Below are 120750 nucleotides of genomic sequence, written 5' to 3'. Positions count from 1 at the left end.
AAGTGCAGCACTGTGAGTACTTTGAGGATGCACTGCCTTGCTCAAGGACAGTTGGAAACAATGCAAAAATAGTTCAACTAACCAGTGAGGCTTTAGTCAGCAGACAACATTATATACCAAATTAACTATTGTTGTGCCACTTAAAAAGCAAAATTCAACAATTATAAAACAAAACAAAAAAAAAAGCTTCAAAGTTTTGAAATGATCGAAACACTATGACGTTGACGCCTGCTGTTTGTGGCTCCGCCTCTGACACAGCACCACGATGTACGAAGAGCGAGCGAAACATCTGTCGGTCAGTGTGCTGATTAACGAACCCTTTTATTTTGCTTTCATGTTGGCTTTCATTTTTTTCCCCCTCATTATAACAGTAATGTATCAACAATATTTACTTGATATCTGAAGATCAATATGTTACTTTTTAAAATAACTTCATACCAAAGGCAGGTTTCTTCATATGCATTTTTTTTTCTGGATTTCAAGTAACTCATGAAAATTTATTATTTGCTTTCGAGCTATCATTCGTATTGCCCGATCAAAATGTGTGTTCGAGAAACTGATTTTTTTTTGTGTGTGTATATAATGAAACTAATGATACTTGTTGAAATTTTGAAAAGCCTTTTTTTCTACTTTTACTACTTCTGAATGATGACATAAGACATTACTCAGTTGACTAGAAGAGTTTTTTTTTTGTGTGAAAGTGGTGAATCATATCATAAAAGTGATGCCTTTGTTGTTCTTTTTGTGGAATAAAAATAAAGACACATATGGTTTAATACTTTCATCATGACTCATCTTCAACCATTTTTCCGGGTTTGGGTCACAGGGGCAACAGCTCCAGCAGGGGACCCCAGACTTCCCTTTCCCGTGCCACACTGACCACCTCTGACTGGGGGATCCCGAAGTGTTCCCAGACCAGTGTGGAGATACTATAATCCCTCCACCTAGTCCTGGGTCTTCCCCGGGGCCTCCTCCCAGATGGACGTGCCTGGAACACCTCCCTTGGGAGGCGCCCAGGAGGCATCCTTACCAGATGCCTGAACCACCTCAGCTGGCTCCTTTCAACACGAAGGAGCAGCAGCTTACTCCAAGCTCCCCACGGAAGACCGAACTTCTCACCTTATCTCTAAGGGAGACACCAGCCACCCATTTCGGCTGCTTGCACCCATGATCTAGTTCTTTCGGTCATGACCCAACACTCATGACCAAAGGTGAGAGTAGGAACTAAGTTTGACCAGTAGATTGAGAGCTTCGCCTTTTGGATCAGTTCCCTTTTCCTCACAACAGTACGGTAGAGCAAATGCAATACCGCCCCTGCTGTGGCGATTCTCCGGCCAACCTCATGCTCCATCGTCCCCTCACTCATGAACAAGACCCCGAGGTACTTGAACTCCTTCACTTGGGGCAAGGCCGTATTCCCTACCCAGAGTAGGCAAGCCATCGGTTTCCTGCTGAGAACCATGGCCTCAGATTTAGAGGTGCTGATCCTCATCCCAGGAGCTTCACACTCAGCTGCAAACCGATCCAGTGAGTGTTGGAGGTCACCGGCTGATGAAGCCAACAGGACTACATCATCTGCAAAAAGCAGTGATGAGACCCTGAGCCCACCAAACCAAAAACCCTCCTCCCCCCGACTACGCCTCGATATCCTGTCCATGAATATCGCAAACAGGATTGGTGACAAGGTGTGGCCCTGGCAGAGGTCATCCTCCAACGGAAAAGAGTCCGACTTACTCCCGAGCACCCGAACACAGCTCTCGCTTTGCGAGTACAGAGATTGGATGGTCCTTAGAAGGGATCCCCTCACTCCAAACTCCTGCAGCACCTCCCACAGTATCTCCCAGGGTACCCAATCATAAGCCTTCTCCAAGTCCGCAAAACATGTAGGTTGGGTGGGCATACTCCCAGGCACCCTCCAGGATCTTTGTAAGAGTAAAGAGCTGGTCGGTTGTTCCACGACCAGGACAGAACCCGCATTGTTCCTCTTAAAACAGAGGTTCGACTATTGGGTGAACCCGCCTTTCCAGCACCCATATGGTATTTTCTTTTTAAACAGAATTATGGTCCCTAAAATGTAAGTAGAAGTTTGCTGAGGAAACATTAGGCAACTCTTATTAACTGCGCCCACCAGCACAGGGGGCGTTTTAAAGTTGAGTTGTATGTCCAGATTTTTATGACATCACAAAGGTTGTCAGATGTCAAAGTCTACTGCACAAATGCAATGAAAAAAATGCAATGTCAAAATCTTAATGGGTAATTTTACAGTAACTGAATTACAATCACAGTAGTAAGCTAAATAGTGTTTATTTATTTATTTATTTAACCAGGTTAGTCCCACTGAGAGCGAGATTTGCAAGAGAGACCTGAATAATCATAGTTTCCAATCCACTTAACTTGCATGTCTTTAAATCAATCAATTTTATTTATATAGCGCCAAATCACAACAAACAGTTGCCCCAAGGCGCTTTATATTGTAAGGCAAGGCCATACAATAATTACGTAAAAACCCCAACGGTCAAAACGACCCTCTGTGAGCAAGCACTTGGCGACAGTGGGAAGGAAAAACTCCCTTTTAACAGGAAGAAACCTCCAGCAGAACCAGGCTCAGGGAGGGGCAGTCTTCTGCTGGGACTGGTTGGGGCTGAGGGAGAGAACCAGTAAAAAGACATGCTGTGTAGGGGAGCAGAGATCAATCACTAATGATTAAATGCAGAGTGGTGCATACAGAGCAAAAAGAGAAAGAAACACTCAGTGCATCATGGGAACCCCCTAGCAGTCTAAGTCTAGCAGCATAACTAAAGGATGGTTCAGGGTCACCTGATCCAACCCTAACTATAAGCTTTAGCAAAAAGGAAAGTTTTAAGCCTAATCTTAAAAGTAAAGAGGGTGTCTGTCTCCCTGATCTGAATTGGGAGCTGGTTCCACAGGAGAGGAGCCTGAAACCTGAAGGCTCTGCCTCCCATTCTACTCTTACAAACCCTAGGAACTACAAGTAAGCTTGCAGTCTGAGAGCGAAGCGCTCTATTGGGGTGACATGGTACTATGAGGTCCCTAAGATAAGATGGGACCTGATTATTCAAAACCTTATAAGTAAGAAGAAGAATTTTAAATTATATTCTAGAATTAACAGGAAGCCAATGAAGAGAGGCCAATATGGGTGAGATATGCTCTCTCCTTCTAGTCCCTGTTAGTACTCTAGCTGCAGCATTTTGAATTAACTGAAGGCTTTTCAGGGAACTTTTAGGACAACCTGATAATAATGAATTACAATAGTCCAGCCTAGAGGAAATAAATGCATGAATTAGTTTTTCAGCATCACTCTGAGACAAGACCTTTCTAATTTTAGAGATATTGCGTAAATGCAAAAAAGCAGTCCTACATAATTGTTTAATATGCGCTTTGAATGACATATCCTGATCAAAAATGACTCCAAGATTTCTCACAGTATTACTAGAGGTCAGGGTAATGCCATCCAGAGTAAGGATCTGGTTAGACACCATGTTTCTAAGATTTGTGGGGCCAAGTACAATAACTTCAGTTTTATCTGAGTTTAAAAGCAGGAAATTAGAGGTCATCCATGTCTTTATGTCTGTAAGACAATCCTGCAGTTTAGCTAATTGGTGTGTGTCCTCTGGCTTCATGGACAGATAAAGCTGGGTATCATCTGCGTAACAATGAAAATTTAAGCAATGCCGTCTAATAATACTGCCTAAGGGAAGCATGTATAAAGTGAATAAAATTGGTCCTAGCACAGAACCTTGTGGAACTCCATAATTAATCTTAGTCTGTGAAGAAGATTCCCCATTTACATGAACAAATTGTAATCTATTAGATAAATATGATTCAAACCACCGCAGCACAGTGCCTTTAATACCTATGGCATGCTCTAATCTCTAATAAAATGTTATGGTCAACAGTATCAAAAGCAGCACTGAGGTCTAACAGAACAAGCACAGAGATGAGTCCACTGTCTGAGGCCATAAGAAGATCATTTGTAACCTTCACTAATGCTGTTTCTGTACTATGATGAATTCTAAAACCTGACTGAAACTCTTCAAATAGACCATTCCTCTGCAGATGATCAGTTAGCTGTTTTACAACTACCCTTTCAAGAATTTGTGAGAGAAAAGGAAGGTTGGAGATTGGCCTATAATTAGCTAAGATAGCTGGGTCAAGTGATGGCTTTTTAAGTAATGGTTTAATTACTGCCACCTTAAAAGCCTGTGGTACATAGCCAACTAATAAAGATAGATTGATCATATTTAAGATCGAAGCATTAAATAATGGTAGGGCTTCCTTGAGCAGCCTGGTAGGAATGGGGTCTAATAGACATGTTGATGGTTTGGATGAAGTAACTAATGACAATAACTCAGACAGAACAATCTGAGAGAAAGAGTCTAACCAAATACCGGCATCACTGAAAGCAGCCAAAGATAACGATAAGTCTTTGGGATGGTTATGAGTAATTTTTTCTCTAATAGTTAAAATTGTATTAGCAAAGAAAGTCATGAAGTCATTACTAGTTAAAGCTAAAGGAATACTCGGCTCAATAAAGCTCTGACTCTTTGTCAGCCTGGCTACAGTGCTGAAAAGAAACCTGGGGTTGTTCTTATTTTCTTCAATTGGTGATGAGTAGTAAGATGTCCTAGCTTTAAATGTGGGAGCAAACCAGAGCACACCCATTCAAACATGGGGAGAACATGTAAATTCCACACAGAAAGGCTACAGGTGGGAATTGAACCCATGACCTTGCTGTGGGGCACCACTGCCAACCACTATAAGCCACTTGTAGTCAAGTCCACCTTCGCGGAGTCCGAGTGCTGGGTCTCGAGACCAAGGCCAAGACACAATCACAACAACCCAAGGTCAACACGAAAGCCAAGTATTATAGTACAAAGTCTATCGTAGTTTCCACAGTCTGTTCCTACAGATTCATGCGTAATTTCTAGCCACTTTCAATCAAATGAGGCAGATGCAGCCTTATATAATCTTTAGTGTAATGTGTTGGGATCACAGACATTAATACCATCCCCAAGCGAAGGAATATAATCATGCTTGGGTAGTGACCAGGCTGTTTTGGCAGATTTTTGCACATTAGCACTTGTCGCGTAGTGTACCATGAGTCTGTGTGATGGGCACTTTTTTGGTTTGGTGGGAATTAAACTATAAAACAGCTAAAAATTAGTGATCTCAGGCCGGACGATACCAAGGCCAAAGCCAAGACTGAGTCATTACATAGTGGTGCTGAGACCAAGGCATCGAAAAATCTGCCTCGAGACCTTGGCCAGATTTTCTGTTGCTGTAATTGCCCTACCGTAGTATTGCCCTTCTGTGGCTGCACGAGAAGGAGGTTATAAGAACACCTGCCCTCCTGGGCTTCTGCTGCAATCACTAAGCAGATTAAAATGACTCGTTGATGTGTTTGGTGACGTTGCTGTGATGAAAGCAGAGCTGCATGATAACGCTACATATGTGAGTGAATATAGTCCTTCAAAAATACCTTTATACAATCTTTTCTCTCACCACACTCAGACAATTTGTGTTATTTGAATACTTTTGTGCAAAGTCTGTTCATTTTGAGCATTTGCACATTTACACATTCCCCATCCATTTCCATAAAGATACAAAGGACCTCTCACACACAGAGAGCCGGACACCTGAGCCTTTACCCTGAAACCCGGCACCCCAGACTGACTGAAATAACAGGTGCCACAAAGTTACGGTGCCAGAAATCCTACTCCGGCGCTGATATAAATATAAATATTGTCATCCTTTCCTGATCGCCAGCTCACATTGGCTGTTTCGGCTTGTTTCCTGTGTGGAAGTTTAGCTGGAGTCTAGGTTCCCCCGTCCTGGATTGTGTTCAAGTCTGGAAACATCCAGATGCTGAAACTGTTATATAAGCAGTGCTAAATGTTTGGATTTCACTGCAGCTTAAAGCATAGTTACAGCGGAATTACTGTAGTTTATAGAGGAATCTGTATCATATCACGACTGAAATGGCAAATATTTTGATGCTGCAGATTTTCTAAATATAACTTTTAACAGCTGCTACAGATTTTCTTTCATTGTGTCAGCTGGAAATCCAAGACGTGTGTTTGTTTGATTGTAAGAAATCGTAATCATACGCTGATATGGTTCAGACATTTCCCCAGTTTTAGGCCAATAAAAAACAGGTGGTTTGCATCATCTTTACCCACAGTGTTGTGACTGTATGTCTACATTCACATGAAAGAGAAAGACAATTTTTCATGTTCGTTGTTGCTATGACACAGTGGCAGGTTGTATGAGTATTCTGTGTAAAAGCATCCACTAAGTGGAGGCAACACAAATGACCAACCACTTTGGTCTTTGAGGCTGATTTCTTTGATCCTCTCCTTCTTCTGGATATTTAGTCCTGTAACCAGGACGAGATATAAAAACAGTGAGCAGTCATAATCTAAGTTCACCAATCAGGATCAAAGGTAAAGCTATTACCCTTGATATTAAGCAGCCAGCAATCAGTATCAGTGATCAGGATCAAAGTTTAGAAATCAGGACCAAAGTTCAGGGATCATGGTGAAAGTGGAGGGATTATCGGGTTTCAGGCAGGAATGGAAACCAGGCACAGGACCTGTCAGGCATTTGCAGATGAATTCTTTTATGTGCAAGATCAATATCAGGGACAACTTGACAAGCTGATGAGATATGAACATGATGATGAAAGTGGATGGACAGGAAAGGCAGAACCTACACAGAACTCAGGAGGCCAAACTCCAACATGGAAACAAGATGCGGATCAGCAATAATGACACAACAAAGACTGAGAAAGAAAGTGACATAATGGAGATATACTGTGGCTAAAGACATAAAACACTAGACAGGTGTGTGATTGCAAACAGACTCAGGTGTGTGAAAAAGAAAGAAACACAACAACGTGCCCACCCACAAACACACAAGGACAAAGTAAATGGAGGGAAAAACCAGATGGATGCAACACAGAGAGAGGAACCTGAGAGGAAATCAGATGAACTAAAGCAGCACTCACATGAGTATTGGCAGGAAAAACAAAGACCAGGACCAGCAGAAACTCATCAAACACAGATGGAGTCTGACGCATGAGGATAAAAGATTATGATCAAAGGTCAAGATGAAAGGTCAGAGGCTAGGATTACACATAATTATCCATCCATCGGTTTGATTTGAACCACATACAGATAATGATGTGGATCTAAAGTATTTTCAGACGGGTGGTTCACTAGAGGGGACTCGGGATCGGAATCTGGTTTGGGGCTTAAATTAAAGGGAACTGTGGGGTCTTGGCACAGGCATGTACTCTCTGATTGCCCTTCTTGGTTTCACAAGACTTTATTTTGCAATAAAGTGTATAAAATCGTACTAAATAAACATATCATACCATAGAGATCAGAGTTGAAGGTTCTGAGCTGTTTTGTCCTTTTGGCTGTTGATGAATATTTATTCTGGGCAATGCTTTTCTCCATAAACTTTTCATGCCCGTCAGACCGTGGTTCCCCTGCCTGGCTCTTTGCTCTCCAGTCACTCTGACCTCCTTACACTCCTCACAGGAAACCTCAAGGCCCCTGAGAGCCTCTGGTACCTGCCAACCTGCCATTCCTCCTGACCTGAAACACTGTAGCCTCGTCCGTTTTCATAGCTCGGTGAGTTGGCAGAGTGCAATGCTGACTCTGGTGAATTCCCTGACTTCCTGTGGAGCCTGACAACTGCACATCGATCTGCACAATGATGCATCACATCACACAGACACAAACAGGTACACGCTATGTGTGTGTGTGTGTGTGTGTGTGTGCATTTCCTCTCTTCCATTAGGCTGTAATTTCAGCTTCCATTATCAGCTGCTGTCTGCGGATGCGTTGAGAACATAAAAGGTGGACATCGACCAAACTGAAGGAAAAAAATATGGATGGAATAAATGATCAGGAGGTCAGTGTAAAGGCTACCCATCCACCATGGGACTACAATGGAAAATCTTGTGTACAGTGGGGTAGAGATGTGATATATATATATATATATATATATATATATATTTCCTTGCATGCTGAAGCCATAAAAACCATACTGCAGAAAAATAACATAAAAAACATAGAAAATAACAAATTCTCAAATTCTCTATTTTCTTACAGACAAAATTTACTCCATACACAATGCATTGATTTAAAAAGGGGGGAAAATGAGCATGATTTTTTTGTTATTGTTATATTGTATATCAAACAATGTATGTGCAAAATTTGCTGTCTACCATGAAACACAGAATTACTGAGATATTTTGCCACACTAGTTAGAATCCGTGATGTGTCAGGAAAGACATTACTAAGCACCAAGAAAGAAGCAGGTCAAGTATGAATATAAACATGAGCGTTATCTTGGGTCATGTGGACCCAATATCAACTCAGCCTTCAATATGAGTTATAAATTGAGTTGTCAGCAAATGTAACAGTAAATTAGGAATGATCAGATGTACTATTGGCTATATGGTGCCCCATCAATGGCAACTCAAACCTTGTACTTAGTTCTGATCAGGAGGAATCAAGAATAGAGTTGGACTGTCTGGAGAGATGCCACCAAATTCAATGTACAAACTGTAGAAAGATTCCAGAGAAGAGCTAAGAAATATATTCTAGATTAGAGCTACCAGAGCTGAACCATGCCATGGCCCAAAAATAAAAACTGGCTTCAATTATGATGATGATGATGATTATTAAGGAGGTATAGTTGTTTTTTTGCAATGAGCCACCTGGTGCTGCGGTTCAGTGCCATCCATCCGTCTGCAGGCTTGCTGGCCGAGGTGAATGACCCGCACAGAGAGAGTCAGTGTGTCTGGAATGTCGGCCTGGGAAGAGACTCACCAACCTTTTGCAATTCCTTCCCCACTTTTAAATAGCTTGCAGAGGTGTGGACGTTAAAAGAGAGCTGACCCTCGATCATCGTGCAGACACAGCATGTTGTCTCCGCGGCAACACGTCACGGATTCTGCAAAAACAGATCAAAACACATCTAATGGGAAAGTGACAGCAAGCAGAAATCATTGATCATGTTAAGTGGGAACAAATTTGAAGTGCAGGTTTAAAATGTTTGAAAAAGCAAAATGACTGAAAATGACTGAATGTCATTTTGGATGACTTTGGAATGTGTCTCTGTTACAGATTTAATGGTGACATCTGACACCAGAATGGACAATGACAGACTGATGAATACCCAGCATGCTCTACACACTGAGATATGTTTATATTATTAATATTTATTGTCAGCAGTACATGCACTGAGCTTTGAGGAACCTCACATATTCAAGCAAAAAGCCTATTTATATTAAAATGTCTTCAATGGTGTGTGAGCAACTTAAAGACAGAGGATGAGCACATGTTTGGGACCATCACTAACCTTTGACCTGATGACCTGCGGGCCCGGGAAGAAAAATAAGGTTTCAGCAGGGTGACATTGTGGGGAGCTTGTCCATGGTGAACCCTCAAAGTAAAAACTAAAATTTTCAAATAAATTCTCAAATTTCCTGGCAGTTAATGAAGAGAGGCCACAACTGGAGTGAGGTGAGCTCTTCTCTTTGTGCCAGTTAAGAGCCATGCAATAGTATTCTGCCATCTGAAGCCATTCCAAAGATGATTTGTTGTAAGACAAGTAAAAAGACCATAACAATAATCCAAACAAGAAGAGACAGAAGCATAAATAATCATCTCCAGTAAAAAAAAAAAAAAAAAAAAAAAAAAAAAAGTTATAATAATCTAAAAGGGAAGAAACAAAAGCATGAATAATCATCTCCAGTAAAAAGACTTTTACAATAATCCATATGAAAAGAAACAAAAGCATAAATAATCATCTCCAGTAAAAAGACTTTTACAATAATCCATATGAAAAGAAACAAAGCATAAATAATCATCTCCAGTAAAAAAAAAAAAAGTTATTATAATCTAAAAGGGAAGAAACAAAAGCATGAATAATCATCTCCAGTAAAAAGACTTTTACAATAATCCATATGAGAAGAAACAAAGCATAAATAATCATCTCCAGTAAAAAGACTTTTACAATAATCCATATGAGAAGAAACAAAGCATAAATAATCATCTCCAGTAAAAAGACTTTTACAATAATCCATATGAAAAGAAACAAAAGCATAAATAATCATCTCCAGTAAAAAGACTTTTACAATAATCCATATGAAAAGAAACAAAGCATAAATAATCATCTCCAGTAAAAAAAAAAAAGTTATTATAATCTAAAAGGGAAGAAACAAAAGCATGAATAATCATCTCCAGTAAAAAGACTTTTACAATAATCCATATGAGAAGAAACAAAGCATAAATAATCATCTCCAGTAAAAAAAAAAAAAGTTATTATAATCTAAAAGGGAAGAAACAAAAGCATAAATAATCATCTCCAGTAAAAAGCCTTTTACAATAATCCATATGAGAAGAAACAAAGCATAAATAATCATCTCCAGTAAAAAGACTTTTACAATAATCCATATGAGAAGAAACAAAGCATAAATAATCATCTCCAGTAAAAAGACTTTTACAATAATCCATATGAAAAGAAACAAAGCATAAATAATCATCTCCAGTAAAAAAAAAAAAAAAGTTATTATAATCTAAAAGGGAAGAAACAAAAGCATAAATAATCATCTCCAGTAAAAAGACTTTTACAATAATCCATATGAGAAGAAACAAAGCATAAATAATCATCTCCAGTAAAAAGACTTTTACAATAATCCATATGAGAAGAAACAAAGCATAAATAATTATCTCCAGTAAAAAAAGTTATTATAATCTAAAAGGGAAGAAACAAAAGCATGAATAATCATCTCCAGTAAAAAAGTAATCTAAATGGGAAGAAAGAAAACCATGAATAATCATCTCCAGTTCAGCTTTTAACACCAGTAGTTTGAGTTTTTACATATTCTTTAAAAGATAAAAAACAAAACAAAAACAACAACAAAAAAAACTTATTCTGCTCAAGGGACACTGAACTGTCAAAGACAACACCTGGATTTCTAAGACTCGAATGAACAGAGGAGCCGAAGAAGTTAATATGTCACTTAATTTCAGGAATCTTGTTGCCAGGAACAATGTTTAAAGTTTCAGTTTTGTCCGCATTTTGCTGGAGAAAATCATCATTTATCCATTGTTTGATTTCAGTCAGACAGTCAGTTAAACTCGACAGTTCATGAAGCCTTAAAAGAACAATACAGCTGGATGTCATCAGTGTAGAGATATGAAATATCATTGTAACATCTAAGAATCTGTCAAAGTGGGAGAATATACAGACAAAAGAGAACAGGACCCAAAACAGAACCCTGAGGTACCCCACAGGACAGAACTGTTTTTCAGACATGACCTGATTCACACAAACACTAAAAGATTGCTCAGAAAGGTGCGACATGAACCATTTTAAAACCCATCTAATAATCCCAAATGAATCCTTTCTCGTGTTCATCATGATACTGTGTTACGTGCTTTTGGAACTATATTTTTCTTGACTTTAACCTTTGACTGACCTGATCCGAAAATTAATTATCTGGAGATACAAACCGAAGAAATATTCCCACTAAAGTTGGGGAAGAGTTAGGGTTAGTGTTAGGGTTAGGTATTTTGTTTACACGCAGCCTTATGACAGACTGGCATCCTGTCCAGGGTGTAACCCACCTCACGCCCTATGACTGCTGGGATAGGCTCCAGCCCCCCGTGACTTTTAATTGGAGTAAGCAGGTATAGAAGATGGATGGATGGATATTCATGCGCATGCACACACACACACACACACACACACACTCATGAAGCATTTCTAAGCGTCCCGGCCGTTATTTTTCTCAAGCTGAGGGTTCTGATGGCCCTCAGAGAACTCGGCCAACATCCACCAGGTAATTTGAGTTTGGGATTCATGTTCTACACCTGCAGTTCAGCGTGACACTGGAGTTCTCCGCATCTGAATTGAAACTGTATTTTCACTGACTCGTCCACACATGTGACGGATTAAAGGTCCCAGCCGTCGTAGATCAGAGCAGAGGACAGGAAGCAGCTCAACCTGCTTCTGGCTCCTTTTCCCTGCAAAACTTCATGCTCTTTACATCATTTTGTCATTCTCAAACCCTCTTTTGTTGATGCCCATTTGTCTCACTGTCTCAGTGCTACTTTCCATGTGAAATGAAACATTACAAAACAGGACTTTTTTTTTGTTTTGTTTTTTCTTTCATATTAGATGGTTTCACTTTATTCAATTTACACATGGCTGAATTAACTTACTTTGGATAATGTGCCAACATCTGCCATAGCTTCCATCCATCATCCATCCATTTTCTATACCCACTCACTCCATTTAAGGGTCCTGGGGGTGTTTGGGGGGGCTGGAGCCTAGGGCATGAGGTGGGGTCACAGCTAGTATGTGTATTGATTCTTTTAAAAACAATTTCATAAAGTGGATTGATGAAACTTCAGGGATGGATCAAGGGTTGGCTGGTGGGGGGTGGGATGCATCCCCTCACCCCACCAGCCAACTACCCAAAAAAGACAGAAAGAAAGAAAAGATGCAAATACATAAAATACATGAAGAAAAAAGAAAGTAAAAGAGTAAAACAACTAGAAAAGAAAGAATATTAAACAAGAGAATGTTTCTAAGTTTGATAACCTAATGTTTGCCACAACTTCTTTGATCATTATCTTCCACTGAAAAAAAAAAAAAAAAAGTATATATATATATATATATATATATATATATATATATATATATATATATATATATATATATATATATATAAAGTTGACCATATTTCACTGTGTTCAACATTATGAAATACTTTTCCATCATCTGTCCTTTGAAGTAGGATAGACTTCTATGATCTGCAGGATATCATTATAAATTAAAGTATTTTTTAAGTATTTTTTTGTTGGAGATTCCTGGCTATGAAAGGCTATGAAACTGGGCTATTAGTAAAAATAATAATAGCAATAACAATAACAAACTCAAAACTATTATGTTCAAACTGCTTTTTTTTAGCAATCCTGTGAATCACTAAACTAGTATTTAGTTGTATAACCACAGTTTTTCATGATTTATTCACATCTGTGAGGCATTAATTTTGTTGGTTTGGAACCAAGATTTTGCTGGTTTACTAGTGTGCTTGGGGTCATTGTCTTGTTGAAACACCCATTTCAAGGGCATGTCCTCTTCAGCATAAGGGAACATGACCTCTTCAAGTATTTTGACATATCCAAACTGATCCATGATACCTGGTATGTGATATATAGGCCCAAACACCATAGTAGGAGAAACATGCCCATATCATGATGCTTGCACCACCATGATTCACTGTCTTCACTGTGAACTGTGGCTTGAATTCAGAGTTTGGGGGTCGTCTCACAAACTGTCTGCAGACCTTGGACCCAAAAAGAACAATTTTACTCTCATCAGTCCACAAAATATTCCTCCATTTCTCTTTAGGCCAGTTGATGTGTTCTTTGGCAAATTGTAACCTCTTCTGCACATGTCTTTTATTTAACAGAGGGACTTTGCGGGGGATTCTTGCAAACAAATTAGCTTCACACAGGCGTCTTCTAACTGTCACAGCACTTACAGGTAACTCCAGACTGTCTTTGATCATCCTGGAGCTGATCAATGGGTGAGCCTTTGCCATTCTGGTTATTCTTCTATCCATTTTGATGGTTGTTTTCCATTTTCTTCCACGCACCTCTGTTTTTGTTTTTTAACAGCCTATAATTTTTTGCACCTGTGTATAAGTTTCCCCCTCTTCAATCAATTTTTTAATGAAACTATGCTGTTCTTCGGAACAATGCCTTGAACGTCCCATTTTCCTCAGGCTTTTAAAGAGAAAAGCATGAGAAAAACACCTGTTTGTTCCACAAAATTGACAAACTCACTGACTGAATGCCACACTACTATTATTGTGAACACCCCCTTTTCTACTTTTTTTACTAACAGCCCAATTTCATAACCTTAAGAGTGTCCATATCATAAATGCTTGATCTTGTTGGATTTGTGAGAATCTACTGAATCTACTGGTACCTTGTTCCCCATGTAACAATAAGAAATATACTCAAAACCTGGATTAATCTTTTTAGTCACATAGCACTACCATTATTCTGAACACTACTGTATATATATATATATATATATATATATATATATATATATATATATCATGAAACTGATATATTTAAGTGACAATTTAATTTATTTTCAGTTTATGTGGGCTTTTGATCATGAATAAAAGATTCAATAGATGTTGCAGAAAAGTAGAACAATGTGTTTTTCTCTTGCAAAGTTGCCTTTATGTATATACAATTTGAGTAGAATCATTTTCTTGATAATTACTGTCATAGGTAAATAATGCAAATGTACTATGTTCCTAAAATAATGACAAGAGTAAGAAAAACATACAATTACATTTTTGTGTTTAAATGTTTTTGGAAATGCTTTGCAGGGTAAAATTTGTGCCTTATTTTAAAATGAACCACTCAAATCTGATTAGTAATATGATGTTTTGTATGCAGCATATGTATAAGTGGTGTTGCGCCCCCTTGTGGTCACGTCCTGTTTCCGGTGAGTTCTGGTTTCCAGTGGGAAGGATTTCAGTGTTACACCGGACGGTAAGACGAGGTTAGATTTTTATTAACATTTTTGAATGTTTTATTTTATTTACACGTTAAAATGTATTTTTTTCTTCGTCATGTAAATGTTTAAACTTCATGTTAAACGGACATTTAAACCTTAAATGGCATTCACGTTCAAATAGTGGGGGGGAAAAAAACAAAAACAGTTTTAAACATACAAAGATGTTTATATGTTTAATTTTATTAATTGGACATAAAAGTCATTAATATGAAAGCGTGCCTTAATTTATATGTTCGATTAAAAAGAGGTATATGTAAATGTCATATTTAGTTCAGATTATGCATAATTTTGTTTTTTTTTTTTAAATATCTGCTTTTTCCTTTATTTATTTATGAAAGGTCACATGAATTATTTTGATTACGATCAGTTTATTGATTTAATGTGGAACTTTCAGGAGCAATTGCTTTTTTATTTTACTGTCAGTTATTTGTTTAATTATTCTCATTATGAAATGTTTAAAAAGTGTGTATTATCTCAAACTAACTGTAAGAAATCTTACATATACTTTACAACAGAGGAGGACAACAAGGGTGAAGATGGTGCAGGTTTTTTTTCCAGCAGATACAAAGCTGGTAGTTTTACTGATAATTTTCTCTTGTCAGATTTAAAGTCCTGATCACCTGTGAAATTACCTGCTGAGGTCATTGGTACCAAAGGAAAACCTGCACCTTCTTGGCCCGTTATGGGTCCTCCGTGGCCTTCTTCTTAGGTCCTCCGTGGCCTTCTTTGTGGGCCCTTCGTGGCCTTCTTCTTGGCCCTTTCTGCTAGGACTCACTCGTGGTTTTCTGGTCTGTGCTTACAGCAGGATGGTTCTTGGTGCAGTCAGGTGGTGTCTGCTGAAGAGCTGCAGCAGCTGTGGACCTTCTCTCAGGTACAGAACAGCAGTTATCTGTCACCCTGCTAGTCTTTAAATGATTTAAGCTACAAGCAGCACTAACAAATAGAATGCATCCTCTGAGGTGCATGTAAAATAGTTATGTGTATGTTTTCCAAATTTTGAAAATACATCCTTTGTGTAGAATTGTACTTTTTTTTTTTTTTTAGGCTGATGCAGAGACAAAGCTGCTCCTGCATTTACTCCTACAGTGACGGCTTCAACCAGCAGGAGATTAGAGATAAGCTTCAGGCATTTCCCGGAGGCTCTGTTGATCTTCTTAAACAGGACTCTGGCATTGCTGTGCTGACCATCAACAACCCATCCCGCATGAACGCCTTTTCCGGTAAGAAAACTAATCGATGGAGTCATCAAAGTGGTAGACATGGAACAGGGGGCCAGTTCAGACCAAACACTCTGTAGACCAGCAGAAAAACTGTCATATACTGAAGTTGCTTGAAAGTTTTCATTTTCCGACGGCCCACGTACAAGGTCAAATATTTTCTTCTGTTATGGTTGTACACTTTGTTTCCAGGCTAATGTAATCGAAGAAAATATCTGTTTGTTGTGGAATTGTGAGTTTTAATATGTAACCAGTAACCCTGTAGTGACAGAAGCAAAGGAACCAACCATCTCCAGTCTTCATAGGACTGTAATTTTTCTACTTTACATTTCCAGCAACTGACAGACACGTTGGCAGTACATTACCAAATCCCAAACTCCGGTCATTCAAAATGAGGTCCACCTGGAAGATGAAACAGTTACACTTCTTGGATGTCCACTTGACGCTAAGTCCACAAGCGAGCACATTAACATAGACCCCAATGTTAAAAAGTCCAACTTTAGAGCAAAAATAATGTTTACAGCCTGGTACAAAAGGGGTTTTGGTTTTACTGTGTGGTTAATTGTCCTTCTGGATTATCTAAGAGGTCTGTCCTCCAGTATTTCTGTTAAGTGAAATTTTTGTGTTTTTAAATTTTGTAACAACAGTCGTTTGCGCTTTTATTAAATATTGGTATCTTGATGACTTTAGGTCCAGTTAATCCACGATTACTGAGCAAATAATTTTTAACACAAGGGGTGGTGGCCAAACGGTTAAGTACGCTTGTTTCCAGAGCAGTAGGTTTGTGGTTCAAGGCCACCCCTGTCCATTCTCTGTGTTATGTGGAGTTGTTTCTGGAAGGGCATCTGGCATAAACTTGTTCCAAATCATCATGCAGATCCACATCTGATATGACTCTGAGTGAAACAAGGCAAAACCTTGATAGGACATAACCATAATTTTTTATGCCCACACCCAAATCACCAGTCATGAAAATCATTGTCCAGTTCCCAAAAAATGCTTTAACAAAATACCGGAACAAAGGTTAGCCTGTTAGCTTTAGCTTGTTCAGTAACTCTGAGATGTGGATGTGTTCAGGTTTCATTCGTCCTGCCCAGTTCATGCAGGGCCTCACCAACGCTAAGGGTGGCGTCATGGAGAGTTTGTCCACTGTACTCTATATATAGTCTATAGCTCTGACACAAAGTAGCTTTTTCAGCTGATCCGTTACATCGACGTTAACCACCATCTTAATGCTTAATTGTCATTTTGTGCCATTTTAATTTGATGAGTTACAAGATGATTGCATTTATTGTTTTTGAGTTATTGCTGACACAAAGCTGACTGGGAAGGACTAAACCACTCAATCACTCATCTACATTTTTCTGTTATAAATTCTAACCTGGTACCACTGCAGGAAAAACCATCAGTGCCACCACATGCCTTGATATACCTTGATTTTGGCTAAGTTTGAAATACCTGCAGGCAGCATGATGGTGGATCTGGAAGAGAAAGTGAGCCAACTAGAGAAGTGGACAGATGGCAAAGGTCTCATTGTACAGGGGGCCGCTGGAACCTTCTGCTCTGGATCAGATCTTAATGCTGTCAGAGCGATTTCTAACCCACAGGTAAGAAAAGAACAGAAATGGTCTTCTGAAGTCACTCAGCTTGTTTTTTTTTGGTCTCTTGCAGCTTCTTAAATGATTCTTATGTCGTCTTCAGGATGGGATGAATATGTGCATGTTCATGCAGACAGCTCTCACCAAACTTCAGAGGTGAGAACTGAGAAAAAAAACTCTGCTCCTCCACATAATGTGCTGAGATCAGATGGTGGTTTCGTGATAGATCTCTTGTCCCCATGCAGGCTCCCTCTGGTCTCTGTGGCTCTGGTGGAGGGGAAAGCTTTGGGTGGAGGTGCAGAACTTGCCACTGCCTGCGATTTTAGGTGACACATTGAAACAAGGAAACACTTGGCCTGAAACGTCACATCCAAAACACCTCAAATTCTGGGTTTTTAAATTCTTTTGCAGGTTGATGGCTTCAGGCAGCGTGATCCAGTTTGTCCACAAACGCATGGGGCTAGTCCCCGGCTGGGGCGGTGCTGCCCGACTTGTCCGCATAGTCGGAAGCCAGAATTCGCTTAAGCTCCTTGGTGGTGCTCTAAAAGTAGACCATGAACTTGGTGTGCAGATCGGACTGGCAGATGGAGCACTGGATGCTTCGGATCCTGAGGGTGGGGCAGGAAGCCTATTGCAGCAGACAGAAAACTGGCTCAGTCGCTACACCGGCGGCCCTGCACTGGTGGTCCAGGCTGTGAAGGGGGTTGTGTTGTCAGGGAGAGAGCTCCCTCTGTCAGAGGCTCTAAGGACAGAGAAGGACCTATTTGGGACAGTTTGGGGAGGTCCAGCTAACCTGCGGGCCCTGGACAGCAAGTCCAAACACAAGTAATTTCCAGTAAGTGTTTAAGTACAACCACAATTCCAATGAAGTTTGGATGTTGTGTAAGATGTAAATAAAAACAGAATACAAAGATTTGCAAATCCTCTTCAACATATATTCAATTGAATACACCACAAAGACAAGATATTTAATGTTCAAACTGATAAACTTTATTGTTTTTGTGCAAGTATTTGCTCATTTTGAAATGGATGTCTGCAACATGTTTCAAAAAAGCTGGGACAGTGGTATGTTTACCACTGTGTTACGTCACCTTTCCTTCTAACAACACTCAATAAGCGTTTGGGAACTGAGGACACTAATTGTTGAAGCTTTGTAGGTGGAATTCTTTCCCATTCTTGCTTGATGTACGACTTCAGTTGTTCAACAGTCCAGGGTCTCCGTTGTCGTATTTTCATAATGCGCCACATATTTTCAATGGGCGACAGGTCTGGACTGCAGGCAGGCCAGTCTAGTACCCGCACTCTTTTATTATGAAGCCACGCTGTTGTAACACGTGCAGAATGTGGCTTGGCATTGTCTTGCTGAAATAAGCAGGGACGTCCCTGAAAAAGACGTTGCTTGGATGGCAGCATGTGTTGCTCCAAAACCTGGATGTACCTTTCAGCATTGATGGTGCCATCACAGATGTGTAAGTTGCCCATGCCATGGGTACTAACACACCCCCATACCATCACAGATGCTGGCTTTTGACCTTTGCGCTGGTAACAATCTGGATGGTCTTTTTCCTCTTTTGTCCAGAGGACACGACGTCCATGATTTCTAAAAACAATTTAAAATGTGGACTCATCAGACCACAGCACACTTTTCCACTTTGCGTCTGTCCATTTCAAATGAGCTCGGGCCCAGAGAAGGCGACAGCGTTTCTGGATGTTGTTGATGTATGGCTTTGACTTTGCATGGTAGAGTTTTAACTTGCACTTGTAGACATAGCGACAAACTGTGTTAACTGACAATGGTTTTCTGAAGTGTTCCTGAGCCCACACAGTAAGATCCTTTACACAATGATGTCGGTTTTTAATGTAGTGCCACCTGAGGGATCGAAGGTCACGGGCATTCAATGTTGGTTTTTGGTCTTGCCGACCCACATTGCAAAAATAATAGTAACGCACAGTGACTTGGAGAAGTAACTTTAATCTGATTACTGATTTGGAAAGATTAACACGTTAGATTACTCATTACTAAAAAAAAGTGGTCAGATTAGAGTAACGCATTACTAAGTAACCATTACTGGCATCACTGGTAAACGTACCACTGTTCCAGCTTTTTTGAAATGTGTTGCAGGCATCCATTTCAAAATGAGCATATATTTGCACAAAACAAAGTTTATCAGTTTGAACATTAAATATTTTGTCTTTGTTGTGTATTCAATTGAATATAGGTTGAAGAGGATTTGCAAATCATTGTTTTCTGTTTTTATTTACATTTTACACAATGCCCCAACTTCACTGGAATTGGGGTTGTACTAGCTACTAATACCTGCGGACATTAAGACAGTAAACTCCAGCAATCTGACATTTGACCTCAGTCATCTTGACCTTCATCCAGATGACTCTTTACAAGTGACGTTGTTTCTGCGTCACTGGAAAACATCTTAACCCTTTATCGGGTTAATTCATCCTTTCCCTTGATAGTAATAAAAGCACTGTGTGATTCTGCTGCTGTGGATTTATGGGATATCAGCACCTCTTTGTCTCCATCAGACAAATATGTCCTGGCTTGTCTCCAGGTTGTCTGAAAATGTGATTATGATGATGCTGCACGTGTTCTGTATCGATTGTCCTGTTGCAGATCAGTCTGTCACAGTGGCCTTCATGTTTCTCTGTAGTGCAGAATCTGTCTGTACTATGCAGGTTTTAATGCAGATTTATCAAACGGTTTGTATTTAATGATAAAGACCAAAACATTCAGTGACTTGGAAATATTCATGTATCCATTTGCTGTCTGGTCTAAAGAAACCTGGCTGTAAAAGTGATGATTTGTATGAACAATAATCCTGTTATCTAGTTTGTTGAATTACTGATGAGCCCTGAAAATAGACTTTTTATGCAATATTTTTGTTGAACCCCTTGAATTAAAGCTGAAAGTCAACATTAACAGCACATCTGGATTGTTTCAGTTCACCTCTGCTGTGTAGAGATAAAATTACATAGAAAAAAAAGTCAGTGTCCAAATACTTACAAGTCCATCTGTATTGTAGCAGATTTTTCCAGTGTTTTTTTTCTTTTTCTTTTTATCCACAAGACTCCATGAAAACTGTTGAAGCACTGGGACAGATGTAACCTTTCGAAAACAGAGTATTTTATAATGTGTGAATTTGTGGGCTTTTGGCTAATTACAGGTATATATGATATTTTCCAGAGTATACAGTGAGGCAAATAAGTTTTTGATCCACTATTGATTTGGCAGGTTTTCCCACCTACAAATAATGTAGAGGTCTGTAATTTTTATTGTAGGTACACTTCAACTGTGAGAGACAGAATCTAAAAATAAAATTCAGAAAATCACATTGTATGATTTTTAAATAATTTATTTGTATTTTATTGAATGAATTAAGTATTTGATCATCTACCAACCAGCAAGAATTCTGTCTCTCACAGACCTGTTAGTTCTTCTTTAAGAAGCCCTGTTATTCTGCACTCTTTGAACTTGTTACCTGTATAAAAGACACCTGTTCACACACTCAATCAATCACACTCCAACCTGTCCACCATAGCCAAGACCAAAGAGCTGTCTAAGGACACCAGGGACAAAACTGTAGACCTGCACAAGGCTGGGATGGACTACAGGACAACAGGCAAGCAGCTTGGTGAGAAGACAAAAACTGATACAGTAGTGTTCAGAATAATACAGTAGTAGTGCTATGTGACTAAAAAGATTAATCCAGGTTTTGAGTATATTTCTTATTACATGGGAAACAAGGTACCAGTAGATTCAGTAGATTCTCACAAATCTGTTGACGCTACAAACTCAAAACTATTATGTTCAAACTGCTTTTTTAGTAATCCTGTGAATCACTAAACTAGTATTTAGTTGTATAACCACAGTTATTCAAGATTTCTTCACATCTGCGAGGCATGGAGTCAACCAACTTGTGGCACTTTTCAGCTGTTATTCCACTGTTATTCCAAGATTCTTTAACAACATTCCACAATTCATTCACATGTCTTGGTTTTGCTTCAGAAACAACTTTTTTGATGTCACCCCACAAGTTCTCAATTGGATTTAGGTCCAGGGATTGGGCAGGCCACTCCAAAACATTAATTTTGTTGGTTTGGAACCACGATTTTGCTCGTTTACTAGTGTGCTTGGGGTCAATGTCTTGTTGAAACACCCATTTCAAGGGCATGTCCTCTTCAGCATAAGGCAACATGACCTCTTCAAGTATTTTGACATATCCAAACTGATCCATGATACCTGGTATGTGATATATAGACCCAACACCATAGTAGGAGAAACATGCCCATATCATGATGCTTGCACCACCATGCCTCACTGTCTTCACTGTGAACTGTGGCTTGAATTCAGAGTTTGGGGGTCGTCTCACAAACTGTCTGCAGCCCTTGGACCCAGAAAGAACAATTTTACTCTCATCAGTCCACAAAATATTCCTCCATTTCTCTTTAGGCCAGTTGATGTGTTCTTTGGCAAATTATAACCTCTTCTGCACGTCTTTTATTTAACAGAGGGACTTTGCGGGGGATTCTTGCAAATAAATTAGCTTCACACAATACAAATCTGTATGGAGGAGTGGACCAAAATCCCTGTTGCAGTGTGTGAAAACTTGGTCAAGAACTACAGGAAATGTGACCTCTGGAACTGCAAACAAAGGTTTCTGTACCAAATATTAAGATCTGTTTTTCGATTATATCAAATACTTATTTCATGCAATCAGTGTGATTTTCTAATTTTTTTTTTTAAAGATTCTGTCTCTCACAGTTGAAGTGTGCCTATGATAAAAATTACAGACCTCTGCATTCTTTGTAGGTGGGAAAACTTGCAAAATTGACAGTGGATGAAATACTTGTTTGCCTCACTGTAAATCACAGCTGTTAAAAAAGGCCTGTTGAAGAGGAACAACCCACATATACACCATATTTTCTGAGTACAAATCGTGTTTTTTTTTTGTTTTTTTTTTTTATTATTATTACTTTGGGAGGTCCCATGACTCGTATACAGAAAAAAGAAAAGAAAAAAAAAATCACGCAAATGTTATTATACTAACTCTATATTGGATTTTCACAGCAATCAAAACACTAAACAAAATAAACTCCAATAATAAGTGTAAATATTAGAATATACTACAACAATGCAGAAAAATCCCTATAAGCTGATAATACAAAAAAAAAGGTGAAACTCCAGAAAATATGGTGTTTCACAGCTTTTTTTCCTGTATTTTCTGCTAATTTTGGATTTTTTGCATTACTGAAGTGTATTAATTTTTCTTTAGTGCACTGATTCCTGTGAAAGTCCTCCAAAAACAATTACTACAATTATTACTATGAATAACACATGATTTATTTATTTTTTTGGTATACAAGTTGCACCCGAGTATAAGTCAGAGCCCCCCAAACTATAAAAAAAAAACCCTGAGACTTGTACTCTAGAAAATACAGTACCTAGAAGAAACATTAAATTTAGTTGAGAACTGATTATTCTTCTTGCAAAATGGCTAGACGTTTTGAAATTGACCCTGAAGAGACAACAGAACAAAGTTACTGTTTTAAGATGATGAAATGTTACAATTTATTCTTAAATTACAAACCATTTAACGAAAACAAAACAAGTGTCACCAAGCAAAAATGTAGTCTAAAACTGAGCTGATGTTAACATGTTGGAAATGGAAACTTGAGTATTTTTGTGTTCTGTTACTCAGACATGATACAGAAAAGGATTTACAACTTCAAGAATCACAAACAAGTTAAAAAGTTAAAAAAAAAAAATAATAATAATAACATCCTCCAGCTCAGTATTCTTTAAGCTATCTTCACTCACACACGACTCAGAAATTTTTGACCACGCTAATTAAGAACACGGTTAGGGCAAACAAGAACACCTCAGCTGACAAACACACCAATCTGTTCAGGGGCGGGGCATCTAACTTTTGGTGCATCAATCTATTTACACCTGCTAAAAACTGGATTCATCACTTCAGATATTAGATGCTGAAAAAGTTGCAGGTTAATTGGAATTGGTTCTCTGGAGTTAACCATCGTGTTATAAAACAAAAGTCTGTCCTCGGCACCTCATCAAAAACCACACCCACAACCTCATCAACTCTCCAAATGAACCAGGATTTGAAATGACAACCGTTCCGATCTTCCGGGTTTTGAAATGAGGAGAATATTTCGTCAGGGTGGAGGTAGGCAGCACGGTAAGTTATGTATTCTGTGTCAGCTAGGAGCTAAAAGTGAGGCGATATCGGCTGAGTTCCACTCACGCCGTGTGTCCCAGAAGCTCACAGACATCACGCAGGGCTGCTGATTGTTAAGCTTGAAAACAGAAAATAGTGCAAAAAAAGTAAGTTTCCTACACCTCAAGGCCATATCTTGACTAACTTTTTTTTGTTAGTCTGACAGCTCAAAACCTAAAGATATGCAATTTAAAATTAAACAAAACAGCAGGAAAAAAAAAAAGTCATCACATTTAAAAAGATACAACCAATGATCAGTATTTTCTTGTTCGATGATTTCTTCTTGATTTTTTCTTTCAGTTAGCCAATCATGATTCGATGGTTGAATTGTCTGGTCCATAAGTATTTGGACAGCAACAATTTGTTGTTTTTTTGGCTCCGTGTACCAGAATGAAGTTTAAATGAAACTTATTTTCAAGCCACTGAATATTTATTGGACTTCATTTCTGTCAATCATTAAGAAACATAAACAGTATGGTACTGTATGGTAATACTGCTTCATGGTGGAGTGAAAACTGAATTTTCTATTAAAAAAAAAACCTGCAATAATTTGCCAGAAGCCACAATGGAGACTGAAGCCTAGATTTAAGTCACTTTCTTGTATTAAAAAAACCCTCCTCTGCTCTACTTCAACATGAAGCTGTAACTGGTAATGAATCAAAAATGTTGCACTCTCCCCAGTTTCTCCAATCACAGCCACAGAAGCCTGCGTCTCCTTGAGAGCTGTCATGGGTGTCTTGGTGGCTTCCCTCACCATCTCCTTCTTGCACTGTTACTCAGGTTTTTGAGAACTGCCTACTCCAGACAGATTCACCATACAATGCCATAATGTTTAGAGTTCTTAATCATTTATGGAAATTCAGGAACTTGGAAATGTTCATCTGTCCATCCTCTGGTTTGTCTAAAGAAAAGTGACTGAATTTAGCCGCCCATGTCTGATCTGCGGCAGCAAGTGAAGGCAGGAACAAATAAAATCATGGAACACAGCCGCTGTGTACGGACAGTGTTAACGCCCGCTCTCACACACCAGTCGTTGTACACTGGCCATCAGGCATTCTGGACCTTCCACTGCTACTGGATGAAGAAGGTGGAGAAGTGGACTCGGCTCCAGGAGGAACTCTGTCCTCAGGGTTCAGTCTTTGCCTCTGCGGCCTCTCATCCCAGGGCTCCACATGCTCTCCATCGCCCCCGTCCTCTTCGTCGTCTTCCTCATTGTCGCTCCACTCTCCAGAGCCGGACTCATCCACAGAGGTGTGAGGGTCTGAGGACCTAGAAGGTGAAGCCACCTCCTCATCCTCTTCCTCTTCTTCGTCCTCCTCCCCTTCCCCAGTCTCAGAGCGCTCAGGGGGAGGTGTGGGCCGGGGGCTGATTTGCAGCTGAGACATAGCATCCTCCAGGGTGGTGGGGCCGCCGCCGCCGCCAAGCTGACCACCAAGAGATATGGGAGGCCTGGCTACGGCTGCGGCAGCTGGCAATGTGGACAGGACACCGAGTACCGGAAGCTGTCCACCTGCCACTGCGGTATCTGCGCCGTCAGCAGAGTTTTCTCTACCCGCCACTCCAGAAACACTCTCAGCGTCCAAACGCAGTCCTGCCACTCCCTTCTTGGGGATATCCAAAACGTCTCTCTTCATCTTGCGTCTCCGACCGTGCTCATTGCGCCTGTACTGCACCATGTTCTCCAAGTCAGCTACATACAAAAAACCAGCGATCAGCATCTCGGCCGTCTTCTTGCCTTTGGAGAAAGCGTCCTCCAGCTCGCGGCTGGTCCGCTCATCGTACTGCCACCAACCGTTGCGGCCCTCGTAGTACCAGGCGTGATCGTTTCCTGCTCCACCCCGACCCCCTGCTGACGCTTTCAGCTCCTCGGGAGAGAGGAGCGTAGGCCGCTCCAGGAAGTCATCGGGTACTTCTTGCCTGCAGAGGGCGCAGCGCTTGCTCTGCCAGGACGCTCCCTTCACACACAGAAAGCAGAAGACGTGATGGCACGGCAGCTGCACCGGGTGGACACAGCTCTGCAGACAGATGGCGCACTCTGGGACAGACAGGGCCGGGGAGGAGGTACTCGAGCTGGAGCACGATGACTCCGCACTGCTCCCACTTCCACCGCCGCTGCCTTTCTTACCCGATGGAAGCGAGCCCACGGAGTGGTTGACCTCACCACAACTAGCCATCCTGAACAAGTACTGATGAAAGAACACAAAACAGTTACGAATAACTGAAGGACTTTACCTTTGAGCAATGGCAAAATTTAACATGGAACATCTACAAGTGTATTCATGTTTGTTATTCACAGATGCATCATATATCAAATAAGTAATCAGGGAATAAATGCCAATTTCACCTTCATCAAGGACATTATTGTCTGAAAGTTATGAATAAGGTAATATTGTATTATTAGTAACAGGTTTTTTGTTTGCCTAAAACCTTCCACTCATTTAACTCCAAATACAACACTAACAATTTCTTATCAGTGTCAATCTGAGCTGATGTTATCTGTTGAAATTCTCAGCTGAGAAACATACTATTATTGCCCAAAGCAAAAGAAACCGCATCAACACAATTTCTCAACAAAATCGCTATTTTTCTGCAGAACAAAATGAGAATGTTTGACATGTTATGACCATGAGATATTTCCTGTGAAAGGAAACAACAGCTGCAAGTGACATGATAATGGATGGTCTGAAACCACTGGAGAGCTTTTTGCTGTCGGTGAACTAGTAAGCACTAAACAGTCAGAGCTATCAACACCGTCAACGCATCGTTTATAAAATGGACCTCGCATGGATCAGGGAGAGACTTGTGTGTAATAAAGCCGATATTGATCAGTCAAAATATGCCTTGATCAGACCCAATACAGATCTTTGAAATCACATCTGGACATCCTTACTCATAAACATTTTACTTTTGGGTAGGGTGTGGGGAAAAAATTGACACTCACAATACTGCATTATTATTAACTGTAAGAGAAACGATATTAAGGGCAAAACTGATGTAAGGCTCCATTAAAAAGAAAAGAAAAAAAAAACAGTTCATCCTTGACATCAGAAAAAAGTGGTGACAGTGGACAGATTTATTTATTTACTAGCAGAGTACCCGTCCTTCAGACGGTGAAGAAAGAGTGTACTAATTGTGAGTCACTGACCCGGGAAATTAAACAAACTAAAATAGAGAATTTTGTAAAGTCCCAATAATTATGAAATAACTGACTCTGTAATGTAATGAAAATAGATGTGACTTTTCATTTTTTTCTGATTATGTTATGCCTCACTTTGTATCACTAGTTTTTAGACTGTAGAATGATGTAGTTGTACATATGATTTAAAGTATAATTAAGATTTTTTTTAAATTCTAATAATTATGAAATGACTGACTCTGTAATGTAATGAAAATGGATGTGACTTTTCATTTTTTCTGATTATGTTATGAAATTGTCAATAAAATGTATCTATCACAACACCAGGTGGCAGTAAAAGACATTTGCAGCAGTAACAGTGACACCTAGTGTATACTGAAGTATGATGGGAATGACAAATTATGAGAATGTACGAAATTCAAGGCAAGACTAGAAATAAAGTGTAATAAAAACTTGCTGACATTTGTTTTCAATAATTAAGAAGTAATGCTTTCACAAAACTATACTGTTTTTATGCAATTTTGGGGGGGGGGGCTTGCCTGAATGCTATTTTCAGTGTCAAAACAGGCATACTGTGTGTGAGTGAGATGGCGCAAATGACTGCGTGGTTATCAATGACAACAAACAGCATTTTCCGGGCCCAGCTCGGTAAACTTCGGCCAAAACATACTCGCCATCCATCAGATATGTTGGTTCTTGCATCAGCTGTACTGCCGTCAATGAAATTTGCCAAAAATAAAATTTTTGGCATGCAGGCGGGGATGATACACTAATGTTTTCCTTTCATTTATTTTTAAATTTTTTTTTTTTTTTAATAAATGGGACCTAATTTAAATTCATTTGCTTATAGATTAAGTACAAAGAATGTAGTACTGCTTTCACTCAGCAGAGGGCAAAGTGCATTTGTTGTAGAACTGCATACTATGTGAAATCACCAACGTTTCAAGGAGACGTGAGAAAAAAAAAATATTGTAGATCGTGTGTGATTTCCGCAAAGATCACAGCAAATATGAGAAATGTGTACCTTCAGTAGTAGCTGCCAGAGGGTGCAAATTTAACGATGAGGGTGAGTCTGTATTTGTATGTGAAACAGCTGAGATGTGACAATTCTTAAGCCAAATGTGGGTTGGACCAAGTTGGAGAGTCCAGACTAGTTAAAACAGTGTCCCAGGTGGATAGTAGCACTCAAATCTGCATCAGATTTTTATACAGAGCACTTTTTTTCATCCAGTGTAGCAATACAGGGTTCACATGGTTTCTGCACTAACAGACTGAATAAGATGACATTGGCAAACCCAAAAGTGTCTGTCAAACTATGATAAATTGAGGAAGCGTACAAGTACATGTCTATTTTTGTTCTGTGCAACTCCTTTTCTCATTCATTAAATGCATTCAGTGTCAGCTGATGTCTGGCAAATCTGTCTGAAAGTTTCGTGCATGCTCAAAACCTTGTGCAGCTATCAGGCACAGAGCTTTCACAGTGGTTGTGCGTTTGTTTACAGTTGTGTCAGGCACTTATTCATTACTTCTACAATACTCATGCATTTATATCCTGTGGCTGTCTGATGCTTCAGACTGGATTTCTGAATGGCCAAAGCTTCAGCACAGGGTGTGAATTCAGCACCAGGAGAGAGAGGACAGTTCCCGGTGCAGCTGTTCATTTAGCCATGACTGAAGAAAATCATAGCATGGCTGTGTGTGTTTTTATCTGGGTCTCAGATAGCTAGCACTCAGTGGATTTTCTTGGCGAGAAGGTGCCACAGAGAAAGAAGGTTGTTTGCTGTCTTTGTCATTGCAGCTGCACAAAAAATCCGGCACAGTGCATAAGACACTCTCAACGCACAAACATCGTGGTGGTCAAGTGGTTAGGGCGCTTGGTTTCAGTGTGAAAGGTTCCTGGTTGAAACCCCACCCTGCCGGTTTCTCCATGTGATGTGGAGTTGTGTCAGGAAGGCAATCCAGTGTAAAATGTGCCATTTCAACATGCAAATGCACATCAGATTTGCTATAGCGACCCCGAGTGCAAAACAAGGGCGAAGCTGAAGGGACTTACTAGCGAGGAAATATGATGTCATGATCCCCAAGCTAGCCAGATTCTAGCCTAATTTGAGATTAGACCTCTACAAATTCCGCTCAAATCTGGCTGCCGAATTGCAGCTCTTTGCTGTGTGAGTGGAAATCTGACATCATCCATCCATCAGCACCATAAGTCCAGAAACTGACAGGTAAAACAATATTTGCCAAAGAACAATTTATTTCAATTTGTTACTAATCAAATCACTCAATCAGTCATAGTGTGACACCACCATAATGCAAATGCTTTGACCATTGTTTTATGCAGCCAAATCAGGAATTCTGAAAAATACATAGGAAGGCAGCATATGCTACATGAGTTATGAAATACATTCCCTGGAAGTGAATTATTTAACTTTTCCCTGATGGTCAAGTGTTACAAATGTCAAAAAAAAAGCACAATACAGGTAAACTTCATTAATTTGTGTAGGTTAAGTTTTGGCTTTAATCGCGGTCGATTTGTGGACCCCGAAAATTTAGACTACTGTATAAAAGTTCTGATTTGAACATTTTTGGGAGGGATCGTCAGTGCAGACCATTCTGGATGATTATATCTTCACCTGGAGTGGGTTTGGAATCATCTTCTTCCTCCTTCGGCTGCTGCATGTCAGTGATGAGGCTGGACAATTCTGAGATTTTGGCTGTGACTCTTTAGATCCTTACTGTCAATTTAGATAGGGCCGAAGTCCACACTGACAAATCCCTCATCGCTGACGTGCAACAGCCGAAGGAGAGAAAAATAAGATCCCAAACCCATTCCAGATGAAGAAATCATCACCATCATCACTGTCTTAACTATTGCAATATGGCATGGTAAGCTGATTTAAATTTTTTTTTTTTTTTTTTTTTGGGTCAACCTCATTAACTCGCGGCTTCAGGTAACTCATGGTCCGATTCTGTGGACCCCAACTCGCATGAAATAATGAGGTTTACCTGTATATGATAATATCATGATAAACATCGCATCAGGAGGCTGATGGGTGTATCGTCCCAGCCCTACTTTTAGTTATGTCATGGAGACTGAAACTGCTCCAAAATACTCACGGGTCATGGCTAAATTTCAATTTTTTTATTTTCATTTATACAGTGCCAAATCACAACAGAGTTGCCTCAAGGTGCTTCACACAAGTAAGGTCCTAACCTTACTAACCCCCAGAGCAGCAGTGCAATTCTGGTTCCATTTCTGCTTGGAACTGGATCATAAACTATGTGATCTGTCAGGAGTAGAGGTGTTTGGATGTACATGTAACCCCCAACAATTGCGGTTATTGAATCCTGACAGTAACATCAACAGCACCTATAGCCAAACATAAAACAGGCAGATTTGACACTTACTGGAAGAATCTTAATGCTGGCGGATCATGAGGAGTGCTGTGGACCTTCAGACCCTCCACTGCCAAAAAGAAAGAACAGATGAAGACTGCTTTGTTTCTCAGAAAGAAGTTTCAAACAGTAAAACTTTCAAGAATTGACGAAACAAAATGTTCACCACAATGAGCATTATACTTGAACCGCGGCCTGACAGCGTTAATTCACTTATCAAAGCCTGTAACTGTGCTGAAAGTGAACAAAGAGCTGCTTTGTCAACAGTGAGCGTCGGCTAGTAAAGAGCTAAGCTAGCTAGCCTTTAGCAGGGACGCGGCTAACGGTACCAAAGTAAAACCTTCAACCAAAAAGCTTCGTTTCTTCTATCAGCTGGAGACGGTTAACAAAAAAAGTATTTTGTAATATTAGACCTATAACGACTACATCGCCAGCGCGGTGTTTACTCAGACAAACGTGCGATGCAGATGTTTGTTTTTTCATTTCGCTTTTACAGCACGACCTGTTGTAGCCAACACCAGCTAAATGCTGGCATTACTTTAACTCCAGCAAATAGACGGTGACCATGTGACGGTGCTAGCGTCTTTCAGTCAGGCGACACAAACAACACATAGAACTCTTTATGCACGATGGTAGAAAATGCCGCAGCAGAACACGTACCGTACAACCTGTAAGTTTCTGTATAAGCCCAGCGCACAATAAGGACACTAATTTCGAATGAAATTTTTTTTTTCGTGTTGCAATTTAAGGCTTTGTTTTCCTCCGGAAAAAAAGAAGCTGGGATAAAGTCCACGTTGCCAGATTTTGTCGAGAGAAATACGCAATCATGTCTGTCAAACCAAAAATAATCACTGGGTTACTTGTGCGATGTAAATTTTTCAGCACCCGACAGTTTTTCCTGCACATTTTAATTTCTTTCTTTTTTTAAATTTATTTTTGTTAAAAAAAAAGAAGAAATAAATAAATGGACTGCATTTATTTTATAGCGCTTTTCTATCTGCATCAGACCACTAGACCACTAGGCACGTTAAGAAAATCAGCAAAGGTAAATAAGTTATTGCTAACACATCAGTTTTCTTGTGAAGTTCAAGCTGTGTGAGAATTTATTTCCCTCTATTTTGCCTGCAGACGTTTTTGAATCACACACATCTTTAGTGATAATGTGAAACTAAGTGCACATTAATCTTTGTGGTTCGTTGTAATCTTCTTGTTAATACACAAATAATGAATGTTTATGAGTTCAATGGTACGAATATTTCACGAGGTGAAAGCTGGAACATTCATATGGTCCAGCTTTTACCGAATTAAATATTCTTTCCTTTGACAGAATGTAAAAACATTCATTATTTGTTTTATATAATGGCTAAAATAGATCCTTGTCATTTGATATTTTATTAATTTATAAACAACAGAAAAGGGACTTATATTTTGGTGTTTCACTGTAACAGTCCAGTAATGCTGTGCACTGACTTCGGACTTCCATAAAAAAAGACTGTGTAGTTCCTCAGTCCAGCTAAAAATCACATCAGCGTTTCATGTGAACATTTCTTGGCTTCCAGTGGAGTGGATTTTGTGTGTATGTGGGTATGTTACAAGCAGCGTCAGATCAATCAAATCATCGTGTTGTTGTCCCCCCCGCCGGCCATGCGCACACACACACACACACACACACACACACACACACACACACACACACACACACACACACGCAACCGGGTAGGTCAACTGTGTATGTCCTCAGTGCAGCCAAAAAATAAATTACGTCAGAAATGACTCCAGCTTTTCTTTTCTCTTCCTACTAACAGCCTCCAGACAGCACAGTGGATTTGGTGTGTGTGTGTGTGTGTGTGTGTGTGTGTGTGTGTGTGTGTGTGTGTGTGTGTGTGTGTGTGTGTGTGTGTGTGTGTGTGAATTAGCAGCATCAGTTAGCTCAATCAAATTATGTCTCGGGAGAGTCATGTCCTCCTGCGTGCGCGCACACATGGAACCTGGTCTGTTGGTACTGCTTGTGCATGTACTACCAAAAAAGACTGTGTACGTCCTCAGTGCAGCGAAAAAAAAATTATGTCAGTCAGAAATGAGTCCAACTTTTCTTTCTCACTGCTAACAGCCTCCAGACACCATAGTGGATTTGTTTGGTGTGTGCACGCATGCGCACGCACGTGTGGACGTGCAGATGTGCGGACGTGCAGATGCGCGTGCGCAATCGTGGATGTGTATGCGCGATCACGTGTGCGTGCGTGCATGAGGATGTGCACGCATGTGTGTGTGTGTACCTATGCATGTGTGTGCAGAGTGCAATGGTACCAAACGTATGGAACCAAATTTGCACTCTAAATGGAACCAAGCTGCACTCTAAATGCAATGCAACACAAATGGGATGAATTAATCCATGTCATGTGACACACAAAGCACCAATCAAATGACAAGGATCCACTCAGCCATTATATAATAACAGATATTACATATATTAGAATAAGTAAGGATTAAACAACAAGAAGCTGTGCATTATACGGTTTGAATGCATGACACGGAGTCTAAAACACCACAATGCGAATTGGAGTGGTGTTACTCAGTGAAGTGCATTCAAACCGTATAATGCACGGCTTCGAGTTGTTTAATCCGCTTATACCATGGTCCCACACAGTGAACTGACACACAAATATTTATTTAAGTTAACTTTTTTCATGTTCTCTTCTTCTTTCCCGTCTTCAGTCTTGTCCAGTTCGTCCGATATTAAATCTTTATGCCATTGATTTTGCTGTTCTTTTTGTTTGCTCTCCTCCTCATCCCATTCCTCAAACGTTTTATTTTGGCCAAAAATATTAAAATTCACTTGGAAATCCATGTTTTATCACATTTCTGTCATTCACCTGTCAAAACACAGCTGATCTGCTATGGTGACGACCAGAGCGGAGTGATATTAAAGTGACTTAACTCGCCGAACTACGTGTGCATATACACGAAAATAATACACGCCAGTTAGACATGGAATTCTCACTGACCATGGTATAATGTAAAATAAAGAATTGTTATAATGTGCATGTTTTCATGCTTTGAATTTGAACAAAAAGGAATTTGGAATTTATTAAAATAAATCTGAATTGAAATTGCCATACATACATTGTAAAAAAGTCTGAAACAGTGAAGTCCTGTGAAATCATGATATAAAAAACTGTGAAAAGAAAAACAATGGTGTAATGTTTAATTTACAGCAAGAATGTGTAAAATGTGGAATGAAACTGAACTGTGAATTTTAACAGTACAAATAGGTTAAATAATCATATAACATTGTAGAATTTACAAATGACTGTAAACAGAAAAAACGTAATGCACTGTACAATACAGTTAGATTTTACAGATGAGAATTTTCACAAATACAGTAAAAGACTAATAATTAAGGGTTTGAAAAAAGAGGTGATGTGTCTGTTTATACTACAGTTTGAAGATAATTAAACATAAGGTCATCATTTTGCAGAGAGTTTATCTTCTAAATAGACAATAAAATTACAACAGGTTTACACTGCAAAATTTATATATTTTATGTAAAACAATTTGCATATTCACCATATTTTTTACGTAATTCTCCTGGTAACCACAGCTGCCAGAATTTTTCTGTAAAAACAAGGAAAAAAATTTTACAGTGTAGAATTGGCATCAAGCTTTAGAAATTGAGATGTAATTGCAACTGGAATAGACAAAACAGAACTGAACCCAACTATGATCTCAAGTCATTAAAACAAACAAACAAGAAGGAATGGAAAGAGATCTGCACTGTATATCTTCATTAAAGACTAAAGGCCAGCGATATGGATTTTTTTTTTTTTGGTGGTGGGGGGTTAAGAAAGATATGAGGGAGTAATAAAATTGCAATACAGATTTACTTGCTGATGTCTGCATAAAAATTGGCAGTGACTCCTAAAATGTCATTGTCAGAAATGTAATTGAGGATTGATATTTTACAGTTTAAACATGAGTTTTAATATAAATAACTATAAATATAACTGACAACGAACCAGCATTCGTCGCTCTGCCTTCCCTTAGACTGACAGTTGCCGTGTCATACTGCTCAGCATTTAGACATAATAGACTTCTTGTCTATTTCAGCCCACCAAGCTGGCAATAAATGTCTGGTGTGGTTGCCTCTATCTCTTGTAGCTAATGTGACCAAGGGGTAATGGGGGTCCCAGCCATGTTTGACAGCATTATAAAGAATTCAGGTGACTCACCTTTTGCCAGATAAACTATATGATGACACCGTGTCCATCAGCCAAAGTGTTTTTCTGTGTTGTTTATTGGGTAAAATGAAAGTTTTCATATCAGAAATGTAATGTCAATTCAGACATATTTGTAAAAGGGTCATATCGGCTGATATTATAGCTCAACCTATATATCAGCCTAGGTCTGTTAAAGACTATGAATTAAGGGGAAGGATTTAATCAAATAATTAATTATTTTCTATTACAAATATAGTCTGCTGTCTCCTGGCATACAGTAGGTGGTGATATGCACTTAATGTCTTTCTGGTAATCTTCACCATGGAGGCAATGTTTTCACTGGTGTTTGTCTGATAATGTGTCTGTTTGATTGATTGTGAGCTGGATAACTCAAAAATACTCAACTAATTGAAATGAAATTGGGTCAGCTCATAGACAGTTGTCTTTGAAATAAGTGATTCAGTTTTGGAAGTGTTCTGGAATATATTCTGGAATTGACATCCAAAGGAACGTTTGTCACATTACAGCGTTTAACTCAAAAAGTTGTAATGACAAAAAAGTGACAAAGTTTTTTTATTCGGCACACAAAATATTCAAATAGAAAAAAATGAACAATTCCACAAACAAACACAGACAAAACTAGTGAGTCCGAATGGGTGTGGGCTGAAGCAAAGTTTATTAGCGCCCACCCCTGCTAGTACAAGTCCAACAATTCTAATCAGTCATATTTACATAAATACAAATTCACTACTACATGTCGACACACAGACATACACATCAATATACTATTCACTTATAATTATATTTATATAGTACCAGATCACAAGAAAGTCGAATCAAGGCACTTACGCCAGTAAGGACTAACCTTACCAACCCCCAGAGCAAGCACTAGGCAACTGTGGTGAGGAAAAACTCCCTATAAGGAAGAAACCTCAAGCAGACTAGGCTCTTGGGGGTGACCCTCTGCTTGGGCTGTGCCATATATACCTATATACATACGTATATACTTTACAAACATAAATATATACATACATATACACAGTCACTTATATACATATACACCTACCCATATCTATATATCTACATACGCATATACATACCCACACATTCAAATATACAATAAGTCCCACTTATAAATTGAGCATTCCATATAAATCAAATTATATTTGCTTCTTTATGATACTTAGACATGATGTTCTTTTTGAGTAGTTATAGTAGTAATAGGATGTTGATGAAATTGGGTGAGCAAAAGGATAATCTCCTAGAAAATGAGAGGTTTGATTTTGAATTTCATCCAAGAGATATTTTGGATCCAGGATACAGAAGAACTTTGGAACCAGGATACAGAAGAACAGGATCCAGAATACAGACTTTATAGAGGTATAAGCTCATTGAGGGCTTTCTAATTTGATTTATTTTGGAAGTGCAAACACCAACAGAATGTACCATGCACAAAAATTGGCACTCATACATTAAATGTAACATTCCGGGATAATACAAAAAGTAGAGGTGGGCGGATCAATGCTAATATCGATACCAACGCTGGTACTGCTATTGAACGATCCTCATGTAAAAAGATCGATACTCAAGCTTTTTTCTCTCCCGCACGCACTGACTGCTGTGCACGCAGATTCCTCAAAGTCTACTCTCTGTCTGTAAGAGCAGCGCTGCGCTGTGTCACACAACACGGAGCAGGTCATCCTTGTATTGTGGTTTGTCAGCCCTCTACCTCAGGAGATTTTGTTTTAAGTTGTGTTGAGTGATATTTTTTCAAACAAAAATGTTGATTGTGATAATAAAGTATTTTGTTCTCATGTACAATATTTGGCGAAATTCTATCCTAGGTCTTTTGGATCCTTTGGATCTATGAAGCTTAAATATGAAAAAGTATCGGTATTGATATCGGCGATACTGGGCCTATATTTACTTGGTATCAAATCAATACCAAAATTCCCGGTATCGCCCACCTCTAACAAAAAGTACTGTTTCAGTTGTGGTGCTCAAGTCACCTGCAAGCTGCCAGTTAACTAAAAAAAAAAAAAAAAAAAAAAAAAAAGAAAGGAATTAGACGAAGAACTAAATAATAGGTCAGCATTGTGTCGATCTTATGCTTCTCAAAATCCGGTGAGTTCTTCCTCGTGAAGGAATTATCACATTTCTGGAGCTCGAATAATATTTGAGAGAATATTTTGGCGCAATCCTGCTAACACATGATGATGATCACATAATTTGGCAGATATGCATCACAGAAACTCAACTTTTGAAGTTGTTTCGCAAATTACAAGTGTTGCGTGCGCTTATAACATCCATATATGGCAACCCTGGCGGCGTACCACGACGACCTGACGTCGGCGTGACGTCACTCCGCACGGCGCTTGTTTTCCGGCGCGTGCCCGCTCACGGTGGCCTTCCTGGTGTCGGAGCTAGAGGACGTTGGTGTCACAGAGTAGCGGGGGCTGTTCGGCCGCTTATCTATTCGCCAAATTAAAGAAACAAACACCGTAAAGTTGAAGAGAATGCTTTCCCGGACGGTGAAACCGGCGCTGAGCCTCGCGCGGAGTTTGTCCACGTCGTCGCGGAGCCGCGCTAAGGTGGCGGTGCTCGGCGCGTCGGGCGGCATAGGCCAGCCGCTCTCCCTGCTGCTGAAGAACAGCCCCCTGGTGAGTCAGCTCTCCCTCTATGATATCGCTCACACCCCCGGGGTGGCCGCGGACCTCAGCCATATCGAGACCAAGGCCCGCGTCAGCGGCCACCTGGGTCCGGATCAGCTGCAGGCGGCGTTGCAGGGCTGTGAGGTGGTGGTGATCCCGGCAGGTGTGCCCAGGAAACCCGGCATGACCCGCGACGACCTCTTCAATACCAACGCCACTATCGTGGCCACCTTAGCCGACGCCTGCGCCCTCCACTGCCCCGAGGCCATGATCTGCATCATCGCCAACCCGGTCAACTCCACCATCCCCATCACGGCAGAGGTCCTGAAGAAACGTGGCGTCTACAACCCTAACAGGGTGTTCGGGGTCACCACCTTGGACATAGTCAGAGCCAACACGTTCGTGGCGGAGCTCAAAGGCCTGGACCCGGCTCGGGTCAACGTGCCGGTCATCGGCGGCCACGCGGGGAAGACCATCATCCCGCTGATTTCTCAGTGCACTCCCAAAGTCGAGTTCCCCGAAGACCAGCTGATGACGCTGATCGGCAGGATCCAAGAGGCCGGCACAGAGGTGGTCAAGGCCAAGGCTGGTGCCGGATCTGCTACCCTCTCTATGGCCTACGCCGGCGCCCGCTTCACCTTCTCACTGTTGGACGCCATGAACGGGAAGGAAGGCGTGGTGGAGTGCGCCTTTGTCCGGTCAGAGGAGACGGAATGCAAGTACTTCTCCACGCCGCTGCTCCTGGGCAAGAACGGCATCGAGAAGAACCTCGGCCTCGGCAACCTGTCTGCCCTGGAGCAGAAGCTGGTGGCCGAGAGCGTGGGCGAGCTGAAGGCCTCCATTGCCAAGGGGGAGGAGTTTGTAGCCAAAATGAAGTGAAGACGTGACATTTAGCTGTAAACAGATCTGTGAATGAGAATTTGTTCAAAACGTAACGGCGTCCTTCAGTGTTTCCTCGTTGCTTTGTTCTGGCCGCGTGATGATTTGAAAAATTTTGGTTGTCTTTTTTTTTTGTTTAAGTTGCTGTGTTTTGTTTTTGTTTTTTTTTTTTCAGCACAGCTGTAATTGTGCACACGTACTGTATGTACCACGACTCTATATTTTGCAAACTTATATAAAACATCTTTTTTTTTTCTTTCTGCGGACAGTACTGATTCCAAAGGATTTCTCTGCTGATTGTGAGGAAATGCTGTTGTCATGCCTGTTGATGCAGATTCATGTTACTGATGAGCAAAATACTCTCTCATATAATAAAAGACTTTAGTTTGGAAAAAAAAAAAGATTGATTCCTTTGAAGTACAAAGTTGCCTTCAGTTTGAAGAAGGGGGGAAAAGACAAATTATATTAATATTTAACCCTTTTCTGCATGGGTGGAACATACCATTTTTACATCAAATGCACTTTTTTGATGTTTGTATAAATGTAATAACTTTAGGTTTTACATCATGTGTTGTGGTAAAAAAAACAACTGGATGATGTCACTGGTTTCAGAAAGTAACTCAGTTGGGTTAAAAATAATCAATAGGTAATTCTTCAGTAAAAGAATTACAGTGACGACAGAATCTGGCCATACTTTGTTTGCAGTTTTTCAGAGATGTAGCAAGCCAGATATCACTATGAGTGCACATTGACGGTAAAACCACCAAATTTTGCACAGACATTTTTGGTATTTTTTATTATTAATTTATTGTTGTTCTTAAGCTATGCCAAAGCATTTTTTTTTCTTCAGTCGACACAATTGTGGTGGAATGCATTCAGCATCAAAGAAAACAGTTCATCTGTATCACACATGAAGCTTCAATACAGCTGCAAAAAACATTTTCACAAGTAATTAATTTTAGTCTATAAAATGTTGATAAAACTGTAGCAGGACAGATATTTGCAAAAGCTCATTGTGATTGTGTGTTTTATGATTAAAACACATTTTGCACAGATGTTTGACTTTAAGCTGTCCCAAGTGCTGTTTTTCTTTTTTCAATGTAATTGAAGAAAATGTTGAAAATGAAAATTAAATTTATGTCTGCATGACGTGTTACTTTCTATGTTGCATGCTGAATCCATTTTAACCACAATTACACATTGAGCTTGGTATATACATTTTTTAAAATTATATCTCAAACAACATTAATGCTTTTACCATAAAACACACAATCATGTCACATATCTGCCCTGCTAATGAAGCCTTTAAATGTCCAGAAATGCTCATTTTACTGCCAGAAAGCAGAAAATAAACCAGCAACAAAACCGGTAAACCTGAAACTATGCAAATTTACGAAGTTTAAATCAGAGAATTTTTATTTTTTTGTCAGAAAAATGATTAAACAATTATCAAATAACTGTCTGTTAATAGTTAAAGCTTGAGTGTTCAATCCCCCATTAAAAAAAATAAATATCGATTAAAGGCTTATATTAAAGTTAAGTAATTTAACGGCTGTTGTGCTGTAACTGTACACTCCCCCTATGATTCAGTAAGAGTCACAGTTTGAAGGTCGCGGTATGTTGCTGTCAGGTTTCCTGATACAGGTAAAGTACAAAGTGCACACAGTTAAGTAATTTAATAATAACTGGCCTGAGGATCCACAGTGCGGGTCACCAATTCTGCAGGTCACCTGCACTGTGTTTTTCCACGGCTGATTCGTCTCAGCTGGCGTTTCCTTGCTCTTGATTGGCTGAGCAAACCTGACGTCGTTACTTTGTGGGTGGAGCAGGACGAGGTGGAAAGTGTGGAGGGCAGGTGACCTCCAGGAAGAAGGCTGGTGACCCCCAAGTCTATAGTTTCCACATTCTGCCTGAAGTTATTACGTTTTGTAATAACATTAAAAAATAAACCTTTGAACACGATAAAAAAGCTTGGTCAGTGTTGCAGACTTCACTTTTTTTATTGTACACCGTCAGTGGTTTGGTGCATGAAAAATCTTTTATTTTCAGTGTTCTTTGTTCCAGCCTGACATTTTAGTGATGTCATTCAGTCACGCCAAAGCTCATCAACACAAACTCTAGGTCACGTCTCGAGCCCTGCTGGCTTTGGAGATCTCCTGTTAAAGGTGTTAAAATGACGTTAATTCAGGGACATCAACATAATGGTAAATGGACTGCATTTATATAGCGCTTTTCCATCTGCATCAGATGCTCAAAGCACTTTACAATTATGCCTCACATTCACCCCGATGTCAGGGTGCTGCCATACAAGGCGCTCACTACACACCGAGTACACAAGATAATACTGGGTACTACACACAAGATAATATTCACTACATTGTCTTCCTAGCCACATTGGTTTTTAGAGATTTCTTGAAAAATGTTTTTCAGACAATGTTTGATTTAAAATGGATTAAAGTTAATGGAAAATGTGCTTTAAGACTATTTTTTTTTGCAACCTTGACCTTTGACCCATGTCAATCTGCTTTGAGTTTCTGAGTTATGCAGACAAGTTATTACGATACTTTGCAGTGTTGCTGGCGTGCACTATAATAAGTAGAACTTGACTCATATTTTTAGCTGTTAGAGCTAAAACAGTTAATTGATCACAAAAAATTCCAATAAGAAAATATGCACTTAAAGGAGTTATCAAGCAAAGATGTCAAACTGTCATATGATTTGTCCAACTGCTATTATTCATACTACTACTACTACTAATACTACTACTAATAATTATTATAATTATTGATTATTCATATTTTTCATAATATCGACAGTTTGAAAACTAATAATTATTTGCGAATTATTAATATTAATTATTCATATTTTTCATAATAATAATAATAATTATTATTATTATTATTAGGCAGGGATGATGGCCAAGTGGTTAGTGCACTTGGTTTCAGAGTGAAAGGTTCCGAGAAGGGCGCTCAGGGGGAATTCCTTCAATGCTGCTGTTGGCTGTGTGTGACTTTGTAAGGGAGAAGCTTCAATAGTCTCAGATGAAACCCATTAGGAAGAAGAAAATATTGCAGTTTCTTGATTGCCCACTTGAGACTGGCTCCAAAAGTGAGCAGGTTCTCATCCAAGTCCATGTTAAAATGTCCAATTTTACAGCAGAAAGAAACATGTTTATAGCCTAATTAAAAAAAAAAAATCTCTTTAGATGGTTTCCTGTTCCCTAACACCTGTACAGGATGTGATTTCCCCCCCCAATGTCTCTGTTTAACATGTTTTAAGCCATAGAGTTATACATAAGGGGTGTGGTCACTTTGAGTGACAGCTGCTGACTCTCACCTTATGGTCAGATTAACTACAAATGAAAGCATCAAGCGGTTGACGTTTTTTTGTTTGATGGTTGTTCCCAGGGTGTTGCTAGCTCCTGGCTACTTGGCGTTACTGCTCACAGTGTTTAATAATAGATGATAAAGGGTTGGGGAAACAGACACGGTTCCCACGAATGTTTACTCCATGATTGGCTCAATGGAACCAAAATTAGCTTGATTTGTTTCAGTCTAATGTTTGTCACAGTTACATTCCTGATTGGCCAGTTAGCATGCTAACATCTCCATAAGATGCTTGTAATTCACTTCAGAGGTGTTATCTGGTTACAAAAACAGCGATTTTAGATTTAGAGGTGTTTCTTAGCTCAGAGGTCATTTGATGCGGCTGTTAGCTCTTCTGGAAGGCTGTCTGTCCTTTTGAGAGTTTTATTACAAACACCTGGAATAATATGGCTTGTTGTGTGGCGGAATGTCTTAACGGATCACCTGAGATGTCCCTGCTGTAATACTCAAGCTCAGTGAAATTCACAACTTATTTTAAGTTGTATGCTAACAGCGTTAGCTGTTTTAGCACCTATCGGTAGCCTGATCTGTTAGGCTCCTTTAATGCACAAGTACTGAGAACATAAGAAGTGGCTTATAACCTTTATAATACTTGGGCCAAGCAGGCGTTTGATACCACTTAAGTGGAACAAACACTTCAAATTCAGTGTGAGTGTAGCATGACCTACACAAAAATGTATGATGGCCATTTCAGGATGGTAGCTGTCGCCAGGTAGGGGTTAAAGAAGAATTACACAGGTGTCAAAATTTGAAAACACTCCAGTCATATTGATAAGTACACCATATTATTTGTCGGATCATAAAAACTCCAAAAAGGTATAGTTCAGACGATCTATGACTGCATGTTATGGGGTAAAAACAGGAAAAATGGCGACAAAAGTGCTCCAGTTTTGGTAAAAAGTGATGCAAATTAGCGAACAAGCTATGTGCCTGCACTGAAGTTCCTTTGAATATGAAATTCACGTTATTATGAATGCACATGCTAGAACTGTCCAGTAGGTGCCAGTATACCTGTTATGGAGACTACTGCACAAGCTAAACAAAGGTGTTTTTTTGAATTGATCTGGTATGCACCAGATCAATTGAAAGTTATCACCTTGTCCTTATTAATGTATGCCCTTTTAAGCTGGAGGTGCAAAAGACAGTTGCGATTATTATTTTTGAGTTATTGCTTGCACAAGCTAGCAGTAAAACTAAGGTGCTACCAGCACAGAGAAAGTTGAAAAATTGTTTGTTTTGTGACATTTGCAAAATAGAATGTGTCTTTGTTCCTAATCACGTATTCTTGTTGACCGTTCTGTGATCGTAACCTTTCATCTGGTTTTGATCCTGATTTGATCCACTTGCTTGCTCTCACCTTCAAACTTGTTCAATGAACTTTGATGTTGTTTGGTGACCTTTCATTCTGATTACTCATTTTTGCTCTAGATGACTGAAATTTTAGCCTTATCGCCTATCTTTAATTATGACCATAAATCTGGATTGCTACACTCTGAACCTGATCTTTGTCCCTTATGATTTGATTGACTTTGCTTGCTCACCTTTGATCCTGTTCAGGGAACTTTGATCTGGGTTGGTGACACTTACTCATCTTTGATTCTGACCCTAAATCCAGATTTCTCAACTCTGAATGTAATCTTTGATCCTGGTCACTGACCTTTGATTCTGACCGTCATGCTTTGATTATGTTTGCTGATCTGTGATCTTCATTTTGAGTAATCTGTTGACAGACAAATGAGTGAAGACATAATTAAAAACAGGACTTACTTACAAACCCATTATAGTTTTATTTGACATACAGGTGCGTTTGGTTCCTAGTCGGTGAGAACAAAATCCATTTACACAACAAGACACAATTTCATCAGTTAATCTGGTAAAACACGACCCCCCCCCCCCACACACACACACACACACACGCACACACATACACTCATGGAGCTCGCGGTTTTTGGGTTTTGTGCCTCCAGTCTGTCTGTATTCACAGCACTCATCACACCCACGTCCATCATTTATCAAGACTCAAAAAGACGCCCGAAGATGGCGAGCACAAGTTCACTTTTTAAATTTTGTCTTTACAAACTCTGCACCAAAATAAAATAGAGATCTAAAGTACAGGAACAACAATAATAAACAAACGATTCTACAGAATAATGTTGGGGGGGGGAATAAAAAATCTACATTCAGAAAAACCAGGATGCGCATTGTTGTAGCAGGTCGCCCCTTAAATAACATGACATCTTTGTCTTTGTGTCCTCTGCAATCACATATTTCACTTTTTTGGTTCCGTCCTAACAGCAGTCTCAGCAGCGCCTTGTGCATTAAAAAATAAAAACCCAAAAGAGACACTCGGTGGCGGGTGTGAATACGGGGAAGAAAAAATCCAAACCTTGTGGCTGAATATGCCAAACGTGCAGAAACAGTATTTTCAAACCGTACAGGTAGCAGCAGCACCACTGGGGGCAAACAGTGGGCAGGAGTGAGGAGGACGAGGAGCCGAAATGTGAAGGCGCGCCCGCAGGCGTTCCCTCCTTACTGCGCCGAGTCATCCTCAGGCGGGACCGGATGGAGCTCTTGGTCTCTGCGACGTCTGTGCTCGGTTTTGTTCCTGCTGTCAGAGTCTTCACGCTCGTCCAGGTCTCTCTCCCTCTCTCGGTCCCGTTCTCTCTTCTCTCCCGCCGGCCGGTCTTGGTTCTCCTTGTCTTTGCGGTTGCGGTTCCTCCGCTCCCGTCGGTCACTTCTTCCGCAGTCCTCCTGGAAGTTAAGAAAATAATTGTTGTGAAACCTATCCAGGTCCAGACAGCCTCTGTTTATGTCTCCTATCTACACTTCTTTTTTATTGCTTGTTTTGCATTGTGAGAATGTTATTTCTTTGATCTGGAGCATTCACAGATCTGGGTGCTGGCCCCTTAAGCCTGATCGGTTACTTTTGTTTCTCGCTGTGACCACTCCAGTTTTGCTCCTGATCACTTCGTCTTGTTGACTGCATCTGTGATCGTAACCTTTCATTTCATAGTTTTGATCTGGATTTGATTCCACTTTGCTGCTCACCTTAAGCCTGTCAGTGAACTTTGATCTTATTTGGTGACCTTTAATTCTGATTTCTCATTTTTGATCTAGATGACTGATCCTTATCACTCATCTTTAATTCTCACCATAAATCTGGACTGCTAAACCCTGAACCTGATCTTTGACCCTTATGATTTGTTCGACTTTGCTTGCTCACCTTTGATCCTGTTCAGGGAACTTTAATCTGGGTTGGTGACACTTGATAGTTATCACTCATCTTTGATTCTGACCATAAATCCAGATTGCTCAACTCTGAACGTGATCGTTGATCCAAATCCTTGCTGACCTGTGATTCTGATCACTTAGCTTTGATCTATGATTGCGAACACTTATGTCTGATTTCTCATCTTTGATTCTGACCACAGGTCTGTATCACTGAATCCTGAACATGATCTTCTATCCTGATCATTCATCTCTTATCCTCCTCATTGATCTTTGCACCTTGTCAAAAAAAAGTTTTGTTGCAGTTTGTTTGTCTATCTTGAAAGACAAGTCCAGGCCCGACCCTCATGACATCTACCAAGGTGCCCTTGAACAAACTACTCTTAGCCACTGACTAGGTTTTATTTCCTTCCGGTTTGTTTACTGTAAATCATTGTACACCGAAGTAAGCCATGAAGTTAACACTTCATGTTCAAACTGTGGCTACATTTGTGTCTTATTGTGCTCCCTTGGCTTTTAAACCTGACTGAGCTGAGACTTGGCGGAGGTTATGTTTTATGTTTGTCTGTTTTTGAACAGCCTGGAACCTACACTTTTTCATATATCTTTATGGAATTTTTACAGAAGATTCATATCTTGGTAGACAAGAACTGATTCAATTTTCAAGGTCCAAAGGACAAAGTCAGGAAAAATATTGGAAAAATCCCTATCCTTTAACATGAAATGAATATTCAAAAATTCAGAACTGTCCAAAAAGTTGGAAATTCTTTCACATTTGAGAGCCTTATGTAGGATGGAGTAGTTTATGGGCTGACAATGTTTGATCCAGATCTGATCCAGATTACAGGTTTTGTGGCCATTTAAAATTAACATTGAAAACCCCATGTAATGTATATTTTTCATTATATCTTAATCAAACTTGCCCCAGTCACTCTCATATTTGAACGTGAGGTGCAGACTGGCACTCACTATCACCTGACAAAGTTTGATCCGAATCTCATCCGGATTGTGGATTTTGTGGACATTTGATTTTAATATTGAAAAGCCCATTTGGTGTACATTTTGCACAATATCTCAATCAAATGTGCCTCAGTCACTCTCATTTTTCTGTTATGGATTTACCTACACCACCAAAATTGGATTGAGGTTCCAATTTTATGCCTGTTTGTCTTCCAGATTTCAGTCAGAAACCAAGTGCTAAAAAGCAATGAGAAATTGTGCGTAACAGAGATAAATGATGTTTTGTGAAAATGATCTGAAAAAGAAATCAAAAACTGAAAAAGTTGAAAAAAAAGTCTGACAACACCACAAAAAAAAAAAAAAAAAAAAAAAAAGCATTTGATCATATCTAATTTAGCTTATGAAAAGTCACTTCGAACAGGAAAAATTTTTTCCAAGGTAAAATTTTGTGGAATTGGAAACTCATGTTGGCGGAGGTTTGTGCTCTATGAGTGCGACACTCTAGTTAATTTTTTGATCATGTGTTTTATTTTTGTGTGTTATCCTTTCACTGTTGTCTTATGTTTTCAGTCTTTATTTTGGAACTGGAAGAGCACTCAGACAGCACAAAAGTCTGCCAAGTTCAACAGTCCCATGTTTACATGGTCTCATTTTCCTTTTATCTGTTTTTCATTGTGACAAGGTTATTCATTTGATCTCTTCTTTGATTCTATAAAGATATCTTTGATCATGTTCATGACCTTAGATCTCAATGGATGAATTTGATCCTGATTGCTCATCTTTGATCCTTAAATTTTATCCTGATCATTGACTTTGGATCTTGATCACTCATCTTTGATTATGTTCCTGTCATTTGATCTGATTGTTGAACACTGATCCTGATCACTCATCTTTGATCCTGAAATTGTATCCTGATCATTGAATTTTGATCCAAATCACTTATCTTTGACCTGATGTCTGAACATTAATCCTGATCATTGATCCTGAAATTTAATTTTGATCACTGACATTTGATCATGTTTTAGATGTGATTGCTGAACTTTGTTGTAATCCTAATCACTCATCTTTGATCCTGAAACTTTATCCTGATCATTGACCTTTGATCCAGATCATTCGTCTTTGACTATGTGCTCTGTGCTTGTTCTGTTAGACCTCAGTGCTGCTTTTAATACTGTTGACCATAAAATTTTATTACAGAGATTAGAGCATGCCATAGGTATTAAAGGCACTGCGCTGAGGTGGTTTGATCATATTTATCTAATAGATTACAATTGTTCATGTAAATGGGGAATCTTCTTCAAGACTAAGGTTAATTATGGAGTTTCCACAAGGTTCTGTGCTAGGACCAATTTTATTCACTTTATACATGTTTCCCTTAGGCAGTATTATTAGATGGCATTGCTTAAATTTTCATTGTTACGCAGATGATACACAGCTTTATCTATCCATGAAGCCAGAGGACACACACCAATTAGCTAAACTGCAGGATTGTCTTACAGACATAAAGACATGGATGACCTCTAATTTCCTGCTTTTAAACTCAGATAAAACTGAAGTTATTGTACTTGGCCCCACAAATCTTAGAAACATGGTGTCTAACCAGATCCTTACTCTGGATGGCATTACCCTGACCTCTAGTAATACTGTGAGAACTCTTGGAGTCATTTTTGATCAGGATATGTCATTCAATGCGCATATTAAACAAATATGTAGGACTGCTTTTTTGCATTTACGCAATATCTCTAAAATTAGAAAGGTCTTGTCTCAGAGTGATGCTGAAAAACTAATTCATGCATTTATTTCCTCTAGGCTGGACTACTGTAATTCATTATTATCAGGTTGTCCTAAAAGTTCCCTGAAAAGCCTTCAGTTAATTCAAAATGCTGCAGCTAGAGTGCTAACAGGGACTAGAAGGAGAGAGCATATCTCACCCCTATTGGCCTCTCTTCATTGGCTTCCTGTAATTCTAGAATAGAATTTAAAATTCTTCTTCTTACTTATAGGTTTTTGAATAATCAGGTCCAATCTACTTGAATTGCTGGCTGTCTGAGTGGTGTCCAAAAATGAGGTGGGCTTCATAGATAATTGGCAAAGCTTCTGGGAAAACCTGGTCTTGTTAGGAGAGACGGCATCCATCCCACTTTGGATGGAGCAGCTTCATGTCTAGAAATCTGTCCAGTTTTCTTAAATCCTCCAAACCGTGACAGCCGGGTTGGGACAGAAGCAGAGTTGTTAGTCTTACACCCCTCTCTGCAGCGTCTCTCCCCCTGCCATCCCTCATTACCCCATCCCCGTAGAGACGGTGCCTGCTCCCAGACCACCAATAACCAGTAAAAATCTATTTAAGCATAAAAATTCAAACAGAAAAAATAATATAGCACCTTCAAGTGCATCACAGACTAAAACAGTTAAATGTGGTCTATTAAACATTAGGTCTCTCTCTTCTAAGTCCCTGTTAGTAAATGATATAATAATTGATCAACATATTGATTTATTCTGCCTTACAGAAACTGGTTACAGCAGGATGAATATGTTAGTTTAAATGAGTCAACACCCCCGAGTCACACTAACTGCCAGAATGCTCGTAGCACGGGCCGGGGCGGAGGATTAGCAGCAATCTTCCATTCCAGCTTATTAATTAATCAAAAACCCAGACAGAGCTTTAATTCATTGAAAGCTTGACTCTTAGTCTTGTCCATCCAAATTGGAAGTCCCAAAAACCAGTTTTATTTGTTATTATCTATTGTCCACCTGGTCGTTACTGTGAGTTTCTCTGTGAATTTTCAGACCTTTTGTCTGACTTAGTGCTTAGCTCAGATAAGATAATTATAGTGGGCGATTTTAACATCCACACAGATGCTGAGAATGACAGCCTCAACACTGCATTTAATCTATTATTAGACTCAATTGGCTTTGCTCAAAATGTAAATGAGTCCACCCACCACTTTAATCATATCTTAGATCTTGTTCTGACTTATGGTATGGAAATTGAAGACTTAACAGTATTCCCTGAAAACTCCCTTCTGTCTGATCATTTCTTAATAACATTTACATTTACTCTGATGGACTACCCAGCAGTGGGGAATAAGTTTCATTACAGTAGAAGTCTTTTAGAAAGCGCTGTAACTAGGTTTAAGGATATGATTCCTTCTTTATGTTCTCTAATGCCATATACCAACACAGTGCAGAGTAGCTACCTAAACTCTGTAAGTGAGATAGAGTATCTCGTCAATAGTTTTACATCCTCATTGAAGACAACTTTGGATGCTGTAGCTCCTCTGAAAAAGAGAGCTTTAAATCAGAAGTGCCTGACTCCGTGGTATAACTCACAAACTCGCAGCTTAAAGCAGATAACCCGTAGGTTGGAGAGGGAAATGGCGTCTCACTAATTTAGAAGATCTTTACTTAGCCTGGAAAAAGAGTCTGTTGCTCTATAAAAAAAGCCCTCGTAAAGCTAGGGACATCTTACTACTCATCACTAATTGAAGAAAATAAGAACAAACCCCAGGTTTCTTTCAGCACTGTAGCCAGGGCTGACAAAGAGTCAGAGTTCTATTGAGCCGAGTATTCCTTTAACTTTAACTAGTAATGACTTCATGACTTTCTTTGCTATAAAATTTTAACTATTAGAGAAAAAATATTACTCCATAACCATCCCAAAGACGTATCGTTATCTTTGGCTGCTTCAGTGATGCCAGTATTTGGTTAGACTCTTTCTCTCTGATTGTTTCTGTCTGAGTTATTTTCAGTAGTTACTCATCCAAAACCATCAACATGTCTATTAGACCCCATTCCTACCAGGCTACTCAAGGAAGCCCTACCATTAATTAATGCTTCGATCTTAAATATGATCAATCTATCTTTATTAGTTGGCTATGTACCACAGGCTTTTAAGGTGGCAGTAATTAAACCATTACTTAAAAAGCCATCACTTGACCCAGCTATCTTAGCTAATTATAGGCCAATCTCCAACCTTCCTTTTCTCTCAAAAATTCTTGAAGGGTAGTGTTAAAACAGCTAACTGATCATCTGCAGAGGAATGGTCCTATTGAAGAGTTTCAGTCAGGTTATAGAATTCATCATAGTACAGAAACAGCATTAGTGAAGGTTACAAATGATCTTCTTATGGCCTCAGACAGTGGACTCATCTCTGTGCTTGTTCTGTTAGACCTCAGAAGTGCTGCTTTTGATACTGTTGACCATAAAATTTTATTACAGAGATTAGAGCATGCCATAGGTATTAAAGGCACTGTGCTGTGGTGGTTTGAATCATATTTATCTAATAGATTACAATTTGTTCATGTAAATGGGAAATCTTCTTCACAGACTAAAGTTAATTATGGAGTTCCACAAGGTTCTGTGCTAGGACCAATTTTGTTCACTTTATACATGCTTCCCTTAGGTAGTATTATTAGACAGCATTGCTTAAATTTTCATTGTTACGCAGATGATACCCAGCTTTATCTATCCATGAAGCCAGAGGACACACACCAATTAGCTAAACTGCAGGATTGTCTTACAGACATAAGACATGGATGACCTCTAATTTCCTGCTTTTAAATTCAGATAAAACTGAAGGTATTGTACTTGGCCCCACAAATCTTAGAAACATGGTGTCTAACCAGATCCTTACTCTGGATGGCATTACCCTGACCTCTAGTAATACTGTGAGAAATCTTGGAGTCATTTTTGATCAGGATATGTCATTCATGCGCATATTAAACAAATATGTAGGACTGCTTTTTTTGCATTTGCGCATATCTCTAAAATCAGAAAGGTCTTGTCCTCAGAGTGATGCTGAAAAACTAATTCATGCATTTATTTCCTCTAGGCTGGACTATTGTAAATTCATTATATCAGGTTGTCCTAAAAGTTCCCTGAAAAGTGTTATGTGTCCGACGCAGCCCGGAGAACCGACCAGCGTTTGAAGGACCCAGTATAAAATAAGCAGAGCACGGTACAAAGGATAACAGAGTTTAATGAACATAACAGTGCTATGAAAAATATAAAAGTGCGCGGTCTGGCGTGGTGGATTACGGTGCGCTCCCAGTAGCGCTAACGGTCCGGAGCCAGAACTGGTTCGGACCCAAGGACCCCGCCGACACCCCCCAGGTGGCCGCGACAAACCGAGTCTGTGAAAGAAGGAATCATTATGTGAGTCCACACTCAACACACAGAGAGAACGCTCAAAGGTGTACAAACAGCAAACACTTCCTGGCTTAATTACTAATCAGCTTCCCACCCTGCAGGCATGGAACATCCAGTTCACAAAACTCCACAGCAGTGGAAGCTGATTAAACGACTACATACAGCTCAGTATAATAAAGGTGTGAGGGACACCATATTTACTGACTGTATAAATGTTAGTCACAAAATCTAACGTACCTCAGGAAGTGTGCTGACGAGCGTGAGACCTCACCCCCCTCCTCTTTCACAGACCATGCATCAAACCTGGACATTCTCTGCATCCACTGATGATGAGATGGCTCTCGAGACGACGATCTCACCCGTCTGGTCACAAGGTCGAGTCTCTGGCAAATACACACTGTGTACTCCAGTCTTAAATGCCACCATGTTCCAATCCATGTAGATGCACCACAGCTGTGAGTCCTGACGAGCCGCAGGTGATCAGCCTCAGGTGATCAGGGTGAGGTCCTGATAAACTCAGCTACACAGCCACTCAGTCCCAAATGCAAGCCACCTGGAAGGAAAAAAACAAAAGACAGAAACAAAAAGGCAGCCAGGCCCCCCAGCCATACAACAGTACCCCCACCCTCACGGGAAGCCTCCCGGCGACCACACAAACCTGGCCCAGGAGAAACGCCCCCCTCCAGGGACCATGGCTGGAAACCGTATCCGCATTCATCTTCCAACAGAATCTTCATCTAACAGAACGGTAGATGTCTTCTCCTCTGGCTGCATCTTTGCCCTTGTTTCTATCAGTCAGTTAGCACAGGTGTGGCCAGGAGTTCTTGAACCTGTGCGGTCAGCCTTTGTCCAACCATGTTCACAGTCTGATTAGTCATAAAACAAAAAAAGACAACACAAACACCAAAACACCCCCACCTCCCCAGGGCCCGTTCCATCAAACCCCGGAAGGGGAGAAAAGAAAAACAACCCAACTTAAGCTACAAATAAAAACACTAACACCCCCCCCCCCCCCCCCCCAGAGGACCGTTCCATCAAACCCCGGGAAGGGGAGAAAAGAAAAACCCAAACTTAAGCTTGCAAATAAAACTGCTACACCCCCCCCCCCCAACGACATGTAGGGACCAACACCCCCCAGAGGACATCCCGCCAGCTCCAGGAGTAATAACCACAGCCGAGGTCCCTCTGGGATCCAACGTCACCCACGGGGACACCCAGCGCCTTCCAGAGGACCATTCCATCAACCCCAGGAGACGCCTCCCCTCATGACCAATGGACCCAGCCGTTGAATAATCAACTGATTGAATAATCAGGTCCCATCTTATCTTAGGGACCTCATAGTACCATATCACCCCAATAGAGCGCTTCGCTCTCAGACTGCAGGCTTACTTGTAGTTCCTAGGGTTTGTAAGAGTAGAATGGGAGGCAGAGCCTTCAGCTTTCAGGCTCCTCTCCTGTGGAACCAGCTCCCAATTCAGATCAGGGAGGCAGACACCCTCTCTACTTTTAAGATTAGGCTTAAAACTTTCCTTTTTGCTAAAGCTTATAGTTAGGGCTGGATCAGGTGACCCTGAACCATCCCTTAGTTATGCTGCTATAGACTTAGACTGCTGGGGGGTTCCCATGATGCACTGAGTGTTTCTTTCTCTTTTTGCTCTGTATGCACCATTCTGCATTTAATCATTAGTGATTGATCTCTGCTCCCCTCCACAGCATGTCTTTTTCCTGGTTCTCTCCCTCAGCCCCAACCAGTCCCAGCAGAAGACTGCCCCTCCCTGAGCCTGGTTCTGCTGGAGGTTTCTTCCTGTTAAAAGGGAGTTTTTCCTTCCCACTGTCGCCAAGTGCTTGCTCACAGGGGGTCGTTTTGACCGTTGGGGTTTTTCCGTAATTACTGTATGGCCTTGCCTTACAATATAAAGCGCCTTGGGGCAACTGTTTGTTGTGATTTGGCGCTATATAAATAAAATTGATTTGATTTGATTTGACTATGTTTTTGACGTTAGATTTGATTGCTGACTTTTGATCCTGATCACTCATTGTTGATCATGTTCCTGAACCTAGATGTAATTGCTGAACTTTGATCCAGATATGTCATCAGGACCAAAGATGAGTGATCATGAAGGTTTATCCTGATCACTCAACTTTGATCCTGGTCATATTTGGTCATCTAAATACCGAACTTTAATGCTGACCCATGATCCTGATATGTTGTTGTGATTGCTGACCTTTGTTCTTGTAATCAGGATTAAAAATCAAATCCAGGATCTGCACCAAAATTTAATATTTTTTTCCCCGTTGACCCAAGAACTACTTCTACATGATATTTCACAAAAATCCCAGTTGACATACAAACAACCTCAGCTGAGGTTAAGCTAAGTGTTCTCAAGATGTCCTTATGGAACACGTTTGAGACTCGTCAGAGTACTTCGCAAAGTGGCCAAGATCAAATCCAAACCAGAATGATCTGAAGTCTGGATGCTATTTGTGGCCACACACCAGACTGTGACTCTTCTGGGAAACCTCCTCTCGTGTGAGGGACATTTGTGGATCAGGCAAAGCTGCAGGTCATCCAGTACCTGAAATTAATCCATGTCAAGTCAGCAATGTGCACAGAAGCTCCTGGAATCAGTGGAATTTGGATTTACAAATCTAAAGATTAAAGCTTTTCTTTATTGTGCGACAGTTCAGTACTACAGTTTCACCTCTAGATGTCAGTGTTCCATCACCATGCAGCCACATTTTCAGCTGTTGCAAACTCCTCCACCCTGAGCTGGCTTTTTCCAAAATAGAAAGCCTTTAAATAACTCCCCAATTTATCTGTTGTTGCAACACCATCTCATAAACAACACCAGGAGTTTTGGAATGCTGGAGATTTATTGCCCCTCAAGCTCAAGTTATATTAATGATAATAACAAGATCCATGCCCAGGAAGATTGGAGACAGGACCTGCAAGTGAGAGCAGAGGCCCCGCTCATGTGTGAGTGGAACGGGGCAGCACGGCCCGCTGGGATGGTTAACCGGCTGGGCTGGTTGGCCGGCTGGTCGGGGATTGTGAAACTGCTGAAGTAGGCAGGAGGCACAGATGCAGGGAGGGAAAGAGATCTCACCCCTGTGTCCGCGCTGCGTTCACCCCCTTACCCCCCTCTGATCCCGCTCTGTCTGTCCATTAATCAAACTCACAGCAGGGAGAAAGAAGGCTTCTGCAAGACTCACACGCCAGCCTGCCTTTGTGCAAAGATCTCAAAGACCAAATAGTACAGCAGATAACTGAAACAATCATGCAAATAGTGATAAAAGCATCAAATTTAGCACAAATACTCCTTAGACATTCCTCTTTTCCACTTGAATTTTCAATCAGCAGTCAGGTAGGGGTCAATTGAAGAATTACACAGGGATCAAAATGAAAAGATGCTCCAATCAAATTGAAAACTATACCACATTATTTGCCTGATCATAAACATTCCAAAAAGGTATAGTTTGGACTGTCTGTGACTGAATGTTCTGGAGTTATGGGATAAAAACAGCACGAATGGTGACAAAGGTCAGTTTCAGTTTGTACAGGGGTCAAAAGTTAAAGTTGCTCCAATTTTGGTAAAAAGTGATGCAAATTATTGGTTGAGTTAATATGATTAATAAATGGAATGGTTCTGACAGTGTTGAATGGTTGGTCTTGAAAAGTCAAACAAGGTCAATGTCCATTGGATTCTATGACATGTGACATATGCTAACCCGTAACATGATAACTAAGCATGATACATGCTTTTTAAAACCCCATTAAGTCAACTAATAATTTGCATCACTTGTTACCAAATTGGAGCAATTTTAACTTTTGACCCCTGTACAAACACACTGACCTTTGTCACCATTCTTACTGTTTTATCCCATAACTCCAGAGAATTCAGTCACAGATAGTCCAAACTATACTTTTTTGGAATCTTTATGATCAGGCAAATAATGTAGTATGATTGGAGCATCTTTTAATTTTGACACCTGTGTAATTCTTCAATCGACCTCTACCTGACCGCCGACTGAAAAGTCAAGCGGCCAATCATTTTTTTTTCAAAAGTGGAATGTCTAAGGAGTATTTTTGCCAAATCTGATGCTTTTATCACCATTTGCATGATTCTGCTCTAAATATTCTCTTACCTGCTGCACTAAAAAGCGCAGCAAAGGAATCATGGAAGATCAGCCCCTTTCTGCACATGCACGCTCACGCCGTCAGTGCAGAGCGAGAATCAATAAACGAGTCAGAGTCAGACGGTGATAGCGGGGATGAAGGGTGCATGGATGGTGTAATCTGGTGCAGTGACTCACACGGGGTCTGCCCTGCGTGCTCTATAAACACAGGAAGTCCCCTTCACTCCCATTGTTTTCTCTATCCTGACACCATAACTATTTACAAGTTCAGTGGATTAGTCATACTGTAGCCCCTGCGCTTGTGCCGCACCGGAGGAGAAACCTGATCCACGCCGGCGCTGTAATGGTTAGGAGACTGTTTATCAGACCAACCTGCATGTGCTCGACTGGAACCGTTTCTGAGAGCTTTTGTAAACTGTGCTGACGGGCGGGTAATGGAGCCCAAATGTGACACCTTTGGAGGCTTTGGAAGCTGTTCAAAAGACATTTAGGCTGCTCCAAAAGGCCAGGTTTTAATGAATAATGAGACTCGGAATGAGTGAGGGAGTGACTCTGAGGACAACTCAGTCGAAATGTAAAAAAAAAAAAAAAAAAAAATCAATCACAAAAAATAAGCTGCAGACAAAAGCTCCTATATATACGTTCATGTCCATAAGTATTTGCACAGTGACATAATATGTCTAATTTTGCTTCTATATCTTTAATTTAATGGGTTTAATAAAAATATTGATTTTACCATTAAGGAAGTACCGCGCTCTCATAGAGCGCAACCCTCTGCCAACGCAAGTTTCCAATTCCACAAATTTTTACCTTGGAAGAATTTTCAAGGTCAAAGTCCTGTTAGAAGTGACTTTTCATAAGCTAAAATTGAATACAAAATAGAAATCAAATCAAATCAAATATCCGCTAAAACTGCAATATGGATCAGACGCGAATCAAACAGTCTATTCATTGAGTGTATCAGTTTGCACCTCATTGTCACAAATGAGAGTGATTGAGGCACTTTTGATCGAGATATAATGCAAAATGTGCACCAAATGGGCTTTTCAATATTAAATTCAAATGTCCACAAAATTCACAATCCGGATCAGATCCAGATCAGATTTTGTCAGGCGATAGTGAGTGTCAGTCTGCACCTCACTTTCAAATATCAAATCAAATCAAATCAATTTTATTTATATAGCACCAAATCACAACAAACAGTTGCCCCAAGGCGCTTCATATTGCAAGGCAAAACCATACAATAATTACAGAAAAACCCCAACTGTCAAAACGACCCCCTGTGAGCAAGCACTTGGCGACAGTGGGAAGGAAAAACTCCCTTTTAACAGGAAGAAACCTCCAGCAGAACCAGGCTCAGGGAGGGGCAGTCTTCTGCTGGGACTGGTTGGGGCTGAGGGAGAGAACCAGGAAAAAGACATGCTGTGGAGGGGAGCAGAGATCAATCACTAATGATTAAATGCAGAGTGGTGCATACAGAGCAAAAAGAGAAAGAAACAGTGCATCATGGGAACCCCCCAGCAGTCTAAGTCTATAGCAGCATAACTAAGGGATGGTTCAGGGTCACCTGATCCAGCCCTAACTATAAGCTTTAGCAAAAAGGAAAGTTTTAAGCCTAATCTTAAAAGTAGAGAGGGTGTCTGTCTCCCTGGTCCGAATTGGGAGCTGGTTCCACAGGAGAGGAGCCTGAAAGCTGAAGGCTCTGCCTCCCATTCTACTCTTACAAACCCTAGGAACTACAAGTAAGCCTGCAGTCTGAGAGCGAAGCGCTCTATTGGGGTGATATGGTACTATGAGGTCCCTAAGATAAGATGGGACCTGATTATTCAAAACCTTATAAGTAAGAAGAAGAATTTTAAATTCTATTCTAGAATTAACAGGAAGCCAATGAAGAGAGGCCAATATGGGTGAGATATGCTCTCTCCTTCCAGTCCCTGTCAGTACTCTAGCTGCAGCATTTTGAATTAACTGAGGGCTTTTCAGGGAACGTTTAGGACAACCTGATAATAATGAATTACAATAGTCCAGCCTAGAGGAAATAAATTCATGAATTAGTTTTTCAGCATCACTCTGAGACAAGACCTTTCTAATTTTAGAGATATTGCGCAAATGCAAAAAAGCAGTCCTACATATTTGTTTAATATGCGCATTGAATCACATATCCTGATCAAAAATGACTCCAAGATTTCTCACAGTATTACTAGAGGTCAGGGTAATGCCATCCAGAGTAAGGATCTGGTTAGACACCATGTTTCTAAGATTTGTGGGGCCAAGTACAATAACTTCAGTTTTATCTGAGTTTAAAAGCAGGAAATTAGAGGTCATCCATGTCTTTATGTCTGTAAGACAATCCTGCAGTTTAGCTAATTGGTGTGTGTCCTCTGGCTTCATGGATAGATAAAGCTAAGTATCATCTGCATAACAATGAAAATTTAAGCAATGCTGTCGAATAATACTGCCTAAGGGAAGCATGTATAAAGTGAATAAAATTGGTCCTAGCACAGAACCTTGTGGAACTCCATAATTAACCTTAGTCTGTGAAGAAGATTCCCCATTTACATGAACAAATTGTAATCTATTAGATAAATATGATTCAAACCACCGCAGCGCAGTGCCTTTAATACCTATGGCATGCTCTAATCTCTGTAATAAAATATATGTATATTTGTGTATCATATCACAAATCTATGCATCACATATATGTATATATGTATCATATGTAAATATGAGAGAGACTGGGGCACATTTGCTTAAGATATAATGCAAAATAAAATTTAAATGGGGTTTTCAATGTTAAACTTAAATGGCCACAAAATGTGAAATCTGGATCCAATCCAGATCAAACGTCGTCAGCGGATAAAGGATACAATCCTACATAATTCTCTTGAATATGAAAGAAATTCAATATTTTGTGGCAGAGTTATGAATTTTTGAAAACTCATTCAATGGTAAAGGATAGGCAATTCTCCAGTTTTCCAAGATTTTTCCTGACTTTGACCTTTGATCTATGACCTTGAAAATGGAATCAGTTCATGCCTATCAGGATATGAATCTTCTGTAAGGGCCCCTTTACACATAGTGCAAAAATTGGTTGAATTGCGCATTAAGTGCGCATGAAGCAGGACTCGTGTGCAATATGTGTAAATTCGTAGCTACCTTCAGCGCCTTGTACACCTGTTGCAACAACTATTTGAACACACCAGCCGCTGAAAGACAGAGCGTGCGCTGTGAGAGCTCATTGAACCCTCTCGCGGCAGGTGTCGGCCAAATTCCAGCTGACATGCACAAATATCTAACACCACCCGCTATGTGTGGCCATTCACACTATTAACATGACAACAAACAGCAGACGATCACTGTTAAGCTGGATGTGAAATTTGTCTAAGTGCCCCATGAGTGTGACTTTGCAAACAGACAGTAACACGTTGGTGTGTGAGTTGAGCTGACAGGGAGCGTGGCCGCCCGCAGAGGTGGCTGTGGAGATCTGTGGTTCTGGACGTCACGGCTGGGGAACATGTACCATGTTTGGATGGACATGAACTAACAACTACCCACTGTGACGCGTGTGTGTCTGCTTGCTGTCATCACATGGACATACATAAAAACATATATTGCTGTTGCAATGGGCTGCAGTGAATGCGCACAGCACGCACATTGACAGGCTGCCCCAGGTGATCCGGACCGTCAGATCATAACACGCAGCGGGTGATCTGAATGTCACACCACCCACGTGAGCTCTGTTCCACATGATGCGGTGTCTGTTCTGCAGCATGCCGTCCACAAGACACGTGTGTCTGGCAGGACACGCACGCGGGGCTGGCTGGACATGCCGCCAGCAGATGTGAACATGATAAGAACGCCCTGCTTCTCAATCATGTCATTTCATTTCATCTGTGACCATGGGTCATCTACAGAGGAACAGACAGATCATACTTGTATTGTTCGCTTGATAAGAGGGATTCAATAAAATGTGGAGTTTTTATATGGTGTGTGTGTGTGTGTGTGTGTGTGTGTGTGTGTGTGTGTGTGCGTGTTTTTTTTAAATACGTCCATGTCATTCTTGATATCAGGTATTTTCCCTCACCTTTTACAGGACAGTGATGGTAGCTCAGTAGTAAAGTTCTGGCTGGCAATCAGCTGTTGGAAAATGCAGGTTCAAATCCCATGGGTGGCATGTATTTTTTTTATTTATTTTTACAGCAGCTGCGTGATGTGGTTACACATTGATCAGATGCTCACACTGTGTTCCCACGTGTGTGAAATGTCGCAGCAGCATCGTGCATGCCTGCCTGTTGGCTTGATGTTTTTGTGGTTCGCTTATACGAGCTTTTCCACTGTGAGTCGCCCTGAGTTGTATTTATTTGTACTATGTGTGAAGGGGCCCTAAAAATTTCACAATGATAAATTAAAAATTGTGGGTTCCAGGCTGTTCACAAAAAACAAACAGGTGAAAGCATAACCTCTGCGCAACTTTGTTGGCGGAGGTAATTATATCCATTTTTATAATTAGCACCTTCACTTTCCCAATTCATAAGTAATTGGTCAAACTAAACACTATCATTATTGTTAATATAAATCATCACTTTTACAGTCAGTTTTTTTAATTTTTTTTTATTTATTCAAGAAAAGTCAGGGGATGGATACATGAACATTTTCAAGTCACAAAATACTTGGATTTGCCTTGGACAAGTTAAATATGTCATCAATCATTAAGAAATACAAACTGTGGTAAATCTGTCTGGAGTAGGCAGTTGTCAAAACCTGAACGTACAGCGAGGCGACAAGTGAGGGAAGCCACCAAGACATCCATGACAACTCTGAAGATGTCTAGGCTGATTCGAGAAACTGTCTACAGTGCAATGTTTGTCTATTGCATCAGCTGCGACACAGCTTCATGGTGGAGTGGCACAGAGATGTATATTCTTCAAAAGATGTGAAACCTCAGCTACAGTTTGCTATAAGTCATATGGTAGATTCAGGCCTAGATTTTATCTGGTTTTCTTGCATGACAATCCTTCTCTGTGCCTCTCCACCATGAAACTGTGTCACCGGCTAAAGTTGTTCTATGTGCAGTTTATTCAGTCACATTCACCCAACCCCAAAATGTCTTGAAGGCTTCCCTCACTAGTGCCCTTCTTCCATGGTCACTTAACACAGACTTTACCATACAGTGCCATCCATCCCCTGGCTTACCTAAAGAAACGTGGCTGCAAAAGTGATGGCTTGTATTAAAAATAATCTTTATAGTTAGTTTGTCTAATTACTTATCAGCTGTGAAAATGAAGGTTTTGCAGTAGCAGTGATAGACAAAGACAGAATGAAAAGAAACGGTCAGTGTCCAAATACTTATGGACTGGGCTGCAACAAGTTCTGTACATTGTTGCACAATCAACACGTCACCAAGCAGTCATACAAATGTCCACAATATCGTGAAAAATGTTACTTGTTGAGAATTCACGTCTTCAAGTAAAAATGTATCGAAAGGCGAATTGCTTAAGACGTGTCATAGTTGGTGGGGCTTCTGTTGTGGTTCAAAGTGTTTTGACACATTACAGTTCAGTCTGTGCTGAACATCAAGTGTGGAATGTTGGACCCCAAAGAAAATAAACATTTCTTATTAAAATTGTTGTGAAAAATACACATTTATTCATTTATTTATTTATTGCAAAGTGTCTTGATGAATTATAAATTATTTGATTTACAATGGAAAATCATCTGGAACTCGTATCAACATTGTGAAGTGGAAGAAGCTTTAAATATGTGACAACATCACATGTTAAACTGCATATTTGCATGAAGTTGTATGTGTATGATTACAGTATTCAGCCCCTTGGTATTTCACACATTTTATTTTGTTTATGGCGTTTCAAATACATAAAGTAAATCAGGCTGCTCAATCTAAACATTTCTAAAATTATCTTCCTTAGACTCAAACTGAAAACAAATCTCTACAACTTGATATAAATTAATTAAAAATATAAAAGCCAAGATGATGGGTCGCATAAGTAATCAGCCCCTTTGGTATAATACCTATAAATAATCAGTTTTTTTGCCAGTCTTCTTCAGACAAGTCAGGGGATGGATACATGAACATTTCCAAGTCACCGAATACTTCTTGAAGTTTATTTACATCAGTTATGAAGAAATGCAAACAATATGGCACTCTATGGTAAATCTGTGTGGAGTAGACAGTTTTCAAAAACTGAGTGACTGTGCAAGAAGGAGAAGAGTGAGGAAAGCCACCAAGGCACCCAGAAGAAGTTACGGGCTTCTGTGGCTGTGATTGAAGAAATTGTGCATTGTGCATGTTTTGCATTTTCTATCTCCAGTTATACAGCTTCATGATGAAGTGGTATAGACAACGGTCTTCTTTCACTAAAACTTTAAACCTAGGCTTGCATCTCAGACGTACCTTCTGGCAAATTGTAGCTGAACTTTCAGGTCTTCTTTTTAAGAAAATCCTCCTCTGTTCCACTTCATCATGAAGCTGTATAACTGGGGATATACAATCCAAAACTTCCACTGTGCACAATTTCTCCAATCACAGCCACAGAAGCCTATAACGTCTTCTTGGTTGTTTAGGTGTCTTGGTGGCTTTCCACACTCTTCTCCTTCTTGCACTCAGTTTTTGAGAACTGTCTACTCCACACAGATTTACCATAGAGTGTCATACTGTTTGTATTTCTTCATAACTAATGTAAGTCCAAGACATATTCAGTGACTTTGGAAATGTTCAAGTATCCATCCCCTGACTTGTCTGAAGAAAACTGGCAATAAAACTGATTATTATTTTACAGGTATTATACCAAAGGGGCTGATTACTTATGCAATCCATCATCTTGGCTTTTATATTTTTAATTAATTTATATCAGGTTGTAGAGATTTACTTTCAGTTTGATTTTAAGAAACATAATTTTAGAAATTTTTATATTGAGAAGCCTGGTTTACTTTTTGTATTTGAAATGCCATAAACAAATTAAAATGTGTGAAATACCAAGGGGCTAAATACTTTTGCAGGCCACTGTAAATGCTACAGTACATCAGGGATGTCAAACTGGCAGCCCGGTGGCCGGGTAAAGCCCAGGTTACACATAGACAGTTTTGTCGGCGGGTAGTACGTAGACCGAAGTTTGCGGTAGTTCCGGCTGTTTTCGCGGTGGAAAGGGGCGGAGCATTTTGCCGGCGTTTTGAGCGCCATACTAGCCGCAAATACACGGATAAAACGCCGCTAAATCCACCGAATAAAGCGGAGTTTTGACGCCGTAGCGTCCGGCACACGTCAGGCAACGGGGGTTAATACCCAGTTCTGTCCTTTATAATCGCAGGTTAAGATGCGTGTGAGAACGGTGGTGTTCTGCTGCCGCAGATAATGCCCTGTGTACCGCTGGATTTATCCAGGCAAATCCTGCGTTACTCCAGGAACTTTTGCTTATAGGCACCGCCCCCAGAGTATAATAGGCTGAAGCAGCTGTCAGTGCAGGGGGAGGGAGCTCATCTCTCAGCCTTTTCTTTTCTCTCCTTTTGCCCTCCTCAACGTGTTGCTCCGTCTCCACCACAGGGCTACCCTCTGCTTCTGAAACAGACCTCTTGGTAAGTCCTTGCCGCTGCCAATTTTATTTTAGGAGGCATACTGGAGCTTCTCTGCAAAAATATCTGGAGCTGGCCACGAGTGAGAGACCTGCATGCAGCGCGCTAGCGTTTTTATACTGACCGCCGCCTATCGGCCGTTTGGAACACCGTTAACCGGGAGGTGGCATTTAGAACAACGTACTGTCCGCTAGCGCCGCCGTTTTGTCTGCCTCTGCTGCCGGTTAAAACGCCTTTGAGGATGCTGATGTGGGCTCTATCGCCGTTTTACACACCATTGGTTAGGGATACAACGCCGGTAACGTGTAAACTGTGGCACTACAGGAAGGGGTGGGATGACACGGCGATTAAAAAGTATCAAATGCCGTAACTAGGTTTAAGGATATGTTTCCTTCTTTATGTTCCCTAATGCCATATACCAACACAGTGCAGAGTAGCTACCTAAACTCTGTAAGTGAGATAGAGTATCTTGTCAATAGTTTTACATCCTCATTGAAGACAACTTTGGATGCTGTAGCTCCTCTGAAAAAGAGAGCTTTAAATCAGAAGTGCCTGACTCCGTGGTATAACTCACAAACTCGCAGCTTAAAGCAGATAACCTGTAAGTTGGAGAGGAAATGGCGTCTCACTAATTTAGAAGATCTTCACTTAGCCTGGAAAAAGAGTCTGTTGCTCTATAAAAAAGCCCTCCGTAAAGCTAGGACATCTTACTACTCATCACTAATTGAAGAAAATAAGAACAACCCCAGGTTTCTTTTCAGCACTGTAGCCAGGCTGACAAAGAGTCAGAGCTGTATTGAGCCGAGTATTCCTTTAACTTTAACTAGTAATGACTTCATGACTTTCTTTGCTAATAAAATTTTAACTATTAGAGAAAAAATTACTCATAACCATCCCAAAGACGTATCGTTATCTTTGTCTGCTTTCAGTGATGCCGGTATTTGGTTAGACTCTTTCTCTCAGATTGTTCTGTCTGAGTTATTTTCATTAGTTACTTCATCCAAACCATCAACATGTCTATTGGCCCCCATTCCTACCAGGCTGCTCAAGGAAGCCCTACCATTATTTAATGCTTCGATCTTAAATATGATCAATCTATCTTTATTAGTTGGCTATGTACCACAGGCTTTTAAGGTGGCAGTAATTAAACCATTACTTAAAAAGCCATCACTTGACCCAGCTATCTTAGCTAATTATAGGCCAATCTCCAACCTTCCTTTTCTCTCAGAAATTCTTGAAAGGGTAGTTGTAAAACAGCTAACTGATCATCTGCAGAGGAATGGTCTATTTGAAGAGTTTCAGTCAGGTTTTAGAATTCATCATAGTACAGAAACAGCATTAGTGAAGGTTACAAATGATCTTCTTATGGCCTCAGACAGTGGACTCATCTCTGTGCTTGTTCTGTTAGACCTCAGTGCTGCTTTTGATACTGTTGACCATAAAATTTTATTACAGAGATTAGAGCATGCCATAGGTATTAACGGCACTGCGCTGCGGTGGTTTGAATCATATTTATCTAATAGATTACAATTTGTTCATGTAAATGGGGAATCTTCTTCACAGACTAAGGTTAATTATGGAGTTCCACAAGGTTCTGTGCTAGGACCAATTTTATTCACTTTATACATGCTTCCCTTAGGCAGTATTATTAGACGGCATTGCTTAAATTTTCATTGTTATGCAGATGATACCCAGCTTTATCTATCCATGAAGCCAGAGGACACACACCAATTAGCTAAACTGCAGGATTGTCTTACAGACATAAGGACATGGATGACCTCTAATTTCCTGCTTTTAAACTCAGATAAAACTGAAGTTATTGTACTTGGCCCCACAAATCTTAGAAACATGGTGTCTAACCAGATCCTTACTCTGGATGGCATTACCCTGACCTCTAGTAATACTGTGAGAAATCTTGGAGTCATTTTTGATCAGGATATGTCATTCAAAGCGCATATTAAACAAATATGTAAGACTGCTTTTTTGCATTTACGCAATATCTCTAAAATTAGAAAGGTCTTGTCTCAGAGTGATGCTGAAAAACTAATTCATGCATTTATTTCCTCTAGGCTGGACTATTGTAATTCATTATTATCAGGTTGTCCTAAAAGTTCCCTGAAAAGCCTTCAGTTAATTCAAAATGCTGCAGCTAGAGTACTGACGGGGACTAGAAGGAGAGAGCATATCTCACCCATATTGGCCTCTCTTCATTGGCTTCCTGTTAATTCTAGAATAGAATTTAAAATTCTTCTTCTTACTTATAAGGTTTTGAATAATCAGGTCCCTTCTTATCTTAGGGACCTCATAGTACCATATCACTCCAATACAGCGCTTCGCTCTCAGACTGCAGGCTTACTTGTAGTTCCTAGGCTTTGTAAGAGTAGAATGGGAGGCAGAGCCTTCAGCTTTCAGGCTCCTCTCCTGTGGAACCAGCTCCCAATTCGGATCAGGGAGACAGACACCCTCTCTACTTTTAAGATTAGGCTTAAAACTTTCCTTTTTGCTAAAGCTTATAGTTAGGGCTGGATCAGGTGACCCTGAACCATCCCTTAGTTATGCTGCTATAGACTTAGACTGCTGGGGGGTTCCCATAATGCACTGAGTGTTTCTTTCTCTTTTTGCTCTGTATGCACCACTCTGCATTTAATCATTAGTGATTGATCTCTGCTCCCCTCCACAGCATGTCTTTTTCCTGGTTCTCTCCCTCAGCCCCAACCAGTCCCAGCAGAAGACTGCCCCTCCCTGAGCCTGGTTCTGCTGGAGGTTTCTTCCTGTTAAAAGGGAGTTTTTCCTTCCCACTGTAGCCAAGTGCTTACTCACAGGGGGTCGTTTTGACCTTTGTGGTTTTTACGTAATTATTGTATAGCCTTGCCTTACAATATAAAGCGCCTTGGGGCAACTGTTTGTTGTGATTTGGCGCTATATAAATAAAATTGAATTGAATTGAATTAATTTCTATCATCCATGCAACATCCACCGAACATCCAGTAGGATGTGGCCATCTGGCAGTAATGGTGAAGCAATTAACCAATGTGAGTTGAATAGATAAGACAACATTAGTACACGGATCTCTGAATCAATCTACATGTACTATAAACGAGTGGATGGCTGAATTTTAACATTAGCAACTGGTTGAGTTAAGGTTGTGATGCTGCTATTTTTGTGTCTTTAAACTTTCGTAAAAATTCAAAGGTCAGCCTGAGGCTCTGACGAGACTGGTGAGGTCCAAACAAAATCAGCATGTCAGATAATGGCTCCTTCTAAATGATCACGGTAAATAAATGTCTACATTAATCAAAGAATTGTATTGGACTGATTTGGGCCACAATAAAAAATATTGTACCTCTTGTATCTTCATATATCTTGGACCCCCACACTTAAAAGTAAGACCCTTCGGCTGCTCTCTTGCTTTCCACTCGGGGTCGCCACAGCAAATCCAAAGTAGATCTGCATGTTAAACTGGCACAAGTTTTACACCGGATGCCCTTCGTGATGCATCTCCACATTACATGGAGAAATGTGGCAGGGGTGGGGTTTGAACTGGGAACTTTCCCCACTGAAACCAAATGCACTAATGACTTGGTCGCCACCCCTAAAATTTAATGGTACATATTCTTCATTAATTGCAACAATTTCTCAAGGTTGCATAAAAAACCGCTGGACATTTTACAAACAAATATTTAAATATCTGACATAAACCAAAGACATGACATCTGTGATGGAGGCACAATAGAGGTTCTGAGATGACAATTGTTTTATTGTTTGAGAGTGTATGTTTGGAGGACTAAAGTGTATTTAATGCTGTCATAGTGTCTGTGACAGGGTATTCCATCTGATCGGAGAGCTTTGGTGGGAGCCAGGCTGGGATTAAAGGCTATGAGCTGTCCCACATGTGGAATGCATGGTGTATTGCTGCCAAAATGGCATATTGTGTGTGCAACACTGCTTTCATACAGGAAGGGTAAATAGTAAATAACCCAGGTCAAGCCCATGCCTTTGGGATATTATGTGTTGTGTGATTCATCCACATGAAAACAGAACACACACCTGATAACATGGGGACAAGTTTTTACAGTGTTTTTTTTTGTGTGTGTGTGTGTGTGTGTGTGTGCACAAAATTGATTGTTTTTTTTTTGTTTTTTTTTGGGGGGGGGGGGGGGGGAGTTAACTGGCTTGTTTAGTTAATATAGCCTTCATCTGACAGTATCTCCCTGAAAGCAAACCTTGCGACAAATGTTTATAACATATAAATTTAAAAATATCAATAAATAAATACTTACAGATTCATCATCTGCATTTTTTTGTTAGATTACTTTATAATCTAGATCTTGTGAGTCACAGAGCTCTGTATGGGTTTAGCTGAGGAGCGTCCAGAAAAGTGAAGCAGAAAATGACCTCTTGTAACTGGACAGTAGTCATGCGACTTATTTTCAGTCAATGGTTTGAAATTGTTTTATAAAATTGTATTTTTTTTTTGAATCATAGAAACATGAGTGAAAGGTTTTAATTATTTAATGTTGCAAGTACGATGTCAAAATGACATTTTTCTCTATTTTAACTCCATGCTATGTGAAAAATAGGCATCAGATCTATTCTCTAAGGGCCCCTTCATACATAGTGCAAAGTTTAGTCCATGTCTTGTTGATTCCGGCAAAACAGCGCAAAACAGTTTGAAATTAGTGCACCATGAAACATTGCGCCAATGGGCAGGTGTGCATCAAAATGGTGCGAGAGTTTGTGCAAGTGCCAGTGTCTTCCGCGCAGGAAGAGTGCCAGGTGCAGCACATGGCACCACTTAATGTGGTATAAATAAAAAAATAAATAAAAACAAGCCAGTACCCGTGGAACCACATTGTGCTCCTTATGTGGAATAAAAAAACAAAACAAAACAAAAAAACCCCCAGAAAAACACACCACACACTGGACGTGAACTCGTGCCTTCAAAAAGCTCTGATTGCCAGTCAGTGACTTTACCATTGAGCTACAGAGCTGTTCTCTGAAAGCTGCAGGAATCTGCCTCATTTCTGGAAGGACATGGAAGTATTAAAAAAAAAAATCGCACACCATATAAAATCACCGCATTTATCAAGCGAGCAATACAAATATGATCTGTTCTGTTCCTCTGTAAATGACTCATGGTCACAGAGATACAGTCATGAAATGACATGAATGAGAAGCAGGTCACTCATCTCATTCATGTCCACATCTGCTGGCTCATCTTCAACCGGGCACGTGCATGTCTTGTGGACGACACACCGCAGGACACCGCGTCATGTGGAACAGAGTTCACGTGGGTGACGTGAAATTGAGATCGCCTGCTGCATGTTCTGATCTGACAGTCCATTTCAACCTGGGAGCAGCCTTTCCATGCGTGCACCTTACGTGCGCTTGCTCATGATATATGTTTTTATTTATGTCCACTTGATCACAGCAAACAGATACATGCGTGTCATAGCCGGCAGTTGTTTGTCCATGTCCGTCCAAACACAGTACACAAATTTCTCAGTCAGTACGACAGTGATTGTCTGCTGTCGTACCAAGAGTGCGACTTGCCACACTTTTTCTAAGTGCCATGCAAGTGGTGTTAGATGATCGTGCGTGTCACCTGGAAGTTGGCCAGCACTTGCACTCCACAAAAGGGAGTTTTTCCTTCCCACTGTGGCCAAGTGCTTGCTCATAGGGGGTCGTTTTGACCGTTGGGGTTTTTCATAATTATTGTATGGCCTTGCCTTACAATATGGAGCGCCTTGGGGCAACTGTTTGTTGTGATTTGGCGCTATATAAGAAAAAAGTTGATTGATTGATTGACTTGCCACTAGTGCGCAAATAGTTGTAGCAACAGGTGTACGAGGCATTGTAGGCAGGGACGACATTACACAGGTTGCACACGATTCTTGCGTCATACGCACTTTGTGTGCAGTTCGTCCAAACTTCGCACTATGTGAAGGGGCCCTTAAGGGGCGAGGTGCACACGACACAGCACATGCATCTGGGACATGTCCCTCATGCTGGAGGTGTGCAAGGTTTATTAATCTGTTAACGCAGCCAACTCAATGAAAATCAACATGCAATGCAGCTGTGACACAAACGTGATGCTTAACTTTGCACCTTGTGACCTTATACTTAGATTGGTTTAAATCAATTACAAATGTTTTGAAACTTGATATAATTTCATGTGGCTTGGGGGTGGGATGGAGGTGGGGGTGTCACCACAGGGGATTCAGAGTGGGGCACAGGTGGAGACTGATCTGGAGACTTTCTGTTCAGGAGGGAACCGTTTTTCCCACTGAATGTAGTCTTGGTTTTTATGAGGTTTTTTTTAAAGCTAAGGGGGGTGGTGATGGCCTTGAGCAGACGTACTCGACCCTATTCCTGGAGATCACCTGCCCTGCATGTGTTCCAGCTCCTCCTGCTCCACCCAGTGCTAATTAAGTAAGTCAGGTGTGCTCAGCCAATCAAGCGCTTCTGTGGTTTCAGCAAATAGACATAGAAAACATGAAGGGCCGGTGATGTCCAGGGGCAAGTTTAACAAGCGCTGGTGTACAGGTTCGAGAAGTCATCTTTAATCCTCGAGTTGCTGTGTAGTTGAGCATGCTGACATACATGCGTGAGTGTGTGTGAATGGGTGAAGTGTCATTATAAAGTGCATTGAACATCTGCATCAGATGGGAAAGTGGAATATGAATGCAGTACAAGGCTGTGCATCCCACTTCTGGGCTGCATCCTTCTTAGGCTGCATTTGTTGGTTGCATATAGAGAGGATGGAGAGGTGAACAGAAGCTCAAACGAAGGACAAATTAGCATGTGTTAACTTGAAGGAGACGGCGGCGGTGGGTGAGGATGTGTGTGTGTGTAAACATCCATAATCTCTCGATGTGGAAAACAGAGGAACAGAGCCAAGTTGAAATGGCAAAAATCTGACTGTATGTTTCGAATTTCTCTTATTAATGTGCTGACTCTGTGTCAGCTACACAATCGTATAGTCTCGGGCGGCGCTGAGTGGAAGATGCGGTTTTGCAACACTTCAGTGGAAACGATGACTCCGAGGCAAAAAAATTAGGATCTGAAGGTCAGAAGTCCAACGTACTATAAGGTACTCGTAGTGATTATATTTTATTTTATTCATCAAATCCATCTTAATACCATTGAGCAAAGATCACAACTGCTTCCAAATTTTGAAAACTGGAACTGCATATGAAGTAGAAAAGTATAAATTGATGCAAAATAAATCAATATGAAAAAAGGGAGATGTGCCAAAAGTGGCAGTGATGGCAGGAAAAAGGGGAAAAACTGAAAAAAAAGGAGGTTTGGACTGTTCTGAAAGAAGACAGAAGGCCTAAAGACTTGAGATGAGCAAAGAGGTAACGGGTTCACGCGGAGGAGTAACGTGGTGTAAGACGGAGAAGCAGGGAAGGAAATGGGAGAAAGTGCAAAAGAGGAGGAAGGGAGGAGGAGAAGGAGAGGGAGGAGGATGTATCAGTGTTTGAGGGCTGCTGGAGGATTACAGGGGGCTCCGCGAGGTCGGACCACTGACCCCCTAGCGTGTGCAGAACGTAAACAGCCAAGAGAGGATTCGCTCAAGCAGATAATTAGTTCTATTTTCAAGAGGATACTCGTGCAGCGGGCGGGGGGAAAATTTGTTGTCTTTCTTTCTTATTTGTTTGTTTGTTTGTTTGTTTCTGCCTTTTTCAATCTTTCTGCTTTCTTTATTTGTTTCCTGATTTCTGTTTCGATTGCATTTCGATTTTTGTTTTTCTCAGTTTTTTTCTTTCATTGTCTTCAATTTATTTCCTTATTAGTTCATTTTCTTATTTCTTTGCTTTCTTTCTTTCTTTCTTTCTTTCTTTCTTTCTTTCTTTCTTTCTTTCTTTCTTTCTTTCTTTCTTTCTTTCTTTCTTTCTTTCTTTCTTTCTTTCATTGCTTCCTTTATTATTAGTTTCTTTCTTTGTGTCTTTTGCTCTTGTTTGGTTTTCTTTGTGTTTGCATGCTTCATTCTTTTTTGCATCATTTTTTTCCTTTTTTGTTACTTCTTTCTTTCATTCTTTCTTGTTTGTTATCCTGGATGCTAGGAAAGTGGTGCCAGCAGGGTGTTGTTTTCACATGTGTGTGCATGCACACGCTTGTTTGTCCCTGTATGAAGAAGATAACTCAAAAACAGTCAAACGGATTTTCATCAAACTTGATGGGAACATGACTTGGGTCAGTAGCTCAAGATAGTTACATTTTGGAGCAGATCAGTCAAAAGTCAAGATCTGTGTCAAAGGAGAACATTTGAAAAACACCTTTTTTTTGTATAGCTCAACAACTAAGAAGCCGAGAAGGATGATTTAAAGCATATATTGATCAGCAAAATTTTTGTGGTATGACTGACAATCAAAAACACCATTTCAGACACACTGTTGTATATTACATTGTACATTTATATTGTGGCATGTAGAGTGTGCCAGATATGCATCAGCCCTCTTATGCCTTCATTTCATATACATTTCTTTTATGCTTGTTTTTTATGTTTGTCTATTGTTTGTTTTTTCCCCTTGTTTATGTATTGTTTTCTTGTTTTGTTTATTAATTGGCTTCTTTGTTTCTTTCTTATTTTTCTTTGGGTATTTGTTTGCCTTTTCTTTCTTTGAGTCTCTTTGTTTCTTACGGTATATGTTTGTTTCTGTCTTTGTTTCTTTGTTGGTTTCTTTGTGTAGCTTTTTCTTTCTTTTATTGACATTTTATTCGACATTTTTTTCAAGTTTAGGGCAAAAAACAAAACAAAGATGTACCTCAACTTGTTGTCTGTTTGGAGTTACATTTTCTAAATCGTAGGCCAGTGAATAACTATATATATATATATATATATATATATATATATATATATATATATATATATATATATATATATATATATATAATTTTAATCATTATTTATATATTATTATTTTACAATTTTTTTTTTGGCTGTTTTTTGTTTGTCCCCCCCCGCCTTCCACCAGGATGAACGCACAGACCCATTGACTCCATGATGAGGTCTCGACCCGACAGACTGGGAGCACCAACATGAAGCTTAACACGAGGAGGTTGTGTTTTCTTTGGTGTGGTTTGGAGTATGACGACTGTATGTGTTTGTAGGGGATGAGGGCGGGGCCCGGATCAGTTAGGGAGACAGATATTAAGCAAGAGCCGGGGTGACAAAGGTCACATTTTACTGTCTGCTTGTTGTAAATCTGACTCTCTTTGCAAATTAATGCCCAGAGTGACGGCTGTGTGCTTATTTTAGTGAGAGAACATTGGTACGTGTGTATTTGTTGTGCCCAAGTTGGTCTGAAAATGACAAATTTGTGGACTTCTGTGACTTAATGGAAACTGAGAGGCAGTGATGGCCGGCCACTAGAGGGCAATAGGGCACTGTCACTTTTTGAAATAATTAAACACACAATTTTGGTTTGTATTTATTTATTGCACACGTGCTCATCAGTGTTCAGTATGATGGAAAAACCTATTTTCCTTCAGTTTAAACAAATGAGGACTCATGGGCACATGTGGCAAGAGTCAATTAACTTTGACAGACCGTGTACTTTATATAGTACTTTGAATCTTCCAATTGTGTTGATATATTGAATCATTATCTTGCCCTGTTGGGATATTCCCCCCCCAGAAAGTGCTGTAATTCCAACTTTCACCTGGCTGGCTTGGCAGATTCTCAAAAACCTTTGTAAAACGCCAAAGAAGGTTCACTCCATGGGTCCAGATATACTGTATTCAGTGCAACTTGATGTAACTCAGTGGAGGACGACTTTTTACTGGTGGACCTTGAAGTTTGGCAGTGGTCCATTGACTTACTATAGGACGTAGTTCAACGTTCAGCGCCAGCGGGTGGGCACATTGGTGGCACACCCTGCCGAGCAGTAGCATAGCCTATATAAACTTGATCTAGTGCTGCAATATCATCACTCACTACTGGTGCCTCACTGAGACACATTCTACATATTCCTTCACATTTTTTAACATTTTTTAGATTTCTTCATCCCCAAGGGATCCACAGAAGGTAGCAAGTCCAGTCAAGCCTCCAACAATTGGCAGTGGAAGCGAAAGGAGCAATAACTGCATATTAGTGGATGTGACGTAACGGTAGCGGACCTCAACTCTTGCCGACGTATTAGCATGAATGTTGAAGAATTTAAGCATGTTGACATGACGAACATCAGTTGCCTGACTGCAGAGTCTGACCGCGGAGTCTGGCGCACCTTGGCACTGATCGCCATGAATCAACTTTTCACTCTCCGTTGGAAAACGCCGGGCTCATTGTCAGAGCGCGAATGCACCACTTACCTCAGCTGGCAGTAGCCATGCACCAAGAGCTGGTAAACTGACACTAATTCAAAAAACGACAAGGATGTAGTTTGCGGATGCTGGGAACAGCGACGCCGGTGCGTTGGTGTGGTGGCAGTACACAGCGCTAGTCTTGGTTGTCCAGTCCCTATTTTCTAAATCTGCGATCTTAAAAGAGGATCTGGATCCACTCACGCTGATTAATCGTGCTGAAATACTTCATCTTAGTCTCATCTGTCAATCAAAAGTGTGATCAAAGTTTTGGGTTGAGCCAGAGAAGTTTTTCAGCTGCCAAAAGTGGGGCCCCGGTGAGCTCAAATTAGAGAACAACTGAGTCTTTTTTTTTATTATTTGTTTTAAAATGCGACTGACTCCTCAAGAGACACTCCACATGTTCCGAATACGCCCAGTTTCCCACCAATGAAATAATTCCTTAAAATATTTTTGTAAAATGTTAAACTTTCAATTAATTTATTGTTTTTAAAATGCCAGTAATAAAAAAAAAAAACAAAGTGAAATGTTTTCAAAGAAAAGAAAGTTGTTGTAGTTTTAAATTATATTGGCGTGTTTTCATAAACTGATCCACCACTGGTGGATCTGGATACGTGTCTACAGTGTTGGGATTTTGTGTGTGCATGTGTGTGTGCGCGTGTGTGTGTATTGGCAGCTGTGGGGATAAACCAATACTGATCCCCTGGTCGCCGCGTGCCTCCCAGGGGAGGATGTTGATGTTGAGCTGTCTGTTTCTGCTCCAGACTCAACTGCTTTTTGCTGCATCACACACACACACACACACACACACACACACACACACACACACACACACACACACACACACACACACACACACACACACACACACACACACACACACACACTGTTTGTTCTGTAAGTGTGAGGCCTCAGGGGGCTGGTTCTCAGCCTCCTTGCATGTCTGCGATCTGTCATTAACACTATATAGCCCAGACTAAAAAACAACCAACAAACCGGCCACCTCGGTAACCGCACACTCCCAAAAGGCATTTAACACGGCGTGATCATTAAAAACACAAATAAAAAATACTGCCACCTTGAACGTTTTATGGAGAGAAGACTGCTGAAAGCCATTTTCACTCCTCACATTAGGACTAATCACGCTATTCCGTGTTTACTAGAAGCAGAGAAAGCGGTTTCACTGTTTAAAAATCCAAAGAGGTCTCGTGGGAGAACACACAACAAACCCATTGCAACATCACACATGTGTGCTTCCCCCACTGTCCTCACTCTAACCACAATGACAATCCTCTGGGTAAACATAGTCCTGAACGGAAGAACAAGCTGCAGCAGTACGGTCTGGTATTCATAGAGCAGAAATCGTGCCATGTGCCAGGAATACAGTGTTGGCAAGCGGCACCATGTGGTCAGCATGGTTCGGGTCTAGTGTGTGTGCATTTTCATTTGTTTTAGCATTTTCGGTTCAAGTTGTAGCTCATAAAGATCTAAAGGCAGGATTTGGCACACGCGGGTCGGACCTGCAAACAATCTAAACTCTCCTTCAGTATCGGCTTCCCCCTCTGCTTCCGCTGCTCTTTTATTTACCTGGACATTTCCTCCTCTTCACCAAGCATTCTTTGATCTCTGAGATCTCCGGGCACGGTCTGCCCAAGGATGACGGGTACTGAAGGACCTGCCTTGTGCGCGTCTCCTGGCCCCGTCGGAACCCGCAGGTTCTACCGGAGCGAGAGCATGGACTCCACTCGCTCCACTCACCCACCTCACAGTGGACTGATGAAAAAAAAAAAAAAGAAGACACCAGTGGCAAGAAATTAGCAACTTTATCTGATGAAAAAATGTTATTGTAAATTCTGTCCTCCAAGGACAGAAGGATTTACTTTGCTTACTCACACAGTTTCTGAAGACAATTAGGCTACATCGTACAAAAAAGAAACTAAGTTTGTGCTTTGGTCTGGTTAGTAAAGTGTGGTTTTAACTTTCACGGATATGCATCCCAGAAGGACCCAGTTTAAAACTGTGACAAACTGGCATGTGAAGCTCAAGGCTGCACCATGCAATTCTGTTACAAATTCAAATCATTTCTACACAGTGTTGGGACATTCGCTTAACTTGGCAGTGACATTCATGTCTCTGGATCCTCGGCCGTTGAGATCAGGAGGCGCCTGGAAAGAGCTTATGGAGTCATGAGGTCACTATACAAATGTATTTGGTCATGCCAATAGCACTGTTGCCTCAGTAAGAAGGTCCTAGGATGGCTTCTCACCTGCTCCTCTCCGTGTGGAGTTGGCATGTTCTCCCCAAATTTACGTTGGTTTCCTCCCACAATCAAAAACATGCTTATTTAGGGTCTGCTCCTTTCTACACCCATGACCAAAGCAGCATCTCTACATCTGGAGTTGGTCCCTGGGTGCCAGATTGTGGCTGCCCACTGCTCCAGGTGGATGGATTGTGTCCAACTGTAATTAGGATGGTTAAATGTAGGGGACAGATTTCACTGTATGTATGTACAATGACAATAGTGGTCCTTCTTCTCCTTCTTCTTCTGATGTGGGTTTGATTCCCAGTCATGCTACCTTGGACAAGACATTTGAGCTGCACTGTCTGAGTCCACCCAGCTGTAAGTGGGCACCGACCTTGACTGGGGAAGTAACCTGCATCCTGCCAAGTTATGGACTCACACTTGTTTAACGCGACAGGATCCTGGGACATGAACCAGCACCAGTAGACCTCATGGCCGATGTAGGACTTGCTTGCCTAGAAAAGGTATTTTGTGTTTTCCACTTTAGCTTTATTTTGGCTTCACACTAAAATCGATGTTGCGTGAAGCCGAAGCAGTCGTCATCAGATCACATTTGGATTAACCGCCACACCGCTCACACCCAGAGAACAACTTTTGTAACCAGAGGACTACAGCACACACACATACTGGACTGACCTTGTGATGAACACTCCATGAGCTTGTCATTGGGCTCGTAGTCCTCTGGACAGACGTGGTGACACCTCCCACTGAGCTTGTACAGGCCTGGCTGGCAACGTATGCACGTCTCGCTGTTCATGCACAGTTCACACTCTGTATGGCACTCTGCACAGACAAAGCCATCAACACATCACGTGTGCGTCATAAAAATCTGTGGGGCGCAGTGGACAAATTTAATGTGTAAATGTGTCTGATGCACCGTTCCTGCAGTATGCACGGACTACACCAGTCCTCAACAGGGAATTATATGTCACGGCTAATGCAGAACAAATATAAGATGAAGGGGATCCAGTTTTATTACAACCATGTTGAAATAAATATGGGAAAACATATTTCTGGCCTAGATAAATGTGCACTTACTGGGAACACACTCCCGCTGTGCTTCGCTGGGAACGAGCCCATCGGGACAGCTTTCCTGGCACTTGCCCAGGTGAAGGTAGAATCCTGCTCGGCAGCGCGTGCAGAAATTCTTGTTGAAGCAGGAATCACACTCTGACCTGCACTCTGACGGAGAAACACAGACCCACCGCTGCCGTTTATTTAAACCGTACAAGTTATTGCATGTGTCCAGTGTGTTAAATATACAGCTTGTCTGTGTGTGTGTGTGTGTGTGTGTGTGTGTGTGTGTGTGTGTGTGTGTGTGCGTACAGGTGTCTACTGGGAATACAGGCAGGAATGCAGGCAGACAGATGTCACAACTGGTAATATGTTAATAGTGATTGTATGATTTTTATTTTCAATTCTCAGCAATATTATTATGCATGTATGATGTTATGTTACTCATAAACAATAGTATATGACAAGTCAATCAATCAATCAATTTTATTTATATAGCGCCAAATCACAACAAACAGTTGCCCCAAGGCACTTTATATTGTAAGGCAAGGCCATACAATAATTACTTAAAAACCCCAACGGTCAAAACGACCCCCTGTGAGCAAGCACTTGGCGACAGTGGGAAGGAAAAACTCCCTTTTAACAGGAAGAAACCTCCAGCAGAACCAGGCTCAGGGAGGGGCAGTCTTCTGCTGGGACTGGTTGGGGCTGAGGGGAGAGAACCAGGAAAAAGACATGCTGTGGAGGGGAGCAGAGATCAATCACTAATGATTAAATGCAGAGTGGTGCATACAGAGCAAAAACAGAAAGAAACACTCAGTGCATCGTGGGAAGCCCCCAGCAGTCTAACCTGATAATAATGAATTACAATAGCCCAGCCTAGAGGAAATAAATGCATGAATTAGTTTTTCAGCATCACTCTGAGACAAGACCTTTCTAATTTTAGAGATATTGCGTAAATGCAAAAAAGCAGTCCTACATATTTGTTTAATATGCGCATTGAAGGACATATCCTGATCAAAAATGACTCCAAGATTTCTCACAGTATTACTAGAGGTCAGGGTAATGCCATCCAGAGTAAGGATCTGGTTAGACACCCTGTTTCTAAGATTTGTGGGGCCAAGTACAATAACTTCAGTTTTATCTGAGTTTAAAAGCAGGAAATTAGAGGTCATCCATGTCTTTATGTCTGTAAGACAATCCTGCAGTTTAGCTAATTGGTGTGTGTCCTCTGGCTTCATGGATAGATAAAGCTGGGTATCATCTGCGTAACAATGAAAATTTAAGCAATGCCGTCTAATAATACTGCCTAAGGGAAGCATGTATAAAGTGAATAAAATTGGTCCTAGCACAGAACCTTGTGGAACTCCATAATTAACCTTAGTCTGTGAAGAATATTCCCCATTTACATGAACAAATTGTAATCTATTAGATAAATATGATTCAAACCACCGCAGCACAGTGCCTTTAATACCTATGGCATGCTCTAATCTCTGTAATAAAATTTTATGGTCAACAGTATCAAAAGCAGAACTGAGGTCTAACAGAACAAGCACAGAGATGAGTCCACTGTCTGAGGCCATAAGAAGATCATTTGTAACCTTCACTAATGCTGTTTCTGTACTATGATGAATTCTAAAACCTGACTGAAACTCTTCAAATAGACCATTCCTCTGCAGATGATCAGTTAGCTGTTTTACAACTACCCTTTCAAGAATTTTTGAGAGAAAAGGAAGGTTGGAGATTGGCCTATAATTAGCTAAGATAGCTGGGTCAAGTGATGGCTTTTTAAGTAATGGTTTAATTACTGCCACCTTAAAAGCCTGTGGTACATAGCCAACTAATAAAGATAGATTGATCATATTTAAGATCGAAGCATTAAATAATGGTAGGGCTTCCTTGAGCAGCCTGGTAGGAATGGGGTCTAATAAACATGTTGATGGTTTGGATGAAGTAACTAATGAAAATAACTCAGAACAATCTGAGAGAAAGAGACTAACCAAATACCGGCATCACTGAAAGCAGCCAAAGATAACGATACGTCTTTGGGATGGTTATGAGTAATTTTTTCTCTAATAGTTAAAATTTTATTAGCAAAGAAAGTCATGAAGTCATTACTAGTTAAAGTTAAAGGAATACTTGGCTCAATAGAGCTCTGACTCTTTGTCAGCCTGGCTACAGTGCTGAAAAGAAACCTGGGGTTGTTCTTATTTTCTTCAATTAGTGATGAGTAGTAAGATGTCCTAGCTTTACGGAGGGCTTTTTTATAGAGCAACAGACTCTTTTTCCAGGCTAAGTGAAGATCTTCTAAATTAGTGAGACGCCATTTCCTCTCCAACTTACGGGTTATCTGCTTTAAGCTGCGAGTTTGTGAGTTATACCATGGAGTCAGGCGATTGGGGAGGGGCCCAGAGAAAACTACAGAGTCCGACATTGTTTTTGCAAAGTTACACACCGATTCAATGTTAATTTTAGTGACCTCCGATTGGCGTAACCGGGTGTCATTACTGCCGACATGAATTACAATCTTACCAAATTTACGCTTAGCCTTAGCCAGCAGTTTCAAATTTCCTTCAATGTCGCCTGCTCTGGCCCCCGGAAGACAATTGACTATGGTTGCTGGTGTCGCTAACTTCACATTTCTCAAAACAGAGTCGCCAATAACCAGAGTTTGATCCTCGGCGGGTGTGTCGTCGAGTGGGGAAAAACGGTTAGAAATGTGAACGGGTTGGCGGTGTACACGGGGCTTCTGTTTAGAACTACGCTTCCTCCTCACAGTCACTCAGTCGGCCTGCTTTCCCGGCTGCTCAGGATCTGCCAGAGGGAACTAGCGGTGGCTAAGCTACCTTGGTCCGCACCGACTACAGGGGCCTGGCTAGCTGTAGAATTTTTCACGGTGCGGAGCCGAGTCTCCAATTCGCCCAGCCTGGCCTCCAAAGCTATGAATAAGCTACACTTATTACAAGTACCATTACTGCTAAAGGAGGCCGAGGAATAACTAAACATTTCACACCCAGAGCAGAAAAGTGCAGGAGAGACAGGAGAAGCCGCCATGCTAAACCGGCTAAGAGCTAGTAGCTGCGCTAAGCTAGCAGATTCCTAAAAACACACAAAGTGAATAATGTGTAAATAATTTAGAGGTGATTCAGCAGAGGGAGTGCTTTAGTTAAGGCACGTGAAGATTACACTGTGAAACAAATCATTATCTAGTTAACTAGATCAATCTAACTGCACAGATTAAACAGCTAACAGAAACAGCAAAACACCACTGTGCTCCGGAACAGGAAGTGATACAATACCGCAGTGAGAGCCAACCACCAGTAGAGGCAAGCCAAATCCAGGACAAGTGGAAATACTGCATATTTTGTCAAGCAGCTGAAAGATTAGACATTTTGCATTCACAGTGAATTCGTCATGCGAGTAAAATATATTATTAACATGCAAGTTTCAGATATTTTGTGGGCCCTATCTTCATGATTCATAGTACCTGGTCTAAAGGGCATTGCACCAGTAGATTTGGAGCCCACAACTCCACTTTAGTATATACATGGCATGTATCCTGAGCACAGAGTAAGCCTCAGCATGCAAAGGGGTTGTGTTTAGTCTCTTAATTAAAGGTAGAATTCTTTTCAGTATTTTTTTTGTACCATTTTTTTTGCCATTTAAGGATTTTCCTAAAGACCATGATAATTTTATTCAGTAGTGTTCAACTAAAGGAATCTCTTATGTATGTCTTATGTTGACAAAATGATTACAATTCATCATGTCTGCTCCTTCCCAAGTGCAGGACCAACAGACTGAAAAAGTCCTTTGTCCCTCAGGCCATCAGATTGTACAACTCCTCACTTGGGGTTAGGAGGAGTAACAGGAAGGCAGAGGATGGGAAGGAGAGGAACAGTAGTAGCCAGTATGTTTATATTTGCAAATGGTTTTAATTACTTTCTGTGTGCTTCTTACCCTGTGTGCTGCTATACAATGCTGCTGAAACCTGAAAATTCCCTGAGGCAGTCTTCCCAAGGGATTAATAAAGTTCTATCAACTAAGAATTTTGACCAATGTGGGTTAAAATATAGCAACATGACACGCTTTCTGTGGTGATGTCATATGATGTCGGGGGCTCTTCTTGGTAAATGGACTGCATTTATATAGCGCTTTTGGTGACTTTTTTTCTCGTTGTGTGATATTAATTACTTATTGCCATGCAGAGAGCATATCTTCAATTACTATGCATGTAACCGCTTTCATAAACCTTCCAGATGATCATTATCTATATTTATTATTACATCACTAAGATGGGTGCCGTTGTCACAATGACTTACTCGTGCAGGTGTTTCTATCTGGGGAGCGAGTGCCGTAGAAGCCTGAAGGACAGGAAGTCATGCACACCCCGATCTGCTTCATCCCAATTCTCTCCAAATGCATGAAGAAACGCGGTTTGCAGGAAAGGCAGCCATTGTAGTCGGAGCAGGTCAGGCAGCCACCCTGCTGACATCCTGAACTCACACCAGCAATCTCTGTTGGCAGCAGCAGAAGAAAGTTAAAGCATGAATGTTTTATGTCACGGACAAAGAAACCATCTTTACATTAATAATGGGAATCAATTTTCATGTTATATTATGCCTTATTCAAAAGATTGCAGCATTTGATCAGCCATGGTGCTGCTACTTGTCTGCTAAAACCCCAATAACCTAATGTTCACAAAGGGCTTCCTGTAAAACTTTGTGCTTTTAATAAAATACACATATGTTCAAGGTGGATCTGCAAATCCACCTTGGATTTTGCACTCGGCGACCCCGAGTGCAAAACAAGGGAGCAGCCGAAGGGACTTATATACACATATGTTGAGAAGAGAAAGAGGGAGAAGGAACAGGACTACTACTCAACTGCATTGATACAGAGTCCTTCTCAGAGGGTTGTGTGCATTTGTGAGCATGTATTTGTGAGCATTTGTTATTTGTATTTTGGGATGTAACTGCTGTTAATCTATCAATCAGAATATAGTGGTTTATTTCTCCGATTTATAGTAAATTTCTCTATTTAAACGCTCTCACTCTCACGGACCACATTCACTGCATATCTAAGTCCACCATCTCCCTTAGTTTCTGCCCGGTTATGAGAAAGTACGACCATGTTATTTTTAGCTCAGAATGTAACAGTTTACGTCCTTGATCAAGCACATTTCTGTGCATACATGATCTACCGCTCTTAGACACAACCACACTTGCAACCAATCCATCAATCCAGCATCCACTATCTATTCAGCAGGTAGCAGACATATCTATGGGATATTACAAATGGCAAACAACAAAAACCCCATGCCTTTTCAATTGACCTAGCGCATTCAAATCCAGGAAATTTGAAAGATTTTGTCTTCATATCACCTTTTAATGTAATGAGTTACAAGACGATAGCAGCTCAGGTTTGGTAACATGCTATGGTTCTGTATGCCACTGCATCCACCGCACTACAGAACTACACTGGAGCAGCCACTCAGGCACACCTCTGGTCCAGTCACACCTAAATATAATAGCCACCTATCTGCTTCAGCCATGTGAAATGTGGGTATCCGTTAGGCCTTTCCACCTGCAACACAGAGGCAGACGTACTGGACCATGCTGAGAGAAGTGTTTCACATGGCCAAAATGTAATAGCTAATGTGCCCTCACAATGCAAATAATCTTCCTCATCTGAGTCTCGCTAAGTAACCATTTGCTTGCCAGAGTACGATCTGAAAAGACATCCAGTTGATGACTTAGGTCAACAGTTAATGTCAAAGTCTTACAGCTATACAGTAATATATGAAGTTCCAAAACCATTAAGACATTAAGAACCATTGGACCTTCCTTGACCTGCAAAGGTATAATCATCATTAAACACCTCTGTCCAGCAAACTCTGCCTCCATGCGCTCTTTATAGGTATCTCTTCACTTTAAAGATCAAGGATCTAGAGACATGAATATCACTGCTGAGATTAGTGAATCTCTCTACAATTCAACACCTCCATCACACACACTTCTGATGGTCAAGTCCAGAAAGTCATGAACCCTTAGAGCCCTACCGATGCTCTCCTGCATCCTGGCCAACTTTCCTTCATATTCCTATTGATAGATAATTTTTTCCACAATATTCTTGACAAATATGTGTCTCACAGTCAGAAAGATGAGATTGTTCTGAACATTTTCAAATGCAACACATGGGTACCATACGAACAGAAAGTATCTTAGCAGGGAATCTAGAAAAACCCTTCCGGTTCAAAGAAAAACAAATGGTGGCTCTTAGTTTTTGATCCAGAACGATTGCAAATCCAGACACTCAGGTTGCTCACTCAGTTTCTCAAGTGTTGCAATCAAGGTTTCCATTGATTCTACAAAGGTCACAGCATAATCTGCAAAATCAAAGTAATTAATTCACTTTCTATATCCGTTTACTCCAATTGAAAGTCTCGTGGGCACTTGAGCATATCCCAGTCCCAGCATTCATAGGACAAGAGGCAGTGTACACCATGGACAGGATGTCAGACTATTGCAGGGCCAGATATGGACAGACAAATGCATTCACACATGCACTCAAACCTATGGGCCAAAAATCAAGGACAAGGTGCCACCATTAATTGACATCATGTACAGAACGGTTTGAAAACTCTTCAACCTGAGTGTAAGTCAAGTTATTGTGTCACCCAAGTCAAGGTCAGCAAATCTTAACTTCTGACAAAGGCACCAAAGCCACTGGTCTCCTCAAACCTACTTAAGACCCAGTCCATGTAGAACAGATTAGGAATGAGAACATATCCCCGACAAACACCAGAATGCAGTGGGAAGAGGTCAAAGACTGTGGGCTCAAATCCCCCTGCACAACACTAACAGTACCTGTGTACACGCTCGCTTTGATGTCTAGCAACTTGTTAGGGTTCCTGCAAATTTTCAGCCTGATGAACCCAATCAAATGCTTTTTGAAAATCAAAAAAGGCTGCAAAGAAACACTGTCCATACATGGGTTTGTTTTTATTGGGCTATGATGTCAAAAAGACACAAGAAGTCATAAAGTGTTCTTGTGTCTTTTTTTTTTTGTAGCATTTTATGTTTTTAAACTAAAATGTTAAACTGGAGCTGCTGGACTCTATCAGTCTATTCATGCAACCATCCATCCACTGAAGACAGTTTAGAGGGTACAAGCCAAACAACGTAAAATATGAAAAGAGAGTGTCGCAATCCATTTCAGGTATTTGAGGGAACTAAGTCTGAAATCAGGTCCCAAGTGCACTGAGTTTAGCTTTTATTTAAATAACTAATAGACCTGACATAAAGGCCAAATTTATCTAATAATTAGATTTTCCACATTTCCCAGTTTGATCCTCCATTCTCCTAACACCAGATCTTGCCAAAGCAGCATCAAATGACATTAATATTAATCTTTCTGTGGTTCCCTAGTAAACTGTGCCTACATCAACAATAAAAGCAATGCTTTGAAGTTTGAACAAATAGTCAAAATGAATACATCTGTTTTTGTCATTGTGCCAAACACTTTTGATCAGGTTGCTCTTTTTTTTTTTTTTTTTACAAAATTCAGCTGTTCTCTCTGCACAAAGTACAAGCCCATTAAACATAAGGATGCATGCTATGGGGTTTAGTCATGCAAACTGTAATTTCAGAGCAGCTGTTGGCACATTTGCTTACATGTCGGCACGTTTGCGATTGTCCTGGATCAAGACTGAGAGCCAGGCTTTAATGACCTCCTGGACTCAGCCATCAAAAGTGTATCTGTGTGCAATGAAATTGTCAGACTTGTAGACATTGTCTTATCTTAGCAGTGATGTTCAGGTCTCTGGGTCCTCAAGGTTTGAGAGGATCTCAATCAATCAATCAATCAATTTTTTTATATAGCGCCAAATCACAACAAACAGTTGCCCCAAGGCGCTTTATATTGTAAGGCAAGGCCATACAATAATTATGTAAAACCCCAACGGTCAAAACGACCCCCTGTGAGCAAGCACTTGGCTACAGTGGGAAGGAAAAACTCCCTTTTAACAGGAAGAAACCTCCAGCAGAACCAGGCTCAGGGAGGGGCAGTCTTCTGCTGGGACTGGTTGGGGCTGAGGGAGAGAACCAGGAAAAAGACATGCTGTGGAGGGGAGCAGAGATCGATCACTAATGATTAAATACAGAGTGGTGCATACAGAGCAAAAAGAGAAAGAAACAGTGCATCATGGGAACCCCCCAGCAGTCTACGTCTATAGCAGCATAACTAAGGGATGGTTCAGGGTCACCTGATCCAGCCCTAACTATAAGCTTTAGCAAAAAGGAAAGTTTTAAGCCTAATCTTAAAAGTAGAGAGGGTGTCTGTCTCCCTGATCTGAATTGGGAGCTGGTTCCACAGGAGAGGAGCCTGAAAGCTGAAGGCTCTGCCTCCCATTCTACTCTTACAAACCCTAGGAACTACAAGTAAGCCTGCAGTCTGAGAGCGAAGCGCTCTATTGGGGTGATATGGTACTACGAGGTCCCTAAGATAAGATGGGACCTGATTATTCAAAACCTTATAAGTAAGAAGAAGAATTTTAAATTCTATTCTAGAATTAACAGGAAGCCAATGAAGAGAGGCCAATATGGGTGAGATATGCTCTCTCCTTCTAGTCCCCGTCAGTACTCTAGCTGCAGCATTTTGAATTAACTGAAGGCTTTTTAGGGAACTTTTAGGACAACCTGATAATAATGAATTACAATAGTCCAGCCTAGAGGAAATAAATGCATGAATTAGTTTTTCAGCATCACTCTGAGACAAGACCTTTCTGATTTTAGAGATATTGCGTAAATGCAAAAAATCAGTCCTACATATTTGTTTAATATGCGCTTTGAATGACATATCCTGATCAAAAATGACTCCAAGATTTCTCACAGTATTACTAGAGGTCAGGGTAATGCCATCCAGAGTAAGGATCTGGTTAGACACCATGTTTCTAAGATTTGTGGGGCCAAGTACAATAACTCCAGTTTTATCTGAGTTTAAAAGCAGGAAATTAGAGGTCATCCATGTCTTTATGTCTGTAAGACAATCCTGCAGTTTAGCTAATTGGTGTGTGTCCTCTGGCTTCATGGATAGATAAAGCTGGGTATCATCTGCGTAACAATGAAAATTTAAGCAATACCGTCTAATAATACTGCCTAAGGGAAGCATGTATAAAGTGAATAAAATTGGTCCTAGCACAGAACCTTGTGGAACTCCATAATTAACTTTAGTCTGTGAAGAAGATTCCCCATTTACATGAACAAATTGTAATCTATTAGACAAATATGATTCAAACCACCGCAGCGCAGTGCCTTTAATACCTATGGCATGCTCTAATCTCTGTAATAAAATTTTATGGTCAACAGTATCAAAAGCAGCACTGAGGTCTAACAGAACAAGCACAGAGATGAGTCCACTGTCCGAGGCCATAAGATCATTTGTAACCTTCACTAATGCTGTTTCTGTACTATGATGAATTCTAAAACCTGACTGAAACTCTTCAAATAGACCATTCCTCTGCAGATGATCAGTTAGCTGTTTTACAACTACCCTTTCAAGCATTTTTGAGAGAAAATGAAGGTTGGAGATTGGCCTATAATTAGCTAAGATAGCTGGGTCAAGTGATGGCTTTTTAAGTAATGGTTTAATTACTGCCACCTTAAAAGCCTGTGGTACATAGCCAACTAACAAAGATAGATTGATCATATTTAAGATCGAAGCATTAAATAATGGTAGGGCTTCCTTGAGCAGCCTGGTAGGAATGGGGTCTAATAAACATGTTGATGGTTTGGATGAAGTAACTAATGAAAATAACTCAGACAGAACAATCGGAGAGAAAGAGTCTAACCAAATACCGGCATCACTGAAAGCAGCCAAAGATAACGATACGTCTTTGGGATGGTTATGAGTAATTTTTTCTCTAATAGTTAAAATTTTGTTAGCAAAGAAAGTCATGAAGTCATTACTAGTTAAAGTTAATGGAATACTCAGCTCAATAGAGCTCTGACTCTTTGTCAGCCTGGCTACAGTGCTGAAAAGAAACCTGGGGTTGTTCTTATTTTCTTCAATTAGTGATGAGTAGAAAGATGTCCTAGCTTTACGGAGGGCTTTTTTATAGAGCAACAGACTCTTTTTCCAGGCTAAGTGAAGATCTTCTAAATTAGTGAGACGCCATTTCCTCTCCAACTTACGGGTTATCTGCTTTAAGCTACGAGTTTGTGAGTTATACCACGGAGTCAGGCACTTCTGATTTAAAGCTCTCTTTTTTAGAGGAGCTACAGCATCCAAAGTTGTCTTCAATGAGGATGTAAAACTATTGACGAGATACTCTATCTCACTTACAGAGTTTAGGTAGCTACTCTGCACTGTGTTGGTATATGGCATTAGAGAACATAAAGAAGGAATCATATCCTTAAACCTAGTTACAGCGCTTTCTGAAAGACTTCTAGTGTAATGAAACTTATTCCCCACTGCTGGGTAGTCCATCAGAGTAAATGTAAATGTTATTAAGAAATGATCAGACAGAAGAGAGTTTTCAGGGAATACTGTTAAGTCTTCTATTTCCATACCATAAGTCAGAACAAGATCTAAGATATGATTAAAGTGGTGGGTGGACTCATTTACTTTTTGAGCAAAGCCAATAGAGTCTAATAATAGATTAAATGCAGTGTTGAGGCTGTCATTCTCAGCATCTGTGTGGATGTTAAAATCGCCCACTATAATTATCTTATCTGAGCTAAGCACTAAGTCAGCCAAAAGGTCTGAAAATTCACAGAGAAACTCACAGTAATGACCAGGTGGACGATAGATAATAACAAATAAAACTGGTTTTTGGGACTTCCAATTTGGATGGACAAGACTAAGAGTCAAGCTTTCAAATGAATTAAAGCTCTGTCTGGGTTTTTGATTAATTAATAAGCTGGAATGGAAGATTGCTGCTAATCCTCCGCCTCGGCCCGTGCTACGAGCATTCTGACAGTTAGTGTGACTCGGGGGTGTTGACTCATTTAAACTAACATATTCATCCTGCTGTAACCAGGTTTCTGTAAGGCAGAATAAATCAATATGTTGATCAATTATTATATCATTTACCAACAGGGACTTAGAAGAGAGAGACCTAATGTTTAATAGACCACATTTAACTGTTTTAGTCTGTGGTGCAGTTGAAGGTGCTATATTATTTTTTCTTTTTGAATTTTTATGCTTAAATAGATTTTTGCTGGTTATTGGTAGTCTGGGAGCAGGCACCGTCTCTACGGGGATGGGGTAATGAGGGGATGGCAGGGGGAGAGAAGCTGCAGAGAGGTGTGTAAGACTACAACTCTGCTTCCTGGTCCCAACCCTGGATAGTCACGGTTTGGAGGATTTAAGAAAATTGGCCAGATTTCTAGAAATGACAGCTGCTCCATCCAAAGTGGGATGGATGCTGTCTCTCCTAACAAGACCAGGTTTTCCCCAGAAGCTTTGCCAATTATCTATGAAGCCCACCTCATTTTTTGGACACCACTCAGACAGCCAGCAATTCAAGGAGAACATGCGGCTAAACATGTCACTCCCGGTCCGATTGGGGAGGGGCCCAGAGAAAACTACAGAGTCCGACATTGTTTTTGCAAAGTTACACACCGATTCAATGTTAATGTCAATCTCAAAGGCCGAAGATTGGAAAGAGACTATGGAGTAAAGAGGTCACTGAGCAGATGTGTTTGGTGATATCTTTGCAGGAGAATGAAGGTCCAAGTCTTTAAGGTGGCTGGTGCTTCCTGTCTTAATGTATGGTTGTGAGATTTGGATGCTAATCAGTGACCTAAAACAATGACTGGATGTATTTGGTACTTGCACTCTTTGGAGGATCCTCAGGTACTGTTAGAATGACTTCTTGTCAAACATCTATATCGGGGGACTCAGATGAGGAGTATCACTCGGATTGTGAGGGAACATCAGCTCTGACATTTTGGTCATGTGCTGCACTTTTCCAGGCATCATCCAAGATGCAAGACCCTTAATGTAGAAGACCCCAGCAACTGGAAAAGGCCAAGGGGGTGTCTACATTTCACCTAGCTGTGACAAACTGATTTTGAGAATTGGAGATGGACTAGTTGTCTGTCCAGATCATTGACATCATGACAATTTGGTTGTGGTGACACACAGCAAAAGCACATGCTCCCAGTCATGACCTGTTATATATAAAACAAGAGCAATCACAGATTTCTAACGCCCACCAATCCAGATCTGGATCAACTCCAAAATCAGTAGAATCTTCCATGCCCTAATATCTATCTGTGGTGCACATTTGGTGAGAATCTGATAAGTAGTTTTGAAGTAATTGTTCAAAACCTATATAAAGTGAATACAGAATCCAGATCACCTTCAAAATTTAATGGAGTCTTTCATGGCCTAAAATGTATCTGTGGTTAAAATTTCGTCAAAATCCGTGCAGTAGTTTGGACATAATCCTTCAAAGTCTACGTAAAGTGAAACTTGATCCAGAATCTGGCTCCAGATCACCTCCTAAATTTAATGGAGTCTTCCATGGTCTAATATGTATCTGTGTTGAGAATTTCATCAAAATCCGTGCAGTAGTTTTGATGTAATCCTGCTAAAAGACAGACAGAAGGACAGGCAAATAAATAAACGCTGGTGATTTTATTATGTCCTTGGCGGACGTAATAATCCATCTCTATAATGTGGCATTACTGTGAATACTAGGGGTGGAACTTTTGGGTCACACCAAGAAGGTCTGGAGTTCAATTCCAGTATGACCCAGTTATTTTCTGTTTGTACAGTTGGGTTTTCTCTGAGCACTTCTGTTTCCTCCCACTATCAAGAAAAAAAAAAGTTAGATTAGATTCACTGCCCATGATCAAGAAAGTGTCTCTCAACCTTGAGTTAGTCCCCAGCTGCTGTGACTGCCCAATGGCCCACGACTTGTAGTGGTTAGATTGTGTGTCTTATTACAAATTAGAATGGATTAAATACAAGCAAATGATACATTTCTATGTATATAGGTACAAATGATAAATGCTGCTTTTCCTGTTCTATAATAACAATAATGGCTTCAACAAAAGCTGAAAATTTTCCACATACATCATGAGTATTAAAGAGCTGATTATTTTCAAACCAAAGCAAAATATTGGGTCTTGCTTCAAAAAACTGCTTTTTACTGCATTTTTTGTCATGTAGCAGATTTACATTATACAACCCCCTTTTGGTATTAACTTACTGTTGGGTCATTTTTCCCCAAGAATAGCAGGAAATCACCTGTCATTTCCATACATGTCTTATATCACAGAAACATGCTGTGACTGCAACTCAGTGACAGGAATTTATACTTAAAACCAAGTTGAGGTGCCCAAGTGTTGAATTTCTGGTGAATTGTTTTTCAGTTGGGTTTTTGTTTCCTTATTTGCAGGATGATTCATGAGTATTTATCTTCCACGTACCAAAGCCTGTTTTAGAACTTTCAGTCATTTTAATCAGACATCGACAGCCAGGTCAAAGAAAAATATGAACGTTTCCCAAGTAACAGTCTAGTCATCTTAATGTCACATTGTTAAGATCATGATTCAAAACATATGCGTCTGTGCAGCCTGCTGTTGGATTATCAGAATTAAAACATAAACAAAATCCAAACTCAATAAATCACTTACAGGTTAAAGGGCACATGGAAATTGGGTGTGTATACCATGTGTGTGTGTATATATATTATATACAGTAGTGTTCAGAATAATAGTAGTACTATGTGACTAAAAAGATTAATCCAGGTTTTGAGTATATTTCTTATTGTTACATGGGAAACAAGGTACCAGTAGATTCAGTAGATTCTCACAAATCCAACAAGACCAAGCATTCATGATATGCACACTATTAAGGTTATGAAATTGGGCTATTAGTAAAAAAAAGTACAAAAGGGGGTGTTCACAATAATAGTAGTGTGGCATTCAGTCAGTGAGTTTGTCAGTTTTGTGGAACAAACAGGTGTGAATCAGGTGTCCCCTATTTAAGGATGAAGCCAGCACCTGTTGAACATGCTTTTCTCTTTGAAAGCCTGAGGAAAATGGGACATTCAAGACGTTGTTCAGAAGAACAGCATAGTTTGATTAAAAAGTTGATTGGAGAGGGGAAAACTTATACGCAGGTGCAAAAAATTACAGGCTGTTCATCTACAATGATCTCCAATGCTTTAAAATGGACAAAAAAAAACAGAGACGCATGGAAGAAAATGGAAAACAACCATCAAAATGGATAGAAGAATAACCAGAATGGCAAAGGCTCACCCATTGATCAGCTCCAGGATGATCAATGACAGTCTGGAGTTACCTGTAAGTGCTGTGACAGTTAGAAGACGCCTGTGTGAAGCTAATTTATTTGCAAGAATCCCCCGCAAAGTCCCTCTGTTAAATAAAAGACATGTGCAGAAGAGGTTACAATTTGCCAAAGAACACATCAACTGGCCTAAAGAGAAATGGAAGAATATTTTGTGGACTTACGAGAGTAAAATTGTTCTTTTTGGGTCCAAGGGCCACAGACAGTTTGTGTGATGACACCCAAACTCTGAATTCAAGCCACAGTTCACAGTGAAGACAGTGAAGCATGGTGGTGCCAGCATCATGATATGGACATGTTTCTCCTACTATGGTGTTGGGCCTATATATCACATACCAGTTATCATGGATCAGTTTGGATATGTCAAAATACTTGAAGAGGTCAAGTTGCCTTATGCTGAAGAGGACATGCCCTTGAAATGGGTGTTTCAACAAGACAATGACCCCAAGCACACTAGTAAATGAGCAAAATCTTGGTTCCAAACCAACAAAATTAATGCCTCGCAGATGTGAAGAAATCATGAAAAACTGTGGTTATCCAACTAAATACTAGTTTAGTGATTCACAGGATTGCTAAAAAAGCAATTTGAACATAAGTTTTGAGTTTGTAGCGTCAACAGCAGATGCTACTATTATTGTGAACACCCCCTTTTCTACTTTTTTTTTTTACTAATAGCCCAATTTCATAGCCTTAAGAGTGTGCATATCATGAATGCTTGGTCTTGCTGGATTTGTGAGAATCTACTGAATCTACTGGTACCTTGTTTCCCATGTAACAATAAGAAATATACTCAAAACCTGGATTAATCTTTTAGTCACATAGCACTACTATTATTCTGAACACTACTGTATATATAGATGTATGCACTGCCAGTCACATGCAAGCCACACGTGGGTGCCTGAACACACTGAGATATGTCCAAGTGTGTAACAATCATATTTAAATTAATATATAAAAGAACAAATAACAATAACAGTGGCCCGTTGGCCTCCATCGGGCACCAGAGCCGTACAATTATCAATAATGCTTTAGCAGCGACCCGACAGGACTGTCTGCATTTATTTTATATTATGGTCATTTCACATGTTAAAATATACCTACATATTAAAAATAGGAGGTTGTCTGGTTCTTGCCTGTATCTAAAAGAACTCAAAATTTTACAGCTGAGCAGGGAATATATTTTTCATGTTCCCATCACCCACTAAACAACAAATCTGACCAATCTATCATCTGTCACCTCACCAGAAGTCTGAGTCTGAGAGTGGAGACTATTAAATCACGTTTAAATACTTATTTGTTTTCCTTGTTTTATCATTAGTTTTATTGTGTTATGGTGTGTTTTTATTCTTGTGTTCTTTTATGGTTTTGTCTTTTTATTGTTTTTAAGTTTTTAATTCAGTTTTCTCTGTTTTTATTATGTTGTGTGAAGCGCCTTGAGGTGATCTCATCGCGAATTGGCGCTATATAAATTAATACATTTGATTTGGTTTGATATGAGTCAATTCAGAGCTTATACCATATATGCAAATGGCCCAAATCTGATGGGAAGGCATTATATTTGGTATGTCCACACTAACCAGGAAAAAAAAAAAAAAAAATCAAATTCATGTCACTTTATAAAGTAAAGAGAACAGCACCTCTGTATTCTGCAAATCTGAAGCTATGCTTTGTTTACATTACTTGGTGAAGTGAACTGAATCAAAATTTTTACCAGTTCATAATCATGTTTGTAATACTCTGTTCACATCACCATCTGAAGTGACTGAAAACATTTTTTGTTACACTGAATGTGAAACATCTTTTTGTATTGTGCAAAAATGCCAAATCTGATTTTTTCACATCACATTTTTTATTTCTTTGATTGTTGGTTGGTTTTGTGTTTGTTTATCTATTGGAACTGTAATAGGGCAATATGTATTTGTTGTCAGAGCTATACTAGATTTGACACGTCATATAGTTATATAAATGTGAACTGACCAGGTGATAAGATCAACTCAGAAAAGAAAACATACAAAAACAATTTTAATCTCTGTAGTCTATAATGTAAAACAGCACAAGTGATGTGCAGCTAAGCTCAGTGTTAGGTCTGAGTAGTAAATTCTTAAAAAAAGAGAAAGAATTAACATTAGCATGTCCGCACCACTCAGAAAAGATCACATCTGATATTTCAGACAGTTCAAACAGCAGCCAGAGATCTGATTCAAATCAGAGCTTGGCTCACATGTGCAAGTCATCCAAATCTCTTTGTCTCTTGACTTTTGGTCAGAGCATTTCAGAATATATTACAGTTGGTTTAACAACAACAGATACCAATCTGGGATATCAAGACATCTCATTCAGATTCAGAGGCATCCTGTCTTTATAACACCCCCGTAAAAGCCTTCTGCCGGAATGACTTCACTGCCGCATTCTGTTCATGTGACTTTGTCTCTCACGAAGGTCCAAACGCCTGAGTGTCCCCTAGTGTCTAGAAGTGTGGAAAACAAAAATGTGATCAACTCAACAACAGTCCACAGATGGAAAAATTGTATCTTCCATAACATTGTCATCTGTTGTTATTTTATTGTTATCATGTGACTCCCAAACGTGTTGTACCTGTATTATCTGGCTTTGAAAGTATTGCATTTATCATGAAAATTTAAATCTCTATGACCCCTATTGACTATCTATGGCATATGGTCTAGGGTGCATAATGTAAGTCAATTTGGGGCATGTCCAATTCATTCATTCATTCATTCATCTTCTACCGCTCAGTCCAATTAAGGGTTGCAGGGGGCTGGAGCCTGTCCCAGCAGTCATAGAGCGCGAGGCAGGGTACACCCAAGACAGGACGCCAGTCTGTCGCAGGCATGTCCAATTCATTTTTGCAATTTAGCGAGCACATTATCTTAATAGAAAGTATGATGCACAGCACAAAGGAGTTGGCTTTATCCTTTAGATTAATCATAGTGGTGCTTTGGCTATAAAAATATATAAAGCAAACACAGTGTCAGGTGTCTTTAATAGCTGGAGTGCATAAGGACTCTGAGCACACTGTTTAGAAAACAGATTCAAGTGGGAGGTTTTCTGGCATGTTAATGAATGTACACCAGTCCACCAGAGCATGCCAGTAGATGTCAGCCACCAAAGCTCCCTGAGGTGAAGCAGTGAAGTGAAGATTTGTATATGTCAATAAGTGTTTACTTTACTTCATTTAACTGTTGTTTTATTGTGTATACAAGCAGGGTGTGATAAGGAGCATCTCTTGCATCATGAGAGAGTGTCACCTACGACACTTTGGCCATATGGTGTATTTCTCTCTTTATGATCCAGCACACAGATGCCTCAGTTTTGAGGACTCCAGCAATTGGCGAAGGCCAAGGCAACACCCATGTTTGCTCTGGCTGTGACACATAAGTGGTTGCTTCCCACAGGTGGGTATGCACTGGTTGTCTGCCTGGATGGTTGCCATCCAGTTCATAATAAGGTTTTGTGGTTTGGTGGATGCAGCAACGTGCAGTTCCAGTTTCAGTTTACCACACTTGAATTGCCCTGTGCACAACTCTGGGATAGGTGAAAGATTTGTATAAATGTAATCATTACAGTCAAGTCAAGTCTGGGAGCACGTACTGGTGCCATGCTCAACCAGGTAAAGTGTTGGTGTCCCCTTGGCTTTTTTCAGCCACTGGGGTCCTCAAAATACATGCTGAATCATGCATAGAGAAACACGCTACATGGTCAAAACATCAAATCTGATGCTCCTCTTCTTAGTTTTACTCCAAACTGACTTCATGTCACCATCAACAAACAATTTAACATAACAACTGCAGAGGAAAATATAATACACAACAAAATATAGAACAGAACAGGAAAGTAAAACCAGAATTAAAGAATGGATAGAATGTATGGCTGGGGATGGTACCAACACATTTCCTTTGTACTGTAAATTAGCTATGACAACCTGTTCAGGAACATTTCGATAAAAGAAGACAGGCTGAGCACTGACACCTGCTGGACAGTTCATAAATATACATCCATGTCAAATTACGAGTTAAATACATTATAGTATGTGCATTACTCAGTTACTTGTCAGTCATGGATATAAATTTTGAATAAATCAGGGGAGGGCCCATTTCCATCAGGTGTGTCTCTGGAGATGTACGTAGTCTACCTTGGAGGTTGCCAGTTAGGACACAAAGTAGTTTGATGTGGTCGTGGATCAACAGTGTGCAGCATGTACTCCCAATGTTTGCTTTAATTTGTTTTTGGATCAGATTTATATTATATTCTGAATGTAGTTTTTATAAAACTGGATCAGGTTGATGAACACAAATACTGCCAATGGTTCACTCACTGCAGTTGGTAATAATAATTTTAAAAAATGCCAGTTTCTTCTTTATCTTGTGCACGTAATGGGGATTAATATGATGTCAGTTTGCATGATTTTAGCTATCAATGATAACCTAATTAGGACTAGGTTTTCCCACGTGGTGGTAACAGGGAGTCTGAAATCGTTTTAATTTTCTTCTTTTATCAGTTTGAAAGATTTTAGGTTTTTAATCATTGTCATGATTATTTTATGTTGCCCTGTTGTGTTGTTAAATTCTAATGATAACAATAACTATTATCATTATTATTATTATTTTGACATCCTCTGACCTGTCCATAGTACCACCTGGTATACCAACATAACCACTATTCAAATACAAACAAACGTGTTATATTCTATTTTCTAACCGCACACCAGTGGGCAAGAATTTGCAACACTGAATAAAATGTGAAGCATTAAGAGGAAATTTGTGCATTATTGCTGTTAATGTTGTTACTTTTTTTGCTATAGACAAACCTTTTCATCACAGTTCAACTATATGGACTTGAATTACCTTCACCACTTTGGCATTTCATGCCCCTAGATTACTTTCGCCTTACTTCTTGTTTTGTCTGTGCAGGTTTTAACTGCAGGGTTACCATAGATCATGGATACCTTGTTTGAAATATCTAGACAATCTTTACAACTGTTGTCCATTTGCCCACATGTGTTCCTGCCAAGCTGGCCTGAAACACAGAAGTCTTAAGGCGCAGGAATTTGGACTTGCCCTCGCACTTGGACCAGCTGAACCCCATTCGAACAGTCCTGCACAACATACCGGCAAAATCATGTGAATAAACATGCCTGCACATGCAAACACAGATCTGTTATTAAGCAAATTGAATAAAAAACACCAACAGAAGAGAGTCCAGAGTGCATACCTGTGCCAAGCTCCCTCACCCCATCTCATTTCATAATAAATGCTGAAATACAGCTCCGATGTAGCTCAATATAAAATAAAGTTTTCAATAAGAATTTTCTGAGCTCTTTGTCTTCATTGTGCTTTGTCATATGTGTAATAAAATCTTAGGCAAACAGTGTTACACACAGATTAAGCGTTATATCCGGAAAAGAACATGAAGCGCATTTTAACAAATTTAGTCTCAAAGTTAACTAATTTTTTTAACCTTTACCAAATAAAAAGCCCACTAAGATCAAAACCTCTTTGACATGGCCAAGACAGGCAGCAGAACACGTCATAATAAACGAGTTAACAACAAGAGAACGTTAAAACAAATAAAATACAAGTAATTTACAGATAAAACAATCAGCTTGGCCATAGTAACAATATATAAGTTAAAACAGTGTAAAATTTAAAAACAGCTTAAAATTTAAAAATACAGGCACTATGCATTCAAGGTCTCTTAAAATAGAGCGGAAGGCATTCAAAGAAATCAACCCAGACAGTTTCAATTCAGATTGGAGGAGATTCCAAGCAGAGGGAGCAGAAAAACTAAAAGCTTTCTTTCCCGTTTCAGTGCGGACACAAAGTACACAAAAGTACATGTCATTCGAGCTCAAGTCATACCGGCTTTCAGTTCTCCAAAGTAAACTGGATAAATAAATTGGATCCAGCTCAATAGGAACCTTGTAAACTGGTCATCCAATGTGTATATCACTTTACAGTCAAAGAAGGCATGCCAGCATTGGCATACAGCTCACAGCAGTGGGTAAGGCGGCTACAAATCTCAGAGCACAATGGTACACCGGGGTCAAGGACTGTAGACAAGTGGTGGAAGCACACATATACACGACATTGCCATAGTCCAGTACAGGCAAGAAGGTAGCAGTTATCAGGAGCTTCCGAGCGTCCAAGACAAAACATGACTTATTGCTATAAAAGAAGCCTAGTTACACCCTTATTTTGGAGAGCAAGTGTTTAAGATGAACTTTAAAAGAAAGCTCTGCATCAGTAATTAATCCTAAATACTTGAAACTGCTGACTAGTTATTATTCACTTTGTGTGTTTTTAGGAATCCGCTAACTTAGCGCAGCTACTAGCTCTTAGCCGATTTAGCATGGCGGCTTCTCCTGTCTCTCCCGCACTTTTCTGCTCTTGGTGTGAAATGTTTAGTTATTCCTCGGCCTCCTTTAGCAGTAATGGTACTTGTAATAAGTGTAGCTTATTCGTAGCTTTGGAGGCCAGGCTGGGCGAATTGGAGACTCTGCTCCGCACCGTGGAAAATTCTACAGCTAGCCAGGCCCCTGTAGTCGGTGCGGACCAAGGTAGCTTAGCCGCCGTTAGTTCCCTTCCAGCAGATCCCGAGCAGCCAGGAAAGCAGGCCGACTGAGTGACTGTGAGGAGGAAGCGTAGTTCTAAACAGAAGCCCCGTGTACACCGCCAACCCGTTCACATTTCTAACTGTTTTTCCCCACTCGACGAGACACCCGCCGAGGATCAAACTCTGGTTATTGGCGACTCTGTTTTGAGAAATGTGAAGTTAGCGACACCAGCAACCATAGTCAATTGTCTTCCGGGGGCCAGAGCAGGCGACATTGAAGGAAATTTGAAACTGCTGGCTAAGGCTAAGCGTAAATTTGGTAAGATTGTAATTCACGTCGGCAGTAATGACACCCGGTTACGCCAATCGGAGGTCACTAAAATTAACATTGAATCGGTGTGTAACTTTGCAAAAACAATGTCGGACTCTGTAGTTTTCTCTGGGTCCCTCCCCAATCGGACCGGGAGTGACATGTTTAGCTGCATGTTCTCCTTGAATTGCTGGCTGTCTGAGTGGTGTCCAAAAAATGAGGTGGGCTTCATAGATAATTGGCAAAGCTTCTGGGGGAAAACCTGGTCTTGTTAGGAGAGACGGCATCCATCCCACTTTGGATGGAGCAGCTCTCATTTCTAGAAATCTGGCCAATTTTCTTAAATCCTCCAAACCGTGACTAGCCAGGGTTGGGACCAGGAAGCAGAGTTGTAGTCTTACACACCTCTCTGCAGCTTCTCTCCCCCTGCCATCCCCTCATTACCCCATCCCCGTAGAGACAGTGCCTGCTCCCAGACCACCAATAACCAGTAAAAATCTATTTAAGCATAAAAATTCAAAAAGAAAAAATAATATAGCACCTTCAACTGCACCACAGACTAAAACAGTTAAATGTGGTCTATTAAACATTAGGTCTCTCTCTTCTAAGCCCCTGTTAGTAAATGATATAATAATTGATCAACATATTGATTTATTCTGCCTTACAGAAACCTGGTTACAGCAGGATGAATATGTTAATTTAAATGAGTCAACACCCCCGAGTCACACTAACTGCCAGAACGCTTGTTGCACAGGCCGAGGGGGAGGATTAGCAGCAATCCTCCATTCCAGCTTATTAATTAATCAAAACCCAGACAGAGCTTTAATTCATTTGAAAGCTTGACTCTTTGTCTTGTCCATCCAAATTGGAAGTCCCAAAAGCCAGTTTTATTTGTTATTATCTATCGTCCACCTGGTCGTTACTGTGAGTTTCTCTGTGAATTTTCAGACCTTTTGGCTGACTTAGTGCTTAGCTCAGATAAGATAATTATAGTGGGCGATTTTAACATCCACACAGATGCTGAGAATGACAGCCTCAACACTGCATTTAATCTATTATTAGACTCAATTGGCTTTGCTCAAAATGTAAATGAGTCCACCCACCACTTTAATCATATCTTAGATCTTGTTCTGACTTATGGTATGGAAATTGAAGACTTAACAGTATTCCCTGAAAACTCCCTTCTGTCTGATCATTTCTTAATAACATTTACATTTACTCTGATGGACTACCCAGCAGTGGGGAATAAGTTTCATTACATTAGAAGTCTTTCAGAAAGCGCTGTAACTAGGTTTAAGGATATGATTCCTTCTTTATGTTCTCTAATGCCATATACCAACACAGTGCAGAGTAGCTACCTAAACTCTGTAAGTGAGATAGAGTATCTTGTCAATAGTTTTACATCCTCATTGAATACAACTTTGGATGCTGTAGCTCCTCTGAAAAAGAGAGCTTTAAATCAGAAGTGCCTGACTCCATGGTATAACTCACAAACTCGCAGCTTAAAGCAGATAACCCGTAAGTTGGAGAGGAAATGGCGTCTCACTAATTTAGAAGATCTTCACTTAGCCTGGAAAAAGAGTCTGTTGCTCTATAAAAAAGCCCTCCGTAAAGCTAGGACATCTGACTACTCATCACTAATTGAAGAAAATAAGAACAACCCCAGGTTTCTTTTCAGCACTGTAGCCAGGCTGACAAAGAGTCAGAGCTCTATTGAGCCGAGTATTCCTTTAACTTTAACTAGTAATGACTTCATGACTTTCTTTGCTAATAAAATTTTAACTATTAGAGAAAAAATTACTCATAACCATCCCAAAGACGTATCGTTATCTTTGGCTGCTTTCAGTGATGCCGGTATTTGGTTAGACTCTTTCTCTCTGATTGTTCTGTCTGAGTTATTTTCATTAGTTACTTCCTCCAAACCATCAACATGTCTATTAGACCCCATTCCTACCAGGCTGCTCAAGGAAGCCCTACCATTAATTAATGCTTCGATCTTAAATATGATCAATCTATCTTTATTAGTTGGCTATGTACCACAGGCTTTTAAGGTGGCAGTAATTAAACCATTACTTAAAAAGCCATCACTTGACCCAGCTATCTTAGCTAATTATAGGCCAATCTCCAACCTTCCTTTTCTCTCAAAAATTCTTGAAAGGGTAGTTGTAAAACAGCTAACTGATCATCTGCAGAGGAATGGTCTATTTGAAGAGTTTCAGTCAGGTTTTAGAATTCATCATAGTACAGAAACAGCATTAGTGAAGGTTAAAAATGATCTTCTTATGGCCTCAGACAGTGGACTCATCTCTGTGCTTGTTCTGTTAGACCTCAGTGCTGCTTTTGATACTGTTGACCATAAAATTTTATTACAGAGATTAGAGCATGCCATAGGTATTAAAGGCACTGCGCTGCAGTGGTTTGAATCATATTTATCTAATAGATTACAATTTGTTCATGTAAATGGGGAATCTTCTTCACAGACTAAGGTTAATTATGGAGTTCCACAAGGTTCTGTGCTAGGACCAATTTTATTCACTTTATACATGTTTCCCTTAGGCAGTATTATTAGACGGCATTGCTTAAATTTTCATTGTTACGCAGATGATACCCAGCTTTATCTATCCATGAAGCCAGAGGACACACACCAATTAGCTAAACTGCAGGATTGTCTTACAGACATAAAGACATGGATGACCTCTAATTTCCTGCTTTTAAACTCAGATAAAACTGAAGTTATTGTAGTTGGCCCCACAAATCTTAGAAACATGGTGTCTAACCAGATCCTTACTCTGGATGGCATTACCCTGACCTCTAGTAATACTGTGAGAAATCTTGGAGTCATTTTTGCTCAGGATATGTCATTCAATGCGCATATTAAACAAATATGTAGGACTGCTTTTTTGCATTTGCGCAATATCTCTAAAATTAGAAAGGTCTTGTCTCAGAGTAATGCTGAAAAACTAATTCATGCATTTATTTCCTCTAGGTTGGACTATTGTAATTCATTATTATCAGGTTGTCCTAAAAGTTCCCTGAAAAGCCTTCAGTTAATTCAAAATGCTGCAGCTAGAGTACTGACAGGGACTAGAAGGAGAGAGCATATCTCACCCATATTGTCCTCTCTTCATTGGCTTCCTGTTAATTCTAGAATAGAATTTAAAATTCTTCTTCTTACTTATAAGGTTTTGAATAATCAGGTCCCATCTTATCTTAGGGACCTCATAGTACCATATCACCCCAATAGAGCGCTTCGCTCTCAGACTGCAGGCTTACTTGTAGTTCCTAGGGTTTGTAAGAGTAGAATGGGAGGCAAAGCCTTCAGCTTTCAGGCTCCTCTCCTGTGGAACCAGCTCCCAATTCAGATCAGGGAGACAGACACCCTCTCTACTTTTAAGATTAGACTTAAAACTTTCCTTTTTGCTAAAGCTTATAGTTAGGGCTGGATCAGGTGACCCTGAACCATCCCTTAGTTATGCTGCTATAGACTTAGACTGCTGGGGGGTTCCCATGATGCACTGTGTGTTTCTTTCTCTTTTTGCTCTGTATGCACCACTCTGCATTTAATCATTAGTGATTGATCTCTGCTCCCCTCCACAGCATGTCTTTTTCCTGGTTCTCCCCCTCAGCCCCAACCAGTCCCAGCAGAAGACTGCCCCTCCCTGAGCCTGGTTCTGCTGGAGGTTTCTTCCTGTTAAAAGGGAGTTTTTCCTTCCCACTGTTGCCAAGTGTTTGCTCACAGGGGGTCGTTTTGACCGTTGGGGTTTTTCCGTAATTATTGTATGGCCTTGCCTTACAATATAAAGCGCCTTGGGGCAACTGTTTGTTGTTGTGCCCCTGTTATGAAAAGTGCCCTATTTTCATGCCCCCACCTCTAACAAATAGATTAATGGACTTTTCATAACCCAGTCTCACAAACTGCTGTGAGACTGGGTTGGCTTTCTCCAGTTAAAGATCACAGGGGGGCTGGAGCCTATCCCAGCAGTCATAGGGTGCGAGGCGGGGTACACCCTGGACAGGACCCCAGTCTCTTGCCAGGCTACATATAGACTAACAAACACACTCGCGCCTGTAGGCACACTGATGGACAGTGGGTTAAAATTTAGTCACATGTTCCCCTCACCAAGGCCCAACTTTATATATACAACAGATCATCAAACAGACAAATTGCAATGAAAACACAATCTCCTTGGTGGAGGTAACAAAATATTTGTTGTCACATAACCTTCTGAAGGACGTTTCCATTTTTTTGTTTGTCGTTTATTTATTCATTAGTGTTTTAAAATCTATCTAAGAAACAACCAAACATAAGAGTGGGTGATAGTGAAAACGTTGCTTCCTCGAGAGAAGTTCAAACACAATTGTTGAATGCCTACCACACTGTACACATGTTTTCTTTGACTTTTTATTACCCAATTTTACACTTCATTTTGCGCACAGGCAGTTAGGAGCTTGGGTTCAACCTCTGTGTAGTAATTTCTGACAGCTGACTGACTGGTCATTGACTCTCAACCCACTGCTAACCCCTCTGTATCCTCTGAAATCTGTACTCATTCACCCCTTCACCAACTAATCCCTCCATCCTCCCTGATATCTCCGGAAGTGTTGCATATCTGTATCTTTGGAGGAAGTTTGGATTTGGATTTTTACAAGCTCTTGTCAATTAATGCGCTTGGAGCCTGTTTCCAAGACAGATGCTTGCTTTGCATCTTGTGAATGAATACAGTGGTCTCAAAGTCACATGACCTGATGGCAGCTGGTCAGGATGATCAACCACCGATAGTTTGTGTATGATGGCTTGTATCATAATGTCTGATATATATCCAGAGTCATATCTTGCATTCTCAAACTCAAATTATTCAGAAATAAAAAAATATATATATTTAAGTAGGTTAAAAAGCTGACAAAAGCAGGTTGTCAAATTTATGAAAAAATAATGGTTTGGTGGTTTGAACTGCTCAACCGTGGGAACCCCTTTAACCCCCCCTCCCCCCACCCCAAAAATGTTTGATAAAGATTTACAAAAAGAAGACTAAAATCTCATATTTAGTTGATTTATTGAGCATGACTAAGAAAAGAAAAATAAACTATTGTCAACAATCAAAATGCCTAAAATTTTATATGTATAAATATAAACACATACTTTATCAGGTACACCTTGATAATACCTGGTTGGACCTCTTTTTTGCTCAATCTGATCTCATGGCAGTTTGTGGTGGCATCACAAAAAATTTAATTAATCTATTAGTTTTTGATATCATCACAAAAAGTGCCATAATGATGTCACAAATTCATTTCATGATGATATCACAAAATACAGGTGATGTGGGGATGAGGGGGGCGGGGTCTGTGGGGGTTAAGGTTAGGTTTAGAGGAAAAGGCTATGGTTATGGTCAGAGGAAGGGGGTAGGGTTAGAAAAAGTAAAATAATAATAATAATAATAAAAAAACACATCACGAAAATGTGACACATTTCGTGATGAGATCACAAAAAAGGCAGGAGAGTGGTTCTTTGTGGCATCGATTCAACAAGGTGTTGAAAACATTCCTCAGGGATGTTGGTCCATATTGACATGATGGCGTCGCACAGTCACCCAGTCAACCAGTCTGCCCATTCTCCTCTGACCTCTGACATCAATAAGACATTTTCATCCACACAACTGCTGCTCACTGGATATCTTCTCTTTTTTTGGACCGTTCTCTGTAAACCCCAGAGATGGTTGTTCGTGAAAATCTCAGTAAATCAGCTGTTTCTGAAATACTCAGACCAGCCTGTCTGACAACAACAACCATGCCACGTTCAAAGTCAGTTAAATCCCCTTTCTTCCCCATTCTGATGCTCAATTTGAACTTCAGCTCTAGACCATCACCTCCCCTATGGGAATGTAACTGAGCTGCCAATATATAGACCTGCACTTGATTGCTGTGTCCTTAGAAAAGAAACTTCATTTCCATTTTCCAACTCCAACCAGCTGGAGATGTGTATTGGCATTGGTTGGGTGAGTAACCATCCCATCCAGAGGGAGTTGTAGACTCTTAACTCTCCTGCTGTGGTATCCATAGGGAAGCACTGGCACCAATAGACCTCAGGGTCTGTATAGGACTGACTGTATGTCAGGTTGTTGGCCAAAATGTACTACCTTCACCTCGCTGTTATTTTTTTCAACTCTCCCATAATTCTGAACACTGGTCAATGTGGTGGTTTAGCATGTTCTGTGTATTTTGTTTCCTTCTTAGTATGGCCATAGCAGATGGTCACCCCACTGAGTCTGGTCTGATTGAGGTTTCTTCCTATAATAAAAACAGCAGAAGGAGTTATTCCCTTACCACAGTCATCAGTGGGTTTGCTGAGGGGATGAGTAAAGTCAAGCACTTACTCATGTGTAGCACTTTTAGGTGGCTTACTATGTTATGTTATGTTATGATTTGGTGCTGTGCACATTCATTAAATAGGCACCTGGAGCACCAGTTTGAGACTCATGGGAAAACTATTCTGCAGCCATAAGAACTGTCTTAACTAGTGGCTCAGTATGAGTCATTTAACTGGAAAATCCATTTGAAATAAATGCACACAAAACAAAAACAGGGCTAAATAAAAATAAAAGTGGCTCTTAGTAGAATTGGGTTGTATTTTGCACCAAAGTGGTGTTATATAGTGCCATAAAATCCTCTGTACAACACTAAATAGAGTGGTTTCCCTGTGATTACAAGCCAAAGAACCATTTAGTGCTATTTCGCACCATTTTTGTTTCATGTGCAATCCTTGAGTCAAGAAATCAGACAAGTTCCCTTCACTTTTATCCATTCATTTTCTTTACCCGCTTACTCCAACTAAGGGTTCCCTCCACTTTTATTAGCAGTAAAACTTTTTAATGTGATTTTTCTCCACTGCCTGGAGTTTAACTGAAGCCTACACACAGTTTCACTCTATGGAACAGAAAAACCATCCGAGCTCTGCTCTCTATGATCGACCTAAACTACACTGAGCAGAGCTCTGACTGCCAAAAGCCCCGGTAACCCCGGGACCCCTTTAAAACAGCACAATAAACACACTGTTAACCCCAGACTGCAGCTCCTCTCTCTCTTTAACATAGTCTCTTTTTTTAATGATCAACTTTGGTGGTCAAGAAAAGTGTGGGGGTAGTGGGGTGGTTGTGGGTGCGCAAAACCAGATTTGTCTCTCTGAATTCGTGCGATGGGACGTCAGGAGATGCCGAGAAGAGCTCCAGGCCCAGGTGGCAGGGATAAAAACATCACTCCCAAAGTCTATTATTCAATCTCACACACAGTTTTCACCCACGCGGGCAAGTCATATACATGGAATATTCCACTTGTCACTGTTACGCACAGGTCGCACAGCACATCTGGAGACCTTCAGTGATAAGAATACAAAAATATACTTCATGGTAACTTATTTCACTGTCATGGAAAAAAAGACTGAAGACAAGAGGCATAATGCTGGTCCCTGGGAAGATATATGAAAGATGAAATACCACCAGTTTTAAGAGTGACTCTGGAAGACTACTGTTCCCAGATTTTGAGCAAAAAATAGAACAAGTAAAACTCAGTTTATTTTAAGTCCAAATTCAAACAGATTCCCATAAACTACAAAATGTTGGATTGACAGAATAAGCTAGACATCAGTTATAAATATAGATTGTGAAAGTGATGCTGTCAGTCCTCACGGAGCAGGATCAACGTGCGCCCGAACGTGCGCTCTGCTGCTGCGGCCGCTAGAGAGCGACGGGAACCAGGAGACCTGCTCGCAAAAGCGGATCCGCCGCAACCTTCAGGTGCCAGGCACCCCAATTAGTGTCCAATTAAGATGCAAAATAAGCATATTCAGAGTGGGTCCTTAAAAGAGTCACACTGCAGAATAAACCGGAGTATCTATGGAACTGTAATCAATAAATTAACTCCCATAAATTTCTGCGCAAATTACATCTTAAAAAAACCCACTGCTTCAACCAAAAGTGAACCTTTATTTGCAGTTTTTAATTTAACAAAATCCACTAAATTACTCATGACTTGATCCGGCTGAATTTACGTCATGCGCTTGGATAGTTAAATCAACTTGCTGACCAAATAACGTGGCTGTCAAAGGAGATTTAAATGTTTTGAATGAAGACCAGGAAAGAAAATCCATCTGAGTGGGTGCAGTATTCACTATCAGCACGATGCCCTTTACTTACGTTTATGCTGTCGGTGCCTGGAGCTGCTGTGCTGCTGACCACCAGTGTATTCCATGCAGTGCCAGATGATCCAAGCAAAGGAGATCAGTTGTAATTGCATAGTAGCCCAGAGATGAGACTCCTAACGCCAATGTCAATTGTTCACCAAATCACTTTTTGGATAAGACTCTTCCTCCAGAGGGTGGAGGGCAGATAAATCCTACAGAGAGCAGGACCCCCAGATATGTGGTGATATGTGGTGATGGTAGCGCGCAGTGGCCCAATGATGTCTGGGCCGCTGTAACATCCTGGACAGGATCTTCATATGTGCCAAGAAAGCCAAGCCAAGTTAAGCAGCGGTTATCCGTGCTGTGCCAAACAGCATTCCCCCGAAAACAAAGCAACACACTCGACTCTCATCCGCTGCGCGCAAAGCGCAGTCGACCATTAGTGGTGGTGAAAACGCAGAATAAAATTATTCACTGTGCTCAGCATGACTCTTCAAAAGTTTTGGATGGATCTTATCCGTTTGTTGCACTCCAAATTGACCTTTCTTCCACTGTGTCCGTCCTTCTCAACAGAGATGCGCCATGCGTCCCCGTGTGCGTGCCAGGCGCAGGCAGGGTTTCGCCTTCATCTCAGCATCAGCTGGAGCACACGGGGGAAAAAAAAAAAAAAAAAAAAAAAAAAGCCGTGGAGTCAACACGATCAACCACAAAGTTGTTTTTGAACTTGAACGCCTCGCGGCAGCTTTTTGGCTCTGACGCACAGGCAACTGAACCAAACCAAATCTCCGCACTTTCAGCGATTTTCTGCTTTGCGTGCAAGAACCATTCACTCCCTCTCGCCGGCCCGCTGATGACTTCAGCGCTCACCCCCCCCCCCTCTCTCTCTCTCTCTCTCTCTCTCTCTCACACACACACACACACACACACAATGCCCCCCCCCCGCCGTGAGCGCAGCGCACATTTATTACACCAAAGTTAAACAAATACAAAAATTCATTCACAGTCCATAAAATAATTGTCAATTGCAATCCAACATTGCAATATTAGTTGAAAAGCATTTTCTCAAGATAAGAAAACACATTTTCTTCAAAATCATATCTATCTATCTATCTATCTATCTATCTATCTATCTATCTATCTATCTATCTATCTATCTATCTATCTATCTATCTATCTATCTATCTATCTATCTATCTATCTATCTATCTATCTATCTATCTATCTATCTATCTATCTATCTGTCTATCTGTCTATCTGTCTATCTGTCTGTCTGTCTGTCTGTCTGTCTGTCCAGTTTATTTAGGTTTAAAACGTAACCCATGATCAAGCAGATTGATGACAGCAGCTCCTTGAGCTGGTTTGTGATTATAGAAAGAAACTTTAAGGAAACCAGATTCTGTGGGATGACCAGCTGCTTTGGCCATACTAACAAACAAAACAAAAGCACAGCACACAATCATCAGAACATGCACTGACTGAAATGCTGCTGCTAATCAAACATATACAGACCAGCGTTCACAATGAAACACAAACAAAAGACATCCAGGATGCCAAGAGCAGGGACCCGGCCAAACAGACTGATTTCATCTATGCCAGATCAGTCACTGAATTACAACCTTACTCTGGTTTTAATCCAAACTCAAAATCAACCTATGGATCCACTGTGGATCCATACCAGATTTGCTGTTATGACCCTGAGATCAAATAACAGATTATTTATAATTTCCTTTAAAAATACTGGGACATGTCTAGCCCTGCAATGTAGAGGTGGGCGGATCGATCCTAATATCGATAATATCGATACCAACGCTGGTATTGATATTGAACGATCCTCGTGTAAAAAGATCAATACTCAAGCTTTTTTCTCTCCTGATCAGTGTCTCCTATCTATAAGAGCAGCGCTGCGCTGTGTTACGCAACACGGAGCAGCGCACCCTTGTATTGTGGTTTGTCAGCCCTCTATCTCAGGAGATTTTGTTTTAAGTTGTGTTGAGTGATATTTTTTAAACAAAAATGTTGATTGTGATAATAAAGTATTTTGTTGTCACGTACAATGACTGGCGAAATTCTATCGTAGGTCTTTTGGATCCTTTGGATCTATGAAGCTTAAAAAGTATCGATATCAATATCGGCGATACTGGGCCTGTATTTACTTGGTATCGGATCAATACCAAAATTTCCGGTATCGCCCACCTCTACTGCAATGTCAGCACTTTTTTTTTTTGCATGTATTGTATGTAGTTATAAAGTTTAAGTTCGAGTTTTGATACACCAGGACATGTCTGGGCTTGCTGAGGCAGGCATTTTGTTTGCATGCAATTGATCTAGATAGATTAGTTTAAATAAGAATTTTTGAATATTGGGATGTGTCTGGTCTTGTTCAGGCAGGCATATGTAATTTAAGCATTTCTCTGAAGGTACTTTTTATATAGTTTCAGTAAGAATTTTGATAGACTGGGTCATGTCTGGGCTTGTTCAGGCAGTCAGATATAAAGTAGCCCCTTTGTTTACATGTAATTTATAAAGAATGATATTTATAAATATTAGTTTAAATACGAATTTTGGAAAATTGGGGCGTGTCTGGTCTTGTTCAGACAGGAATATGTAATTTAGGCATATGCAATTTCCTCCCAGACTGCAGTTATTGCTATTTTTATGAGAATGCCTGAGATAACAGCTTCATGCATCACCTGCAGGAGCAGCATCTCATTTCATCACCTCTAGGGGGAGTTAGTTCCACAAAAGCTCGAGGTTGCCATGAGAGATGGGGTGTCAGTAAACTCAAGCACTTGACCTTTTCCAAATGTGATGTCTTTTGTGATGCTACAATATAAAGGAACTATGAAGGCGGCATTTAAAGAATATTTAAAATAGTGGAGCATTCAAGATCTAAATCCCTTAAACCTTACACAGCTTCAGCAAATAAATATAACACATCTATTATCATTCACAAGTCCATTTGACACCACACATCTGTCTCTATATACAAGTTTAGAAGTTCTGGTGATAAATGCGGGTGGATGCAGGGATTTAAACCTCCAGACCTCTGGAGATCAGCGCAGTGACGACATACGCTAAAGTCTCATTTGTCTAACGAGTGTGTTGATGTTTAGCGGGAATAGTATGCATGTGTCTCCTGCTTCTCTTCACTGTAGCTTCTGGTGTTCCATCAGTCACCAGGATGAGGAAAGCAATGCAAACACAGCCGTTTATTATACTCTGAACCAGGACGCCGAAACATAACTGAGATTGATGCATTGCTTCAAACCCGTTCACCTCCACTGATCCAAATGACTGGTTGTAAACTTTACTCAAAATCTTAAGTTGTGCATGTGACTGAAGAATATACAAATGGGAAGTGCTGAATCAGAACACTTGCACTGGGCAAATACAGTCTAGGCCACAAATTTTAATTTACTGTGTAAAATGAATGTTTTTGCAATGGAAACATATCTTTGCTGAAATATTATAAAATACTGTGAAATGTCATGCACTCTGCCCCCCCACCCCCACATGTACACACACATTCATACAGCCCCAGGAGTGTGGATGCAAAGGAATAATGCACTTCTTTGTATCTCATTCTGCACAAACTCAGCCAACCCTGCAGCAGGTAGGAGCGTGTGTGTGTGTGTGTGTGTGTGTGTGTGTGTGTGTGTGTGTGTGTGTGTGTGTGTGTGTGTGTGTGTTTGCATGCATATGTGGCATTCAGGTGGCGAAGGTTAAGGTCACTTGGTCAGTCCCTGTGACCGTTCAGTGAGAGAATCAGTCGACACCTGTAAATGAAGTCAGGCAGGTGCATAAACCCTCCTAAGTAAGGGTGGGATGCACACTTCAGAAAATACCACGTCATGTTATTTTGATTTAATCCAGGCCTCGGTGCATGAGCGCCAATATCGTCAGTCTAGTTGACACAAGCAAAAAATGGTCTGATTCCTTTTTTCTCTGTTTTGCGATTTTGAATATATCATTAATTATATTGACCCCCACCCCCCCCAAAAAGAAAGGGCACCCAGAGAGTGTCTGACACAGATTAATGCAAATTCAGTCTGTGTGATTCAGTGACACCATAATATATGATTCTGTATGGATTTGACATTTGATATATGTCATATCCAAAAGTGAACCACTTTGTCCTTTGTCCACAATCCCTTCCACTGTGTTTAATCTATATGCAGGCCTGAATCCAGACTGGTTTGAACCGATGCAGTTGCATCGGTCAGATTTTTTTTACGCATCGTTCGTCATCAGTAAAAAAAAAAAAATCTCGAATAATCCCGAATAGTGCCGAACATGTCCCCGCAGTGAACATAGCTTTTAATTTGATTCCACAGTGCACTGCACAGGTGGATCAAAACAAACATAGCGTCAGTCCAGTCGAGTCGATGATCATGGCATCCAGGAAAAAAATTGTTGTGCAAGGAAAATTGGGCACTTATTTGAGCAAGAAACGGTGAGTGGTTTATAAATAGTTTTCAGACAATAGTGCGGTTTGAAAGGCATTCTATGATGACTGAAATTACATTTTCGGTGGTTTTCCGACTAAAATTGTTGGTCGATCGATAGCCGAAACTTGTAAAAACCCACTCGCTCAGTCACTGTCGATTCTTGATACCGACGATATCGGACATGCCACATGCACTGATTGTAAAAGTATTTAATTTATCCATAAATCATCATGGAAGTATGCCTGGTTTAAGTGTATTTATGCCGCACACAAACTTTCAGATCGGAAAACATTTTATTTATTTAATAAATACATGTATCCGAAAGGCACCCATTCGGTCACGTGGCAAAGGACATTTTCCGATAATCAAAGAAATTAAATCATTGTTGACACACAGAACTTTCTTCATATTTTAAATACACTGTAAATTGGTAGTTATATTTTTCTTCTGGAATAAATACTTTTAGAAATAAATTCTATAAAATTCCAAAAACTACACTGTAAATTTGTAGATCTATTTTTTTCTTCTGGAGCAAATAAATATTAAAAATAAATTCTATAAAATTCTAGAAACTACACTGTAAATTTGCAGATCTACTTTTCTTCTGGAGCAAATAAATAAATTCTGCAAAATTCTAAAAACTTGATTATTTTTAAATTATAGGGAAGTTCCACAGCCATGTGATACACGAATAAAATATAATCAGAATAAAAGAATGAGGATACCTGCGCGGCCCTTGCGTTCGCAGGGTACAGGGCTTCTGTGTGTTCCGAGGATGAACAAGAGGTCTGTGGGGTATAGAGCCTTCTCCTACCATGGTCCGACTCTTTGGAATGATCTACCTGCTGTTATTAGGCAGTCTGACATGGTGGAGACTTTTAAATCAAGACTGAAGACCCACTTTTTTAGACTGTCTTATCATTAATTTAATTTGTTTGTGTTTGCTTTGTAATTTATTTTTATTCTACTGTGTTTTATCTTTTTAATTGTGCTTTTCTTGCTTTTAATTTTGATTTTAAATTAATTTGTGTTGTTATGAATTGTGTGAAGTGCCTTGGGGTGACTTTGTCATGAGTTGGCGCTATATAAATTAATAAATTGAAATTGAAATTGATTATTGATATCAGCATCAATTTGACCAGTTAACGCTCAGCCTAGGCTCGTGTGTCATACATCACACTGACAAAGTGAGGAACCTTAGGGTAATTTTTGATTCTTCATTGTCCTTTGGCCTCCACATTAGAAATATTACTAGGACTGCTTTCTTCCACCTGTGAAATATAGCGAAGATTCGTCCCATCCTGTCTATGGCTGATGCTGAGACCCTGATCCATGCGTTCATCTCTTCTAGGTAGGACTACTGCAATGTTCTATTTTCTGGTTTACTGCAGTCTAGCATTAGGGCTCTCCAATTGGTTCAAAATACTGCACCCAGACTTTTGACACGAAGCAGGAAGTTCGACCACATTACACCCATTTTGGCATCTCTTCATTGGCTTCCTGTCCCAGTGAGATCAGATTTTAAGGTTCTGCTACTAACCTATAAAATTATTCATGGACTGGCACCCTCCTACCTAGCTGACCTAATTAAACCTTACGTACCAGCCCGGGCTTTACGTTCTTAGGGTGCAGGTCTACTTTGTGTCCCTAAGGTGAATAAGAAGTCTGCGGGTCACATAGCTTTCTCTTATCGTGCCCCTGTTCTGTGGGATGATCTCCCTGCATCAATAAAACAGTCAGATTCTGTGGAGACTTTCAAGTCCAGACTTAAGACGCACTTATTTTCCCTTTCATATGGCTAGCATACTGGTACAGTTTTGTTTAACGCCTTTTACTCTTTTAATTCATTTTATTAGTAATTGGAGCAGGCCGCAGCCTCAACTTTACCTAAATTCTGGGTCTTTTAGTGAAGTTTAGGGCTAGTGGCCGGTGATCACCTTAGTATTTATTCTGTTTTTCTTGTTGATTAATGCTGGCAAATTATACAGTATTTGTTGTCTTTCTAATGCCTGATTCCATTTTTTCTCTAAGGTGCAGCTCCATCAAGAGATAGGAGTTGTATTTGTGTTGGCGATCCTCCTGTCCTGTGCACCAACAGCAATTCTTGTATATTCATCCGTGAATTGTTCTGTGAATTGTTTCTGTAATTTACGTTTGTAGCATGGCCCAAGCAGAGGGTCATCCCTTTGAGTCTGGTCTGCTTGAGGTTTCTTCCTCAGTGGGAGTTTTTCATTACCAATGTTGCTCTGGGGGTTGGTAAGGTTAGCCCTTACCTGTGTGAAGTGCCTTGAGGCAACTCTGTTGTGATTTGGCACTATACGAGGTCTCTTAGATAATAAACCGACCCTTTTATTTTTTTTTTTAACTATATGGATTTGAATGACATGCGATTACACCAATCATGCTTGAACCCTCGTGCGCATGCGTGAGTTTTTGCACGCGTGTCGGTGACGTCATTTCCCTGTGGGCAGGTCTTGAGTGAGATGTGGTCCCGCCCTCTCGGCTGAATTCCTTTGTTTCACACGCTGCTCGAGACGGCGCGCGTTGCTTTATCAAAATTTTTTCTGGACCTGTGAGGAATATCCGAGTGGACACTATTCGAGAAATTAAGCTGGTTTTCTGTGAAAAGTTTAACGGCTGATGAGAGATTATGGGGTGTTTCTGTCGGTGTAAGGACTTCCCACGGAGCGGGACGTCCTGCAGCGCTTCCAGGCGCTGTCGTCGGCCTGTTTCGAGCTGAAAACATCCTAATTTAAGGCTTAATTCACCCAGGACATCGTGAGAGAACAGAGAAGATTCAGAAGAGGCCGGCATGAGGAATTTATGCGGACATTCCACTGTTTAAGGACATTTTTTTAATGAAAGACGTACGCGCAAATTCGCCGAGTCGTTTCCGTGACGACTCGGCAAATCTGTGTGCGCCGCGACAGGAAAAACACCTCCATGTTGAAAAACATTTGTAGAATTCAGGCGGCTTTTGATGGCTTTCAACAAGTGAGTAACTGAGAAATTGTTTAACAGCTTGGGCATGTTCCAACTTGCCCGTTAAGATTTCCAACGGAGGTGTTTTTCCTGCCGCGACCCCCCGCGGTCGGGTCCGGCCCGACATGCGACTCTGCCCGCACGTTCTTTCATTACAAAATGACCGTTAACAATGGAATGTCCGAATAAACTCCTCATGCCGACTTCTTCTGAAAGTTCTCTGTTCTCTGACGACTTACTGCGTCAACAGAGCCTGAAATGTGGAAGTTTTCAACTTGAAACGGCGAGACGCTGCCGCCTCGAAGCGCAGATCGCCGTCAGGCGCCGTGGACCGTCCTTAAAGCGACACTACCAGACCAAAATCTCTCATCAGCCGTTAAAATTTTTACCGAAAACCAGCTGAATTTATTGAATGGTGTCCACTCAGTTGTGCCTTACAGTTTTGAAAAAATTTTTATCAAACAAAGCAACAGTCTCTGAGCCATTCCTAAACAATGAAAAAAATCGACGAGCGGGTGGACGACTCCTCACTCAAAGACTGCCCACAGGCGAATGACGTAACCGACAGGCGTGAAAAAACTCTCGCATGCCCACGAGGGTTCAAGCATGTCTGATGTAATCACACGTGATTCAAATCCATATGGTTTTTGAAAAAATAATAAGGTCGGATACTTTTCTAATAGACCTCGTATAAAGGAAAATAAATTGAAAATTATTGAATAACAAGACGTGTACGATTTTATTTTATCAGTGGGCAAACATGCATCTGACAGATTTTCACTCTGGATCCAGCCCTGTATATGGGCTCCAAACTCTTTGAGTTAAACAGTTAATGAATTGACTTTGAGGTCATCAAAGGTCATTTGACCAATAGAAAGTTGATATATGATTTCATGTTAGTGTTTATAGCAGTCAGAAGTAGTGGTGAGAGTGTTGAGCTCCCGACCAGAGGATCCTCATTTCAATTCCCTGTCACCATGACATACCTAGAAAACCGGTGGACCATATGTCATGCTCAAGGAACATGTGACAGGCCAACTGGTCTACAGGTGTCAAGGTGTGTAGGTGAGCATATGTATCAGAACACAAGTGCAATGCCAGGATGTGATGATTTGTAGACATTTAATGTTGCTTCACCAAGAACAGTGCAGTTGCTAGGCAAAAACTGCTTTGGTTAAAGCCATTAATAGCATTGAAGATGGAATTGAGTAAGATTATAGGAAATTTTAATCCATCTCACTGATCTTAGAGCTTTGTCAGAATCTGCATTTTAGTTGGTATGTGTTCTGTTTTATTTTGTTTGCTGTGTGATTTGTCTGTTTGCTTGTTTTATCCTTCTGCTTGGGTTTTCTCTGTCCTGCTCTTTCTTGTCTCTTTCTCTTGGCTCTTGGTGGTGGGCGTTCCTCTCTGTCTGGCCACACCCTGGTTCTGGCAGCTTCTCCACACACCTGTTCTTGATTTGCTGTTAATCACCTGGGTGCTTTATAAGCCTCACAGTTTGCCTTTGTTCCTTGCCAGATCGATGTGCCTTCTGCCTTCCTTCCAGCTCTGTTCTTGTGTTTTTGCCTTGCTACCTTTGCTTCTTCGTGTTTTTCGACCACCTGCCTTTGTACCTCGACCACGCCTAAACCTGATGTTTTTGTACTGTTGCTCATTTTGGACTGCCTGCCTCTGTACTAACCCCTGCTAACGTCTTAAAACTACAGAGCTGTGTTCCTGCGTCCTGCATTTGTGTCCAGCCTGCTTTGCCAGTCAAATCTGATAATCATGACTCATCAATAATTGATTCCGATATTACGTATTGCTCTCCATATTACAGATCACACTACATATTACATTACATCACTGGAGATAAATCAAATCAAATCAATTTTATTTATATAGCGCCAAATCACAACAAACAGTTGCCCCAAGGCGCCTTATATTGTAAGGCAAGGCCATAAAAAAGCAGTCCTACATATTTGTTTAATATGCACATTGAATGACATATCCTGATCAAAAATGACTCCAAGATTTCTCACAGTATTACTAGAGGTCAGGGTAATGCCATCCAGAGTAAGGATCTGGTTAGACACCATGTTTCTAAGATTTGTGGGGCCAAGTACAATAACTTCAGTTTTATCTGAGTTTAAAAGCAGGAAATTAGAGGTCATCCATGTCTTTATGTCTGTAAGACAATCCTGCAGTTTAGCTAATTGGTGTGTGTCCTCTGGCTTCATGGATAGATAAAGCTGGGTATCATCTGCGTAACAATGAAAATTTAAGCAATACCGTCTAATAATACTGCCTAAGGGAAACATGTATAAAGTGAATAAAATTGGTCCTAGCACAGAACCTTGTGGAACTCCATAATTAACCTTAGTCTGTGAAGAAGATTCCCCATTTAGATGAACAAATTGTAATCTATTAGATAAATATGATTCAAACCACCGCAGCACAGTGCCTTTAATACCTATGGCATGCTCTAATCTCTGTAATAAAATTTTATGGTCAACAGTATCAAAAGCAGCACTGAGGTCTAACAGAACAAGCACAGAGATGAGTCCACTGTCTGGGGCCATAAGAAGATCATTTGTAACCTTCACTAATGCTGTTTCTGTACTATGATGAATTCTAAAACCTGACTGAAACTCTTCAAATAGACCATTCCTCTGCAGATGATCAGTTAGCTGTTTTACAACTACCCTTTCAAGACTTTTGAGAGAAAAGGAAGGTTGGAGATTGGCCTATAATTAGCTAAGATAGCTGGGTCAAGTGATGGCTTTTTAAGTAATGGTTTAATTACTGCCACCTTAAAAGCCTGTGGTACATAGCCAACTAATAAAGATAGATTGATCATATTTAAGATCGAAGCATTAATTAATGGTAGGGCTTCCTTGAGCAGCCTGGTAGGAATGGGGTCTAATAGACATGTTGATGGTTTGGAGGAAGTAACTAATGAAAATAACTCAGACAGAACAATCGGAGAGAAAGAGTCTAACCAAATACCGGCATCACTGAAAGCAGCCAAAGATAACGATACGTCTTTGGGATGGTTATGAGTAATTTTTTCTCTAATAGTTAAAATTTTATTAGCAAAGAAAGTCATGAAGTCATTACTAGTTAAAGTTAAAGGAATACTCGGCTCAATAGAGCTCTGACTCTTTGTCAGCCTGGCTACAGTGCTGAAAAGAAACCTGGGGTTGTTCTTATTTTCTTCAATTAGTGATGAGTAGTAAGATGTCCTAGCTTTACGGAGGGCTTTTTTTTATAGAGCAACAGACTCTTTTTCAGGGTAAGTGAAGATCTTCTAAATTAGTGAGACGTCATTTCCTCTCCAACTTACGGGTTATCTGCTTTAAGCTGTGAGTTTGTGAGTTATACCATGGAGTCAGGCACTTCTGATTTAAAGCTCTCTTTTTCAGAGGAGCTACAGCATCCAAAGTTGTCTTCAATGAGGATGTAAAACTATTGACGAGATACTCTATCTCACTTACAGAGTTTAGGTAGCTACTCTGCACTGTGTTGGTATATGGCATTAGAGAACATAAAGAAGGAATCATATCCTTAAACCTAGTTACAGCGCTTTCTGAAAGACTTCTAGTGTAATGAAACTTATTCCCCACTGCTGGGTAGTCCATCAGAGTAAATGTAAATGTTATTAAGAAATGATCAGATAACAAATGACATTTCAGAATGGTAAAGAGTTTTTTCTCATTTTTTGGTTTATACTGTATAGGCCAGTCATGTCAGTGTGTGATTCTTTTGACTGCTCCCATTTTTCCTCAGGATGACCACAGTCGATCCAATATGGAGCCACATATTGATTTATCATGCTTTTTATATCAAATGACTTTCCTAATGTAAGTGTTGGTGCACAGGTAGTTTGTGGGACGGGTGGACTTTGAACCCTGATCCTTCTTACTGTGACGCAAGAGCGCAACCACTGTTCCACAACACCACTTTGTAAGGCCAAACACTTGGACGTTTCAGTGTGATGATATAGACAGCATGCAAATGCATTTATTACGAACTTTTGAAAAAATATTTCACCTCACATACAGTACCACTTTGGACACACTTTCACATTCAGTTGAATGGGACACTTATGACTGGTAGAGTACCTATGACCTACAAACTGTCCATTCCCGAGCCTATGACTCATAAAATTCCCAGATGACAGAGACAGTGTTGATCCACTGTCCCTGTCATCAGTTTCTGAATTAGTCAGGGCTCAACATGGAAAACAACTGACCTGGTTTAGTGGGGTTTGTGAAAACAGAGGCTCAGTCTGCGGCCTGATGAACAAGTTTCCCCAAGATTACATCTAACAAAGCTGCTAAGATCCCGCTCAGCCATCCTGTGCACGCTCTTAGCATGAAGCATACAGACAGGCTCTATATTCATATGAAAATAGATGTGCATGAGCACACATGCACATATACATAAATAGAGGAGCTATGAGCTTGAATAATTATTGAAGTTCTGTTACTTGAAAATGACACGTGGCACAAAATGAGAGCAGGGTGACTTATGAGGGGATGTCAGAAAGTTTGAGCCTTGCACATTTTTCCCAGTCGGATATTATGATGCATAACACCTGATCTACATCAATGCCTTAGCTACTTATTTCATATTGCTCACTTTAATTGTTGAGTCATACCCTCCAGTGTCAGTCGTGACATTCTGCTTCACCAGGACAACGCACCAGTCCACACCAGCCGGGTTGCCATGGACACTGTGCGTGAGTGTGGCTAAGAACGTCTTCCTCACCCACCCTATTCTCCAGACCTAGCCCCTAGCGACTTCCACCTCTTTCCCAGGCTGAAAAAATGCCTTTGGGACCAAAGATTTGAGGATGACTGCTGCAGCGGAGGGCTGGTTAGGGGACCAAGATGTTGAGTTCTACCGATTGGGTATCATTGACTGGCAAACTAGATGGAACAAGTGGAGTTGGAAGGGGACTATGTTGAAAAATAAAACATTATAAATCCAAATATCTTGCTCTTTCTGTTTGAGGCTCAAAACCTTTTGATATCCCCTCATAGATCCAGGATGGTGATGACAATGATGATTCAAAATTAACTGAGTTTAAATTTATTTCAAAGTCGGAGGTCACTCCTTAAAGCCTTGAGGCACATTGGGTTCATGCATTTCCCAAAGTACCATAGCATGAAGTGAATGATAGTCTGTGACTGCCCATGGATGGGTTACCAGTTCATTAAAGGTTACATCCTCAGCTAAGCCCAGATATCCTTTTACAGCTCAAGAGACTGGGACAATGACACAGACAGGGAGTGTAACTGGGAATCATATGAAAATTCAGTAAGGTATATCTTCTATTAAACATTCCAAATCTAAAGTGGAACCCTACTAGTGTATAAGGTAGACCTAAATACCTTAAAAATGAGCAGAGCCACTTAGGTGCCTGGTCTTGCAAAACAGGGATGGTAGGTTGGTTATGGTAGGCTACTAATATGTAAGTCTACATATTAGTAGCCTAACTCCTTTCCAAGTACTGTAATTACCTGTTTTATTTCACATTGAAACCAGTGGTTCCCAAACCTTTAAGGCCACACATTCCTGTGCACATCCTGACTAAGTTAGCTCACCACTCATTGATTTGAAACCCCTCCACCCTAAACAACTACTGGTGTGGTGCAAAATAGCCATGTTTTGTCCTTGTCAAAGATAAAACAACATCCATTTTATGTGTTGCTGCTGAAATGAGCAGTTGAAAATATTTGCCTTTTGATGGCAAGTCTTGTGAAATCGCTCAGCGCTCGCTCTAAAAAATAAAACAATACGTTCAGGGAGGTGCTGTCCAGTAACATCTGTACCAGCATGCAAAAAAACAAACAAACCTGAGTTCATAGATTGGACTCGACCTAAAGTATGCAGACTCTGGCAAATGCAAGAAGTGATCATTTATCCAAAATCCATTCATTGTTTTTTTCTCCATTCAAGCAGAACTCTATATACACAAAACTAACAAGAAGGCGTTGTCAGAGGCATGCACGTCAACATACCAGTCAGTGTCAAGTACGGGGAGGTGCAGCTGACGCAGATGGTGATGGTAGATTTTATATATATATATATGCATGAATGCATATGTAGAAAATTTCCACCACTGCAAATTTTTCTCATGCACAAAAAAACCACCCTGCCTTGGTGGTTGCCAACCAGGACCTAAGCATGGATGCAGCCAAGTGCGGCACCAGCACATGCTCCCCAAACTTGATTTAACTTGACTTGAAGCCTTAGGGACAATCTGTGCACCCCAGCATGGGAAAGCCAGACTTAAACAAATAGAAAATCAATAGATTTCTTTGTAACAGAACAAACAGCAAACCAAAACAATATAGAGTGCTGATAACTCAGGATAAGACCACTAACATCAGTTTAAGTAAAAACAGAACCTCAAGTAATACGTTCACTTTCAGTAAATAATACAAATCAAATTTCTGTTAAAAAGAGAAGCATGGAAAATATCAAACATGCTCAAACAACAAAATAATCACATTCAGGAACAATAAAATATCTGGAGTCTTTTCCAAAAATGTACCATTTTCTTATGATATCATGGGGCTGGAAATTTGGCCTTGACCACTGGCCTTGATCGTTAATGAACACAACCAAAATCAATTCACTTCTTCTCTTTCATAGGCCTGCTGTTTGCCTGTATATGCACGCCTCCGGTAGTGTCGCTAACTACGGGGCAAAACGTTAAACATAATACAGTTCCACAAAACCAGAAACCAGGACTAAGACCTGACAACCCCCTAAAATCAGAATGCATATGACTTACGAACAATTTGTGACAGCTTTAACAGAATCTCAATCAAATTGGTCACAGCTGCGTTTGTGTGCATGAGGAAGGGAAGCGGGACGTGCAGAAGAGAGCTCAGTGAAACAGCTGAGTGGAAGTACAGTCAAAACAAAACCAAGCCATGCAACCACCTGACAGGTGGAGCGAGATCCGCATGAACAGGGATAAAACAGGTGCCTGTGTTGGGGGCAAAAGGTGGAGCGGGCACCTGTGTGTGTGTGTGTGTGTGTGTGTGTGTGTGTGTGTGTGTGTGTGTGTGTGTGTGTGTGTGTGTGTGTGTGTGTGTGTGTGTGTGTGTGTCTGAAGGGATCATTTCATAGTAAGAGCGACTGAAAAGATGGTCAAGTAGGTATAATTGCTGTCAGCTGTATATGCAGTGGGGCAGCAGGTCTTTTTCATGGAGAAAGCCAAACAGAAGGATGCACGTGTTGTTGCGTTTGTTAGTTACATTGATTGTCATCTTGACAGTTTAGGAAAAATAACAAAACAGCCTCATAACAGACCATATTTTCATGTGGTCAATTTCCTTATGTTTCCTGGAAGTTAAAAAGAAACATTACAGTACTGTTGTGAAAGTGTAGGAACACGGACCCACAACAGGGGGCGCAAATGAACGGACAATGGAGAAGGTGACTAACAAGGTTTTACTGTTGTGAAAAGTGCACAACTAATACAACAATTGACAATGTGGAGGTAAGCCGAATTCCACTGGTGTCGTGTGGGCAGGCTCGAAGGTAGGAGACGTCCGTCCAAGTCGAACCGGAACCACCCGGGTTTCCTCTGCCACCGAACCCTGGAAGTACTGGAACCGCCAAGTCCCGAATTCCCAGGTGGCCACTGCCTCCGCTCGTCGGATCCGGTACTGCTGGCAAGAAAACAGTAGACACACAGGTGTGGGTGCGGCTGCACCCAGTAACACAGAGGAGGGGAGAAGTCGCCTCCACCTCACGTCACAATGCTGCAGGAAGGTGAGTACTTATCTGAAGCTACGGCTTCTTGTAAACAGCTGTCCTGCAAGGCTCAACAAGAAAGACAATATAATAATGTACGAAGTACAGCAGAGAACG

General features: G+C 40.4%; 4 protein-coding genes across 5 annotated transcripts; 2 read left to right on the top strand and 2 right to left on the bottom strand.

Moving 5' to 3' along the window:
• Nucleotides 1–14610: 14610 nt before the first annotated feature.
• On the top strand, nucleotides 14611–18422 carry echdc1 (enoyl CoA hydratase domain containing 1). Its single transcript, XM_034175348.1, has 7 exons — nucleotides 14611–14637; nucleotides 15455–15523; nucleotides 15697–15872; nucleotides 17334–17476; nucleotides 17571–17623; nucleotides 17713–17793; nucleotides 17879–18422. Exons 2-7 carry the CDS (start codon nucleotides 15459–15461, stop codon nucleotides 18294–18296), a joined length of 936 nt encoding a protein of 311 aa, XP_034031239.1. The 5' UTR covers nucleotides 14611–14637; nucleotides 15455–15458; the 3' UTR covers nucleotides 18297–18422.
• Nucleotides 18423–23024: 4602 nt separating this feature from the next.
• On the bottom strand, nucleotides 23025–31043 carry LOC117514766 (E3 ubiquitin-protein ligase rnf146-like). Its single transcript, XM_034175347.1, has 3 exons — nucleotides 30911–31043; nucleotides 30263–30320; nucleotides 23025–25904 (listed from the first exon to the last, which is right to left on the bottom strand). Exon 3 carries the CDS (start codon nucleotides 25890–25892, stop codon nucleotides 24738–24740), a length of 1155 nt encoding a protein of 384 aa, XP_034031238.1. The 5' UTR covers nucleotides 25893–25904; nucleotides 30263–30320; nucleotides 30911–31043; the 3' UTR covers nucleotides 23025–24737.
• Nucleotides 31044–36843: 5800 nt separating this feature from the next.
• On the top strand, nucleotides 36844–38390 carry mdh2 (malate dehydrogenase 2, NAD (mitochondrial)). Its single transcript, XM_034175346.1, has one exon. The coding sequence runs from the start codon at nucleotides 36984–36986 to the stop codon at nucleotides 37995–37997; it is 1014 nt and encodes a 337-aa protein (XP_034031237.1). The 5' UTR covers nucleotides 36844–36983; the 3' UTR covers nucleotides 37998–38390.
• Nucleotides 38391–43150: 4760 nt separating this feature from the next.
• rspo3 (R-spondin 3) lies at nucleotides 43151–106224 on the bottom strand. Of its 2 annotated transcripts, XM_034175345.1 has the most exons (7): nucleotides 105459–106224; nucleotides 80387–80581; nucleotides 76092–76235; nucleotides 75690–75836; nucleotides 74339–74524; nucleotides 59527–59536; nucleotides 43151–44120 (listed from the first exon to the last, which is right to left on the bottom strand). In XM_034175345.1, the coding sequence occupies exons 1-7, from the start codon at nucleotides 105556–105558 to the stop codon at nucleotides 43913–43915; spliced, it is 990 nt and encodes a 329-aa protein (XP_034031236.1). In that variant the 5' UTR covers nucleotides 105559–106224; the 3' UTR covers nucleotides 43151–43912. The 2 variants fall into 2 exon arrangements, with proteins under 2 accessions (XP_034031236.1, XP_034031235.1); XM_034175344.1 differs by lacking the exon at nucleotides 59527–59536 and having other exon boundaries at nucleotides 43151–44134; nucleotides 105459–106221.
• Between the last annotated feature and the right edge of the window lie 14526 nt (nucleotides 106225–120750).

This window comes from Thalassophryne amazonica, chromosome 7 (assembly GCF_902500255.1).
Source record: "Thalassophryne amazonica chromosome 7, fThaAma1.1, whole genome shotgun sequence".
Lineage (NCBI taxonomy): Eukaryota > Metazoa > Chordata > Actinopteri > Batrachoidiformes > Batrachoididae > Thalassophryne > Thalassophryne amazonica.
Note: the sequence above shows the minus strand (reverse complement) of the source record. Positions and strands in the feature narration are given on the sequence as shown.

What these genes read in the sequence shown, in the direction of transcription:
- echdc1 (XM_034175348.1), top strand. Translation starts at nt 15,459, where the DNA reads ATGGTTCTTGGTGCAGTCAGGTGGTGTCTGCTGAAGAGCTGCAGCAGC. An exon ending in CCGCATGAACGCCTTTTCCG is followed by an intron (nt 15,873 to 17,333) that starts GTAAGAAAACTA and finishes AAATACCTGCAG; the next exon opens with GCAGCATGATGGTGGATCTG. An exon ending in GCCACTGCCTGCGATTTTAG is followed by an intron (nt 17,794 to 17,878) that starts GTGACACATTGA and finishes ATTCTTTTGCAG; the next exon opens with GTTGATGGCTTCAGGCAGCG.
- mdh2 (XM_034175346.1), top strand. Translation starts at nt 36,984, where the DNA reads ATGCTTTCCCGGACGGTGAAACCGGCGCTGAGCCTCGCGCGGAGTTTG.
- rspo3 (XM_034175345.1), bottom strand. Translation starts at nt 105,558, where the DNA reads ATGCAATTACAACTGATCTCCTTTGCTTGGATCATCTGGCACTGCATG. An exon ending in AGATAGAAACACCTGCACGA is followed by an intron (nt 76,236 to 80,386) that starts GTAAGTCATTGT and finishes TTTCTCCGTCAG; the next exon opens with AGTGCAGGTCAGAGTGTGAT. An exon ending in CATGGAGTGTTCATCACAAG is followed by an intron (nt 74,525 to 75,689) that starts GTCAGTCCAGTA and finishes TTTTTTCATCAG; the next exon opens with TCCACTGTGAGGTGGGTGAG.
- LOC117514766 (XM_034175347.1), bottom strand. Translation starts at nt 25,892, where the DNA reads ATGGCTAGTTGTGGTGAGGTCAACCACTCCGTGGGCTCGCTTCCATCG.